At 40.0% G+C, this 142308-nt stretch overlaps 4 protein-coding genes and 11 non-coding genes across 39 annotated transcripts; 6 read left to right on the top strand and 9 right to left on the bottom strand.

Moving 5' to 3' along the window:
• Positions 1–23490: 23490 nt before the first annotated feature.
• On the top strand, positions 23491–78682 carry CEP295 (centrosomal protein 295). Of its 8 annotated transcripts, XM_042907350.1 has the most exons (30): positions 23491–23656; positions 27863–27990; positions 29037–29237; positions 35704–35828; positions 36704–36797; positions 38967–39062; positions 44571–44711; positions 47260–47443; positions 47665–47832; positions 50413–50634; positions 54861–54953; positions 55099–55202; positions 56802–56939; positions 57370–57467; positions 57744–61080; positions 62108–62273; positions 62411–62554; positions 66558–66701; positions 70454–70551; positions 71085–71187; positions 71593–71844; positions 72974–73113; positions 74015–74189; positions 75033–75673; positions 76525–76665; positions 77714–77810; positions 77934–78098; positions 78181–78280; positions 78373–78472; positions 78550–78682. In XM_042907350.1, the coding sequence occupies exons 2-30, from the start codon at positions 27883–27885 to the stop codon at positions 78586–78588; spliced, it is 7614 nt and encodes a 2537-aa protein (XP_042763284.1). In that variant the 5' UTR covers positions 23491–23656; positions 27863–27882; the 3' UTR covers positions 78589–78682. The 8 variants fall into 8 exon arrangements, with proteins under 8 accessions (XP_042763284.1, XP_042763281.1, XP_042763282.1 ...); XM_042907347.1 differs by having other exon boundaries at positions 78373–78682; XM_042907348.1 differs by lacking the exon at positions 23491–23656 and adding an exon at positions 23762–23789 and having other exon boundaries at positions 78373–78682.
• On the top strand, positions 70673–70752 carry LOC122201551. The gene has a single exon (XR_006194247.1). It is a non-coding gene; the product is annotated as a small nucleolar RNA U2-19 (small nucleolar RNA).
• Positions 70920–70989, top strand: LOC122201550. Its single transcript, XR_006194246.1, has one exon. It is a non-coding gene; the product is annotated as a small nucleolar RNA U2-30 (small nucleolar RNA).
• A 139-nt stretch (positions 78683–78821) lies between the features above and the next one.
• On the bottom strand, positions 78822–78948 carry LOC122201540. Its single transcript, XR_006194236.1, has one exon. It is a non-coding gene; the product is annotated as a small nucleolar RNA SNORA25 (small nucleolar RNA).
• Positions 78949–79004: 56 nt separating this feature from the next.
• TAF1D (TATA-box binding protein associated factor, RNA polymerase I subunit D) lies at positions 79005–89682 on the bottom strand. Of its 13 annotated transcripts, none has more exons than XR_006194166.1 (11): positions 89602–89682; positions 87701–87885; positions 86611–86989; positions 84796–84968; positions 84439–84499; positions 83932–84104; positions 83073–83108; positions 81748–81782; positions 80699–80747; positions 79383–79453; positions 79005–79038 (listed from the first exon to the last, which is right to left on the bottom strand). XR_006194166.1 is itself a non-coding variant. In XM_042907362.1 (8 exons), exons 2-6 carry the CDS (start codon positions 87757–87759, stop codon positions 83940–83942), a joined length of 837 nt encoding a protein of 278 aa, XP_042763296.1. In that variant the 5' UTR covers positions 87760–87885; positions 89444–89529; the 3' UTR covers positions 79891–80301; positions 83073–83108; positions 83932–83939. The 13 variants fall into 13 exon arrangements, 4 of the variants coding, with proteins under 4 accessions (XP_042763296.1, XP_042763297.1, XP_042763295.1 ...); XR_006194165.1 differs by lacking the exon at positions 89602–89682 and adding an exon at positions 89444–89529; XR_006194168.1 differs by lacking the exons at positions 83073–83108; positions 89602–89682 and adding exons at positions 82024–82072; positions 89444–89529.
• LOC122201547 lies at positions 79227–79350 on the bottom strand. The gene has a single exon (XR_006194243.1). It is a non-coding gene; the product is annotated as a small nucleolar RNA SNORA32 (small nucleolar RNA).
• On the bottom strand, positions 79982–80054 carry LOC122201537. The gene has a single exon (XR_006194234.1). It is a non-coding gene; the product is annotated as a small nucleolar RNA Z40 (small nucleolar RNA).
• LOC122201542 lies at positions 80439–80578 on the bottom strand. The gene has a single exon (XR_006194238.1). It is a non-coding gene; the product is annotated as a small nucleolar RNA SNORA1 (small nucleolar RNA).
• On the bottom strand, positions 80820–80957 carry LOC122201538. The gene has a single exon (XR_006194235.1). It is a non-coding gene; the product is annotated as a small nucleolar RNA SNORA8 (small nucleolar RNA).
• On the bottom strand, positions 81906–81978 carry LOC122201557. Its single transcript, XR_006194253.1, has one exon. It is a non-coding gene; the product is annotated as a small nucleolar RNA SNORD5 (small nucleolar RNA).
• On the bottom strand, positions 82122–82252 carry LOC122201548. The gene has a single exon (XR_006194244.1). It is a non-coding gene; the product is annotated as a small nucleolar RNA SNORA18 (small nucleolar RNA).
• LOC122201552 lies at positions 83275–83403 on the bottom strand. The gene has a single exon (XR_006194248.1). It is a non-coding gene; the product is annotated as a small nucleolar RNA SNORA40 (small nucleolar RNA).
• On the top strand, positions 89620–112088 carry CD1H11orf54 (chromosome D1 C11orf54 homolog). 6 transcript variants are annotated; one of them, XM_042907357.1, is made up of 9 exons: positions 89620–89703; positions 94459–94605; positions 97515–97613; positions 101024–101097; positions 101277–101378; positions 102334–102510; positions 103511–103660; positions 109796–109912; positions 110878–112088. In XM_042907357.1, the coding sequence occupies exons 2-9, from the start codon at positions 94551–94553 to the stop codon at positions 111049–111051; spliced, it is 948 nt and encodes a 315-aa protein (XP_042763291.1). In that variant the 5' UTR covers positions 89620–89703; positions 94459–94550; the 3' UTR covers positions 111052–112088. The 6 variants fall into 6 exon arrangements, with proteins under 6 accessions (XP_042763291.1, XP_042763290.1, XP_042763289.1 ...); XM_042907356.1 differs by lacking the exon at positions 89620–89703 and adding an exon at positions 89778–89855; XM_042907355.1 differs by lacking the exon at positions 89620–89703 and adding an exon at positions 89798–90018.
• A 4477-nt stretch (positions 112089–116565) lies between these two features.
• MED17 (mediator complex subunit 17) lies at positions 116566–139997 on the top strand. The gene is made up of 12 exons (XM_042905855.1): positions 116566–117068; positions 119964–120130; positions 121981–122200; positions 124080–124216; positions 124544–124628; positions 124982–125134; positions 126349–126479; positions 127154–127338; positions 131351–131488; positions 136179–136296; positions 138063–138222; positions 139432–139997. The coding sequence occupies exons 1-12, from the start codon at positions 116819–116821 to the stop codon at positions 139641–139643; spliced, it is 1956 nt and encodes a 651-aa protein (XP_042761789.1). The 5' UTR covers positions 116566–116818; the 3' UTR covers positions 139644–139997.
• Positions 121114–121249, top strand: LOC122201541. The gene has a single exon (XR_006194237.1). It is a non-coding gene; the product is annotated as a small nucleolar RNA SNORA46 (small nucleolar RNA).
• Positions 139998–142308: the final 2311 nt, after the last annotated feature.

Here is a 142308-nt window from a genome sequence, read left to right as displayed (position 1 = left end):
ATGCTGTCATATTTTCCTCAAAATATCAGTCCATTCTCTCAGAGAGCATGCCCAGATCCAGGGAGTTAGTCAGGTATTTCCTAACCCTCCAAGTGATCTGCCACACTGCAGTCTAGTCTGAAAGATCCCCTCTGCTTACCAAGACTTGGCTGCTTCCTGGTGCTTCCTGACTCCAGGTAAAACTGTAAAGATGTCCAAGTTTGTCTTTGTGGCCCCTCCAACTCAACTTTCTAGCCCCTTCATGCCCCCTCCCTCTGTCCAACCACCCTTAAATAGGCCTTCAGATACAAGTTCTCAGGAAAGGCTTGGTATGCAAACTCAGGTGCCTGGATTTCCTATTCCAAACAGTGTTCGCTGTGGAATGAACGACTTTGTCCCTTCTAATTTAGGTGAAGAGATGTGTATGTTGATGTGGGCACATGCATGTGTCTAAGTGCCTAAGGAAGTCCTTTCCCAGGACCTTTCAATTTCAACAAATGTATTTGGAAAGGCAGAGAGGTAAGGGGAAGTGACTCTCAATCTTGACTACAGATTAGCATCATCTGGGATGCTCCTGAAACTTACCAATGTCTTGCCCTTACTCAGTCCAGGCAATCAGAGTCTTGGCCAGGGTTTAAAACCACTGGCACGATGGAACACACTTGGGCGTGGCGGGTTGTAGGTTCAAATCCCAGCCATGATACTGACGAGGGGCATGATTTTTAATAAATCATTTAACTTGGGTATGTCTCAGTGCCTTCACCAGGAAAATGAAGTAGTGGTACCAATCTCACTGAGGTGTAGGGCAGTTAAATGACAAGCAGGGCACCAGACCCATAGTAGGGGTACAGTACCTTTGGTTCTTTCTTCCCCACTCTGCCAGGCGTTGAGCTAGATGCCAGAAATCACACATACAAAGAATCAATTACCGTGACAGTATCCAGCCCTTCATAAAGATACCTCCCTTTGGATGAAAACATTTTTCCCCCTAGCAGTCCTGAAAACTTCTACCGGAGCAGTGACTTCTCACTTCTGGATGCACATGAAAGTCACTCTCAGAATTTTTTCTTTTTAATGCAGATGGATATTGGCTCCATTTCAAAGATTCTGACTTAATTGATCTGGGATAGGACCTGAGCATCAGGATTTTTAAAAAGCTTCTAAGATGAATCCAGGATTGAAAAGATACTGTCCTAGAACAAGGACAGATATATTATTCCAGAAAGAGTAATAAATAAAATGGTTCTGCCCTCCAGCTCTGCCACTTTCAGTATGACCTTGGACACATCATATAGATTCTCCAAAATTGAAAATGGAGATAATATTATTTGGCTTAAAGGGTAGTCATACAGATCAAAAAAGATAACGTTGGCGAAAGTGCTTTTGAAACCATCAGACCTTGTGCAATTTTAAGTTATTATTCCGGAGGCGACAAAGTCTTGGGTTAGCGTCATGGTTAACTACAAACCTTCCCAAGATTGTCCAGGCCCTGGGGCCAGATGGAGAGTGGGGATGGAGAGTCTGGGCATACAGAGGGACATGGTGTGGACTGTAATAAGACTTTGAGAAAGACGTTCTCCAAATGAGAAAAGATAATTTTTTTCTCTGGGTCAAAAATCCATCAGACTTCAAGGCAAATTGAAACAGCAAATTCCTCACCGTCCCAAACAACGATTTATCTGATATATAAACAGCTAGTGGGACTTTTTATTTTTGCAATACGGTTTCTGCTTCCCAAATTTGGCTTCCTCCAGCTCCTACAATGCTCCCCCACCAACAGGTCTTTGAGGTAGATTGGAATAGTTCATTATTCTAATCACGCAGGCCCTGGGTATTGAGTTTAATTTAGCTGCCTGTGCGGTAGGATGCTAGGATATTTTCAAATCTTTAGCCCCTGGCACTGTAAATCAGCCTGAATGTCAGCCAAGAAAAGTGTTGAGATGTAAGCCAGCCCTGCGTTCACAAAAACCACCCATTACTTCTGTTATAAGGGAAAACAATAAATGTCGCATTTAAACACTACTTTGTGGAGGGTTTTCAACATCAAGAAAGTTGAAGTGAGGGACTGTCACTGCACGCTGTTCCAACATTTCCTTAGACAGTGGCACTCAGTCTTGGCCCCATCACTTGGGAATTGGCAGAAAGCAGAGTCTCAGGCCCCACCTCTCACACTTAGAGTCTCTGAATCTGCGTTTTTAACCTGTATCTCCCCACAGGTGATTCTTATGCCATGAAGCCCTGTCTGACAGAATTGTCTCATCAGATCCTCACAGACCACTGTGGCAGTTACTTCCCCATCTCACAGATGAATCAACTGAGACTCAGATGGGAGCAGCTAGGTCCAGGACTCAGTCAGGACCACACCATTATTTATGGACAAACCGAGACTGTCCCAGATCTGCTGATTCCAACAGCAGAGCACTTTCCGGCTCATGACATAGACCTCCTTGTAGGGTTGGTTTGTTTGTTTGTTTGAACTATCACTGAGGACATGGTGTCTATAATTTATTTTGCATCCTCTTTAGCACGAAGCAGCTTCGCAGGGATTATTCTTAACAGATAAACTGCAAGCGGAAGTAAAAGAGAAAAGTTGTGGGAGACACAGCATCCAGGAAATAAAGATGACAAAAAAAGTAAGATTTTCACCAAGAAGGACCTCTACAAGAAAGCTGGAGAAAGGCTTCAATCTATGGATTTCTGGTAACCCTGGAAACCTGCACCTCTATAGAGCAAGGATAAAAAACCTCAAAGGACTGGGATGAAGATTAGTAACATAATTAGATAGAAGGCAGACGGAACTCTTTGAGAAAGAAATCAATACGTACACAGATGCAGAATACCAATATAGGAAACACCCCTGCCCCCCTCACCCCTGCTGCTGGGGTGATGTTCTGCAGCAAAACACTGGCCAGGTCCTAGCTGGGCCAAACGCAGGGCAGGGGCTCTGACTGATGATATCACCCCCCACCATCTTGCATTTTTGCCTTGCCTAATCCAAACTCTAAGCACCCACGATCCAGGCAGTGCCAGAGGCTGAAGGAGTAGCACTACACAGAGGAAAAGCACTGGAACAGGTATGGGAAGATGAACTAGCTGTGTGACCTTAGAAAAGTCACTTAATGTCTCCAAATCATTTCTACATCCTTAAAATGGAGGATAACAACCCTGTCTCGTCCGCCATAGATTCTTTGAGTGTTAACTATGTTAGCTTCTTTGAGTATTAGCTCTGTTAATCCATGCAAAAGTGCTTGGGAGTTCATGATTTTATCATCACGGAGTCTGATAATATGTATAGCATATAATTACTACTTTTTTCTTGGCCATGCAGGCACAGACACTTGAAATTCACACTGGTGCTGAAAAATGGCCCTGCGCTATGCAGAAGCCATTAGTTTCTGGGCTGCTTGAATTGTGTGTCAAACTAGGTGCTAACAAACACTAGAGGGTGTAATAAACACAGGTTGTTTAGAAGGGACAGGGAATAATCCAGAAAAGCCCCCTAAGGCAGCCCCACTGGCAAGTCACATTGCCTCATATTCCACTATTCTGGCTGTATTTGCTTCCCTGAAGCATTGTCCTTGGGGAGCTTTGAAATGCAAATATTCCCAGAAAAGGTTAACATATTAACTACTCTCTGGCACTTTAGTCTGAATTAGTGTATCCACAGATTCCTCAGATAATGTTCTTAAATTTCCCAACGAAGGGAATTGAATGGTGATTTCGATAGTGGAGAAAAGAGAGAATTTTGGAGGCTGAGACCCTGCCTTGAGACCCACTACCTGAATAGGGATGCGAGGAGCCACTGGGTGCCTCACGGGAGGTAAAAGCCCCAAACCAGTGAGGTGAACACTAAATAAAAGTGTGTAGAGAGTGCTGAGCCAAATTCACTCTACTTTTTCTCAAGGTCTAAAAGGAGAATTGGATCCTGTGGTCCCCTGCCTGATCTGCCTCCCTCTTTGGGCCAATTATTTGCCTTTTCCTCTTTGTGGCAGAGTTTAGCTTGCTATTGCTTCAGAAAGTGGGAAAACAAAGCTAATTTAACAATCCCGACTGTTGCTCATTGCAAATCATTATTTATCGCAGACGAGCAATTATCTGTAAGACTTGCCAAGTGTACCTTGTTTTTATCAAAAAGTTCTTTAAAGTGGGTTAGAAGGCTTTGGTCCAATATAAGTTACCTTCAAAAAAAAAAAAAAAAAAAAAAAAAAAAAAAAAGCATCCAGGGTTCTAAATGATCCTCAAAGGCTGTAGGCATGGGAAGTGTTCTAGAACCCTTTAGGGGTGTAACATGCTACCTCAGTTTTCCCAGGGTGATCAGTGTCTGGCGAGCTAAAGATCAGACTACAGAGGACAGCACTGACCCAAGCAAACACAAAATGAATAGCTCACACTTCCCTGATGGACCCTGATGGGTTCTGTCCCCCAAGCCTGCACACTTGTGAACCTTTAAATCAGCCAGCCAGCTCCTCCGTGTCCCAGCCAGTCACTGGTCATGAACACAAATGATCCAGGGTATCCATAGCAACCACCCTTGACCCCACCGTTGCTCCAAATTCCTTTGCTCCTCCAGTTCTGGTGGGTTCTAACCTCACTGGTCTTCCCTCCCAATTCTGGCCTTAGAGTAACTCACTTGACCTCTGAATTGAGATCCCAAATTTGATGCTCAGAACTCCGTACTCATTGTAATATATTGGATTTACTCATCACCCAATATTCTGATTCTTCTCCCCGAGAGAGAGGATTATAAAAGCTTGCCCTGTGGAACCCCAGAGTAGCTATAGGCTCACTTGGCCCATAAAAAGTGGGCAGAAAGGACACTAGGAACATTCCCTCTGCCTCAGGGACAGGAAACATTCAAGGGAGAGGCAATTCCATCAGCCTGGTCTCAAGATGCACATGTGAGAGTGGCAGCTGATCCATGTAGGATACAGAAGTGAGAAATAAACATTTGTTATCATAAACATTGAGATTTGGGAGTCTTATTTGTTACTGTAGCATAACTGATTCACATCCCCTTGGATTCCCACCACTTACGGCAACTTTAGACAGATTGCCAGACAGACTGCCAGACTTGGCTCTCGCCCCAGTCCACCATGATATTCAGAAAGGGAGGATAGACCCATCAGCCAGGGAAAAGCAACCTACTCATGTATTCTATGACGGTTCAGCACCTGGGCAGCGGTATGTAATGTTCTGAGTCCCTAGATTTCATCTGTTTCTCTGGGTTTAAGTCCCTTAACAAAGTCTCATCCCAGAATCTAGAACCCTACATGATACTGAGGTCCCCTGTGGGTGAGCTAAGGTAGAATGTCATGGCATGGGTCTCGTTCAGGCTTTATAAGAGGGAATCATCCATCTGGCCTTGCCCAGACCATCTACTTGGCTAGAAAATTACCAAACTCTATCCGACGCTACAGAGATGAATTTTCTAAGAACCCAGTAGTAATCATTAGAGGTGCTCCTTTCTATGTCAAGTTTTCTTCACGTATAGATTTTCCTTTCTTCTCTTTATCACGTTCTCAACCATAAAAATAAGGTGGCAAGGTCAAAAGACCATAGCTCCAGGATCTGACAAACATATGTCTTGATTATGCCATGTTCCCCCAGTGTAACCTTGAGAACATCTGTACCTTCCTGGGGCTCCCGTTCCTTGCCTGTAAATCTGGGGTAACCATTCAGAGACTTGCTGGATGGTGGTTCTGACACCGAGTAAGAAGGCATTCCCAAAATAGGGGCTGCTCACTGTATCACATTTTCCAAGCCCTGCATTTCCTCCTTACTGGCAACAGATAAATTCCAAAAAGCTATCTTTTAAGGAGGCCTTTCCTTCATTAAGGTAATGTGTTAAAATTGTGTATTTCAGTATTTTCTCTCCTACCCTCACCCCACACCTCAGGAGGATAGAGGCCGTAATAGACTCAAGTAGCTACCAGATGGCTCAGAGTGTAATAAATGTTCAGTACGGGCTGTGAAATAAAATAATGAATGAATGGACCCAGAATGGTGAGCCTTACAAAATAATATGCAACTACTTATTCCTTCCACTTCTTCACCTTTAGTTCTCCTTCTGTTCGTATGTCAATCCTGTGTTCACTTGTGTCAAGTCATCAAATGAAGGAAATGTGAATGTGTGTGCACGTGTGTGTACGTGTGTTATGCCCTGAGCTCTTCAGGAGAGTCTTGTGTCAAAAAGAAAAAAAGGAAGAAAAAAGGTATGTCCAAAAATGTATTCTGTTAAAGTAAAATTGGAGAGGAGAGCCCCTGCACCCACGTGGCGAGTCACAGCCTACCCCACTTCGACTCCGCCATGTCCCCCGGGTCCTGCAAACAACGCATCGATTCTGCTGTGCCGGCTGATCTTCATTGTGTTCAGAGTGTACACAATTTATTAGCAGGACTTACAGCCATCCAGTGATCTAAATTATACATGAAATCATAATAAAAATTTAAAAAGGTAACCAACACCCCTTCCTGCAATTTTGTAGATTGTGAAAAATACCAAGCGTTTGGTTTTGTTCTTAAATAGATCTCAGATCTTCCCTGGCCTCGGTGTCTGCCCGGCATCCAACCAAACCCTGCTTTGGTTCGTGTGTTCAGCTGGAGTGGGACTCTTCCGCGCTCTCTTCCGAAGCGCGGCATGGGTTCCAGAGGCTTCCAGGGGATCTGGGTCCATCTGGGTGGGAAAAAAGTCTTTGTCACAGTCAGCCAAGCCCTCGTTTTGAAGTGCTTTGGAAAAGCGCATTGGAAATACACGGCGGTTCTCTCCCCAAGAGCGCATTCAGAAAGTAAAGTGCAGTGCTTTGCAAATCGTATTCCTTGACCCCATGCCTCAAAATCCCTGGGATGGGTGGATTTCAATGCTGATTTCTGGGCCCTACCCCAGATGGGCTGGATCAGAATTTTAAGAGAAGGAAGTACAGGGATCACTATTTTTAATAAGCATCCTAGGGAAATCTTCAGCACATGCAGTTGTGAAAATCATTAGTATATCTGTTTGGAGCCTGGGTTCCAGAGTCAGATGGGACCTAGTTTGAATTCGTACTAGCTGTGTGACCTTAGGCAAGTTACTTAACCTCCTTAGACCCCAGTGCCCAAACACCCGAAAAAGTGCCCCACAGTGTGTTGGAAAGATAAAATGAAATGCAATTGTGCATATTGTACTTCTCTAACTCCACGTGGATAGAAACATCATCTGGGGATCTTTAGAAAGTGCAAATTCTGATCCAGGGAATGTGGGTCGGAGCCTGAGATTCTGACTTTTTCTAATAAGCCCCCTGGTAAAGCCAACGCTGCCGGTCCCCCCGACCACACTTGGAGAGACTGCCCGACAGAGTACATTCTGAATAAATGTTAACTGTTCCATTTCAATTGCCCCCTTATTCATTGTTTCGCTTTCCAGGGTTTCAGTTATCTGTGGTCAGCTGCGGTCTGGAAGCAGGTGATCCTTCTGACCTATGGTCAGAAAGTCAATGGTAGCCGAATGCCACATCACAGTGCCTATGTCATTCCCCTCGCTTCATCTCATCACGTGGGCTTGTTATTATTTCACGTCATCGCAAGAAGGGTGAGTACAGTACCATAAGATACTTTGAGAAAGAGAGGCCACATCATATAACTTTTATTACAGTATACTGTTAGAATTTTTCTGTTGTGCTTACTTACTGTTGTTAATCTCTTACTGTGCCTAATTTATTAATTACACTTTATCATAGGTATGTAGGTACAGGAAAAATATAGCACATGTAAGTTTCAGTACTATCTGTGGCTTTAGGCATCCACTGGGGATCTTGAAACATATTCCCTGTGGCTAAGAGAGGCAAGGGCCACCGTACGAGAACTCTCTGGGCAAGGGTGAAAAGATGGAGCGGTGTCATTGTGTTTTAAACCCTGATCATCCATTATAATCACCTGTGGTGTTTTAAAAAGATCCCTGGGCTCCCATCTCCAAAGATTTTAATTCAGTATTTTTATGGTGGAACCTAGGAATCTATGTTTTCAAAGTGCGACAAATGAAGGGTGCCTGGGGGGGGGGGGGATCAGTCTGTTGAGCGTCCGACTTTGGCTCAGGTCATGATCTCGCGGTCTGTGAGTTCAAGCCCTGCGTCGGGCTCTGTGCTGACAGCTCAGAGCCTGAAGCCTGCTTCAGATTCTGTGTCTCCCTCTCTCTCTGTTCCTTGCTGCTCATGCTCTGTGTCTCTCAAAAATAAAGAAACATTAAAAAAATTTTTATAAAGTGCAGCAAGTGAGCCAGGATTGAGAAATCTTGTATCTGAAGTTGTAAGTATCTTTGATGAAATTTATTTTGCATCCACTGAGAGAATGTCAAAATGTCCCCCTAGTACAAAACTCTTATTCACTCTTGCTACAGATTGAATGTTTGTGTCTTCCCCGACATTTATAGATTGAAATTCTAATTCCCAAGGGGATTGTATTTAGAATTGGGCCTTCGGGAAGTGATTGGGTCATAAGGGTGGAGCCCTCATCAATGGGATTACTGTCCCTTACAAAAGAGGCCCCAGAGAGTCGCTTTGCCCCTTCGACCGTGTAAGCATACAGCAAGAAGACAACCCAGAAAGAGGGTCTCTACCAGACACCATAGCTGCTGGTGCCTTTGTCTGGACTTCCCAGCCTCCAGAACTGTGAGAAATAAGTTTCAGTTGTTTATAAGCCACCCTGTCTGTGGTATTTTGTTATAGCAGCCAAACATACCGACACTATGATGCCAGTCTAAAGTGTACTGCCAGAGTCATGGCCATTAGTAGGGAAAAGAGGGAACAGTGGTCATAGCCCCTAGACTGTTCTAGCAATTCATTATAGGGCCGGTCTCAGTTCCTTTCTGTCCCTTAAGGTACAAAGGAAGAGAGGGCCGCAGGAGGCAAACACCACAGGGCGGCCAACTCCATCACTTAATAGCTATGGCATCTTAGACACGTGTTTTAACTCCATGCTCCTCAAATACCTCATCTATAAGCTATGGAGATAACATCTAGTCTACCCACCTCATAAGCTCGTTATGAGATTCAAAGGGATACTCTAAAGCCTTGCTACTCAAAGTGTGGTCCATGGACCAGCAGTATCAGCATCACCCAAAAGGTCGCTTAAAATGTAGACCCTCTGAGCTACCGAATAAGCCTCTGCATTTTAACAAGATACCCCTACCCACCCAGTGATTCCAATGCAAAGTTTACAAAAGCCTGCATTATGCTGGAAAAAAAAAATTGGAGGGAGATATTATAAGAAGAAATAGCCCTACATTCTCATTGGAAAGGAAAAAGCCTTATATTATACATGAACAATGAGAGATGAGGACGAAGCCACCCAAATCAAGTGCTCGCTAGTGTCCATACGTTTCCAGAAAACGACAGCAGCAACAGCACCATTAGCTGACATTCTTTCCAGCTCTGATTATAATAGTCAGTGCTTTCCACATGTTTTCGCGATCGAGGAGCAAATAATGATAATAGTTACACATTGCGGTGGGATAAAAGGATGGGATTGTTCAAGCCCAGATCAATTGTCTTGGGCACAGCTTCTGAAAGTTAAATGGGCAGGCAATCACTAGGTGTCTTGCAAGAATGCAGATTTTGAGATGACGCTTGAAGCGTTGCGTTTTGAACAAGCTCCCAGATGATGCCCGTGCGTGGACAGTACTTCAGGGAGTAAGCTGTGAGGACCCAGGCCCCCCAGGCCCCATACCGGCGGCCCTGAGGGCCAGGGAAAAAGAAATATCTGCGTACACCTTAACATGTCCGGGGTACAACGGATAAGAAGCTGTATCCTCACATTAATTTGAGGGTCGCTCCTGCTCCTGGGGACATCTTTAGTCCTAATGCACACAAGGTGAGGGTGGCTGGCTGGGAAGACACCTGCCCGGTGCACAAGTATAAGCACCACTTTGTGGTGAGATGTATGTCCGTCAACAGCGCTGACAGGGAGGGAAATAGCCAGTGATTACATGGCGGTGCCATCTGGGAAACCCGTCAAGGTAAACCTTTCTGGTTCCCCAGGACCTTGCACTTGGGTTCCTTTGCATATGTCTCCTTGGAGCAAGACCATAAGTGCACAGTTTCCAGAAGCCGCGCAAGGTTCTCTCCCTGGCACCTGCTTTACGCGTAGATGTTTAACAACCGTGGCAGCTCACCCTTCCGCGAACTCCCTAGGGAACTGGTTTCATGACACTTGGCCTTGGTAGAGCGTTCCTACTTCCCAGGTTCCTGGGGGTATATGTTTGATGGGCCGGGTAGTGTGGTACCACCTCCTTCTACCTGGATTCATAATACTTTAGCAAGAAATTGACCTCCAAGAAGACAATGTCCCGAGTAAACACTACTAAGAAAGCCTCGGCAAGCTCAATATTCAAACATTCATCACATAACTATATTCTTATTGGAGAAATCAAAAACCACCAGGGAAAATGAATACATGTGACTGCATAATATATTGTTAACTTCTTTTTGTCAAAAACACCTAAAATAAGGATGAAAGGCAAATAAGAAACAGGAAAAAAGGTTGGCAATTTAAAAAAGATTTAATACACAAAAAACAAATCAATAAGGGAAAGACTCCTCGTGGAAGTGCAGATGAAGGACATCACCTAGGAATTCACACAAACAACGCATGTACAAATGCTCGATAAATCTATACCTAAAATATGCAAATAATCCCAAAATGCAGGCGGAAAGAAAATATTTTCCCTATGAGATTACTAAAGATGAAAAGTATTGACAAAACCCTTTTTAATGAGCATCGAGCCAATGGCACTGTCAGGTCCCTATGGGAACATAAATTGGTCAAATATGTCAAATGACGACGAAATGTGTCAAATGTGTCTTTAATATTCATACCTTTTTAAAAAAAATTTTTTTAACGTTTTATTTATTTTTGAGTCAGAGAGAGACAGAGCATGAGCAGGGGAGGGTCAGAGAGAGAGGGAGACACAGAATCGAAACAGGCTCCAGGCTCTGAGCTGTCAGCCCAGAGCCTGATGCGGGGCTCGAACTCACGGACCGCGAGATCATGACCTGAGCGGAAGTCGGACGCCCAACCAACTGAGCCACCCAGGCGCCCCATCATACCTTGTTTAAGAGAGAGAGAGGGCACACGTGAGAAAGGGGCAGAGAGAGAGAGAGGGAGAGGGAGAGAGAGAGAGAGAGAAGCAGAGCTCACCCGAAGTGGGGCTCGTGTTCACGAACTGTGAGATCATGACCTGAGCCGAGGTCCGATGCTTAACCGACTGAGCCACCCAGGGACCCTAATATTCATACCTTTTGAGTCGGTAATTCAACTCCTAGAAATCTACCCTAAGGAGATACTTGCACTACAAGATGAATATTCATTCATTTAATAAATATGTATTGAGCTCCTATAGCATTAGATGAGGAGTTAGAGTTATAACCAAAAAGAAAACAGACAAAATGCCTGCCTTCAAGGAGCATATGTTATAGTCAGGGGAGACAAACGACAAATAAATTGTGTATGTGTTTGATGTGTGTGTGTGTGGGGGGGGGGCTGGTGGTGGTGATAATGGTAAGAAAAATAAAGCAGGGCAAAAAAAGAAAAAAAAGGTACAGGCAACAGACGGTGGAAAGTATTGCTCCCAACAGGGTGATTAGAAAGGCCTGTCCGACAAGAAGACACTGAACAGACCCTTGAAGGAATTAGAGAAGCAGCGTGTAGGGATACCTGGGGAAAGATGATTCCAGGCAGAGGGAAGGGTAGCAGCAAAGGCAGGCCGTTGAGGAGGCCAGTGAGATGGGAGCAGAGTGGGGGAGGGGTAAAGATGTGGAACCTGACAGGACAATGCTCTGAAATCACTCAGGGCCTTGTCAGCCACAGTAAGGCCGTTGGGGTTTTACCGTCAAGGAAATAGGCAGAATCAGAGGGCTTTGAGCAGAGCGATGATGGTCAACGACATGAGTTTGTAAAGACTCTCTCTCGCTGCTGGGTGGAAAATAGGGTGCAAGTGACCAAGAGCGTGAGCACGAAGACCACTTGGTTGTAATTGCAATAAACCAGCTGAAATATGATGAGGGAGCGGACAGTGGAGGCGGCTGAAGGTGGCTGAATTCTAGATACGTTTTGGAGGTAGAGCCACCAGGATTTCCTGACAAAGCAGATGTGAGTTAGAAGAGAAAGGAGTCAAGGGTGACTCAAGGTTTTGGCTGAAAAGTATGATATTTATCAAGATGGGAAAGCCTTTAGGAGGAGAAATTAGGTGAAATGAAGTCAGAGAAACAAAGGGCTTTCAACTCATCAAGTGTGTGGTATGTATTAGACTTTGCAGTAAAGACGTCAGGGAGGTAGTTGGATTAGGAATCTGGTGCTCAGGGACAGGTCCGGGCATATAGATAGCATTTAGTCCTGAGGCCAGATGAGATCACCTGAGGAATGAATGTAGACAGAGAAGAGGTCTGAGATGTGAACACTGGGTTGCTCCAAAATTTAGAGATCAGGAAGGCCAGGGGAAACAAGCAGTGTGAAGAGCAGTAGCCAATGAAACAGGAGCAAAACACTCCTACTAGAAGTGGTTTTCTGGAAGGCCAGTGAAGAATTCCAGGAGAGAAAGGAATGGTCAGTAGGTGAAATGTTGCAAGAGAGATATAAATGGAGGACCAACCATTGGGTCACCAACTGGGAACCTTGACAAGAACTGTTTGTGGAGGAAAACCCGATTGGAGTGGATTCAAGAGAAAGTGAGTAGAAAGTGAGTAGAAAGTGAGGCTGGCAAGTATAAACAGTGCTCTCAAGAATTCCTAGGTATCTAGGTAAAGAAGAAAACAGGCTGTAGCTAGAGGTGGGGTGACATCAGGGAAGAATTTTTTTAAAAGATGGAGCTATTATCTGAATCTTGCTCCTAAAGAAATGATATGACAGAGAAGAAAAATGACAAAGGAATTCAGAGAGATAAGATGGGATCCAATTAACAAAGGTGAGCCTCTCTTGGATAGAACTAGACACAAAAAATGGTTACACAATTATTTATAATGGTAAAAAAAAGGAAATTAAGGAATAGTTTATCAATAAGAACTGGATAAGTGATTTAAGGGATCTAAGTACAATAAAATAAAACACAATCTTTAATATTGATAGTGAGGATTCTGTATTTATCTACATGATAACATATCCAAAAAAAAAAAAAAAAAACCAGTATAGTAGGATCCGGACTAAAAATGATTAAAAATGCTTCATCTAGATGATAAGATTTAAAGGTTGTTTTCACTTTATTCTTTAGATATTCTGTGTTGATAACATTTTTTTTTTTTACAAAGAACACATATAATTTACTCAAAGATATTTTCTCTACTTAGAGCTGCTAAAACAGAAAATGCCCTGCCCTGAAGCCCTCTTAGAGGCTTTGAATGGTGATTTACCATTTAATGTCAGGCCCTTTCAAGACTTCTTTTCCCACTTAACTCCTTCCCCACAAACATCAATTCAAATCTGTCATTTATTAGCTACTTGCTTTTGAGCAATATTTTTTAATCTTAATAAGCTTATTTCTTTATTTGTAAAATAATGACTTCAAAAATTGCTGGCTTTTTTTAACGTTTATTTTTGAGAAAGAGTGTGTGCACAAGTGGTGGGGGCAGGGGGGGGGGGGGGGGTTGGTGGTGGCAGGCAGAGAGAGAGGGAGACAGAATCCAAAGCAGGCTCCGTGCTGTCAGCACAAAGCCAGATCTGGGGCTCAAACCTACCGAACTGTGAGGTCATGACCTGAGCTGAAGCCAGACGTTCACAGACTGAGCCACCCAGGCACATCTCCTCGGAAGTCTGTTGTGAGGATCAAAGAAGATAATGTAGGTAAAACGCCTAGTATGGTGCCTGCATATGGGCATATGGGCATATGGATAGTACATTAGGCTATTATTATCTGGTGTGGTCCGGTTTGCTTCTCTAGGGCAGTCCAACTACGCTATACGCACTTAGAGAAGAAGATGATGAAGAGGACCCACTCTTATCAATAACACTGGCACTGCCTTTGCTTCTTCCTATTTCTTGTGACCCTGCTCTCTTCTCTGTCTAATGCAAGGGGACTTGTGAAAGGAAGAAAAAAAATTCCCAGTTTCCCATTGTCCGCGATCATTTCAAAATTTGACAAATCCGCCCTCTAGTGGCAGACATTATAATTTCTACCACTTACCCCCCAAATTGGAGTTGAACTATCTGAGGTGCTGCCTCTGTCCTGCCACCACCATGTAAATGTGAGAAGGTGCCTAAAACTGGCTCATTGCTCCCTTCCTTGGGTTAAGGCTTTGAAAGACCTTAAAATGCAAACCTGTGCCTACGCCTTCAAGGAGTGGTCTGCCTGTGAATCTTTGAGCTTGGATTAGACAGCCAGAGGAATGAAACCTAGTAATATAAGGGTCGAGAAAGTCTATGGGAAGTTAGCCGTTCAGATGAACCCTAAAGGGGGCTGCTGGCTATTCAAAGGACGGAAAGCAGGAGGCATGATTCCCCCAAATGCTTCCTCTGTTCCCTCAAAAATTGTAATTGTCTATCTAGGAGTAATACCTCAAAACAGGAGTTAACGTAATAATACTGGAAATTAGGTCTTAAAGGAAAGGAATGCAAAACTTATCTAGTCTGGAAGGTGACTGTCTTTACTATGTTAGTGTGCACTCATGCCGGCATAAAGGACCTATGCTACTCATCCCATTGACAAGATGTGTAATACCAGGCAAACTATTTAGTCTTTTTGAGCATGAGCTTTCTCATCTGTAGAACGGGGACAATGGTGATCACCGTGCTCTCGGTGAAATACTTGGCAAACCATAGATCATGTAATGGTTTTGTTTGTTCCTTTAAGTCTTCCTGAATGTGGTATGTTTGTGACCAGTGTTGAAGATGGGGGCAAGTACCAGAGAGGGGGTATGCACACCTCTTCTGACCTGGGTCAGGTGGCTTGACGACATCAGGGGATAGATTATGAAGTCTTTAGGCTCTTGGAAAAACTAAGGAGAGGGAGTATAAGATGAATAGATCTCTATTAGAAGATTCGGGTGCAATTCCAGTAGTAGAATCCCAATAGTGAAGTCTTAGGAGCAAAGATGGGAGGGAAGAGAAAGAAAAGGAGAAAAAAGAACACAGAAGCTTGAAATCTAGGAAAAGCTACTGGAGATGAGATTCAACTCACAGAAATAGGATAAGGGCTTTGTCTACAGAAGAGTCAACAAAATCCCAAATGTGAAAGCCACAGACATGGTCTGAGAGAGACAGAAACTGCTGGAAGGGTCTCGGGGAGCTCCAGAGAAGGTGGTTCTGTAATAAGTGGTGTCAAACTCATTCTTAACTGATCTGACGGAATATTGGGTCATCAAATGCCATTCACTTACAAATAAGTCAAGGAAAAAGTGGTATGCCAGAAATGGTCTCATGGTCAAAGTTTTATCACATCAGAAATATAGAGGGAAAAAAAGACCCCTTGCTAACCAGTGAATTAAAGCCCAGTTATTTCTGAAGCTAGATCATCTTATAATAATCAGAACACAGAGCTGAAAACAGTCTCATATCTAATGTTTGTGGGTGCATACTTTCTTTCACTTATTTATTAGAAATATATTTAGGACTACCAGTGGTTTGAACCCTGTGCTCTACCCAGCCCCATACAAGTGCAAAATAAATTAGACGTGGCAGTTTCCTCCAAGATGTTTGCAGTCCACCAGAGGATATGGCACAGTTATAAAATAATTATAAAACTAGGTAGAAGGGTTGTTAACGTCGAGCAGAGAAAGTTTGGGATACAGTCGGATCATAGCTGGCTAGAAGAGAAACACAGGAAGTACAGAGCATTGTTTACACAACTACTCAGTAAATACGTACTGAGTGATTAGAGTGGAATGGAAAACAATGGCATTAACACAGAGGAATGGGAATATGGATTTGGTGTTGGAAACATCTGGGTGAAAACCTCAGTCCTGTGACTTGAGCCACGTCCTCCGGGCAACATAAGGGCTCAATAAAATGGTAGCTATTATGATGTTGTAGCCTAGGGGTGCCTGGATGGTTCAGTCGGTTGAGCTTCCAACTCTTGATTGCTCAGGTCATGATCCCAGGGTAGTGGGATCGAGCCCGGGATCAGGCCCTGTGCTGAGCATGCAGCCTGCTTAAGATGCTCTTCCTCTCCCTCTGACCCACTCCCGCACTCGTACACTCTCTCTCTCCCTCCGTAAAATTAAAAAAAAAAAAAAAGAAAAAGAAATACTAAAAAATAAAAGACTATCTTAGCCTTGAAAGATGGGCAGATTATAGATGAGTGGAAAAGAAGGGAAGGGCATTTGTGTCCCATGACTTATCAAACATATACTTGTCTTGATACTCGGAGGAATCATCCTTGCCGTCAAGATGTTCATATTATAAGCTAGCAACACAGAGGCATGGTAGGAAGAGGAGAGCAGCCCCGGAAGTCATACAACATTGGTCCCACACTACTAGGGAACAAGGAATCCCGCACACTTTGCACCTCTCTAATGTTGTGATTTTATCCTGTGAAACCCTGAGTGATGAGCCAATGAAGAGAGTTGTTTCATGTATTTCACACCCTTGCACTAGCTTCAGGAGGAAGCATTCTCTGTTGTATTGTACCCCCCAAGCATATCTGTGTTGAAGTCCTAACCCCTGGCACCTCAGAATGTGACTTTGTTGGGAATAGGGTCATTGCAGACATAACTGGTTAAAATGAGGACACACTAGGGGTAGAGTAGCCCCTAATCCAATATGGTGTCTTTGAGTGGTGTCCTTATGAAAAGGGGAAATTTGGACATAGACACACACACAGGGAGAACACCATGTGAAGCTGAAAGCAGAGATCAGGGTGATGCTTCTACAAGTCAAGAAACTGCCAGAGGCTAGCAGAGAGGCATGGAATAGCTCCTTCCCTTCAGAGGGAAGATGGCCCTGCTGACACCTTGATCTCAGACATCTAACCTCCAGAACCGCGAGCCAAGGAATTTCTGTTGTTTAAGCCACTCAGTTTGTGGTTCTGTGTTATGGCAGCCCTAGCAAACTAATACTGAAAGGTGCTAAGAATTTGAGAAAGGGGGGCGCCTGGGTGGCTCAGCCGGTTAAGCATCCGACTTCGGCTCAAGTCATGATCTCACTGTTCGTGGGTTCGAGCCCCTCGTTGGGCTCTGTGCTGACGGCTCTGAGCCTGGACGCTGCTTCGGATTCTGTGTCTCCCTCTCTCTCTGCCCCTCCCCCACTCGCTCTCTCTCTCTCTCTCTCTCTCTCTCAAAAAAGAAATAAACATTTTAAAAAGATGACTCTGACTCTGAACAGCAACAGGTAACAGTACTACCAAGATAAGATCTGGAAACATGAGACTGGCACTGAGGAGTCTCAGTGGCCATAATCCAATGTCAGTTAGGAAATGACCATCAATGGATCTGTTGATTCCAAAATATACAGTATTTATATATAAGCATCAAGCTTAGGTGTTTCACTTTGGACTAAAAAGTCCTAACTTGGAAGTCTGTTGTGCTCACTTCCTAGGATGTGACCTCTCTGAGTCTCGGCTTCCTCGTTTGTAAAATGGCGATCTCAAGGTGACCCATTTCCTAAATAAGTAAGTATCAGAGCTAGGGTAAGAACTTCAAACCCAGTATACTCACTCGACCACCCACCTGCCTGTACCAGCAAGTGGCCAAGGACTACATCAGTAAAGGAAAACACTACCCACGTTTTAGATAGTGTCGTGATCTACCTCGATCACTTATTCATATTGGGACCCATTTGCTTCCCCTTCTCTCTTCCTACTTGGACATAATAAATTGCTCTGTCCTCACTTCACCTCACATGGGGCCCTGTGTAGGGCAGCGCTTCTCAAATTTCAATGTGCGTACGATTGCCTGCAGATCTAGTTCAAGTGCAGGGTCTGAGTCAGTAGATCTGGGATGGATCCTGAAATGGATGCATGTCTAACAAGGTGATGCCAACGCTTCTGATCTTTGGACCACAACTTGGGAAGCATGGGTGTAGATTACCATTACGTTCACAGGTAAATGAAAATGATTTTGGATGAAGGGAACTCTGAGCAAACAGTGATGATTCGTGTGTATAAAGCTAGATCAGTTAAAGCAGGTCAGGGGCGAGTGACTCAGTTGGTCAAGAGTTCGACTCTTGATTTCGGCTCAGGTCGTGACCTCACGGTTCATGAGATCCAGCCCTGAGTTGGGCTCTGCGCTGCCAGCATGGAGCCTGCTTGGGATTCTTTCTCTCACTCTCCCTGTGCCCCTCCCCCCTCTCAAAACAAATAAATCAACGTTAAAAAAAAAAAAAAAGTAAAGCAGGTCGAATGGCAGTAACAAAGAAACCTGTGAAAGTTGCCTGCCCCAAGCCTGTACTGGTGGCCAAGCTGCAGTACGATGTTTTTAGAGTTATGTTTTTGCTTTTATGTAGGATGTTTACAGCTTAAATTTTAAAAATGTAATTTTCACAACTTCTCCACAAGATAGCGTGGGTGCTAACATTCCTGGCACACAGAGTGCCTAATAGACGTTGGGTATTTCTATCTCTATTTTATGTAGAGAGGCTGAGCTTCAGAGAGTTAACTGTTTGTCCAGCAGATGTTCAAACCCACATCAGCTGCTTCCAGCTGCAAAACTCTTCCCACGCCATCTCCTCAACTGCTATGTACTCGTCTGGGTTGTACATAATCTCCTTCCCACTCACCCCACAACTTTTCACTTAGACTTCCCTCACTTTTTAGGTATGTAACTCACAGTCTACCCACTAATGGCTTAATAAACATTAGTATATTAATAAATACTGTATCAGCGATGTGCTAAAAAAGACTGGAAATACGAAACGCGACCAACCAACTTCCCCAAACTCTCCTCTCCTTTCTCACTCTCCTCAAATAAATGGCCCAATTCCTCACCACCCCAGAACTACCCACACACCTTTAAAAAAAAATATTTATAGCTTTTAAAAGCCTTTCTCAGCCCATCTTTCCTCTCCCGCCGGGCACTCTCAATCTCACGGCTGGTAGCAGTTCTAAATTATCCTCTTGAGATACTATCACTCGTTAAACTCTCGCGGTGTTTATGCCAGAGAGAGAGAGAGAGAGAGGGCAGTTGGCAGATGGTAGAATGGTTCATGATTTCTGTTCTTGCAGAGATTCTCTTTCTTCCGGAGTCGACACGCGACAATTATTGAAAGTGTCCCTGCTCCCCACTCCCCACCACTGTAATTGACGTTACACTCACACTGGATGTGGGCAAAGGTTCCTGTGCATTCAGAACAGTAAAGCTCCTGCCATCTGAGAAATGTCTTAAAGGGCTCCAATCCTGGAGGGCTCCAGCTGCGTTTTAAGGAGGGGCAGCATCACACGGCAACTCACTAGACTAACTCAAGTCATCACTGCCTACGGCCACTCTTCCTCTTGATCACCGCACACTAACATTCATTCCTGATGGCTGAACAACACTCAAGAAGCTAAATACACATGGCTCTACCCCACAAAATACAAAAGGACCTAATTAAAAATTAAGCCCAAAACACCAATAGACACTTAAATGCGGTTGGGGTTTGTGTGTGTGTGTGTGTGTTTCTGTTTTTGTTTTTGCCTCCTGTCGTCTGAAATAAATGTATTAAAATAGAAGCCAAAAAACTTAACGTTTATCGCATACTTTGTGCCAGGCATTGTCTCAAGAGCTTTAAACCTCACAACAATACTACATCCTTTTTAAAGCCGAGCACATTGACTTTTGAGGAGGTTCGGGAACTAGCTCAAGGTCAAAGAGTTGTTAAACCAGAAATTTAAATCTAGGCATTGGGACTCGAGGTCCAAGATCTTAACTATTATTCTATACTATTTCCTGGGATGCCCAGATGTTGTTTGTCCACGAGAACTTAAATGTAAATCTACAGGGGCACCTGGGTGGCTCAGTCAGTTAAGTGTCCGACTCTTGATCTCAGCTCAGGTCTTGATCTCAGGGTCGTGAGTTCAGCCCGCGTTGGGCTCCACACTGGGTGTGAAGCCTACTTTTAAAAAATAAAATCAGGGGCTCCTGAGCGGCTCAGTAAGTTAAGTGCCCAACTTCAGCTCAGGTCATGATCTCACAGCTCGGATGTTCGAGCCCTGCATCAGCCTCTGCATGGACAGCTCAGAGCTTGGGCACTACTTTGGATTCTGTCTCCCTCTCTCTGCCCCTCCCCGGCTTTGTTCGCTTTCTTTCAAAAAGAGATAAACTATAAATAAATAAATAAATAAATAAATAAATAAGTAAATCTACAGGCTCTTTCAATTTGCATAAAAGGGGGTGGATTTAATAGCTCCTATCAGTAAACTAGAGAATGAACTGTGTCCAGGGACTTGAACATTCAGGATTCTCTGTGTTTGAGATGAATGTCAGTCTCATTCTTTCAACTACCGCATGTTAGGAACCTCGCTGGAGAAGCTCCAGTTTCATATTATTTTTGTTTTTTAATTTTTTTATGTTTTATTTTTTATATTTGAGAGAGACTGAGAGACAGAGAGCGAGTAGGGAAGGGGCAGAGAGACAGAGACAGAATCGGAAGCGGGCTCCCGGCTCTGAGCTGTCAGCACAGAGCCCAACACGGGGCTTGAACTCACAAACCGTGAGATCATGACCTGAGCCGAAGTTGGACGCTTAGTCGACCGAGCCACCCAGGCGCCCCATCCGGTTTCATATTCTAAGATTAGCCCAGAGAGGAAAAAATTCATCCCTTCTGGCTCCAGTAAGAAAAATTCCTGTGAAAGATTCTGACTGGCCTGATTTAGGTCATGTACTCATCCTTTCATCAATCCCAGTGGCAAGGGGCAGAGAGGACTGTAATTTGCCCAGTCTGGGTCACTTGTCTCCCCCTGTGGCCTGGAGGGGTGGATATATACCAGAGGAGGAGAGAAAGTTGCTAGACAAAATGTAAAATAGCTGTTATATTACGTAACATGGGGATACCTCTTTGGAGTGTGCAAAATGCTCTCATGATTCCTGCCTTTTGAGTCTCACAACCAGCCTACAAAGAGGGCACGCCGAGTATTGCTTAAAAAAAAATGGTGATGAATGGCATTAATTCTTTATCACTCTCTCCATTGAGAGACAGGGTTCACTTCTCTTCTCTTGAATCTGGGCTTGCCCTGTGATATTTAATAAAATACGGCTGAACTTGCAATAACTACTTATCAGTTTTGTCTTTAAAAGGCCCTGCACGCTCCACTTTCTTTCTCTGGGAATACTCACACTTATGATGCTCCCTTTTAAACTCTGCTAGTAAGAAGTCAACCCACAGAGAATGGCCACAAAGAGTCATACCATTCACCAGATCCAGCTGAGCCTTCCACTGACAGCCAGAGTCAACTGCCAGCCATAAAGAGTGAGCCATTGTGGGCATTCTAGGGTGGTTTGGCTGGCAACAACAGAGAACCAAAACAGAAACTAGGGCTCATTGGCTTCGTGTCCTACAGTTAGAAAGTCTCAGAGTTGTAATGCTAAACCAGATGCTCTGACTCTAAGCCCACTGGGCTTTCTTTGATTCCTAACTGCCTTCTATTGAAAACAGAACAAGCCTTAATTTAAAATCTCTGATTGCAGAATTTCTGCCCAGGATGCAGGTTGGGGAAGTGAAGCATATAATTCACTCAGCAAGCATTTAAGAAGATGTATGTGGCCAGCAACTGAACAAAATGCACTACTGGTTCTTGAGGAACTCAGTCTAATCAATAGAGAGGCCTATTGACAGCTCATTTCAATAAGAACTGGTAAGTGCTATGATGGGAAATGTACAGAGTACTTTTGAAAAACATGGTGGGCATGAACAGCATGAAATAATGGGCACATCTTTTGTTGGGTGTAAGAGGGTATCTCTGAGTCTATGTTGAGGATGTTGAAGATATGTTTAGAATGAAGCAATTATTCATCAAGATAACTATGACAGGAAATGGAAAGGGAGGAAAAATTCTAGTATTTAGGATAAGGACATGAATTCTAGTCCTGGATTCACCCTCCACGCACATGTGCTTTTGGCCAAGTCACTGAATTTCCCCTTCACTTAGCTTCCTTATTTGCAAAGCTGAGGTGGGATCACACTATTTATTCTTTGTGTCCTTGGACAGTTTGTTTCTCTAACTCCCTTTAAGTTTTGATGTTCCTCAGAGTTCGGTCCTTAGTTCATTGTTCCTCTCACTCTGCAAACCCTCGCCAAGTGATCTCATCCTCTGGTTATCACTCTGCTCTGGTTGTCACTCATATGGAAATGAACCCCAAGTCTATATGCTAGCCCAGCTCTGTGGGCTATCTACCTCTGTAGTCATCCACTACTTCCCATCACTAAATGTTCCACAGGCAAGTAAAGTTCAATGTGTCCAGAGCTGAGCTCGTCTCCTTGCCCACTTTAACTGACTCCCACTTCTGATTTCTCCCTTGGTCGGTGGCACCACCTATGAGATTAATTTCACTCTCAACTTTCCCCCCAACCTCACCCACAGTCCTTTGTCAGTAATACTAATTTTGCCTCCGAAATATTTCTACAATTCATTCCTTCGTCTAGATATCCCATAAAAAGCTCAAATTCAAAATATTCAAAACTGAACTCATTGATTCCCCCTCAAATCTGCTTTTCATGAGTTCTAGCAGGAGGTTATCCTTATCCACGCACTGTGTGTTGCCAAACATACATAGAACTTAGGCAACATGGTTGATTTCTCAGCCGGAAGGCCTCCCTCCCTTTGCTTTCCATAACCAGGTAACCACCAATTTCTGATGTTTGGCCTCGTTTGCTTCTTAAATCTACTCATTTCTCTCCATTCTCATTATGATCATCTTTCAGTTCCTGTAGTAGTATCCTAAATTGATAGTGTTCAGCCTTCAGTCCCTTTGGCCTCTTCTGCACAATGATGCTGAATCTGATCATGGCAGCAACTTCCCTCTTCCCTACTCTCCATTTTCTAATTGTTTGATTTTTCGTGTTTTAACTGCAGGCTACAAAATCTAGGAGAGGGGCCATAATCCGTTTACCCTGGTCTCCCCTGCACCTACCACACTGTACCTGGCACATAATAGTTGCTCAATAAATACGAACCTGGACGCATCCCTTTTCTGATTACAGGTTATTTATAGTGAGTAAATTTGTAACATGTTCTACATGTATCGGACCTTTGGAGGCACAGAGTGTCATGATACGGTTCAGTGTTGTACAAACTGGAGGCCTTGAAGGAACGCTGTGAGACACTGCGGCATAATGTACCGAATGAATTGTGTAGGCAGTGCACAAAAGGATATATATCCCAAGGCATCTTCATAACAGGGCTTAAAACTAAAGTCACCCTCAACGCTCTGGGCAAATATTTTCCCCTTTCTGGACCTCTGCCTCCTGATCTATAACATGAGCGCATTGAGAGAAAGGCAGCAAACTTCAAATCCGCGGCAGGTACGAGAAATAATGGGCCAAGGCGTAGGGTTTGACGCGGGCGCGTGCGCGTGCGCGTGCGCGGGCTTTTCCGGCGCGGCAGTCCCGGCTGTCCTCGGGGGAGGCGGGACTAGGCCGATTCCCGCGGCTTGGCCCAGCCATTGGCGGGCTGTTTGAATGACGGAAGTGACGGGAGGTTGGCGATGGCTGCCCCGCAGGCGCACAAACGGCTGTTGGGAAGCTGGTGGGCTCCTGGCGCCGGGGCCTTTTCTGTCTGAGCTGTGATTCCTGACCCCGGGTTTCTGGTTCACGGGTGAGTGACGGACGCGCCTGCTTCCCGCGGCCCGGCCGTGCAGAACTCCTTAAGCCCCGGAACTCGAGGTGTGCTCCTCCGGAAGGGGATGCCTTGAAGGCCCCGGGCCCTGCCTGGGGTCGGGCTGGCGGCGGTAAGGAGTGGGGGGACTGGAGGTGCGTCCGGACGCAGACCCGCTGCTTGCTGCGAGAGGCTGCTCCCGGACCTTAGGCGCGTGTGGCCTTGCGCCCCCTCCCGGGGTGCTGTCGCGCGAGGTCCTTGGGCTTGCGAATCGGGGGCAGCCGGGAAGGCCTCCGCGGTTGCTGCTGTAAACGAAACGCTTTTCGGTGCGTCCTGCCCTCCCTTCCCGCGTGTCAACCGCGGACTTGGCCTGAAACCCTGTACCCGTTTAAGAGCGCTGCCTGGAATTGTTTCTTGCAGACAGCGTGCTCTGTTTTGGTGTCTCTCACCTTTAATTTCTCAGGTAAGTCCGGCCGCAAGCTGAGCTTTTAAAACAGTGGGGGAACGTTTGAGTCTTTAATACTAAAACAGTATTGGCAGTTTCACATTCATTAAGTCACGTAATCATCAGAACAACCTTTTGGGGTAGATGCTGTGATTTCCGATATAGTTTAAGAAAACGAGACCAAAGTAACGTAAGTGACTTGGCCAGTGTCTTCTTGCAGTAAATGGCCATGATGAGTCTTGAACGCAAATCTTCTAGGGCTAGTATTTTGTGACTACAGTATGTGCCATTTAATCCTCGGGACAAATTCTTAAAAGATAAATTAGTATCATCTCTGTTATTGGATGGTATTAATACGCAGAATTTAAAAATCCATATTGATAGGAATAAATGACTTAATGAATAAGAGAAGGAGCAGGGGAAACTTCCGTACAGTAGGATTACGATTGGTAAGTGTAGGAGGAAGAATGGAAATAGAAAATGCTTTTTGGCAAAGGCCACAGTTAATGTTTCAAACAGCCATCAGTGGTTACTCAGGAGCAAACGTATAGTAAGGAACATGATACTTACATATATAGCCTCAACTGTCTCTCCACCAGATACTTAACAAAGGAGAAGTGGAGAGACCTGGTAGACACCACCCAACCAAGTGATCAAAATTAACATCAGCAGCTGGCAGTAAGACATGTTAACACAATTTAATACACTGAGAAAGGTCACATCATCACTTCTGCGGTGTTCTTGCCAAAAATGCATACTCTCAGTGCAACTACAAGGAAAGATTAAGTGACTCCATATCGAGGGACATTCTACAAAATAACTGACCAGTGGTTTTAAAAAAAAAAATCAAGAGGTTGAAAAGAAAGGCACAGACTGAGGAACTGTCCCAGATTAGAGGAGTCAAAGGAGGCATTACGATTTCAGCAGTGGTGAAAATGTAGTTCACCGACCTTCAGCTCCCGTATTCTGAATCCATTTGCATGGCTGCTTCTGGCCAGTGACTGAACATGGCATGGACATTAAGGCAGGCCTATTCCTGAGACACAGGGACTTTTGCTTAAGAACTCCTCAGAGGTCCTACTGAATCAGTCTCTTTAGACTGCATGGCGGTCATCTGCCCAAATTTCCCTCTCTCCATTAATTGTCAGATTTGCATCGAAGTCTGTCTGAAGTGCTCCCAGCTTTTACTGGCTCCCTCCCATTTTACCAAACACAGGCATCTCCTAACAAAATCTTTGTGGGTTTAATCCTGTCTTGTCCTCTGCTTCTTGGAGGATCCAGAGATATACCACTGTTGAAAGCAATGGGTTGTCCTTGAATTGGGTCCTGGTTCAGAAAAGGGACATTAGTGGAGTACTCGACAAAATTTGAATAAGGTCTGTAGATTAGTTAAAAGGATTGTGCGAATGTTAATTTCTTGGTTTTGGTCGTTGTGCTGTGATTGACACTTAGAGGAGCTGGGGAAAGAGTACAGTATATGGGAATTCTAAGTCTGAAATTACCTACAAATAAGTTAAAAAATTAAGAAAATTATATGCAAGAGAAAAGTCACTCTATCACATCTAAGGAGGTAAAAATAACCTATGTTTTCCTATGCTCCTGAAGCAAATAAGATGAGAAATACTCAAAGCAATCTGAAAAAATAGTGTCACCCCCCCCATCTTTTGAGGTTTAACTTAGAATGAAGTATAACCATCCAAATGTAACGTGTGAGGAATTTTTACATGTGTATACACCTGTGTCATCATTATACAGATCAAAATACAGATCATTTCTAGCACCCTTGCAGGCTCCTTTGTGTCCCATCCTAGTCATTAACCTACAGAAAGATGACCCGTATTTTAACCTCTCTAATCATAGATTGGTCTTGCTTGTTTTTGAGCTTCATATAAATGGAATTTTGTAGTGTGTTCTCTTTTTTGTCTTTTTTCCCTTGATACTTTGTGAGATTTATCAGGTTTGTATATGAATTTTCAGAGACCTTCAGAAAAATTGTGAGGACTGAATTTAATCTTGCTCATTTTTTCTTTGTTTAGTACTTCCTTGTTCATCAGTCCCCACTCACAAAAAATACTAGTTTAAGCCAAAATTTCCTCATTCCACATGTTTTAGCATGTCAGAAAGTTAGGAGCCATATGGAATAAGGAAACCAGATTCTTCCTTTGGATCTGCCAACAGATCCTGTCGCTTAGGTCAAGTCCTTTAACCCAAAAGGCTTTTTGATTCTTCATTTGTAAAATGAGGAAGACAGGGTTGCCTGGGTGGCTTAGTTGTTTAAGCATCTTTAAGCAGTCGACTCTTAGGGTGCCTCAGTTGGTTACGCCTCTGACTCCAGCTCAGGTCATGATCTCACGGTTCATGAGTTCGAACCCCGCATCGGCCTCTGTGCTGACAACTCAGCCTGAAGCCTGCTTCAGATTCTGTGTCTCCCTCTCTCTCTGCCCCTCCCTGACTTGCACTCTGTGTCTCTCTCTCTCTCCCTCTCTCTCAAAAATAACAAACATTTAAGCTGCCCACTCTTGATTTTAGCTCAGGTCATGATCTTGTGAGATCAAGACCCCTGCATCAGGCTCTGCGCTGACATCACAGAGCCTGCTTGGGATTCTCTCACCCTCTCTCTCTCTCTGCCCCTCCCCCCCTTGCAAAAAAAAAAAAAATGAGGGAGACAGCACTTCACCTACTGTTATCAAGGCCCTGTGAATATCAGATAAATGGGATGCATTGGAAAACATTTTCAAATGCAAGCCGTTATTTCTTTTTGGACTCAGAGTCCTATTAGATAACTTTAAATCCTCCTAGCCCAAGACAGTATCCATCCATAGCATGTGCAATACTGCCTGGTAGTTATTTGTTAAATTAGTTTGAATATTAAAATAAAACGATAACCTCTGTCCTTCAGTTGTTAAGAATCTAGCTAGAAAGGGCACACTGTAATAGATGAAAAACTAGAGGAAGGAAATACCAAGACAACATTAGATTGGTCCCCATGTGAGTGTAAAGGTAATATTCATCATAGGTGAGCAAGTCAGGAATGGGGTGGTGGGTGGGTAAGGCAAAAATTGATAGAGTCTCATGAAGAAGTGGGTCATAAGCTAACTTCCGAAAGCTCTGAGTATCCATGTTATAACCTAGGGTGGAGAGTGACAACACCTGGTCAACGGCATTAGAAGAGTAGATCTGAGAACCTAAACACCTGACTCATCCAAACAACAGAATTATTCTCAGAAAATTTTTAAATGGTTGTTGATTTTTAAAAAAATCACACCATAGTAATTATTAAAGAATTGTTGAAGGTTGATGTGATTCCATATGATACAGTGACACTTGGCGATCAAGTTATACACAGCAGACTGAGAGTTGAATCTAGGGAGCAGGAGCCTTTTACAATTACAGCAGTCTTGCTGGTTATGAACAAGTTATCAGCGTTCTCGAGTGTAACATTGTAATTGTGAAAACATTTATGCTAACACATTTTTTTAAGTCTTTGTGCTTTTTTTACTTTTAAGCTAGGTAAACTCTGTAAATCTTGATCAGAAGTCAGGTTCCAGATACTCTAGATAAACACACTGCTGTAATGGGGGGAAAACGTTTCCAAGTAAATGCTACTTGTAAATATAAATCGACTTAGTTTATCTAAATTTTTTTTTCATATGTATATAGTCCTTTAAATATGAACTGTTAAATACATTTTAAAAATTGTTCTAATCTTTGCTACCCTATTTTAATAGACATTTTTTTTTCTTTTCTTTTTTTAAATTCAGAATCTCTAAAGTACCCAGAAATGAAAAGAAAGGTAGGGAATGCTGGCAAGCTGAGATTGAGTCCTAATGAGGAAGCTTACGTTTTAAAGGAAGATTATGAAAGAAGACGAAAACTAAGACTGCTGCAGGTAAGATTCATTTAGAACAATGTTTCAAATTCTTTGTCTTCCCCAAATTATTAGTGGGTTTATAGTAGAGAGTTCTAAATGTTGCATTTAAAGCCCTTTTCTGGGGCGCCTGGGTGGCTCAGTCAGTTGAGCATCTGATTTTGGCTCGGGTCATGATCTCACAGTTTGTGGGTTTGAGCCCCGTGTTGGACTCTGTTGACAGGTCAGAGCCTGGAGCCTGCTTCGGATTCTGTGTCTCCCTTTTTCTCTGCCCCTCCCCTGCTTGTGCTCTGTCTCCATCTCTCTCTCTCAAAAATGAATAAACATTAAAAACATTTTAAAAAATAAAGCCCTTTTCTGGCTGTACAAGAGCCCTGGTTCTTGTGTATTAACTAGTTTTGGAAAATTCGAAAATAGGCTGAAATAGTAAACAGATGAAGAAGAGTTTGAGGTTAGGGATTATTACTTGATAATTATTTAAAAATCGTTCTTTAAACATTTTTTAAATTATGTGTTATTGATGAGGATTCGAGTAGGAAGATTAGAATGGCTTTGAAGACTTACTGGAAAGATTATTAGCTGCTGCAACAGACTGATTAAGAAGTTGTAGAGTTTTCTTTTCTAGAGGTCTTCTCAGAGTAAGATATTTAAGTCCTTGTGAAGCGTGTTGTAGGTGCCATTCTGTCTAGAATTGGGGATGATGTACCACAAACATGGACTTCTCATCAGCTCTATCTGTATTCACCTGGGCTAGAAATTTTGTTGATCATCCTTACCTTTTTAACCTCTTATAGGTTATTAAAATGACCATGGTAATCCTGTTAGTGCTTAGATTGGAGAGGAGAAGATAGTAGCTAATGAGTTAGGACTTTAGAAGTCGTCTTGAGGGTTTAACTTCTTACATCACTTGGATTTTCTGCTTTCCATAGGCCTTACCTAATATATGGATATTCGGGAAAATTGATATACCTGAGGAGAATTCATTTAAGTTCCTATTTCCAAGTAGCTTTTCAGAAAACTTGAAGTAAGCCTCTTTTCATATAATCTGTTAAATATGCATTCTTTAGGTTCGAGAACAAGAAAGGGATATCGCCTTTCAGATAAGAGAAGATATAAAACACAGGAGAAGTCAGCAATTAGCCCGTTTGGCAGAGGAACTAAGGACAGAATGGAAAGAATCACAAACTCAGAAAATAAAGAACTTGGAAAAACTGTATTTGGCAAGTTTAAGAAATATGGGAGAGGGACACCAACAAGCCAAAGAAAATGTAAGTGAACACTTACTGACCGCCTGTCTGGTAGTGGCAGTGGTTAGAAGTAAGTTACAGTTATTCAGTGTTGTCTGGTATAAATGTTTGCACGTGTAGAATTTATTTGGGGCAGCCTAAACTTATGTTTTCTACAGTCTTTTTTTTTTTCTTTATTTAAAGTGGTTGACATACAATATTTTATTAGTTTCAAGTGTACAACATTGTGGTTCAACAATTACCTTATGCGGTGCTTACCCTGCTAAGGGTAGTTACCGTCTGTCGCCGTACAGAGTTATCGCGATAGTGTTGATTATATTCTCTATGATGTATTTTTTCATTCCTCTGACTTATTCTATAGTGACAAGTTTGTACCTCTTAATCCCCTTCACCTATTTCACCCATCCCCCACCCACTCATCTCTGGCAACCACCAGTTTGTTCTCTATATTGATTAGTCGGTTTCTTATTTTTTTGTTTGTTCATTTGTTTTGTTTTTTTAGATTTCACATACAAGTGAAATCATAAGGTATTTGTCTTTCTCTGAATTATTTTACTTAGCACATTACCCGTAGGCTTTCCATGCTGTTGGAAATGGCAAGATCTCATTTTTTTTTTTTTTTTTTTATGACTGATATTCCATTGTATATATACATGCACTATAGTTTCTTTATCCACTTATCTGTCAGTGGACACTTAGGCTACTTCTGTATCTTGGCTATTATAATAAATCTGCAGTAAACATAAGGGGACTTATATCTTTTCAAATTGGTGTTTTCATTTTCTTTGGGTAAATACCCAGCAGTAGAATTACTGGTACTTTTTATTTTTAATTTTTTGAAGAACCTCCATACTGTTTCCACAGTGACTGCACCAATTTGCGTTTCCACCAACAGTGCACAAGGATTCTCTTTTCTCTTATATCCTCACCAACACTTGTTTTGTTTCTTTTCGATACTCGCCATTCTGACAGGTGTGAGGTGATACCTCATTGTGCTTTTGATTTGCATTTCTTTAATTAGTGATGTGGAGCATCTTTTCGTGTGTCTGTTGGCCAGCCATGTGTCTCCTTTGGAAAACTGTCTAAGTCCTCTGCATATTTTTAAATTGGATTATTTGATTTTTGTTGTTTTAGGTCGTATGAGTACCTTATATAGTTGAGATTAATGCCTTATCTGATATATCGTTTATCGGTATCTTCTCCCATTCAGTAGATTACCTTTTCGTTTTTTGATGGTTTCCTTCACTGTGAAAAAGCTTTTTAGTTTGATGTAGTCCAGTTGCTTATTTTTGCTTTTGTTTTCCTTGCCTAAGGAAACATATCCAGCAAAATAACGCAGAGGCGGATTTCCAAGAGATTACTACTTATGTTTTCTTTTAGGAATTTAATGGTTTCAGGTCTTACATTTAGGTCTTTAATCCATTTGGGGTAATTTTTGTATCTGGTGCAAGAAAGTGGTCCCGTTTTAATCTTTTGCATGTGGCAGTCCAATTTCCAACACTATTGAAGAGACTGTCTTTTCTCCATTGTATATTCTTGTTTACTTTGTCACAGATTAATTGACCATATAAACATGGGTTTATTTCTGTGTTCTGTATTCTGTTCCATTGATCTGTGTGTGTGTGTTTGTGTCACTACCATACTGTATTGATTACTACAGTTTTGTAATACAGTTTGAAATCAGCAAGTGTGATGCCTCCAGGTTTCTTCTTCTTTCTTAAGATTGCTTTGGCTATTTGGAGTCTTTGTGATTCTGTACAAATTTTAGAATTATTTGTTCTAGTTCTGTGGAAAATATTGTTGGTATTTTGATAGGGATTGCATTGACTCTGTAGATTGCTTTGGGTAGTTTGGACATTTTAACAATATTAATTTTTCCAGTTCTTGAACATTGTATACCTTTCCATTTATTTGTGTCATCTTCAGTTTCTTTCATTGGTGTTTTATAATTTTCAGAGTATAATTCTCTTCACGCCTTGGTTACATTTATTCCTGGGTATTTTATTCTTTGTGATATAATTGTAAATGGGATTGTTTTCCTAATTTCTTTTTGTCCTACTTTGTTATTAAGGTATAGAAATGCAACAGAATTGTGTACATTAATTGTGTATTCTGCAGCTTTACTGAATTCATTTATTTTAATAGTTTTTTGGTGGAGTCTTTAGGGTTTTCTATATGTAAAATCATGTCATCTGCAAATACTGACAGTTTACCTGTTCCTTTCCAGTTTGGATGCCTTTTATCTCTTGTGTGATTTCTGTGGCTAGGAATTCCAGTACTGTGTTGAATAATAGAGTAGCCATCCTTGTTTCTGATCTTAGAGGAAGAGCCTTCAACTTTTCACCATGGAATATGATGTTAGTTGTGGGTTTCTCATAAATCGCCTTTTGTTATGTTGAGATATATTCCCTGTGAACCCATTTTGTTGAGAGTTTTTGTCATGAATAGATGTTGAATTTTGTCAAATGCTTTTCCTACCTCTGTTGAAATTGATCATATGGTCTTTATTCTTCATTTTGTTAATGTGCTGTATTATAGTAATTGAGTTTTTGCATCTATGTTGATGAGGGATTTTGGCCTATGATTTTTCTTTTCCTATAGCTTCTATCTGGTTGTGGTACAGGGTTATGCTGGCCTTATAGAATGCATTTGGAAGCATTCCTCCCTCTTCTATTTTATGGAATAGTTTGAGAATGGTAAGTATTAATTCTTTTTTAAATGTTCAGTAGAAATTCACCAGAAGCCATCTAGTCCTGGACTTCTATTTTGGGGGAGTTTTTTTTATTATTAATTCAACTTTAATGTTAGTAATCAGTCTGCTCATGTTTTCTCTTTCTTCCTGATTCAGTCTTGGAAGATTGTTTCTGGGAATTTATCCAGTTTTTTCTAAGTTGTCCATTTTGTTGGTGTATAATTTTTCATAGTAGTCTTTTCTAATTCTTTGTTTTTCTGTGGTGTAAGTTGTCTTTCAGATTTTATTTACTTAAATGCTCTTTCTTTTTTCTTGATGAGTCTGGCTAAATGTTTCTCAATTCTATTTATCTTTTCAAAGAACCAGCTAAGTTTCATTGATCTTTTTTTTAAATCTCTATTTCATTTATTTCCACTCTGATCTCTATGTCCTTATTTTTACTAATATTTGGCTTTGCTGCTTCTTGTTTTTTAGTTCCTTTAGGCATAAGATTGGTTATTTATTTGATATTTTTCTTGTTTCTTGAGAGAGGCCTGTATTGCTTTTAACTTCCGTCTTAGAACTGCTTTTGCTGCATCTCAGAGAATTTGTGTTTCCATTTTCATTTTTCTCTATTTTTTTATTTCCTCTTTGACTTTTTCATTGACCCATCTGTTTATCTTTAGTGTGGTTGTTTTTTTTTTTTTTTTCCTTACCCCCAGTTTTTTTCTTGTAATTGATTTCTAGTTCCATACTGTTGTGGTCAGAAAGGTGCTTGATATGATTTCACTTCTTAAATTTAATGAGACATGTTTTGTGGCCTAACATGTGATCTATCCTGGTGGATGTTCCATATGAACTTGAAAAGAATGTGTATTCTGCATTGTTGTTTTTTGTTTTTTTAGATAGAATGTTTTCTCTCTATATTTTAAGTCCATCTGTCTGGATGATCTGTGTATGTAAGTGGCTGTTAATATTTACTTTATATATTTAGATGTTCCTATGTTGGGTACATATATATTTACAGTTGTTATAGCCTCTTTTCATTATGTAATGCCTTTCTTTGTTTCTTGGTATAGTCTTTGTTTTAAAGTCTGTTTGTCTGATAAAAGTATTGTTACCTGGCTTTTTTTCCCTTTTTTCTTCCATTTGTATAGAATTATCTTCTTCCAGCCTTAACTTTCAGTCTGTATGTGTCTTTAGATCTGAAGTGGGTCTCTTGTAGGCAACATGTAAATGGGTCATAGTTTTATCCATTCACCCCATGTCTTTTTTTTTATTATGTTTATTTATTTTGAGACAGCGTGAGCGGGGGAGGGGCAGAGAGAAAGGGAGACAATCTGAAGCAGGCTCCAGGCTCTGAGCTGTCATCACAGAGGGGTTCCAACCCGTAAGTTTTGAGGTCATGACCTGAGCCAAAGTCAGATGCTCAACTGACTGAGCCAGGGGCCCCAGCACCCCATGTCTTTTTGATTGGAACATTTAGTTCATTTACATTTAAAATAATCATTGACAGGTATGTACTTATTGCCGTTTTGTTATTTTCTGGTTGTTTTTTGTAGTTTTTCCTGTGTTCCTTTCTTTCTCTCTTGCTCTCTTTGTGTTTTGATGACTTTCTTTAGTGTTATGCTTGGATTTGTTTCTATTTTGTGTGTCTATTATAGGTTTTTGGCTTTTGGTTATGAGGTTCATATATAGTATTCTGTATATATAGCAGTCTATATTAAGTTGATGGTTGCTTAAGTTCAGACATTCTAAAAACACTAAATTTGTACTCCCCCTTTTACATTTTATGTGTGGTATAATAGTTTACATTGTTTTATTTCATGTGTCCCTTAACTAATTATTGTAGATATAATTGATTTTATTACGTTTACCCCGTAACCTTCATACTAGCTTTATAAGTGATCAACCAGTGGAATTTTTTCCTTTCATAGTTTTCTTGCTTCTAGTTATGGCTTTTTCTTTTCCAGTTAAAGAAATCTCTCTAACATTTCTTGTAAGGCTGGTTTCAAGGTGATGATTTAATTGTTGATGTTTTAATTGTGTATCTTGGTGTGAGCCTCCTTGGTTTCATGTTGTTAGGTCCTCTGTGTGCTTCCTGGACCTGGAAGTCTGTTTACCTCCCTAGGTTAGGAAAGTTTTCAGCTATTGTTTGTTCAAATGTGTTTTTCTGTTCCCCTTTATTCTCCTCTGGGACCCCTGTAATGTGAATGCTATTATGCTTGAAGGTATCTTGGGTCCCTTAACCTATCCTCATTATTGTTACTATTATTCATTTTTATTTTTGCTGTTTAGCTTGGGTGCTTTCCGCTACCGTTTTTTCCAGCTAACTGATTAATTCTTCTGCATCCTTTAATTTGCTGTTGATTCCCTCTAGTGTATTTTTCTTTTTCTTTTTAAGTTTATTTATTTATTTTTAGAGAGAGAGCATGAGTGCAGGAGAAGGGCAGAGAGAGGGAGAGACAGAATCCTAATCAGGCTCTGCGCTGTCAGCAAGGAGCCATGCACAGGGCTTAAACTCCCAAACTGTGAGATCATGACCTGAACCGAAATCATCTTCACCAACTGAGACACCCAGGTGCCCTGTGGTTGGTTCTTTTTTATATTTTCTATCTCTTTTTTAAGTTCTCACTGAATTCATCTACTCTTAAATTTGGTGAGCTTCCTCCTCACCATTACTTTGAACCCTTTAGCAGCTATATTGCCTGTCTCCATTTTGTTTAGTTGTTTTTTTTTCTTTCTGTGGTTTTGCCTTGTTCCTTTTATTTAGAACATATTTCTCCATCTCCTTCTTTTGTCTGACTTTCTGTGTTTGTTTCTGGGAATTAGGTGGAACAATTCCCTCTCCTGGTCTTGAGGGAGTGGCCTTATGTAGAAATGTCCCCAGAGTAGACTGAGTGTGCCCAGCAGCTATTGCTGGCCAGCTGGAGCTGGTGTGGTCATAGCCCAGAGGCCTGATGCGCTGTACTGCAGGGCCGCCCTGGCACGAAGACTGAACTGGAGCAGGCTGGGGTTCCTGGGGTGCTCCATGGTGGGGCTGCCCCAGCAGATCTGCCTCAATTTTTTATATATTAGTATAATTTAATAATCCTGCTAGATGCATTTCCTAAGAAGAATCACTTATTAGGAAAGTACAATCTGTCTTTAACATATGATGTTTAAATTGGAAGTATTCTCTTCCAGTACTTATTTATCTGGGTAAATAAAATAACCTTCTGAATCAGAAGTTGTTTGTTGCAAGCATTTTGGACAGATTTCATTGGGCTGAATGCAGATTTCCCATTTATGATTCTTCATACCTCTCAAACATGTATAGTGGAATATGTATACACTTGGATTTCATTCACAAACAGTAACAGTTCTTTGATGACTTTCAGAAAGACAAAGTAGAACATAGTATTTAAGACTATTCCTGAGCCATGTGTTGTTTATTGTGATTTATGGTTGGAAAATACTAGATTGTGGTCCCAGATACAGTCGCACAAAATAAACAACCTGGTTCCAAAGAAGGAAGGTCTTTGATATCAAACAATTAGTGAAGAAAATAAACATCCTTGAAGTATGTGACAATGATATGTGGTCCTTGATCCCTGAGATTAGTCTGTTTTTAGTAATAGCCTTAGGATTGTGACATCTGATTTTTGTAGTTTTATTTATGCCACCGTTAACTTTGTGCTTTAAGTGCAGTGTTTCCTAAACCTCAGTCATTTGAATACCTTTGTGATTTTTGCCCTGGCTGGCGAACCACCCATATTATTTGTTTGGCATGTTAATCTTGTTTAGCATAACATTTTAAGTAATATATATTTTTAGGAACCTGATTTGAATGCTCTGGCACGGCGGGCAGCAGAAAGAAAAAGAAAAGCAGAAATGAGACATAAAGAGGCTCTGAAATTACAGAAAAATCAAAAAGAAGAACTAATGAAACAAAAAACCTGGTAAAATAATGATGATTTTTACCATATTTTCCACTGAAACCGATAGGGCTAGAAGTAGAGAATACATCGGATACTATTTAAACAGATATTAAATATAAGTCATGTGGTATATCAATTGATTTGTTAAACTTGGTTTAAAAATAATGTCTTGGGGGGCTCCTGGGTGGCTGAGTCGGTTAAGCGTCCAGCTTGTGATCTTAGCTCAGGTCTTGATCTCAGGGTTGTGAGTTCAAGCCCCATGTTGGGCTCCATGCTGGGTGTGAAGTCTCCTTAAAAATAAAATGAAATAAAAATAATGCGGTGGGGGTTTGGTTTGTCTAGGTGAGCAAATTAACAAATGAGCTTTCTCTTCTAGTATGACTTTAGCAATTCCTTAGTTTCTGGAAAAATGTATGGCTAGTTCAGAATGAATGTCCCCCCAAATCTGTCTGCCTCCGATATAAAAAAAGAAAAATCAGTGCAGTTAAGAGCATGGAAAGAGACTCAGACTATTGACAAATCATTTAATGTGTATTTTTGCATGTTTTAAAAGTGATGGAGCCTCTTACTAGTCAACAGTGCTCATTTTATACAGTGGCCCACCTTTATCAACATTTCTAGTTTTTTTACTCTAAATCATTGTAAATTAAGAAGCATTAGTTTGTTGGGTCAGTTTCAGCATAGGGCTTTATGTCTTTAGCTACACCTCTTTTTACTTGTAAACATGTTCTTAAACGTCCGTTGTGTAGAGACTTTTTATTAAACGGCATATTGAGCCTGTGGGATCCAACTGGAGGATTTCTTGAGATCCTCTGCCTTTTATATTTTAGACCTTAAAGGTTGTGCTATAATATTACCTGGGAGATTAATTTAGGACATCTCTTGTTTTTTTCAAGGCATATAACAGCTCGAAAGGAAGCATTACTTGTGGAAAAAGAGAGATCTGCCAAAATTACAAGTCTGCCACCACCACCTCCAACTCTTTTTGAGGTGAATTACTTTGAGTGTTGAGAAGAACTGGCTTATAATAATTCTTTATCATTAGAATTCAATGCAGGTCAAAATATCATTTGTTAATTTTTAAATTTGCAGGTAACACACATCTAGAGTATTTAAAAATAATCCTAGATACTTTTTTACCCCTTCTTTAGTATATATCTCTGATGTATAAGGATTTTTTTTTTTAAGCACAGTACTAATATTCGTGATATCTAATACCCAGTCTGTATTCAATTTTCAGCAGTTGTCTGTATTTTTTTTTAGTTGTTTCAAAAGCTATGTTTTTGATTTTTAAAAAACTATAAATGGTTTGGTCTTTTTTAAAAATGCCCTTTATTTGTTGGGGGGAAAAAAACTGGATTATTTACCCTGTCAACTTTTTACATTCAAGATTTGGACATTGTAAATGGTTAGCCTCTTAGAGGTAAAGAAGTTTGGTTTAGATAAATTAATAAATTTACATGAGATTACATAAAGTGGATGAGAGATGTCTATTTCTCTGTGGGAGTAATATGTGTGCTTTTGTGATTTGGAACTTATTTTAGAAAAGACAAAGTAGAAATTAATTTTAAAAGGTATTGGTTCTTTTGTTTTACAATAGTTTGTTGTAGTTATTGAAATGGCTGTTTGGATGATTATCACAATTACATAGTTATTTTTATCTAAAAAGTAGAAATTAAAAAACCATTACATACAGGCCTATCTAATTTCATTGCATATACAAGTATATCTTATGTAGGTAAGATCAGCAGAGGTACCAGATGTTGGCCTCTTAAGGCTTTGATTTTGTCAGCCTTCCTGCTTTTATGTGGAGCCATCTGCCATGTGACATTTGATCCAAAAGATTCAAATGGGAGCATTTCAGATTTCGCTCACTCCCTCAAGTACCGTCTCCCTCAGTACCTCCAAGTACCGTCTCCCTCAGTACCTCGTCTCCCTCAGTACCTCCTTAAAACACAAGCAGTATTTTATCCATGATGCCTTTTGATTACTATTGTAATTCATGATGTTCTAACAAGTCAGGGTCAAATACTTACAAAAAGCAAACAAAGCATTATCTGTGTAAGTGATTTGGCAAATAGGGATTGTATGCAAATGTGTAGTTGTACTTTTCCCCCCAACTTTTTATTATGAAAATTTTCAAAATACAGAGAAGTTAAAAGGCAAGTACAGTACAATGAATAGCTGTTTACACCTATATGTGTGTATAGATTTCAAAGAGTTGTGTGTATAAATGCATACATTTGAATATAAATTGTAGCATATTTTATGCTTCTTATAAGAATAAGGACATTCTCTTATGCAATGACAGTATCACACTGAGGAAATTAATATTGATTTTTTATACCATTTAGTATATAGTCCATAATTAAGATTCTCCAGTTGTCCCTAAATTGTTTTACTTTACAACTTCGTTTTTATGTTTGTATTTATATTTATATTTATATTTATATATGTATAAAATCTACTGTCAAGTTAGCTTACAGTGTATACAGTGTGCTCTTGGTTTGTAGAAACAACTTCTTTCTTTTTTAAATAGGATTCCAGTTGGGCTTCACCCATTGCTTCTGCGTGTTTTGTCTTAGTCTCTCTCAATCTAGAACATTCTCTCACTCAACCCTACTCAATTTTTGTATTTCAGACTTTTTGAGGAGACTAGTTTCTTATATTCTGTTTGTCTCACTTGGTTATGGTGGTGAATACAAGACATCTCTATTAAAAAGGTATATTTTGCTCTGTTCAGTTATCAAGTAATCTGGGAGGTGATACTTTGGCACCAGACAGGTGTCTATCATCCATCTACGTTTATTCACTGTCTTACTTCTGTTTGAAAAAGGACAGCTTTCTCATCACTGGGCGTGCACCACCATAACCAAGTGCTCAAACTTAGAATCCGTAATAAGAGAGCAACTTGCCATTATGTACCTTCTGATGTGATGCAGTAAACTACACAGCATCACCAATTTAGTATTCTTGCCTAAGTACACTCTAGTTTCTCAACCTATATTCCCCATTAATAGAAATACAGTGAATGATTCTCATGTAAGAAAAATGAATAAGAATAACTGGTTAGATACAAAATTACTTTTTTTTATTGGGTTCAGCTTTAATTGAAAATACTGTTAACCTAATAATCCATTGTCTACGTTCCTTTTTCAGAACATTGAATTAAAGAAAACTTCTCATGTGAAAACCAGTAGTTCTACCTATCATCACCTCCACACTTTTGTGAATAGAGAAATGGACACAAACCAGGTGATTGACTTATTGTTCATGATCCTCACTTTATTTCTGTTCATTGAAGTGAGTTATATGTGTAATTTGGCACTATACACATAAGCATAAACTATAGGAAAACAACTACCAATGTCATCACCAAAGAGTAATGTGATTCATACATTAATGAATTCATTGTAGCCTTTGTATATAAGTATATACACATACTTTTCTTTTTTTTTTTTTTTTTTTTAATTTTTTTTATGTGTAATTTATTGTCAAATTGGTTTCCATACAACACCCAGTGCTCATCCCAACAGGTGCCCTCCTCAGTGCCCATCACCCACTTTCCCCTCCCTCCCACCCCTATCAACCCTCAGTTTGTTCTCAGTATTTAAGAGTCTCTTATGGTTTGCCTTCTTCCCTCTCTGTAACTTTTTTTCTCCCTCTTCCCCTCTCCCCTCGTCTTCTGTTAAGTTTCTCAGGATCCACATATGAGTGAAAACGTATGGTTATCTGTCTTTCTCTGCCTGACTTATTTCACTTAGCGTAACACTCTCCAGTTCCACCCACTTTGCTACAAAAGGCCATATTTTGTTCTTTCTCATTGCCAAGTAGTATTCCATTGTATATATAAACCACAACTTCTTTATCCATTCATCAGTTGATGAACATTTAGGCTCTTTCCATAATTTGGCTATTGTTGAAAGTGCTGCTGTAAACATTGGGGTACAAGTGCCCCTCTGCATCAGCACTCCTGTATCCCTTGGGTAAATTCCTAGCAGTGCTATTGTTGGGTCATAGGGTAGATCTGTTTTTAATTTTTTGAGGAACGGGACCCCCACTGTTTTCCAGAGCAGCTGCACCAGTTTGCATTCCCATATACATATACTTTTCAAAACATAATTTTTATAGGCATCATAGAGTTTATTTAACCATTGTTTTTTTGTTCATTTCTTTTTGCTTCTGTAAATAATGCAAACATAATAATCTTGTAAATTTTTGTGTATAATTCTGAGGTATATTTAGAATAGACTCATGGAAGAGAAATTATTGGATCCAAATTATAACATTTGATACAGATACTTGATATGGATCATTAAATTGCCTTTTAAAAAGTATCAGCAACATATGAAAATGGGCATCTTATCATACCCTTATCTATTCCCTTGTATGGATTATTATGGTTTAGAAATTATTGCCAGTCTCAAGAGTGATAAATGGTAATCCTTGTTATTATAATTGCTATTTCTTTATAACTGGATTTTAATTTCTTTTCATGTTGGATATATTTGGCTACTAAGAAAACAAACTTTCCCAGTATAGCTTTCTTTTGAAGTTTAGAGTGCAGCAAATACATATTTTGGTTAACTACTTATTGGCAGATGTTAAAATCAATATTCAGTTCAAACCTGAGATAGATGAATATTCTCATCATAGAATTAACTTCTAAGAAAAAGAATAAATCTTGATTTGTTTAAAATAATATTGTTATTACAGCTTTAATAGTATTATAACATAGGGACAGTAACTTCAGTCTGTGGCTAACTTGCTTTTGTGGTTACTATACCACATTTTGCAGTATTAAGTAGATGTTGATGAAGAAAACATTTTTTTTTTACCTAGCTGTAGTATAGGGTACCGCTGATGGAGTTACAGTAAGTTATTAAACTTTCCTCTTTGATAGTAAATAAAAGACCTCTCTCCTCTTTAATTTCTGGGTTGAAGATTGGATCAGTACTTGTAGTTTTATAAAAACAGTCCCATAAACTAAAGCATTCTGATATTTGTTTTATTTGCTACTTTATACCATTACTTAGGAAAAAAAAAATCTGCCTTTAAACCTTGGGTTTAAAATGTGACAGTGGAGCAGCATATTTGGTTTTCAGGATAACAAAATTACCTCTGAATTTTCAGCTGCATCTTGTTCCTTTTTTTTTTTTTAATGTTTGTTTATTTTTGAGAGAGAGATAGAGCGTGAGCAGTGGAGGGGCAGAGAGAGAAGGAGACAGAATCGGAAGCAGGCTCCAGGCTCTGAGCTGTCAGCACAGAGCCCAATGTGGGGCTCAAACTCACAGACTGTGAGATCATGACCTGAGCCGAAGTTGGATGCTTAACCAACTGAGCCACCCAGGCGCCCCTTGTTCCTTTTTTTTTTTTTTTTTTTTTTAATGTTTTTTAGTTTTGAGAGAAACAGCATGAGCTGGAGAGGGGCAGAGAGAGGGGGAGACACAGAATCAGAAACAGGTTCCAGGCTCTGAGCTGTTAGCACAGAGCCCTACATGAGGCTCAAACTCACAAACTGTGAGATCATGCCCTGAGCTAAAGTTGGACGCTTAACTGACTGAGCCACCCAGGCGCCCCTGCATCTTGTTTCTTTAGCAGCTTTCTGCAAATAAACAACTTTCATATGTTCAGTCAGCCTTTTTAGCATGTACAAGTATAAGATGTTTCATTTGAATAGCCTGATAAAGTTGTTCTAAAATCTTTTATGTCATAACATTTGTCTTTGGCTTAAGAATGATGAGGTAGTCTCCTGTATCCCCACTTAGAGCCAGTTATTCTCTGAATTATGTTTAGCTACGTTTACTTTCTATGCACACAATAAAGAAAAACATGTTTGCGTTTTCTAAATTACTCATGGCCTTCCTTGTGTTTGTTCCTTTGTCCATGACAGTTGCGTAGCAACTTGTTAAAAATGGATTTTTTGTCCCTAGAAGTATTTTTCCAATCAAATACACTGTATTGTTTGCTGTGAGACCCAGAAATGTCTGTAGACAAGAAAAGCAGAAACAGTTGAATTCATCAGTTAGCCTGCTGTCCTACTTAAAAAGATTTCTGTCCAAATGTCTGACGTACAAGATGCAGAAGTAGTATATTTAATAATATCACGTTGTGTGCACTGCAGATTTTAATTGATGGAAGAGTTTTTTAGAAACATGTTTTCTAAAAAGAAAATTTGTGTGGGATTCACAGTTTTTGCAAATTTCATGTACCTTTTGAGTTCAGCTGCTAAAAATTTAATCTAACAATTATTTCAACAAGGTTTTTGTCTAAATTTTGTGTCAGGAACACAAGTCTATAAGGGATTGTCTTCCTAAAGCATGCTTGTAAAATCTTGTTTTGAAGTTTGGGCACTCTAACCCTTTATTTTCTTCATATCTTTTATGTACCTCATTGTGTTTGGACTGAATATCGTGAATGTTGTGTATTTTTGAAATTGTTCCTTCCCTTAAAGTTTTGGTTTAGCAAAATTGACATTCTGCTATTAATTCACCTTCAAATGGTGTGGTGAATTCCCAAACAACACTTCTTAAAAATGTCATGGCCTGGTGTGCTTGGATGGCTCAGTCGGTTGAGAGTCTGACTTTGGCTCAGGTCATGATCTCATTGCTTGTGAGTTCGAGCTCAGCATTGGGCTCTGTGCTGACAGCTCAGAGCCTGGAGCCTGTTTCAGATTCTGTCTCCGTGTCTTTGCCCCTCCACTGTTCATGTAAGTGCGCTCTCTCTCTCTCTCTCTCTCCCAAATATAAAATAAAACATAAAAAAAAATTTTTTTTAAGTCATGGCCTAAATGGAATGAAACGGTGTTCTTAAAGATCACTTTATTTAATTTAATGCATTTTAATTCCCTAAATAAATTTTTTGGAAATTATAGTATTGATTTAATCTAACCTTTGTTCTGCCTGGTGTTCTGTGTAGATTTGCACAAATATTGATTGGCTCAAAAGGGATATAATTTTTCTTGAATTGTATTAGAGTTTATATGTTTGCCTTTCTTCTAGCCATTATGCACCCACATAAAAGCTTCATTTTCAGCATGAGATAAAAAGTTATTTTGCAAATAGTGCAAGGTTTTCATGCTTGTTGCTGTAGTTGCAACTATAGCTATATAAATTTCCTTTTCTTCTTTAACCATGGTTCTTACTCTGGATTCATTTATCCTGAAATGGCAGGCGAGCACAGCTGCAGCCCGCAATCCACAGGACATACGAAGCAGTGCAACTTTTTCTTGTAATATCGTGACTTTTCCTTGCTTCTTGGGAGTACTTCCACCATCACTAGTGGTACTTTGTATGGGTCCCATGATGTTACGCAAGGTTTATGACACTGCCCTAATAAACATGATGAAAAATACACAAGAACCACAAGACATCACTTTTTACCACTTTTTACCATATGCAGTTAACTGGAGAGGTAAATTGCTCATGTAGAAATGATTGGTGTCACAGTGTTTTAAGCAGACACAACATTTGTGCTCACTGCAATAGCAACCAGAAGTGGCTAAAAAATTAATACAGGGTGCCTGGGCAGCTCAGTCTGTTGCACGTCTTGCTCTTGGTTTCTGCTCAGGTCATGATCCCGCGGTCATGAGATTGAGCCTCGCATTGGGGCTTAAGATTCTCTCTCTCTCTTCCTCTGCCCCTCTCCCCTGCCTCTAAAAAATACAGATAAAAAATAAATAATGATGATAGTTCAGTACGTGCTACAGTTAATTTTATGCAGTTATGACTTAAACATTAAATCTTTATGCCTGTTTACCTTTCTCGACTGTGAGTGCCTCCACATCTGGTGTATAAGTGCTTGTGTGTGTGAGTTTTGATAAATTTTAACTTTTTATATCAGTTATGGTAGTAAATGATAAAATAGACTAGTACCTTACATATATTTTACACATTCATGACATACCTAACTTTTCTTAATATTTTTGATATTTCTAGGCTACCTGGTTCATCTGTGAGTTTTTTCAGATTGTTGCAAATCTCCAAAAATTTTTCGAATGTAATTATTGGAAAAAAACCCATGAATAAGTGGACCTGCACAGTTTTATACCTGTGTTGAGTCAACTAAAACAGCTTTCATAGTCATCGTTCTTAGTTCACCTTAGAATTTCAGCATATAAAGGATGCATTTACTATGCTTTTTAAGATGTTTACTTAAAGACACATTTGTAATGCTTAAACCTGTACTTGAAAGTGAACATTCAGGTTCAACAGTAAATCCAGGTTATATACCCTTTCCCCTCCTGTTTGCTACCACTGTTAGCTTGGTGAGATAATAGCTGACTGTACAATCACATAATCTCTGATTATGCACAAGTTTTAGGAAGTCAGAAATTATCTTAAAGTAGCTGTTTTGGTGACTTGGGCTCCCTGAGGTTGAAGTGAAGCCGCAGCTGTTGACTGAAAACCAAAGACAGATCTCAGTGCTTCCCTAAATGACCTTTGATGCGTGTGGGTTCTTCACTACTAGCTTTGTGAGTGCTGACAACGCTGTTATTTTAATGGAGTTTCGGAACGGAACAACAATGGAGGAATGTGTTTGGAGGAGTATAGTGTAATCTGGCTTAAAGTGAATGAATTTGTTCAACTTTCACTAACAATTTGATATTTTTCATTTATACATACAGTTGATAATTGTGGGCATTTAAAAATACAACTCTTTCTATTTTATATAAGTAGGGAAGCATGATTTTAAAGTTATTGTTTAGTTATCACTTTGCTTCACAATTTTTAAATTTTCTGAAATGTACTGATTGACTGCTAGCCAGATCCTCATGTGGCTGCCGAAGAAGAAGTGAAAAGACTGGAAGAACAACAAAAACAAGCAGCACAAGAGAGAATGGAACAGTGTGAAAAGGCGCATGTGCGGGGTTTCCAAGCAATGAAAAAGATCCACTTGGCTCAGGTAAGAATCCTGGCTGTAGACATACCAATAGGCTGTAGAACTGATTAGTGGACAGCCTCAGAGGTCAGAGGTGTGAAGGATGTGAAAGTACATTCTTTGACTCCTGTCTTTGCAAATTTCCCATTTCACATTCAGGTTGGATGAAGCAGTTCTCACTGACAGTAGTATATTGCTGTTCTAACATTTTTTGCAATGATGAATTTGTTAAAAGTTTAATATTTTAATCAGCCAAAAATGGCCTGAAGAGAAATTAATCACTTTTCTCATTTAATGAATTGCATTTGTGCTCTGCGAATTTTGGGATTCTGTTTACTAAATATTTACTGAGCAAAGCACTTGCTGACTTTGCAAAGTATTGATTCAGAAGTAGAGTCATGGTTCTTCCTATCAGGGAGCTTTGAAAAAGTGTCACAGAGCTCTAAAATATGTATAATGAAGCCTGGCTTTATGAGTTTAGCTTTACTTCTGTCATGCTTATTATCGTTCAGTGTTTATCCTTATCCTTATCCTTGGAACATAGCAGAAAACAATTCATTTTAGAAGTCAAATGATTTTATTTTATGTATTTGACTAATGCATTTGGATGTTTTAAACACTCATGTGAAGAATGAGTTTTTAAGTGCTTCTGTAGGAATTAAAAGCCTTAAAATGGGACCACTGGGTGGCTCAGTTAGTTAAGCGTTGGACTCTTGATATTGGTTCAGATCACGATCTCACAGTTTGTGAGATTGAGTCCCGTGTTCAGCCCTGTGCTGACAGCGCAGAACCTGCTAGGGATTCTCTCTCTCCCCCTCTGCCCCTCCCCAACTTGCTTGTGCACACTCTCTCTCCCTCTCAAAATAAGTAAATAAACATTAAAAAGAAATAAAAGCCTTAAAATTCATTGGTATAGTTTTAACTGATTCATATACGACCTTCTCAGTTAAATTTTTAGGTTTTTATAAGCTGGGAGTAAATTATGACTAAAATAACTGATTACCTGAATTATTACCAATAGTTCTCATACTAAGACTTAAACTGATAGAAAAAAAATGTGAAAGACAATCAAACTGAACACATTGTTCCACAAATCAGTAATGTTTAGTGGTTAAGAAGGTAGACTCCACAGTCTGCCTGGAATTTCTTCTCTTCACTGCTTGGCTGGCTGACCTCAGGCAAATTACCTAACATCTCTGAATTGTTTCATTGTCTGTTTTGAAGATTACATGAGTTTAATAAGCCCTTAGAATTGTGCCTGGAATTTCATAAGCTCACAGCAAATGTCAGTGGCGATGGAAGATGTTAATATAAATGATTCGAGTAGAATAATATGCCGGACTCGCGCTGAGCTAGAAATAGTATATTCAAAGAACTTTGAAGTTAAATTTAATGGGATTGTTTGAATCCTAATATAAAAAAAATGAGTCATAAAACTTGATATAATAAGAATGAGTAGTGTTGTGGGGCCCCTGGGTGGCTCACTTGGTTAGGTGTCCGACTTGAGCTCAGGTCATGATCTCGCGATTTGTGAATTTGAGCCCCACATCGGGCTCTGTGCTGAGAGCTCAGAGTCTGAATCATGCTTCGGATTCTGTGTCTCCCTCTCTCTCTGCCCTTCCTTTGCTTGCTTTCTGTCTCTCTGTCTCAAAAATAAATCAACATTAAAAAAAATTAAAAGAATAAGTAGCGTTGCGTCTATCACCACTTGGCGAACACTGTTACACGGCTCTCTCTCTGCCTTTTTGTAGGCTCAGTGTCTCTTACATGAGAATGGTCATCAAAACCTGCAATCATCAAAACCACTGGTAGAGGATTTCCTTTTCCCTGTGTGAACCTTTTTGCTGCAGACCCCATTGTGTCCTGGGATCTCATTTCCTGCTAGTGTCTGTTGTAAATAGTATTTGGCCCCTGCATACCTCTCCAATATTATCTTTTTCCCTTAACCATCCTTGCCCTCGGTACCCTGTCTGTCCATTACCTATAGCAGTGTATTTTCTCCAAATGCCCCATGCCTTCCTCTCTATACCTCTGTGCTGCAGTAATTATTTCTTATGTGTACTCCTCCACCCACTTTTATCTGCCTTAATCCTCAACTCAAGGGATGAGAGGTCTTCCCTTATCCTCCCTTACTATCTTACACCACTAAAATTCAGTTAGATAACCTCACTGAAACATCCTGCTTAAACTTTCATATTAGCCTACCTTCTTAGGCTTAAAGACCTATAGATAGATCCTGTTTCATCATGGGGATTCACAGGAGTGTGAAGTAACACGAAATATCTGTTAAGCCAGTCACTCTGGGTCTTGGTGCTTCTCTGAGACTATTCTATGAGACTCCTCTAGTCTAGGAGTGAGGTTGTGTTCTAGCATCGAGCATGGTATCTGGCTTCCAGTAAACTTTTTTGGAGTGAAGAACTAATGACTTTTTGTGGTAGAACACAGGAGGGGGGGTGGGGAGGGAACCCCAGTCCCTGTTCCTTGTGACTTCTCCACTTGGCCCTTCCTGTGAACGGTCCTGTCTAAGGTCTGTGCCTCCACTGTTGTTGATTAAGTCTCTCCGTTCTCGAAGACTCAGGAGAAAGTAATGAAAGAACTCAAACAGCTGCAGCAAGACGACCTGGCACGCAGGAGACAGACTGTGGCACAGATGCCCCCGCAGCTAGTTGAACTTGCGTACAAGCGCAGTGAGATGAAAGAAGACCGGCAGAGGGAGCTGGAATTCGCCTTTGAAGACCTGTATGATGCAGACAGGAGTAAGACCCTTTCAGTATGCTTTCAACAATGCTTTTAGAAGTGTTTGGGTGGGAAAATACATTTGTATTGTTGAAGCAGTCGTTATTTTGAAATGACTTCTCAGGTTGAAAGAAGCTCTCAGGGGTTAGACTTGGAAACCATGATGGCCTTTAAATTATATGCTCAAGTTTTTCTTGGTCATTTCAGAATGGAAACATTATCTCTCTATTTCTTTATTGAGAGGTAAAAGGAAACCTGATTTTACGCCTTGAACCAGAACCTTTGCCTACTGTGACTGATCCGATCCAAGATGAAGAACTGGACCTCTCAATGGAACAAGAAAATTTAGCAGAAACTGAAAACATTCCAGTGACAGAAGCCGAAATAATATGTTCTAGTGAAGCAGACGGTAAACACTCCTGGGCTGAATATTACAATATTTCATAGGAAAAAATGCTAGTAATTTGCCAGTAGGAAAGTCTGGTCTAATTTTTGTGCAAACAAATAACTAATACTGATGGGAGTGACGGAAGAAGGAAACCATGTTTTTAGATTTCCATCATTAACGATCCTTTTCATGTATGTGGGAGGAAAGTCATTTTGTTCACATGTACAGAGGTTATTAGATTATTTAAGTTAGATACCCAACTCTAAGTTCATTTGAAAACTCAGCATTATTTTTAGACTTTCATCAAGTCACCACAGAGTTTCTACTCTGTTAATAGGAAAAAACTAGTAAATAGTTCGTGTATCATGATGAGCAGCACAAATTTCAGCCTCTCTTCTAAACTTCCCCTCTGTCTCCACCATTCTTAACTTTGTCACTTGGCTGTCTCACAGTTACTTAAAACTCCCTGTCTGATGATAAATCTATCCTCCCTTGTCTACTGAAACGTTGTCTTCCTCAACGTTAGTGAATGGTCCCACAGTCTGTGGTTATCTAAGCCAGCCCGGTGCGACTTACGTGTAACACTGCCCCCCTTACTTCACATCTCTTTAGAGACCAAGTTCTCTTTATTTTGATCTCTTTTTTCCCTCCATACCTTTGTTCAAAACCACTCAAGCTTTCTTATCATCTTTATCCCACACTGGTTAGGTAGCCCTTCGGCGTTCCAACTTTATGTGGGTCCCCTGTTAGATTGCTGGGTGAGACTCTTATTAAGTTGTAGGCTCTATCCCTGTCCCCTGTGCCCACACTGCCCTCTGAACAGTACGGTGACTGTGGTGTCTCATAAACATGAGAAGATGGGTTCAGGGCTCACTTGCCTTCCAGAATTCCTGCTTACACTTCATTTCTGGCCACTGCAGAATCTTTGATTTTCTTACCAGATCAGCCGTGCCTTGAGGAAGATATTTTTACTGTTTCATCCAGCTCTTTCAGTTTTTTAATTGGGAGTACTATTCAGATCTCTAGTTTGTCAGAATTGTAATTCTTGCCGTATCCAAAGGAACACTTACTTTTCAGCTCCTGCAGTTCCCATTTGGAATTGCTCGCTTGATGTTGCCAACTCTCTTGATTTTTCGAAAGCATCTAGGAATCTCATTGGTTTAAAAATCCTTATTTTTAAATATTGGCCACAGATTTAATTTCTTAAATATGAGTGAATCACAAACTAATGGTGAGTAAAAGCAGCCAGACAGAAAAGAATACCTAAGTATAATTCTATATTTATACGAAGTTAAAGTAAACAGAACTAATCTGGTTTCAAGGTTAGAACAGTGGTTATCTTTAGGGGTGTCTTGACTGGGAAGGAGTATGAAGGAGCCTTATAGGTGTTGGTAATGTTCTACATCATGATCTGGATTGTATTACGTAGATATATATAAAATGTTTTCAGCTGTACACTTGGGTTTTGTGTACTTTATTGTTTGTAAGTTAAAATTAGAACTTTTTTTAATGTTTTTATTTATTTTTGAGGGAGAGAGAGAGAGAGAGAGGCAGAGCGAGCGGGGGAGAGGCAGAGAAAGAGAGGGAGACACAGAATCCACAGCAGGCTCCAGGCTCCGAGCTGTCAGCACGGAGCCCGATGCGGGGCTCGAACTCACAGACCATGAGATCATGACCTGAGCCGAAGTCAGATGCTCAACCGACTGAGCCACCCAGGCGTCCCATATTATAACATTTTTTTAAAACTATGTCAGACAAAACCATAGTTTGCCAGTTTTTGACTTCAGTAGATTGCTTTAATTTTATTCCTTGATTAAGCCAGAGAACTATGTATTTGCAACACAGTTCTGTCCCCTTAGAGAGTTGTTTTTACTATACTGAGTTTTGGTGTTGTCCTGTTAACCCATATGGAAGGATGTTTGGGGAAATAAGAATCTTGTTTTTGACTGAAGGGATCTCTTTATGAAGGTAGTTGAGCGAAATTTTCCCGATCGTACCGGGGATAATTTGGGAGCACCTGATTGTCTTTTAAGGTTCTAGCTAGTTCTCTTTTCCTCTGTAGCCTACTAGGAAGTACAGGGCCTGGGCAGCTTTTTGGCTCAGGTGGTTGAATGTCCAGCTCTTGATTTTGGCTTAGGTCATAATCACAGGGTCATGGGATCGAGCCTTATGTCGTCAGCTCTGCGCCGAGCATCCCATATTTGGGTCTCGTCTCTAGAATAGAGTATAAAACCTTATAGAACATATTTTGAATGCTAATCGTCCACAAGTTAATTAAACAGTATGCATTCTGTCATCGTTTAGCAAACAGAAAAACATCTTCCTGAAAACATTTTTAAGTTTGAAATTTGTGTTGCATGCATATTGTTGGAAAATAGTCGAATTTTGGTGTCTTTGTTTGAATTTAAATTGAAAATTCTTCCTGGTTATAAAATTGTGATGGGGGCCAAATAGCATTGTATATGCTGCTAATTTATAAATGTAGAGAATAATAAAGTGCTTTTATTATAACTAGTGAGTGTGGCAGGTACTAAGTATAATGGTAGAATAATTTGCTTGGTATATAACAGATGCTGAATAAGTGTTTTTCTTTTCTTTTAGCTTCCTTATCAATGAAGACCCACCAGGTTCCTTCAAAAATTCTTTTTAAAAAACTATTAAATAAGATCCGAAGCCAAAAATCTCTCTGGACGATTCAGTCCACGTCTGAAGACGAAAACGAAGTGATTACCACTGCTAGTGAGACTGAGAGTAAAGCCCCAACAGTCGAATCAGGAGCAATTGCTGACGAAGATAGAACATTATCCTCTGGGCAGGAACAAGGTGATTCTCTCCAAGAGTCTGATTTTGTAGCACACAGACCCTTTTTAAGTTGTTCAAAAATATGATACCTGAAAAATCAAAGAATAATTGGTCAAAGGAAGAAAATGCTTTAAAGCCCATGATGCTGCTACTTCAAGGCAGTAACTGTTAAAAACCTTAGTGAATCTCCTTCCATACACACTAACATGGTAGTATTGTTTATATATGGTTGACCCTGGCACAGAACACGTTTGAACTACGTGGGCCCAATTATGTGTGGATTTTTCCATAAACATATTAGAAGATTTTTTTGGTGATGACGATGATTTGAAAAAACTCACATACGAACCGTGTAGCCTAAAAGTACAGAAAAAATTTAAAAGTTAGGTATTTAAGAATATAGTATCTAGGGGCACCTGGGTGGGTCAGTCAGTTAAGCGTCCAACTATTGATTTCTGTTCAAGTCATGATCTCACGGTTTGTGGGATCAAGCCCCGTGTTGGGCTCTGTGCCAACAGCACAAAGCCTGTTTGGGATTCTTTCTCTCTGCCCCTCCCCAGCTCATGGTCTCTCACTTTCTCAAAATGAATAAACTTAAAAAAAAAAAAAAAAAAAAAAAAAGAATACAGTATGTAATATCTATAATATACAAAATATGTGTTAGCTGACGGTATTATTGGTAAGACACCCGGCCATCAGTAGGCTATTAGTAGTTAAGTTTTGGGGGAGTCGGGGCACCTGGGTGGCTCTGTCAGCTCAGCATCTGATTTAGGCTCAGGTCATAATCTCACGGTTTGTGGGTTTGAGCCCCACATCAGGCTCTGTGCTGACAGCTCAGAGCCTAGAGCCTGCTTTGGATTCTGCGTGTCCTTCTCTCTGCCACTCCCCTGCTTATACTGTGTGTGTGTGTGTGTGTGTGTGTGTGTGTGTGTGTGTGTGCGTGTGTGTGTGTGTCTGTCTCTCTCTCTCTCTCAAAAATAAATAAACATAAAATTTTTTTTAAAGTTTTGGGGGAGTCAGAAGTTATAAGTGGGGGTTTGGCTTCTAACTGTGGTGGTGTTCAAGGGTCAGCTGTCTATTTTAGGTCCAGAAATTGATGAACCAAAATTAACCGGCTTGCTAAGGTTAAAATATTTAGCGTATTTCTAATTTTTCTTGTTATTTTTTGTGCTGTAGAGAGCATCCTTTTAGCAGTCTTTGCCCACATCTTTATTTCCTTAGGGACAACTCTTGAATTCCTGAATCAAAGAATATGAACATGTTAACAGCTTTTGAGTATATTGCATTGCGTGTTTATTTCACATTCCCACCAGAGATTTGGCTTCTTTGTTACTCTTCAAGAATTTAGGGGGTTTTTTGGTAGACAAAATGTTATTTTAAATACATTTCCGGAAGTTACAAAAGTCAAGCACAACAGCGTCTGTACTAACAAATGAATCGTGATGACATAACTCCTCTTTGATTTGTTTTTTTCCTTAGAGCTTTATCTTCTATGTATTTTTTTTTAATGTGATTGGATTTGTATGGAAATATTTTGCTACCAAGCTTCTGAACCAAGTGACTTATAGCTCATGTCTAGATTTTGGATTTTATCCTAAGTACAACAGGAAACCTTCTGGAAATAGTTTCTTCACTTGACCTCTTGACACCACCTTCTCTTGGTCTTCTTACCTTACTGGCTCCTCCTTCATAATTTCCTTTGCTGCTCTTCTCATCTCTACAACCATGAGTCCTTGCCCCCTGAGCTTGTTTCTCAAATCTTTTCACACTCCCTAAACGCCAATGTCATGACTTTATGTTACCATCGTCGAAGTGTGTGTTTCTAGCCTTGACCTCTCCTTGGAACCCCACTCATTTACTTAAATGTCTTATTTGACATCTTCCTGGGTAATCGCCATAAACTTTTCCAAAACTGAACTCTTAATATCCCCTCTAATAACCGCCTGCTTTTCCTACACTGGTCCACATTTCAGTAAGTGGCAATAAAGTTTTCTTGCTGAAGCCAAAAAGCCTGTCCTTCTGGTTCCCTTTTTTATATCGTACAACCAAATCGTCACAGATCCTTTTAGTCTCACTCTCAAAACCTGTCCACAGTGCCACCACTTCTCACCACCTACTGCCCTAGTTTAAGCTAAATTTCTTGTCCAGTGCGGATTCTTGCACTAGCCTGCTAACCGTCTTCTGTCTTCAGATTTTGTACCTTCCTGCTGTGGTGTAATCCCAGAGTCATCCTGTTAAAACACAAATCACCTCATGTCTTTACTCTCGGGGAGGCCCTCCAACAACTACCCAATTTGTGCAGTTAAAACCAACGTGCTTGTAGTGGCATCAAAGCCTTGCATAATCTGCTCACGCACGCACCTCTCTCCCACCACCTCTCTCGCCCTACTTCCTCTTGACTTCCTTTCCAGCCACACCTCCCTCCTGAACCACTCACCATACGCACTGTCTTCCTGGCTGTTCCGTGCACACAGCAGACATGACTCACGTGGTCTTTGCAGATTGCTGGTCTTCTTGGCTGGGATGCTCTTGGATATTTCTGTGCCTTACTCTTCCTTCAGATACTTGCTGAGACCTGGCTTTCTCAGAAAGGCCTTCTCTGTTCACTCTATACAAAATGGCAAGTTACTCCTCTCCCGCATTCCCCTTACCCTTCACTCCCTATCCCCTCTACCCTGCTTTCTCTCTATAGCTGTTACCAGCATCTCCTAGACCATAAATTTACTTTCTTGGCTTATTTGCTTCTTGCCTTGACACTCTGTCCACCCTGCACGTCCTCCAATCCTGGTATAACCTCCATTGAGGGTAGGAACTTGGTTTTGTTCATTGCTGTATCCCCAAGGCTTAGACAAGTGCCTTGTACATAAAAAAATGCTGTTAGTATTTGTTGAAATAATTGAGTAGCTTAAAGCAAGATAGGTAAGTTTGGAAAGTCAGATGTATATATGATATTTAAAACCATGGGAACTCTTTCAGGGGAAAGAATTTGGTGAGAAGAGGACCTAGGAGACCATTTGAGGGACTCCAGCATTTAGCAGATAACTAAAGAAGGGCAGACAGCAAAGCAGTAAAAAGGACTGGCCAACAAAGTACGAGAGAATGTGATTTCGGAATTCAGTAAAAGGGGGATTCATCTTCAGTCAGAACCAAGTTAATTTCTTGAAAGGCCCTGTATGAGTGGGCTTTCTCCAGCTTCATCTTGCTGCTTTCTCCCCCTTGTCTGACTACACCTTATATTCATTCTTAGACATCCCCACATTCTCTACCCAGCTGATTCCTCCTTACCTTTCAGATGTCTGCCTAAGTGTCATTTCCTAAGACAAATCTCATCTGAGCCCCTAGCCCAATTCAGATTCGCTTATGGTACTCTATTATATAATCCTTTATTTCTCTTACATAGCACCTACCAGTTTCTAGTTTTATAATTTTTTCTGAAGATGAAAGGTGAATATGTAATGTTTCTGTCTGCCCACTTGCCTCCTGTCCACCTTTTTAAAATGTGCCACTGTGTCCCCAGCATGCAGCACATAAGTAGGCGCTGAATAAATGAGCGAGTGAGTGAATGAATGAGTGCTTGATGCAGCGTTCCTGGCTCCCCTGATATGATCAGAAAAACTGATTTAACTTCCTTCTCTGCTCTGATTTCATAAATAACCAAAATCCTGATATCTAAGAATGTCAAGGAGGGTACTTGGGTGGCTCAGTCAGTTAAGCGTCTGACTCTGGTTTCAGCTCAGGTCCTGATCTCACAGTTTGTGGGATTGAACCCCTCTTTGGGCTCTGTGCTGGTGGCATAGAGCCTGCTGGAGATTCTTTTTCTCCTCCTCTCTTTGCCTCTTCCCCATTTGCACTCTCTCTCAAAATAAACTTTAAATAAAAATAAAAATGGACTTTCCTTAAGCTTCTCTTTTTTAAACTTTGGTACCTTGCTTATTCTACCCTTTTATGCTTTTCTCTTGTGTTTGGAACTATCAGTACACCTTTTTAACCAGTTCTTCATTTTTTCCTTTTGGTTCACAATTTTCGTCTCCCATCAGTCTTCTTTTATCAGGCTCAAGTTTAATGGATAAAATATGTGGTCATCTGGAACATGGCTGGATCTTAACTAAATAAGACATATAGATGAACCAAAATTGAATTGTTAATCTGAATGCAAGTTGTTTTTTTTTTTGTTTTGTTTTTTGTTTTACTTTGTTCAGATTTAAGCTTGACAGTGATAATACATTCATAATAATGTATCCTTACAGTTGCTGAAAGTGATACTTTAACAGTTGACTCTGGACCACTTAGTAGCGAAGAGAAACCACTTTCATTGGATACAGACTATGAAAAGGAACAAGGTATTTTTATCACATTCTCAGATTAAGCTTGCTTAACATTCTTTGTCTAATACAATTACATATGTGACAAATGAATAAAGAGAATAATACTGGTGTCAAAATTCTAAATTATTGAAACTAATTTTTGTTTTGGGGATTCTCCTAGAAATAAATGAGACTCAGCCCATCACAACTGTAGCTCAGAGTTCGGTTCTACTTCATTCTCAAGAAGAAGCAGCCAGAATTAGAAAGGCAGCAAGGCAGAAACAGGTAATCTGAACTTTTTATTTGTAGAGGTTTCTTTCTTCGGCTAGGTACCATAATTTTGTTTGATCAATGAAATTTGTCTTACTATCTGGCTACTTTTGATACTGTTTCTTCTACCTTGTTAGAAAGGACTTCATCTCTGCTTATAAACTATTCATTTAACCCTTACTACATTGTTTTGTATTTAATACTTTTGTATGTATCTTATTTTCCCTGTAAAACTTACCATTTTTCTTTAAAGACAGAGACTGTCTTTTTTAAAAATTCAATTCATTTTACATCGTTTCTGGTTCAATGCCTTATACATAATAGTAAGTGCTCAATAAGTGTTCATTGAATAAATGAGTCCCTGTCATAATATTAGATACTCAGCTAGGCTTTATAAATCTCAAAAGTTTTTCTGAAATACTCTTTTTCAGAAGAAAAATTGTAAATTCAACCTCCTTAACTATAATTTTGGTCCCATCAGCTTTAATAAAAGATTTTTTTTTTTTAACACAAATTACCTTGAAGGTGGTTAATTGTTACTAAGCCAGTTTATAGTCATAGTTTTTTATATAAATACAGTTGGGGAGTGAGAATGCTATGAGCCAGTATTTCTTCTCAGATAAGTGTTTTCTAATCAATATTCTAAAGCAATAGTGTCCAATAGAGCTTTCTCTGCTGTGGAAACGTTCCATATGTGTGTCCAGTATGGTACCTGCTACATGGGCTGTTGAGTGCTTGGCATGTGACTGTCGCCACTGCGGAACTGATTTTTAAGTTTTATTTAATTTTAATTCATTTACATTTTAATAGTCACATGTAGCCAGTGTACTTCTAGAGGTACTACTGAAATATAAACGGTCCAAATTCAGTGGCTCCTATGAGTGAGGGAAAGAAAGGAAGGTGAAGACAAGAACTCGGCCGTAGCCACTACTGCCTGCTCAGGAATAGGTAAAATACCAGATTGAGACATTTTTTATTTTCAAAACCAGATCATTCTTCATTATCTCTAGTGGAAGTGTTCCTCTTGATAAAACTTCACATTCATTCCTTGCTCTACTTGTTCAGTAAGTATTTATCTGTTATGTGTGTTCTAGGGACTGTACGAGATGCCCTCTTTAGCAGGCAACCAGTCACACTAGTCCCGTCCTCAAGAAGCTCGAGGTTCCTCTGGCATGTTCTAATTACTTGGATCTGTGTGTGTGTGTTGGTGTGTTGGTGTAATTATTAGAGTTTATGTGTTACCCCTCTGCCATTGTCTTCATCTGTTTCACACCTGACAGAAAAGACACAGAATGTTGCTCATGTTTTATTTGGCCTCTAGTTAACTGCACCCCTTCATGGGTGGGCCTAAGAAATCAAATTATTTGTGAGGCCTTAGTATTTAATTTCTCTAGTCATTTTTCTTACTGAGAACACTGGAAAATTAAAGGTGCGAGCACAGAATTTGGTCGAGCATCATAACAGATAAAACAGTGGCAATAAGAGATAAAACATTACCACTTTCTTCTCGACAGCTGGTACTCTTGGTGATGAGATTGGTTTCCTTTCAATGTAATGCAGGTAAACTTTTGTTGAGTTTGTCGTTAATAGATCAGTAGTATTTTTGTTACTTAGATCATGGAAATCGAAGAGCAGAAGCAAAAGCAGTTGGAATTACTTGAACAAATTGAACAACAGAAGTTACGATTAGAAACTGATTGCTTCAGGGCTCAGCTGGAAGAAGAAAAAAGAAAAAGAACTCAACAGACTGGGGTAAGATGCAGGAAATCTCATCCCTACATAGATTGTTGAGGGAGAAGAAAATATGAGCAATCTTAGCATTTGGGAAAGTGAAATGCATTTTTAATCTTATTTGGTAATTTTTTTTCTTTTAGTGCTGTGTGTGTGTGTGTGTGTAGATATAGGTATACTTACACAAACCTGATGGCTTTCACCTTTCAGTTTCTAGAGGGTGCCATCGTATATGACCATGATTTATATGTAACGTGTACATTGAGCTCTTGGGCTTGGCACTAAAGGAGAATGGTGGGTTACTTCAATTCTTCATAATGGAAGTGCCAGTCTTTTGTATGAAAAATAAAGCTATGTGAAAGTTTACAGTCATCGAACTTCAGTTTATGTAAAATACTTTAGTACTTGTTTCTAGATTTCCCTTTCAACTAGTAGCTTTGTCTTTCATTAGGTCAGCACTGCTCCAGCATCACGCGCCGTCAAATCTGATGAAGATAATCACAGGCAGATGATTCGTAACTATCAACATCAGCTTTTACAGCAAAACAGGTATTAGCTAGGGTACGGTTTCTTGTGATAGTGTGTGGCTGCATCTGCAGGATTTATTATTTGGTTTATATGAAGATCTAATCGGGATTCTCTTGGAACTACAACGTAGAGGTTTCTCAGAGGTCAATATGAATGTTGTTCCTTTTTTGTCATAATAGCCAACCCTGAATTGCTGTTGGTTAAATTTAATACTTGGGTAAATTGAACACTTGGGAATATAGGGCATGTTTTCCTCAAGAAAGAACAATGTTTGTTTTTTGTGTTTGTTTTTGGTAGGTTTCACAGACAGTCTGTGGAAATAGCCAGGAAACGATTACTCGAATATCAGACTATGTTAAAAGCAAAGTACCCACCCGTGTTAGCCACTTCGTTGGTATCTGATTCTGTTGTAACAGTACCACCACAGAAATCTGAAAGACCCATTGTTATATCAGAGCATTGGGACCAAGGTCAGAGACCCAAGTTGAGTTCAGATGTTTTAGCCAAGCAGTCTCTGGAGTCAGAGGAACAGCCTAAGCAATTCTCACAGAGTGAAGTACAACAGGGAGACTATAAATTGCCTCATAAAGAGTCTCATACACTTTCAAAGCCTTTGTCATATGATAGACCGCTGATATTACATGATCCTAGAGAAATAGCTGAAACGTCTACGGCAACAACTTCTCAAACTTTAGACTCCCAGCAAAGATTCTCAGAGAACAATGAACATATACCCTCTAAGCTAACTGAACATTCTTCATTCCAACCACTGGCAGCTGAGCGTGCTTTTAGTTCTCTGCCTGCTGGAAAAATCCAGGAACCCTTTCCAACCATAAGCAAAAGTACAGTTCCTGTAAGTCCTTCTGTAATCAGCCAAATACAGGATAAGTCTTTGCCATCCTCAGAGAATATCACAGCCCAGCAGGGTAATTTGAAGGCTCTCCAAGAACAGTTAGACAGACAGAAGGAAATTCTTCGGTCAAGACAGGAAGCTCAAGAACAATTGCTTTTGCACAAACGAAAAGAATTGGAAGGACAAACTGGCCTCTCGATATCCCTTCCATTAGTACCTCTGGATTCATTTGCTACACTGCCTTCTGCCAGAGCTGACTCAGGGAGAATCCAGGAATCTTTTCCAATCAGAGATGATACTGCAGTTTCCTCAGGCCATCTTGGGGTCCCACGACTTCAGGATAGGCTTTTGAGTTTTTCACAGCCTGTCTTATCACAGCAAGATAATTTTAAATTTCTCCAAGAACAGTTAAATATTCAGAGGGACAGCCAACAGGCTAGGCGAGAAGCCCAGGAAGTATTATGTGTACACAAACAGAGTGAAGTGGATGGAAGAATATGGTCTGAACAGACTGAACCCCCATCTCTCCCATCTCAGGTGGCTCAGCATACATTGGCTTTGCAACCTTCTGCCAGCACTCATTCTGGAAAAATACAGGAGCAGTATTCATCTGAGAGTGAGAAGGGACTTCTCTCAAGCCAGCCTGAAATCCAGCAATCTTGGGATGGGTCTTTGAGTTTCCTACAGCAGTTCCTACCTTTGCATGATAGTATGAAGCTGCTCCCAGAACAGCCGACGGCACAGAAGGGTGCTCTTCAGGCGAGGCCTGAAGCCCAGGCGGAGTTGCTTTTGCAGAGACCAAGGGATTTGGGAGACAGTACGTCTGGGCAGATGAGTTCTTTATTCCCACCAGTGGTTGCTCAGTGTTCAGTTGCTTCACAACCTTCTGCTAAAGCTGAGCCTAGAAGAATTTCTTTATCTGAGAAGGAGAGTACCGTTCCTTCAAGTGACTTGGTACTCCCAGCATTTCAGGACCAGCCTCGTAGTTTGCCACAGTGGGAAAATTTGACAGCACGTCAAGAACAGTTACACGTGCAGAGGGTGATACTTGGTGCTAAACAAGAAACCCAGGAATTTGTACACAAACAAAGTGAATTAGAAACAACGGTTTCTTCTGAACAGACTGGCACCTCTTTATCCCTGTCCCAGGTAGTGGAGTCTGAAAGAGTCCGAGAGTTTATGTCAGTCCAGAGTGATAGTACAGTTCCTGTAAGCCATTCTAAGATCCCGAGAGTTCAGGAAAGACTTCTGAGGTTTCCACAACATATACTACCTCTACAGGATGATTTGGAGGAACACCACAAATGGCTAGGCCCGGGGAAGGAGGCCTTTCATTTTAGCCAGAAAACCCAAGGGAATCTATCTTCTGAACAGACCGACTCCTCATTCCTGCCCCAGTTAGGACAGCCTTCATTTACCTCATTACCTTCTGCTGAATCTGGTACAACCCAGGAAGCCCTTTCAACAGAGAGTGATACTAAAATTCTTTCAAGCCGTTCTCGGATCCCACAGTTGCAGGATAGGCTTTTGAGGATATCACAACTTATCCAGCCTCAACAAGATAATTTGAAGGCTCTTGGAGAAAGGTTAGCTATACAGAGAGAAGCTATCATTCAATCTAGACAGGAAGCTCAGGAAGAATTACTTTTGCATAAACAGAGTGAGTGGAAGGAAAGAATATCTCCTGAACAGGTTGGCGCCTCTTCCTTCCCCCCAGTTGCACAGCATTCATTTGCTTCATTACCCCTTAGTGAATCTCGAAGAGTCCAGGAACCTTGTTCAGCTAAGAGTGATAATTTGGAGATACCAAGATTGCCTGACAGGCTTTTAGATTTATCACAACCTGTTTTAACCCAGCCAGATCACCTGATTGCACTTCAACAAGAACACTTGTCTGCACACGGAAATCCCCTTCCGTGCAGCAAGAAAACCCAGAAAGAATTGGTTTTGCCCAGACAGTATAAATTTGAGGAAAAGTTACCTGCTGAGCATTTTATCCAACCTCACCAGGGTGATTTGAAGGCACTTCAGCAGCAGTTAGATATACAGAGGAGATCCATTCGATCTAGACAGGAAGTCCAAGAAGAATTACTTTTGCAAAGACTAAGTAAACTGGAGAAAAAGGTCTCATCTGAGCAGACTGGCTCTTCACCCTTATCCCAGGTAGCACCGCCTGTTGCTGATTGTGAAAGAATCCAAAAGCCTTTTGTACCCAGATGTAACAGTACTGTTCCTGTAAGTCACCCTGAAATCTCAACATCACAGGACAGACCTTCGAGTTTATCACAGCCCGTTCTGCCTCAGCAAGACATTTCGACAGCACAGTTGGACTTACAAAGGGAAGTGGTGCTTTCTAATGAGAAAGTCCAGGAAGAACTTCTATTAAACAAACACACACAGTGGATTGAAAGTGAGTCTTCTGAGCATGCTCTTCCCTCTTTGTTTTCAGCTCACAAAAGAGAGCATTCATTTATTCCGCTGCCTTTTGCTGAAGTTAAATCTAAAAACAGTTGTGGATTGTATTCCTCTAAGAATGAACATGCAGCTCCCTCCAGCAATTCTGTGATCCCCAGATTTCAAGATAGGCTTTTGAGTTTTTCACCACCTGTCTTAACTCGGCAAAATAACCTGGAATTTCAGAAGCAGTTGGATCTACAAAAGCAAATTCTGCATCACAGCCAAAAAGCCCAAGAAGAGTTGCTTGTACAGAGACAGACGACACTGCAGCAGCAGATACAGAAACATCAAAAGACTTTGAAGGATTTCTTTAAATACAGTCAGGTATGTAATTAAACTTGAATGCCTAGAAATTAAATAATGGACGTAACCCAACTCAGACAAGCTAAATGTTTTTTAATCTCAGGCCTGAATAAGTTCTTAGTTATTGAGAATAAGTGGTTTGACCTTAACTGCTTTATTTTTCTACCTTAAACAATGTGGAAATTAAAAAGTAAGAATTGATCCACCGTGCATGGTGTTTCGGAGGTTAATAGTTACTGGAATCCCAACTGATTTCGGCCAGTAGTTTGACATAGCCAAGTACAAACACCATTAAAAATGTAGATTGTCATTTGAAGTTTTATCGTAAAGGGTTTTGAGCTTACCAAAAGGTTAAATTGCAGAATAGCAGAATTTCTTTTATGCAGATAGCAAGTCTTGTGCTTTCTGTATAGCACTTTGTGGACAATTGTATATGAATCAAAATTAGTACCATCTTTTTCCTTAAGTGATCATATTACCGCATGATTTTAGGGCTGATGGACAGTTAGAACTGCTGCCTGTTACTGAATTAGAGGGCAGACTCTACCACGGTCACGTAGACATCCATGTTCTCAGTAGGGGAGACAGGAGTATATTCTGAGTGTGAAGGTGTCTATTTTATTTTAAAAGGTTACTTCCTAAATCTATGGTTTAGTCTAAATAGAATTCCTTAAATCCTTTGATGTTCAAGAGAAGCTTGAGTTGAGTTCATGAGTTCATGAGTACTTGAGTTCTAGGGATTTACTGGTCTTTTTAAGGAAAAGTAATGGGGAAAGAAAAGCAGGGGGGAGTACTCAAGTAGAATGTCTTATGAAAGATACAGTGGAAGCTGAGTTTTAAGTCCAACATTGTACTTTTCAATGGAATATGGTTTCTGTATAAGAAGCATTTCTCATCTTTTTTAATGTACAAAGCTGTAACAGTGTGAGTGATGGAATTATTTATTTGCTTGAGGTTCTAATTTAAGAAGGGCAGTACACATCTGATGAATTCTTCACATGATCTCTCATCTTGTGTCATCCCCACCCTCAATTGTCCACTTTTTCAGATAAGTCAGCCCACAGTTGGAAATGACATGCAAAGTCAGAAGCTCAGAGAGTGGCTTCCTCTTCCCCAAGACCTAGCAGGAGATGATCAGGAAAACATTAGGCCTGTTACTAGGAGCAACTGCGATGACAATCAGCTGCTTTCAGAAAGTAGTGCCCAGCAAAGTGGTAAGATAATTGCATTTTATTGTTAACTGTCTGCTGGCTACTCTTTGCTTTCACCTCCCGCAACCCTCTGGCTGAAGAAAAGTTTGTCGTATGTTAACAGATCTGTACTAGGCCTAACTTTGTCTCTGACTTGATAGGCAAGCATCTGGACAAAGAACTGGGCAGGAGATCCTCCAAGCCGCCTGTAGCAAAAGTTAAATGTGGATTGGATTTGAACCAACACGAACTTAGTGCTATACAAGAGGTAGAATCACCAGCAAGTGGCAGAACTTCTATACTAGGTAAACATACGGTTTGATAAAATAGGGTTTTGTTTTTAATTTTTTTAACATTTATTTAATTTTGGGAGAGGGAACTAGCACTAGTGGGGCAGGGGCAGAGAAAGAGAGACAGAGGATCTGAAGCAGGCCCTGTGCTGTGAGTGGAGAGCCCAATGAAGGGCTCGAACCCACGAACCGTGAGATCATGACCTGAACCAAGAGTCCGAAGGCTTAATCGACTGAGCCACCCAGGCGCCCCAATAAAATGTGATTTGTTTAATAGTTTGCCGGTTTTCTACATTTTTTTCAGGATGCTAAATTTTTGTTTTGAAGAAACAGACTGCGAATACTCATGAAAGAAAAAAAATGGGTTTACATAAACAGTATTTAAAATTTGGACTTAAAGAAATGTGGCATTAGGGAACTAATTTCTTCTTGTGTATGGTGAAAACCTATTTACTGTATTCCCTATGCTTCCTTTTGTATCTGCCTTCTAAACCTGTTTCTTTAGGAGTAACTCTTTTTTTCTCTTCTTCTTTGCTGCTTTTCTACTTCAATACCTTCACTGCTCTTTTCGTGTATCTTTTGAGGATAATTATTATGCTTAAAATTCTGGCTTTATGAACAGTTATAAGCAGGTATAGTTCTTCTCTCTACTTCTTCCTAGATGCAGTGATCTGGAAAATTCCTCCCTGCGATCTTTAGTAAATAGCCCTGTTTGAGTTCATAATGATTTTTAGATTTCAGACTCAAGCAAATAATTGATCGAGTTTATCCAAGCAGATCCTTGTGTCGATCTCTCCGACACGCAGTAACCCATCACCACTTCTCAGTTCTTGTTCAGCTCTGGCACCTGCCTGTTTCCCTGCCCACTGCCACTCACTTCATGCAGACTCCTGAGTGGCTGCTACAGCTTCCAGTGTTCCCTGTTTCCAGTCTAGCTTTACTCTCATTTTCCCATGGTATATCCAGAGTAGTCTCCCTCTGCATCTCCGTGTTTGAAACTCTTCACCGGGTTTCCCTTCGAGTCGAGGAGTAAGTCTAAATTAAGTCAAAGTCCCTACTGTCACCTGCAGGCCCTTCGTGATCTCGCCCCTTCCTTCAGGGTGGGGTTCACTGGTTCTTCCCTGTAAATTTGTCCTGAGCTATCAAGTGTCCCGCCCCCTGCCTTTGGGAGCTTTTATCCTAGCCTTTATCACACTTCTTTGGGAAATACTTCTAGTCAGAATACGACAGGCACACAGTTTAAAAAGGCAAATAGCGCTAAAAGGTTATAACATGAAACAGCATGTTTTCCTGCCCCTACCCACCCTTCACCCCTTAACTTTACCAGAGACAGCCACTTTTCAAGTCTTTTATGTTTCTTCTTATATTTACCACTATCCTTGACAATACATTTCAGGAAAAATCCACCTAAGTTACTATCATGCTAACGTGTTAAGTTTTGTTCACTGTTCAGTTAGTGTGCTATATTTCCTTTTTTGTAAAATTTCTTTTTTTTTTTTTGATGTTTATTTTTGAGAGAGAAACAGAGTGTGAGTGGGGGAGGGACAGAGAGAGCCGGAGACACAGAATCCAAAGCACGCTCCAGGCTCCGAGCTGTCAGCACAAGAGTCTGACATGGGGCTCAAACTCACAAATGGCGAGATCGTGACCTGAGCTGAAGTTGGATGTTCAACCAATTGAGCCACCCAGGCACCCCCTAAAACTTCTTTTTCTATAGTAAATTGTCATTTTTTATTTGCTTAAAGTTTCTGTTGAATATCTGTCTTCTTACACTAATACTTCTGTTAAATACCTCTAATGTAAGGGAAGATCACACTATTTTCTCTGTGAAACACCTAGTTGGAAGTTGGAGGACAGCTGTTCTGCATTGTTAATAAGGGTGTTAGCGCTTCCAGAAGGGACAAAAACTGCTTCTTGGAAAGGTACCAAACCACAGTTGTACAGAAAAAGATAAGCAGTACGTCTGTAGTTACTAAAATTTCATGGAGGTAGGAGGCAATTAGAGCAAGAAATAATGACTACAAAGACTGATGATAAAAGTAATGTTGAGAAACACTGATCTATATTGATCCTCTAATTTTCTTCTCTATAGTTCATTTCTTTTGGTTTTACTTTCTGGAAGAATTGCCTCAGTGTATTTCTCACTTACGAATTTTTATTTTGACAATCACATTGCACTTTCTAAAAGCTTACTCTTCCTGTCTTTTTCCTTTTTCATAGCATCCTGCTGTTGTGTCACCAATGCAATTAACTACTTTGAATATATATATATATATATATATATATATATATATATATATATATATATATATATATATATATAGTGTTTTGTTTGTTTGGGTTCCTGTATTTTCTCTGTCCAAATTCTTTTGTTCCTTTTTTGTTGTTTCTGATTTTTTTAGAGGCTTTTCTCTAATATCTTGCATATTTGAGTGGGATGCTCATGGCTAATTAGAAATTCTGGGGGCGCCTGGGTGGCTCAGTTGGTAAGCGTCCGACTTCAGCTCCTGTCATGATCTCACGGTTTGTGGGTTCGAGCCCCACACCAGGCTCTGTGCTGACAGCTTGCTCAGAGCCTGGAGCCTGCTTTGGATTCTGTGTCTCCTTCTCCCTCTGCTCCTTCTCTGCTGGGACTTTGTCTCTTTGTCTCGAAAATAAATAAATGTTAAAAAAAAAAAAAAAGAAATTGTGCAGTTGGCGGCCCTGTTTCCTGCTGGACTTCATTAGAAAAGGTGGTTTCTCATCAGGCACCCTCAATTTAGTATCTGTGGTTCTTTCCTTGAGGCAGTATAGAGTTTAGTTTCTTCAAGGAAAGATCTGCCAAGCTTGATACAAGTCTGGCTGTTGCTGTTATGGAGCCAGACCTGGGGGGAATCTGCATTGAGGATGCAGACTTTACTACCCTTGACTTGCTTTTGGCACTCTTACTTCCTCCCACCCTTGTTTTCTTTCAGTGCTGAGCCCCCCTGAGTTTAGAGTGTACTGGATTCAGTTTCTCCAGAGCATAAATCGTTAGTCTCCTCTGGGGATAAATGTAGGCGGTGGGATGGGTCTGTTCGAAGTACATATTTTTAAACATTGTCCCTGTCTTCAGTTCCCTGGTGCACACTTTCCTTATGTAATATTCGGTGCCTTTAACTGCCAAGTTTTTCTAAGGTGGTGCACAGTAGATTAGCTTCTACTTTTGGGTATCTCCCATGCCTCTATTCCCTTACTTGTTCATTATTATATTTGTATCAAAGTATAATATTCAGAGAATTGCACAAATCATAAGGGTTTATTTCAGTGATTATCGCTGTAATAGCCATCCCCATGTAGCCACCACTCGGGTCAAGAACTAGAGTGTTACAGAACTCCGTAGACTGTCCTCTCGCGTCCTCCCAACTATGGCCTCTCAGTTCTCTCCAGAGCAAACCTCTGTCTTGATGTCATACCACAGATTAGCCATGGTTATTTTGACTTTATGCTATCAACACATACGTTAGAATACTATCAGTGGTTAGTGAATTCTCCAGGAACTTGATCCTGTGATTGGTCAATACTGAAGTATTATCTGGTATTTGAACTAGGAGCAGCCTTAAAGTTAGGGAAATGGAAGTGAAGTAATTTAAAGGCCTGTGTGAAAAACTTAAGCGGTTATTATTTCCTTGCTACATACATCAGGTGTGTAAAATTTCAGATTTTTATCTGTAATCTCTATTGCCTTTTTTGTTTGTTTTGGGGGTTTCTTTTAATTTTAATTTTTAATTTTTTTTAAGTTTATTTATTTATTTTGAGAGAGAGATGGCACAGGGGAGGGGCAGAGAGAGAGGGAGACAGAGAATCCCAAGCAGGCTGCATGCTGTCAGCACAGAGCCCGACACAAGGCTTGAACTCCTGAACCATGAGATCGTGACCCGAGCCAAAACCAAGAGTCAGGCACTTAACGAACTGAGCCACCCAGGCGCCCCTAAATTGCCATTTTTGTTTTAACTAACTGTGGAAATGTAATGAGTCCATCTTTTTTTTTTCCTTGCAGATTCTTGTCAAGACAGGGATCCCCTGAGGATCTCAATAAGCCGAGAACAAAGTTTCTTTGGGAGCCCACTGGACTGTGAACCATTTGGTTGTCTTTACCCGGTTGCCCAGGAGAACGTCTGTGGTGCTAACTCCAGTGAAGCAGGTGAGAGACCAGTGGAATTCCTGTGCACAGAGATATTTATTGTAGTGTAATTTATAATGACAAGTGGTAGATAACTTTAATGACGGTTGGGAATAGAATCCTTATGGTGCATTCGTAATGTGCAGTTCTGTGTACTTGTTAAATAAAGGGGGTAAAACCTGTCTTTATGGTGTAAAAATTGTATGGAATTATCATCACCAAAGTGTTGGTACAGGTTTACCTTTGTTGGAGGCCAGGTTTCACTTTCTATTTTATATGCTTATGTATTGTAGGGTTGTTTGTTTTGTTTTGTTTTACAAAAAACATGTACTATTTACACAAAAAGTTGAATGAAGGAAGTGGAGTTTATTTAGAGAATGGTAATTTTGCTTTTAAATTGTTTCACTAAATAAATGCTGATGGGAAGCATATGAGGATATAAAGTTTTCACAGTTGGCAACCTCTGCAAATTTTGTTTAAGCTTATTTGTAACAATCCACATTTAACTTAATACTGTTAAATATTATCTTTAAAAAATTCTGTGGTATTCTAAATGACGTGCTTTATGTTCACTTTTAAATATTTGGAAAATAGAGTTGCAAGGGAAAAATTTTAAAGTACTTAATCCTGCCACCAAAACACAACCAGATTAATTTCTTCACTTATGAATTTCTGTTTTATAGGTATAATATTGCTTGCCCTACAAAGCATAGTTCCAGTGCTGCTTCATTAGTGCCAATACTTTTCAGCAGTTACCTTTTCCAAGCAGATTTCTTTTAATTTTAGCCATCACTGTAGTTTAATAGAATGAGAGATGAGAGAGAGCCATTCTCTTTTTGAGGGTTTATAGAGCATTTTACATCTCTTTTTAATTGGAGATTGAAATAGCTGCAAAGGATATAATTTCCAGTGAATTAGAGTTTTTGATATTTTATTTATTTATTTACTTTTTTAAAAAATGTATTTACTTATTTTTGAGAGAGACAGAGACAGCACAAGTGGGGAAGGGGCAGAGAAAGAGGGGGAGAGAGAAATCCAAGCAGGCTCCGTGCTGTCAGCTTAGGGCCCCATGTGGGGCTTGAACTCACAAAACGTGAGATCATGACCTGAGCCAAAACTGACAGTTGGATGCTCAACCAACTGAGCCACCAAGGTGCCCTGAGTTTTTGACATTTTAAAATGAAACTGTTACCATTCTTCTAAATTTAGCCAAAGAATACTTGCATTTCCTTTTTATTCTACCCGCAAGCATCCTCCAGCCAAAGAGGACCAGGAACATAGCCATAGTTGAACAAAGTGGAATGTTCTGACTTGTTGCAGTGAGGTAGAATGCCCAGCACAGGGAGCTGTGAGGTGTTTCAGGACAGGTATTAGAAAGGACTTACCGTAAGATTCGGGCCTGTATTTGGTGATCTGGGGGAGGCTTTAAGGAAATGGGCCTTGCTTATGAGTATTGGATGTTATCAAGAAGCAGGGGCAATTCCACTATTGGGTACCATAAAAACTTATCCAGGAGGTAGGAATGATGGTGCAAAGCTTATGAAAACTACACTTAGTAAAGAAGCAGCAGTTACTCAGATAAAAAAAGGCAAGAAAGAAAACACCAAAGTGCAGTAAGTGGTTGCTTGTGAATGGTAGGAAAAGGAAGAATTTTATTTCTTCATAACTTTTGAAATCGTAACGAGCATCTATTGCCTTTATTATAAATTATCCAAGGTTTTTCGTTTTGAGAGAGAGAGAACGCGCGGGAGAGGCAGAGAGAAAGGGAGAGAGAGAGAATCCCAAGCAGGATCCACAATGTCACTGTAGAGCCCGACACGGGAGCTCTAACCCATGAACAGTGAGATTGTGACCTGAGCCGAAATCCAGAGTCAAAGTTAAGACTCTTAAGCCAAAACGCTTAACCAACTGAGTCACCCAGACAGCCCTCTAAGTTATCATTCTTAACTATGTCTGACAGATTAAACATATATAAAAATTACACTTTCTGTCTCAATAATTCAGGCCATGGCAAAGAGATGCTTGATCATTTTTATGGTTTGGATAATACTCATGGTTTTGTTTATGTTTAGACATGCATACCAGTGGCCTGATTTTTGTCTTGATCCATCATAGTCACAGAATGGCCTTTTCTGTTGGTACCGTGAAATTCCTCGTGTTTAACAGAACACCAAGGCCTCAGTGATAGTGCTGGGTCAGCTCCTGGCTCTCAGGGACTGCTTTTCTCTTATAATCATCCCTGGATTCAGATCTTTTCTGTCTTAGAAAAGAACGTCCTAGCTTTCTACTTCTTCTCTGTTCCCTCCCTTCCTCTTTATCCGGGTCTTCATCACCTTGCCTTAATTTCTTAGTAGGTTAAGTGGGATCACTAACTTCAAGCTCTGTAGCCTTTGCTTTTGTAGGAAAGCAGGAAATGGGGCTTTGCTTCTGAAGGAGAGCAGGAAATTCTTGGGTAGCATGGGAAGATTACTCTGCTTAAGGCATTACTCTGCTTTGGTGATGCTACTTCCCTTTTTGAGTAATCTCATCATGGGCCCCTTCTATCGGGGACAAACCAGTGACCCTTTTTTCTCTGCCAACTGCCGTCGGGGACCTGTCCATTGAATTCTTCAACATCGTTAATTACTCTGACCTTGTTCCTTTCTCATTTTTATTTTTCACCTCTTACCAGTACCCAAATCATCCCTCTGGGAGAGTCTTCTTGGTATCCGTGTAGAGTTGTGATTATGAATTGAAAAACTGCAGATTAATTTCCTATCTCCCAGCTAGCTTTTGAAATGAGCTGCCTAAGAAAAAAATAACAACTTACCCTGCAATTCACCATTTCTTAGTTTCTTTACTGAAAATTGTAGTGTGTATTGAAGAAACCGAGTAACAGTTTATTGGTTAGAACAGTTAGGTCACAATGATATATTTTTTAATGAACTAGAAGAGAATAAAAAAGTGTTTAAGAACAGATTGTACTTACTATAATATTTGGTATTAGCTTTGCTTCTGCTTCATTATCCATAATATAAATATTATGAATATATGAGTAATATGCATGTGTGGCCTGGGTTATCTTTTAGAACACACTTCTCACACAAACATTTAAGAAACATACTGTTAATGTGTATGATATCTTGTAATAAAATCACGGTGATAATGAGACACAAAGTTTATGTATTTGGTGGCACAGTTTTAATTTTATTCTGTTTTAGAGCCACAGATGACTATACGCTTTGGCCAGTTTTCTCATAAACTCTTTTGGAGTAAGAGAGAAATTAACTCAGAATACCTGAATTATCAAGTGAGGCAAAATAATGTTTATATTTTTTTAATACATCAAATATAATTAAGAAGCATTCATAATAAAAGCAGTATGTGCTCATTGTGATTTTAGAAAGCACCAAAAGTAAAATTCCTCTTTTTCCTACCACTTGTTGCACTTTAATGTTTTTGTCTTTTTTTATATGCATTTTCCTCAACTTTGAGATCATCTTGTATTCATGATAGAATATTCTTCACTTAATAACAAAAGCATTTCCCATCATACTAGCAGTTTTCTATTTTTCATAGAGTAATAACAAGTACAGTTTTCCAGGGAAAAGATAACTAGGAAATGTTTTTAATGAATAATAAAATGAATGTTTTTGTTTCTTTTTGGTCTAAGATAAGGCAATCTTACAAAGCAAAATATGAAAGATAATTGTCGGAAAACAGAAATGATGTCCTTTGGTGCTAAGAACTTGATTTGTAATAGTCTAAATTCTCTCCCCTCCCCTCCATTTCAGTCAAGGTCAAGGAGGCTGTGACTGAGAATGACGCAATATTAAGTTATGCTGTGGAGGAAGAACATACATATCTGAGTCCACCTGTGAAGCCACATAATGTTAGTAATGTCTTAATGTGTACCCCATTGTTAGACCTGTTTGGTTTTACGTTGTCTTTAGTTTGTACAAGTTGTGAAATGTTAAAGTCTGTGTTCTCTGAGATCTACTCTTCCTGAAGTGGATCAATGATGAAAATAGCCAAATCTGAACATCAGAAGACTTTCCAGTCTATCTGATGCATGATCTCTGTAGTTCTGAGAAGCAAAAGTAATTTCAAACAGTAAGGGCCTATGTCTGGTATGTGTGTGTGTGCGTGTGTGTGTGTGTGTGTGTGTGTAAAGGTGATAGTATATAACCGAGAACTTGATGAATGAGATAGGGATGGGGTGGAGGAGATACGTGTGTGTATGAAAGTCTAATCAGTTCTGAGCAATGATGAAAAGGTTTTAGTACTGACCTTTACAGCTATGAAGGTTTCTACACTTGATCTGAGCTCAGAATTGATAACTGCTAAAAGAGAACTGTTACTGATTTGAGTTTTTTCTAGCTATTACTTCCTACATTGTAGTCTAATGTTCCCCTTAATTTTTAGGCTGAAACAGAAGAGATTTATCATGAGCCATTATCATCAATAACTGTTTCTACTGGGAGCTTTTTAAGTTATGAAAACACAGATTTGAGCCTTACAGATGCAGGTAATAATGTCAAAATGTTTGTAAATAAATTGAAGGACCAGCATCAGTGGAGTTTGATAGATTGGTGAGAGCAAACATTGAGAGATCATCCCAATGTGCTGAGAGGGATTGTTTCTTTAAATCTCAGGAGTAAACTATTCATGCCTGACAGAATATTGGACAGTATGATACTCTAACCATGATTGGAAGTCACAGGCCTGCAGACCCACAGAGATGCTCTGTGGATCTCCAACTACATTTTGACAATTATCTGCTATGGTCATATTTTCCCATTCAGTGGGAATCTATCTGAGCAGATTTCTTTATTGCCCTGCTCCCTTATCAACATATATTGTTGGGCCTCCCAAAATGTGTCTCTAAGGAAGTGCCCAGCCATTAAATATTTTCCCTAAACTCAATTTTCAGGGTCATTTTCAGAGCATGCATCGGACCACAGGGAACAAGAACCTACCACTGCTAAAGAAGAGGAAACAAATGTATTAAGTTCTGTAGTTCCTGCATCACAAGTCAGTTATCAAAGGCAGGACCCTGGGGAAGTTCATAAACCTGTGTTGCCTGCAGTGGAAAAATTCACGTCTGGTCAGACACACTTTCAGCAGATGATGGAAAAGCACATAAATGAAGCAAATTTGATGACTGAGAAGACAGACTTGCGGGGTAAAATGATTTTGAACAATACTTGTATATAACCTTTCATCCTTTTAGTTTGAAGGAGTGATTGAGCTTCGTGTTTCTGTTTTTTAATGTTAATTCATTTTTTGAGAGAGGGAGACCGAGCGGGGGAGGGGCAGAGAGAGAGAAGAAGACACAGAATCCAAAGCAGGCTCCAGCCTCTGCGCTGTCAGCACAGAGCCTGATGTGGGGCTCAAACCCACGAACCGTGAGATCGTGACCTGAGCCAAAGTCAAGACGTTTAGCCAACTGAGCCACCCAGGCGCCCTGAGCTTTATGTTTTTATGGACTGCTGCAGCAGTTATGACATGGACACGGCAAACAGGGCATTTAGTGCAAGAGGGGATCTGGGACAAATCAGACTGAAGAACATACAGAAGAGATCAACAAATCTTCCGTTACCATTGCAAAGTTAGCTCTAACAGCTGAGGCTCTATTGCCAGTATTGAGAAAGGAGTTCACAGATGAGACCATTGAGTCCTAGTGTGATCGTTTTTAGCTGTGACACCATGGGCAGGCTGCTTGTTATTCTTTCATCTTCTCTAAAAGAGGGATGTTGGGAGGCTAAACAAAATGATACACATGAAGGACAATGCCTGACCCATAGTAACACCCAGAACAGTGAACAAGGATTTTTTTCTTTTTATTTTTTTCTAATGTTTATTTTTGAGAGAGAGCCCAAGCAGGGGAGGAGCAGAGAGAAGGGGGCGACAGAGGATCCGAAGTGAGCTCTTTGCTGACAGTGGATAGCCCAGTGCAGGACTCAAACTCACGAACTGTGAGATTGTGGCCATAGCCAAAGTTGGACACTTTTTTTCTTTTTTAAAATCATTGATCCTAAAATGAACTGAGAATAACAAAGCTTATAGCAAAACAGTGATCATAATGGCTTCTTACTCCTAATTATTAACCTCTTACTTTAGAGCTAGTAAAAATGGAAATGTTGTCAAAAGGTTTTGGTCATTGAGTATCCTCATGTTTTGTATGTTGGACATGATGATAGGACTTAATTTGAAAGCATCTACTGGTAATGAAAAAAAAAATGGAAAGAATTTTGTTGAATTGGGAGTTACCTAAAACTAAATTTTATCTTTTTTTCTCAAAATTCTAACAGTTGACCTTGACTTTCCGGAATTAGAACACACTTTTCCAAATCTGCATCATCAGCTATTTAAACCCTTAGAACCACATCCAGATTTTGATATGTTATCATCATACTCTGGGATTTCTCAAGACAGCAGAGACTTTTACCAGGTAAAGTAATGTAGATGCTTCATTGCTGTGAGTTTCCAAAAACAGTTTTTCTTCTGTTAGAGCAGAACAGTGGTTCTTAGCCTTGGCTGCTGATTAGAATCCTGTGGAAAGTCTTTAAAAACCCCAGTGCTTGGACTGTGCCCAGAACAGTTAAATCAGAATCTCCAGGAGTGCTTTAGATTATCAGGATTTTTTTTTTTAGGCTCCCCAAGTGATTCTAATGTGGAACCAAGATTGAAAACCAGCTGCACTAGAATTTTGTCCTGTGAGCCTTATCTCGCTAAGGATTATAATCCATGGGATGCTCAAGAACATTTTTATTGTCATTTGTTATTAATATTTTTAAGTTTATTTACTTTGAGAGAAAGAGCAGGGGAGGAAAGAGAGGGAGGGAGAGAGAATCCCAAGCAGGCTCCTCACTGTCCGTGTAGAGCCCAATGCAGGGCTCCATCTCACGGTTCATGAGATCATGACTTGAGACAAAATCAAGAGTCGGATGCTTAACTCCCTGAGCCACCCAGGTGTCCCTGTTATTTTATTTTTTTGATTTTTCAAAATGAATGCCTCTTCCTACATAGTTCAGCAGCTGAGATTCAAATCAGGTCTTTTGCTCCCATACCCTGACCTCCCCGGCTGTCCTTACATAATAGTTCCTGCTTTTAGAAGACGATCTCATCTTTTCTAAACTCTTATCTGGTTAATTTGCAGTTTCTTTTCTAAATAACCTTTTTTTAAAAAGCCTCTTTCATATTGACTGAAATGGAAGAATGGATTTAAATAGTCAAATTACTGGTGTGAAAGAGAAGTGGTAATAAGGAAGAGTAGTATCATAAGAACATGATTATTGATTCGGTTGGTAATACATAATCAGTATTTCAGCCTTTCTCTTGTTTTCCGTCAGAACTCTGATTCTTCATGGGAAAGCCACCGTACTACCGTTTCTTCCAAAAGTACAGCTTCCTTTACAGCGCTGAGAACCAGCCTGAATCCTTCTAACACAAGCCCGAACCAGCAACCTGACCCTCACTTGGCTCATGCTGCAGCTCAGATTTTTGCTACAGAAAACATTACTGAGGGTGTGTATGATTAAGTTAGAAAAAGTTAAAGAAACTCCAATGCTTTTTCCATGGTTTACATCCATTTTCTTTGGAAACTGTGCCTGGCAGGTCTTGGTATGTCTCCACTCCTGCGCTCGCCAATCCCCAGTGTTACAACTTCTGTTTCTCTGTGTGTCTGTTTAAGTAACAGGAGTAATAATGCTCAGTTTGCATTTTTACAGTACAGAATTTGATAAAAGCAAAAGCACTGCCTCTTGTTCCTCAACTTCCTTACCTCAGCCCTTCCAGTTAACAGTTTAAGTATCCTTATAAAACTTTTTATACAGGCCAGTAAAGCTTCCCGGTTAAGTGTCTTACCCTTAATTTCAGCTCAGGTCATGACCTTACGGTCATGAGACAGAGCCCTGTGTGGAGCCTGCTTAAGATTCTCACTCTGTCTCTGTCGGTCTCTTCTCCTTCCCTCTCTCCCTTTGCCCCTCTTCCCTGCTCACGCTTTTGGTCTTTCAAAAAAAAAATACTTCTTGTACAAATTTTGTGTATACACACATATGCACACCTTTTTATATATGAGGTACATATGTGCGCATTTAGTCTGTTATTAAAATCGGTATTCTCTCTTAATGAGGGAAAAGTCCTCAGCGTATCTAATAACCATATTTTCTTTATTAGACTAGGAGAAAATACATGGTATGAGCAGTGGAGTTATTAAAAATCACTGTGACCATCCTTTCATTCTCTATTCATGTATACATACATCAGCTTTCACTCCCCAAGTAGTAGGAAGTAAGCTGAATTCATTATTTACTCAAACTGTTATCCAGGTTTTACAACATGTAATTATGGTTAACTTATTTCTTACAGGCTCTGAACAGTCTTTTCAACAGCTTCTGCCAGAATTTTCTTCACAGGAGGGGAGCCAGCATGTTGATCTACCAAGTATTTTTAGCATTGAAGCAAGAGATTCTTTCCAAAGCATGGAAAATCAGAACTACTCTGCACAGACTGAATTACAAAATAGGAAAAAAAGTGTTCCTTTCCAGCTCTCTGTAGGAAATTTACAAAATTCAGGCTTCAGGTCATCTGATGAGGCGAATGTATTTCATCACTTAAATCTACAGCATAGCACTCCCTGTGGTTCTACCTCTAGTGAATGCTCAATAAAAGCCCAACCAGAAGGCAGAGAAGAAACACTGGGCTCTGAAAAACTATCAGAAAGAGGGATTGATACAATGTTACAAAGTCAAGGACTCAATGGAGACAAAAAGGAAACCTGTGGGGTTTTAAATATAAATTCACAAGTAGAGGAAATCGATTCACAGTTGTGTCTGAGAACAGTGGGGATGGGAACTTCAGTTCAAGCACCATATTCTGTTCAGAATGAAAAGTATTTTGAGAATTCAGCTAAAGCAGAAACTCCAGAAATCCTAAGAAACCTCTCTCAACTAGCACAGTCAGAGCTCTTTTTAAGTTCTGGATCATTACAGAGCTCTATTCCAATGTGGGTAAGTGAAATCTGTGTTGTGTGGAAATAAATTCATTTCCAAGTAAGACTTTTGAAACAAATTTAGAAGCAACAAAGCTACTTAACATTCCTGAGCTAGTCAATCATGTAATCATTGGAAATTTCCACTGAAATGAGCAAACTCCCAAATTTCAAGTTTTTTTTTTTGAAGTTTGAGAGTGAGAGGGCACATAGGGGGAGGGGCAGAGAGGAAGACGACAGAGCATTCCAAGCAGGTTCTGAGCTCAAGTTTTAAGCTGACCTTTAAATTTTACAACCGGTCTGCTCCCAATCGACATATCCCCTCTCATTTCCCTGAGGAATAGCTTGGCCTATGCTTCAGCACTTTCAGTGTGGAATTTCTTGGCACTGCATTGTATTAATCTGCTTGGTTTCAACTCTGGTCACCTGAGTATTACCTTTCAGTATCGTCCTTCCACAGATGAACATGTAATACAGACTGAGAGCAAGAGTGACATCTAGGTCACAGATATTTTGCTCCTTTTGGGGTGTTCTTTTGCAGATTCTTACTCAGTAGTTGGATACTTCCCTCTAAAGATGTAGTTTGAGAACAGTCCACTAGCTCCTGCTCCTTTAGATAGGTCAGTTACACCCTCAGGTTCTGCACGGCTGCCTGTCAACCTGCATCAGCCCTATAATATAAACACTTGGGCTTATAATTCTTGCAGTAGCTATCTTCAGACATTTTGCCCATCCCCAAAGTCTTCAGTATTTCTAAAAGTGGGTTGGGATGGGGGAGGCACCACATTGTCAATGTACATCACTTTTACATTTTTACTATTTCAAGGCTGTTACTTTGAATATGATTTCTTTTTCAATTTTATCACACAGTTGACAGAGTCTGGACATGGTATAATGGAAGAGCCAGAGCTTACATTAGTAAGCACCAGTGATATCAGTATTGCTGAAATGGAGTTTGCAAACTTAACCCTAGAAGAAAAGAAAGAAAATGAGGCAAAAAGCAGCTTTCAGGTAAAGGTCATAGCTCCCTTTAATGTGAATACACTTCATTTATACAGCAGCACACAGCTGAGAATAAGGAATTATTTATGATGCTGTAGATTTCATTAGGGCTTAGAAGGGTTGAAACTCATGCCTTCCATCCCTCAATAAAAGATGTAGGAAGTTCTGAGGCACAGAGAAGCTCTAGAAGATACATAAGGAAATCAGACCTAATGGGGATACAGAGTAAGTGCTATTGCAAGTTTATTTTCAAATTATCAACTTGAGTACAACAGATTTATAGTCCTATTAGCTGCAGGTTCCTTGTACTTTTCTCCACTGCAAGCGGACCATTCCTACGGGGCTCACTTCAATTCTTAGAAGGTAGTCATTGGAGGAAATCCTGCTATAAAGGTTATAATAGATGAATTCATGGATTACAACAGAACTACAGTTGGAAACTGAGCAAGTCTAAGTCACCACCCATCAACTGTTTCAGTGTATTAAGTTGCCCTGTTACCAGAGTCCCAGGTTGTACGTGCTACTACTGTGGCAGGACTAATGTTTTTGTAGCCTGATGCTGAATTAGAGAATTCATCTTAAAAAAATGGTTCCACAACTAGTATTTGTTTCCATGATTACTGAGAAGGGTAATGGGGAGGCAGCAGACAAGAAGTGCAGATGCAGAAGTGGTATAGGAGCCCTTGACAAGAATCAGGTGAGGAAAAAAGCTTTGGGCTAGAGGAGGCTGGGCAAAAGCCATTCTCTAACAGAGCTGGAGAGTAAAGCATTTTAATAGGAATAGAACCATTTATTAAGGACTTTCCCTTCCCAGAAAACTCCAGCCCTGCCATTTAGATGTGAGAAACCACACAAAGCAGCGAAAGCAGGATAGGAGCTAAATTCATTGGACGCAGATTCCTACACTGTATTTGGGGATTGAGAATAGGCATTCAACTTCCCATCTCCCCCAAACAGCAAATCTCCCTCTACCAAAGAGAACCAGGGGTTTAGAAACTGTTAAGGTTAGTGGAAGATCATTTACCTATGATTTTATCTATGATTTACTTGCAATTAGGTGAATGAATTTCTGCCTCTTACATCAGAAAAAGAAACCTCAGATTATCCAGTTGGATCAGAACACTGTGTGGAGGAGCCAGTGGCAGTTTCGGCAGGTATGCCTTGAGCATCTGAAAGGGTCCCCTGCTCAACCTCTCAGCCTTCACATTCCCCACAATCTCGTAGACTGCCAGCACAAAAGTGTCAATAAGCTAAAAATAAGTCTCATCTTTAAACAGAAACCCTGCCGAAATTTACAGCTGTACCTGGGAGCTTACAAGAAGCATTTGTAAAGAGGAAAAAATCATTTATAGAGAGATCTTCCCAGAGACAGAAAGAAATAAAGAATAAGATTTACCTTTCTGAGAAATCTCAGATCAAAACAGCTAAGGAGAAACCAACAGGTATGTTCCCCACATCTGCATCAATTCTCACAAAGAGCATATAGCAGGGTAATATTTGCCAGATCACTTATTCTCTGCTCAGGCTCATCTGTGAGTCGCCTGAAGGGTGTGAATAAGGTCAGAGTGTCACTTCCTGAAGACAGAAAGACTGCACAAACCCTCATGCGTCAAAGGGCTTTAAGGTATGTATATGTTTCTGTGTCGTGTGTGGTTACTCACATTCCTTAAGTATTACTCAGAGTCCGAAGAATATGTAAGAATAAATTTCTTACAGATTATACAATCAGTTAGCTGAAGTGAAACAGCAAAGGGAAGAGAAAGCAAAGCAAGATGCATATGCCCAAAACCGAGCAAGGGCAAAAGAATTTCATAAGGTGAGTGAGGCCCCCTATAATCTTTCCAGGTCCAGGGCACTGCAACTGTTAATTTAATTTTTCTATTCCCTCCACAGAAAACACTAGAGAAACTTCGAGCCAAAAATACATGCTGACTTTCTACAAAATGTGTAAAGATTCTTTGTTTAAATTATGTGTAACATAGGTGAAGTTATTTAAAGTCAATAAATTTTTATTTAAGAATTTTAACATGGGATTCCTTCCACTCCCGAGCACTGTCGTTCCTCCAAGTCAGAATCACATTCTTCAAAATAGCCCTGAGAACAAGAGTATATATTGGTTAAATTTGGGAGACATTTCTTTCCCACATGGCTGTAAAAGAGCTAAATCTTGTATCTCCTCAGGAAAACATAGCAACACTGAGTAACTATTATATCCTATGGAGAACTTCGATATATGGTCACAGCGTTAAGGGCTCTTGGTTTTAGCCCCACAAGCCCTCTTTGAAATGACCTATAAATTAGACTTTTAAATTTTTTCAAATGTGTACATACCTTTTAAAAGGAACTTCTGTTCAATCCACAGTTGTCACCATCAGTCCTATCCTGTAGAAAAGGAATAGAAAAGTAAAACTCCATTTCCAGAGATGATCCTGTAAATAAAGCCAGTCTCCCTCTATTAGATCTATTATAATATTACAAGTTGCCCAGTTACTAGTAACAACAGAGATCTAGGCATGCACCATTCAAAATACTATGTACGGTCAGATGAGAATTTGAAATATAGCTGTTGTAAATGTTCCCAATAGGCTGAACGCTAGCAAAGTAGCATAAAGAAAGCAAACCTAGTGGAAGATTTTTTATGGTCATGTCCACAGCAAATGAGAAACTACATTCTCAAAGCCTTGGTAATGACCATTATACCATTAAAGATAAGATAAAGAACTAACTTGCCAGAGTTCTTTCCCTTGGGCTTCTTTAATCTCCACTTGAATATGGACATACTTCAGGAATTCCCCACCTATGGACGATTTTAAAGTTTAGACTAAATTTCTCAAAATGTGGTTTTAATTAGGTTCCAAAGTAGCCGGATACCCAGTTCTGAACTAATACGTATTGAAATTTCCAGGCTTAAAAATGCAGAGTTGGAATAATTAATTTTTCAACCCATTCCTTTTTTTTATGTTTTTTTTTTGGGGGGGGGAGGGGCCAAGAGGAGGGAGACACACTTCAAGCTCTGATCTGTCAGCACAGAGCCCAACGCGGAGCTCAAACTCATGAACCACAAGATCATGACCTGAACCAAAGTTGGACACTCAACTGACTGAGCCACCCAGGCGCCCCCACTTATTTTTTAAATATTGTATTTATTTTGGGAAGAAAGAACATGCCAGTGCAGGAGGGGCACGAGAGAGAGGGATAGAGGATCCCAAGCAGGCTCAGCACTTATCAGCCCAGAGCCCGAACTCAAATACACCAACCATGAGGTCATGAGCTGAAGTCACTGAACTGACAGAGCCATCCAGTGTCCCCCAGATTTCATTTAGATGGATGTTCAGAAAGGCTACTTTCATTCAGCCCAGTCAGAGCAGTTGAACATTTTGCCCATCATCATAACATCACAAATCACTGGCAAGTTGTATAAACACACGTTAATATCTAGGGGTTTTTTTGTTTTTTTTTTTTTAATTAGGATACAATAAACCACCAGGATTAGCTGTTGCCAAAATTAGGTAAACCAAAGCATTAGGAACATTAAGGAAGTGTTATGAAAGAAAAAGCTTTCAACTTCTGTAAGATTGGGCACTTGAGGGGAAATCTTACCTGCAATCTTTGGGATCCAGTTTTTTTTTTTTTTACTTTAGGGCCCTAGAAATCAAGTTTTAAGAATTACACTGATTGCTGTTTTGGCAAATGATCTATAAAATTGTTATCCCTTAATTGCTTCCAATATGGGAAAGTCTTGTTATTTCCACTCCACTTGTTATTTCCACAGACCTAGCAGAAAATGTTACAGGTCTCATTGTCACCACTGCAATAAACTTGCTGTGATGCAAGCATTACCTGTGTCTCAATGTAGCCACATTAACAATTCCTGGACACCATGAATGATAGTGCCCATTTCCACCTTAGAATGAATGAGGCTTTTAAAAATTTCCTCTCAAGCTTATGTATAAGCTATACAAAGGTTTCTGATTCTGTATAGAAGTCCTGTTTGCTAGCAATAAAAGCACCCACCAGAAGCAACCGAAATAGAAAGCCTTACATGTTTAGGGTCAGACTAGATGGACCCCTGGTTCTCAATTTCAAACACCCTAGAAAAAAAGAGAAGTGTTAGCTCCTATCAAAGATGATCTCGAATTCAGTAATATGAAAAACTATAGGAATACTGTTTCAATAAAAATACCAGGTTTAACATGCACGAAGCCAAGAAAACCAACGATGCCAGATACTGAATTGATATTGCACTGTCCTTTGAACACCCAGCAGGAACAAGCTGCTGAATGCAGATACCATGCAGTGCAATCATGACTGAATTGTAAACCCCTGTACTTCAAGGTTGCAATACCACTGAGAAACTTACCTCTAGAGATTTAAGTTCCTGTAATATGTAATTTGACTTTTATTCCTAATTTATCATTCCAATGAGGCAACTACATTAACTGCATCTGAAATTATAAATCTAGTCCCCATTATCTTTATCCTGTCTCTATACTATACATACGGAACTATTAAGTCAAATACTAAAAGAAATGATGCATTAGAAATCAAGATTGTGGCTTCTCAGATTGCTATTAGGCAGAATTTAAATTCAGTATCTGTACTGTAACATATCTAAATACACGTTATTAGGATGAACCATAGCAATGGTTTCATAAGGATACAAGACGGGAGGGGGCATTTTCATGTTATTCCCTAGACATGCAGTCTCCTCAGTTTGTCCAATTCGGTGTATAAATATCATGGCAAGTACCTTTGCCAAGATCTCGATACCTTTTTAATTTTAGAGAACACACAAGTGGGGGAGATGGGCAGAGGGAGAGAGAGAAAGAAAACCTCAAGCAGGCTCCACGCTCAGCGCAGAGCCTGACACAAGGCTCAATCCTATGACCCTGGGATCATGACCTGAGCCAAAATTGAGTCGGACTGCTCAACTGACTGAACCACCTAGGCACCCTAAGATCTAATACTTCTGTGGCATACCCAAATAACTACGAGGCACAACAGTAATGGGATACCGTACTCACAACTCACATTTTTTCAGTACTTTTGAATTCTTAATAAATTTCAACAAAAATTAAACATTCCACCTACCTCTAAACGTAAACGAGTTCAAATCATATTCACCCCTACAGATAAAATACCAAATAAAAGATTAAGAACAATTTAAATGTGTGATTAAAATCTAAAATAGGTGCTTAGCATCCAAATTGACAACCATGGATTTTTTTTTTTTTTTAAGCTATTGTCAGCTCCGTCAGAATCAAGTTTTAGTTCATGTCTGTAATCATTCAGCAGTTGAACAGTTAAATTCATCATGTGAACTGTAACGGTGCCCCCAAGATTACACTGTCCCCAACAAAAACTTACCTAAACTAGCACGCCCTGAACTATACAGATTCTTGGGATACTCCAATACCTAAGATTTAAAATATATGACCATTAGGTCTTTCAATGTTTTAGCAGATAGATGTCTTGTAGTTCTTTCCCACAGATCTAACACATAGTTCTGTGAATAAAGGAAACCACACATATACTCTATGAGGCGTTTCCAACGATGTAGGTCTACAGAAAAAGCCCCATCGGGATAGACCTCAACCACTGTTTTACAGTTTTAAAACTGAAGATTCCACAAGAAAACAATTAGACCTGTGATCTGCTCTAAATCTGAGTTCAAAATTGTGCAAAAAGCCAAACATCCTATTTACAACAAACTTATTCCATAATTTAATCGCATGATAAGGATTTTCTGAATGGTTGGTTACCAGAGTGTATACTGAGATAGACATGCAAAGTACCAAGTAGCTATTCTAGAACCACCAAAGGAAAAAGATTTCCATGTCTCAAGTCTTGATTTTTACAAACTCCAATGAAATTCCCAGGATTACAGCAAAATGTTTAAGATTCTGCCTCATTTTAAGAACTACAGTTATTTGACTTAAAAAATTTCAGGAAAATATTAATATGGCTGTACTTATGTTCTTCCCATTTAGGAATCCCTGGAAGATAATAAAACAAATTGGATGATTGTGAATTAACCTTTCCATCATTCAGATTTAGGAAATCTCGTGTAATCATTTCTAACATTACACTATTAGGTCCTAAACCTCATTTTAGATTATGCATTAGTTTAAGCTAACGCAGATGCTTAAAGTGGGAATATCCTGTATTCTGATTATTGCCTAACCTAAGTTACAGTTTGGGGACCCCTTCCTGCAAGTGAAGTAAAGCTTGCATTTGTCACTATAAAATGTATGAACTCAAATCTTTTTCTGAAATCACGTCATAGACAAAACTGGGCAAATGTCTTTCCACAATGAAACCTGTAGAGGTTTATATTATCTGATAAAGTACATTTAAACAAATCTGATCCAAAAATTCACCAAAAGACATTCCTTCACTGAAAGCAGAAGACGTACCTTTAAGTCCAGACATTGTGCTCTCAAATGAAAAGCCTACAACAAGAAGGCATCTTTGTTTTATGTCAACATTAAAACTGTAATACTAATTCACCATAGTTGAGAATTCCCTTTTGTCTTGTGCTTTAGTCATTCTACAGTCCTGAAACCAACTTTCAAGTTTATCAAACCCCCCACCATCACTTTAGTTGGTTGTAGGGATCTTGTTCCTTCTTACATGTATCAAAACTCATATTGAGCCATGAGTTCTGGGTTGCAAAAGAGGATTTATTTTCTGCACTTAGGTCTAAGTCTTTGTCCACAAAACTGAACAAAAACAAGCACAAGTGCAATCAATACAGCGTATTTAGTGGCATAATCAGCAATATACAGTGGTGATGAGAAGAAAATTGTAGTTGACACAGTCTAGGTAGTTAGGAAGTTCTTATTACAGTAACACGTTTGACACTAAAAGTCTTTGTTTGAATAAAACTGGGATAAAAACGGCTTCAGGTATCCTGAGGAGATGTCAATCATTAGTGATTACATTTATAATAAAGGTTTTCAGGAGATAATTTCCATACTTCTTTGCTCAAAATGACACCTTTAAGCTCTTGCTCTGAAACAAAGTATGGGCAAAAACAGTAGGATCCTGGTTTATTATTTATCAGGTGATTATTTTTGCTATACAAGCCTTAATTCTCTTCTACATGTAAACTATTCCACAGCTTTAAAATGCTTTTCCTGATAATTCAGAGTTTCACTAATTTGTTCAGGTTCTTTTTATTTTCTCCTTAGATTCATTTTTATCACTGACATATATATTTGCATTTATCATCTTTATTTTCTACAAAAAGCTGTTTTTCTCTGTGCTGTTTACCTTAACATTCATATTCCTATCTCCTTTTCAGGCCGTTCTATCCTCTGTCCAATGTTTTTGGACCTTGATGTTCTCCTTTTAGACACAGCTGCTTCTTCGGTATATTCCTCTTGTTCTAAATACACATTCTTCTTCTTTGGTACTTCAGAACTTACTATGAAATAATTATGGTCCTGCATAAAAAACATCCATATTGAGCAACAACTAAATTTTACTGCTTTTGTTATCTCACATAACTCTAGGTTACTGAAAAAACCTGGAGACAGTCTAAATGTTAAAAACCCAAATTCAGCTTCTTTTCCTCACTAGACATCCTAATAGCAATTACTGAAAAGCCCATGTTCTCACCAGGTAAGTATCCAAATAATCCCTATTTTTATTTCCTGCACCAAATCTATTGAGCTTTTCAAAAACTAAATTCAGAATCTAAGACAGTTAACTAGTAGAATAAATTCTTCCTGTACCAACTGCTATTCTAAGACGAAATGAGACAAAAATGTCACTTACCACCAATTTGATATCACATTCGTCATCATGTTCAAGATTTGTTGCAAGATCATCCTCTGCTCTGTAACATTAAAATATATCCTCACTCAGATGACAAAAACTTCTAGAACCCATTAGTAGTATACTATCATGACGTACAACTGAAACATCAATACTAATTAAAAAGAAAATTTACGCTATCATGTGTAACACCCCAAAATGGATGTCTCGTGTGCCAAACTCATAGCTCAACTACCAACCCAAATGGTTTACTGTAAAATATAAACAAATTGATAGCATGATATGGAACATTAAAGTTCAAAAACATTTAATTCGACAAAACCTATGACCAAAATTATTTCACGTGAGTAAACTTACTCTGACTCAATAGGAGAGAGAGATCCATCATCATCCAAGTATTTATATCTACGACTGTCAAAATCTTCTTTTTCTAAATCTTCACCAACATTCATTTGTTTCAAGGATTCCTTGAGGTAGTATTCATACTTCAGCTTTTCAAGGTAGTTGAAAAATCCTCTTGCCACTGCTTGCTACATAAAAACGCTGTATTGTAAGTAATGGCCTCACAAAATAAAAAACTTTCCTGACTCAGCAGATGCCTTATGTTCCAAAATAGAAAGGATCCCTCTGCTAAAAACTCTTATATGATCTTGATTTAGTTACTCTGCCATATGTGGACCACATATGCCAGATGCTGGTTTTAAAAGGAATTCATGGTCTACCTAGCACATTATCAAATTTACCTACGTTGGTATACCAAGAAAACCTGAGCACAAATCTTGTTTCCATTAAAAAATGTCTTTAGAAGCTCCCAAAGAAACAAATCTCTATAAGAGAATTAGCTTAAAACAAAAGCTTAGAGAATATTCTTTCAAATATATCATCAACTCTAGAGCAAGAGACTTATGAATTATGCAGTCATTTAACTAAAATATTTGAGAGTTTACTGCTAAGTAATTGTTGGGCAGTTCTATCAGAAATTGAGTATTTGGTATCAGAAGAAAATGGCCTATTCTAAAGCCACTGCACATGGAAGGTGTGGATAGGTTTGGCTTAGGTTACCATAAAACCACTGGGAATCATTTCAGTTTTAGGAATGTTTAAAGGCCTGATTAAATCAAGTGATTTTATATAAACAGCCTTGAAACACCTCATATATGGATATGTTCACTGAACAGACCAGTGAAGAATCCACCCAGGAACCCAAGTGGTATTTGTGCTGAAGGATGGGTTGTGGTCTTGAAGTGGCAGTTAGTACAGAAGAGTATTAACAAAGTTGCAGATTTTATGTTCCAGGTACATCTCAATTCTAAAAGTGGCCACCAAGGGGAGCCTGGGTGGCTCAGTTGGTTGAGAATCTAATTCTGGATTTAGGCTCAGGTCATGGGAGACTGGCTGTAGATTACTGCTAGAAAGCCTAAGACCGACTGCAGATAACTTCTACAGTGAAAACTACTTCTGGGAATGGAATATAAAAAACAAGAACCACAAGTCTTAACTGTTCAAGAAAGACCATGCTTATAGCTGTGCCAATATTAGACATGAATTCCTTACACATTTTGTCACCTACAAACACAAGTAGTTAACTCTGGAAGAGACTACCAAAAGAATAGAGAGATACAGTTGAAAGCAAAGTATTGTCTGACCTTATTTATCCTAAATCAAGCAGGGCTAAGTTCTAGAGAAATCTAAATCCAGACATCTCCTGGAATGCTTGTGTCAAACTCCCTGGAACGGGGCTGGCAAACGTTGAGATTGAGCCCCACATTTTTCCGGCTCACCACTGACAGCAGAGACTGCTTGGGATTCTCTCTCCTCCTCTCTATACCTCTCCCCAGCTCGCTTGTGGGCTCCTTCACTCAAAAATAAACTTTACAGGGGCACCTGGGTGGCTCAGTTGGTTGAGCGGTTGACTTCAGTTCAGGTCATGATCTCACAGTTGATGAGTTCGAGCCCTGCATAGGGCTCTGTGCTGACTGCTGGGAGCCTGGAGCCTGCTTGGGATTCTGTGTCTCCCTCTCTCTCTGTCCCTCCCCCACTCATGCTCTGTCTCAAAAGTAAACATTTAAAAAAATAAACTTTACAAAAAAGGGGGGGGGGGGCACTTAAAAGTGGCCAACAAATCATTTCAGGCATTTTGGCTATGTGTATCCACATTTATAAAATACTGACCTCAAAGGTTAAAATCTTCCTCCAAGGTAGTGGTTTTCTTCCATTCTCTGATTCTACAAATGGGAACCCAGATCCTTTGTCTCTAACTTGTTTCCTATTTATTTGGGAGCGTCTAGTATTTTTTCTTCCTTTTGGTCTTCCCCTTGGTCTTCCTGTTGGCTTGTATTTCCTCTTTTTACGTTTCTTTTTTTTGAATCTTTCAAAAATAGCTTTTAAAGTCAATGGTCTTGGTTCTAAAGATGAGTCACTAGAGGAATCCTTTGCTTGAACACTTTCAGGTGAATAAACAAATTTTCTGATAGGGTTTCTTTGCCTCGGTTTAGGTGAGGAAGGGACACACTGAGTTTTAAATAAGCTGCTACCAGATGAAGAATTATCACTGGAAAAAAAAAGGGGAAAAATTAATCACACCCTCTTATATTACTGAATACTGATTACTGTAATATACTTTTCTTCCACAGACCAAAAGCAGGAAAACATGTTCAGAATAATTTTTAAAAAGATGGGCTCATAACTAAGCCAACTATTTAGTTCTAACTACTGAAAATGGCCTATAGTGCCATGATCTCATAGCATTTACCAAAAAATGATCTTCCAAAAGAAAGAATATTAATTTCCAAAGACGGTCTTGTTTACTGCTAGAACTTGCTCTAAATAAAACTAGAGGAACAAAGTAAACATTTGACTTGAATACAGTATAAATGCCCATTTCATTTCTCTGTTAACTAGATATTTCCATCATATATATACATATACATGCCAGCATTCTCGATAATGTGCAGTATCACAAAGTAATTTTTAAGCAAGATCACCCACTGATGTCCATTGCCCGTTTCTAGGAGTAATTTCGTCAGGAAGAGACACCAAACTGGCCAAGAGTATTGCTTCCCTGGTTAAGAATGTGTCCCACTGTTAATTATATAAACAAGCCGAAGACCTGTAACAGGTTTTCCTTTTCTTTTCTAATTCTTGAAAATTGCCTTTACTGCTTACTAGGTAATTCAAATACAGTAAACATTGCCATCAAATTTAGTCAGCTTTGCGATAAAAATCTAGTAATGGCTGATTAAAAAACTTAAAAAGCACTTACCTGTGATTTTCAATTTCCACAGCTGAATCAGATGCCATTATAGGGTTCAGAGAATTCATTCCTGTTATGTATTCTCCAAGCCCCTCTCCAAATTATTCATCACTTATTACTTGCTTCAGATTTCCGACAACTCGGCAAACATGATGTGGCTTCTCCGAACGAATGCTAACATAAACAGCTATTATCTAAACAAAATTTCACGTAGTCAGATAATGCCATTTTATGTAAATTAAGGAAAAAATCAAATACAAGGCCTTTAATATTTTTATATAGGAACTATCCATTTCAAATCAAAAATTCTAAAATCTGGAAAGTGAATTCATGGTTTCCATCTTTCAGTTGTGTCTTCTCAATCTATCCAAGTGGAATAAGATTATAGTACATTTCCAAAAAAAAGTATTAAATATCTTCCCGTAATACAGAATGTAAATTCACTAGCCATATTGTGTGCAAGTATTAACACACCATTAATAGCCAAAAAGCCACTTGTTAAGAGCAGATGAGCACTCCCAGGAAAAACTACATACGAAGGCAAGAGGCAATGCTGCCTCAGCGTATCAGGAGAAATAATCCCCACGATTTACTGTCAATCCAAACCGCTGGCCTCATTTTTTTATTTGTAGCCTCTTCTCATTCATACTGTGATTCCAAGTCACTGTGAAATTTCTACCTCGGCATATAGGATTTCCTGCTAAGTCCTGAATTCTCAAACTTTTCAAGGCTAACAGACTACACAACGGAGCCCTTCATCTCTCGTTTTAATCTCCTTGGAAGCTCTTACAATAACAAAGCAAAAACTGTCTTATTAGTTTACTACCTCATCTCCCCCATAGGTGATGCCTACATTCTTCCGCTCTTGTGTTTAGTCTTTATTTGGGAAGGACAACTGAGTAAGGAAGAAAGGAATCCTAGAATTAAATGGCAAAATATCTCAACTCAGGAAATCCTTAAGTCACACAGATCTTGTATCTGCAAAATACCCAACGGACTCGTGGTAATTTTCAGGATATGTCTTGTTGCACCTTGCATTTTCAAAATGCAAAATCTACGAATTCATGAATTGCTCAAAAACAGCAATTTAACAAAAATTGGGTCCAATGGCACTGATGGGATATACCGGAGGTTAAGTAAGCCTTTTAAATATCACAGTGGCATTAACTCAAAAACCACTTTTTCGGAAACGGTTTAGAAAGCATTCCTGGGGCCCCTGAGGGGCTCAGTCGGTTGTACACTTCAGCTCAGGTCATAATCTCACCGTTCCTGAGCTCGAGCCCCATCCTGTCTCCCGACTCTGCCACTCCCCTACTCGACACTCTCTCTCTCAAAAATAAATAGCCATTAAAATAAATTTTTAAAGAAAGCACTCCTAAGTGTCGCTTCCGTCCCACGATCTGGCGCTCTTGCGTGGTGGTAACAACCCCTTCAACCACTCACTATGCCTGACCTTAGAGCAGAATGTCCCCAGGAAGCACCCAACCTCATGCAAGGAAAATGGCGTCAGAAATGGTTACCTCGCAACTTACGAAGATTAACAAAACGTGTGCTCGCCCGTAATACTTAATTTTAACAACTTCACTAACATACAACGGAGCACGCCTACAAACGCGTAGATGTGGGCCGCCATCCAGCCACTAGGCCCACAGCCGCGAGCCCACCACGCTCAGGGCCTGCCTTCTGCGCTGTGGCTGCAACCTGCCGAGCAACGCGAGGATCCCGGGGAAACCTAGCTCCTCCCTCGCTCACCAGGCCCGGACGATCACGTCCTCTTCCTACCCACGCAAACTGGCAAATGGCTTGCACCAAGAGCGCCGGCTCGGCACGGGATGAGCAACCCAGGCCTCGGAGGTCCGCATCCAGCAACCTCCTGACCGCAGCACCGCAACGCGCCGAGGACCACCTACCTCCACGGCCTCTCGAAAGAAAAGAATGGCCCATCGCACCACCCAGCTAATAGTGGGCCCAAAATCTCGCGAGAACACTTTACGCCACGAGGAACGTGAAAGGTGGGAAGCAGCAAGATGCGGGAGCGCCATTTTGATCGCCGCGAGGGGCGGGGCGATTGGGGTGGGCGGTGCCTGAGCTCCCTAACGCGGAGGAGGCGGGGTTGACAGACGCATTTCTCGGGGTTCGGGAGTCGGCTCGGCTAACTGAATAGGTAAATGGAATAGCCAAGAACTTTTCGGCAAATGGGGTCAACTTTTCGGAGTGGGTGTGAACTGCCAGGAGGCAGCCACTCAGCCTGATCTGTTTCCGGTGTCTCGCATTTGCTGAGCCGCAGTCTGATTTCCTAAAGCCTGGTCGGGGGTGTGTGCGTGGAGGTGAGTGTGGTGCCGGCTGTGTTGTTAGATCTACTTTTGTCTTCAGAAATCTCTTCTGTGTGCAACTGTGACAGATCCCTGCCTTGACCGTGACTCAAAATGTGTAACCTTTGTACTGGAAGCCGGTGTTACTCCATTGCACACCCGGTTCCCCTCTCCACCTTTGGACTTGTTTTGTTAGCTCACTCTTTCCCTCCAAACTGAGGGTCAGCCTCCTGGAGCTGGGCAGCGTATCGCAAGAGACACCAGCGGTGGATTGTTTTTTTCTTCTGGGTTTTTGACTTCGTTCCCCGAACGGCTACTGAGTGTTAAAACAGTTTCAACTAGTCTAGTTTGGGTGGGTTTTTTTTTTTTCTCCTAAAGGAGTTACAAAAAGGAATGAGCTGGTTTGGTGTGTCCACTTTCAGATCTCTTGTATCATATGATAGACCCGTAAAGTTGCCTAGTCCCGTAGAGTCAGTGTGATCTCAGGATTGAACAGACCTTCAAGGTAAACTGATCTCTTTACACAGTTTCTCTCTACATACTGAAAAATTCCAGGCATAAAAGTCGAATCCCTTAGGTAGGCGGGCATTTCCACAAGTCTATGAATTACTTGGAAACGCCACGACAGGTATGGTCGTGTTACTCGCTGTTATATTTGAGAGCAGCCCTGGCCATGTAATTTGTGAGACTGAGTACAAAATAAAAATACAGGCTCCCTTGTTCAAACAGGGCGAAGCGCCACTGAAGGTACTAAAAAGTAAGCTCTCTCCTTTCTTCTGTAGTATCTCCTTTGGCTTGTCACAGTGTTTCAACTAATAGCATCAACTTTCTATTAATTATAACAGCATGTTAGTATTCATTTGTTAATAGAAATTTGCTATTTAATGTCAAAATAAAAATTTGGGGGCGCCTGGGTGACTCAGTCTGTTAAGCATCGGACTTCGGCTCGGGTTATGATCTCCCAGTTGGTGAGTTCAAGCCCGATGCATTGGGCTCTGTTGCTGACGGTTTGCAGCCTGGAGCCTGCTTCAGATTCTGTGTCTCTGTCTCTCTTTCTCTGCCCACCTCCCACCCCCACCCCCATTTGCGCTCGGTGGCTCTCTCAAAAATAAATAAACATTAAAATTTTTTTTAATTTAAATTATTAGCATGTTTTACTTCTTCTATCGTGCAATGCCAGTTTTAAATACAGATGAAATAAGTCAACTCGTATGCAGAATTGCTTAAATTTCACAATATGTATTTTGTAGCTCATACAAACATGTATTTTGTTCTTACCAGAACAGTGGAAACTGCACAAAACTAACCTATATTTTTTTTACTTCTTGATGTATGCAACACCAACACTATGGAATCTGGGGACCTTAAGTCTTGTCTCCCTGAACTCCCACAGGTGGTGGGTCCACTAGATTTCTGTGTTCTTGGGGCTTCACAAATGCATTATGGGAGTGAAGTAGCAAGGAATGGTGGTGGTGGACATGCCCGATGCACCTCCGGCCTCTGATCCTGCACGTGCTCCATTGTCCTAGTGGTCCTAAAAGTTCAAATATAAAGTTAAGAATTGCAGGGTGGTGGACAGCAGAGCACTAAACCAAGTGCCATTCTGAATACATGGCCCTGTGCAATTATACTGGTTGCACACCCACAAGCCAGCCCTATCCCAGAGACTTAAGTGTCTGACACGTTGTAACGTTCAATAAATAGTTAAGGCTGAAATGGTGCCCACTCGGAAGACGGATAAGAGAGCCCTAGTCCTATCTTCAAAGAGATCGCTGCCTAGCCGGAAGAGACAAAGCAAACAGATGACACCTCTGAGTGCTCTCAAGACGACTGTATGCAAATTCTTCCGTCTGTGAGCTGAGCTGTGTCATTCTAGCTCAGGTTAACCTCGGAGTTCTGGCTTTACAGTGGGCTACATTTGATTTTCAATTATTTTTTTTTAATCTTTTAATAGCTGGGTGATCTCAAATAATACATTCTCTCTGGCCTATTCCTCTTTTGTAGAATGAGAAATGTATTATCTCTTTGGAGTGAGAGGCTTTGAGAGAATGTAAAGTGGCATATCATACGTACCTGTTAATATAGCATGCACTCAATAAAAAGTTATCAGCTTGGTTGCTACAGTTGTTCTACCCTGTTAGGCATTGTCTCTGCAGTTCCACTTACCCAACTGCCTTCTGTTTATATTTTTTCCATCTCTAGGCCCTACTGCTGGGCCACTGACTCCCAGCAATGGAATCTGGAGGGTAAATATCCTGTGCTCCCAAAGCTGTCCTCCTAGAGCCACTCTTGAGTTTGTATTAGAACCTTTTTTTTTTTTAATGTTTATTTATTTTTGAGAGAGAAACAGAGGACCTGAAGTGGGCTCTGTGTGGAAAGCAGAGCTCGAACTCACAAACCATGAGATCATTACCTGAGCCAAAGTCGAACGCTTAGCGAAATGAGCCCCCAGGTGCCCCTGTATTAAAACTTTTCTGGAGTTCCTGGGTGGCTCAGTCAGTTAAGCTTCTGACTTCTGCTCAGGTCATGATCGCTCAGTTCGTGAGCTCAAGCCCCATGTCAGGCTCTGTGCTGACAGTTCAGAGCCTGGAGCCTGCTTCAGATTCTGTCCCCCTCTCTCTCTGCCCCTCCCCTGCTCACACTCTGTCTCTTTCTCAAAAATAAACATTAAAAAAAACCCGTTTCTAACCCCTTTCTCTCATCACTCCCAACTCCAACCTCCAGCCCTACCTCCCACATAAACACTTACACACACACTACCACTGCCTTCTAGGCTGTTGGCTAACCTGAAGTTCTACATTTCCAAACCAATTATTCAGCTGTAGCCTCCTGGGTTTGGACTTTGTTTCTGTTTTGGTGAGGAAAGAAAAACAAACAAACAAAAAAAAAACGACAACAAAAAAAACCCCTGACCTTTTCAAGGTAGCACAAAGTATAAAATTAGGATTATATTTGAATTTAAACTTGTCTTTATTATTCCTACTATAAATAAAAATATCTAGAGTGCTTTTACTTTCCTCATTATAAATATAGTATTGAGCAGATTTTGACATGTTCTTGATTATTACTTGCTGCTTTCTGAAAAAACGTAAGATGTTAACATTTGGAAAATCTAGGTGAAGGTATACAGGAATATCTGTGTGTGTTTTCTGTCCATCTGAAATTAATTTCCAGAGAAAAAGTTAAAATGTCTCATTCTTGAACAATTATAAATTGTTCAACTGAAAAACATGCTTGAGATCATTGAAATATGATTATATAGGACTCAGGGCCCGTAATCAACAGTTTATATTTTATTTGGGAGACTAGATTATGCATATCATTAAAGGGTAATAAAAGTTGGTATTTGATGAAGTACTTATGTGAACGTTAAGTCCTACATGTATGTGCTAGCATGTTTGTTGAGGACATGTTGTTTGAAATCACCACCAAAACCAGAAGCCCAGTTTCTAAGAAACCTGCGAAACTTTGGAAAATTTAAAAAAAAAAAAAAATGGGGGGGGAGGGAGAATTTTTCAAGTGATGTTGAAAGACCACCTTCCACTTACTAAGCAAGCCTATATCAAGACTGTTCAGGTTAATAATTAATGAGATGTTCCATTAACAATTTTAATGAGAATCTGAATAGTGCTCTTAGAAACACCCTTAAGAATGTTACCAGCATTCTTTGTTGCAGTTGGCCTAGAGCGGGATCCCCTGCCCACCTTACATTATTTTTGCTTGGGTTTTAGGGTTTTTTTTTTTCCCTTCATTTTATTTACCTCCCTCTGCTTGCACGCTTCATCACCTCACCTGAACTCTTAAGGTAAGATACTAATCTCTGTGTATATATGTTTCCCTATTGTAAAATATACTTAGCATATATTTTTAAAACATCAAACTATAATCAGGTTAGAATAATTGAACGTTAAAGCTGCTTACCAAGAAAGTATGTTTATTTGTAAGTAAAAGTAATACTTTGAATTTCAGTAGCTACTCGTTTGCAGAATTTTGCACTTTTCTTAGTAATTTAAAATTTCTTTTGTAAAAGTGATAGTCTAAGAAACTTGTTTAATTTTTAGCCTATATGTCAAATATAGAAGACACAAATTATCTATGAGAGAATTAATTCCTTGAGCATCTTATACTGTTATCTCTAACCGTTTAAACAGTTATCTATAAACCTTAAAACCTACTTTTTGCCTCAGGACCTATATTCCTTAGATCAACAATTAGAAAACTACGTGTTAAATTCACATATATGACTAAAGAATCATGTGCCTTCTTGGTTTGGCATTTCCTCTTGCCTATTTTAAGTGCTGACTGTTTAAAGAATCAGTATTAAAAAAGGTTACTTGTGCATTTCTCGCTTGGAATATTAAATACCAGAAGCTGTGATTGCCTTTCTATGAGGATAGAAACCCAAATGCCCTTCTGCCCTTTTTATGTAACTGAACTCTTAGTGTTTCTTTCCAGAACAACAGCTGTTCATGCTTCGTTTACAGGGAACTCTTGTGACCATTAGCCTCCCATAGCTTTACGTGTACATCCTTGCACCTCAAGAAGAAATGGCTTGCGCTGAGTATTCTTTTCACGTGCCAAGTCTTGAGGAGCTTGTTGGAGGTAAATACAATAGTACCTGAAGGGTTTTTAAATCATTCTAAGGAAAGCAATTAAAAATAAAAATATTGTAAGACATAATTTATGTGATAGTGTTTTCAAAGCAGAGCTCATTTTCCTTTTCGGTGTCTCTCCTGTACTATTTTTTTTTTTTTTAATTTTTTAACATTTATTTATTTTTGAGACAGAGAGAGACAGAGCATGAACGGGGCAGGGTCAGAGGGAGGGAGACACAGAATCCGAAACAGGCTCCAGGCTCTGAGCCCTCAGCACAGAGCCCGACGCGGGGCTCGAACCCACGGACAGTGAGATCGTGACCTGAGCCGAAGTCGGACGCTTAGCCGACTGAGCCACCCAGGCGCTCCATCTCCTGTACTATTTTTATTGAGAAAGTCCAAAATTATGCCCCTCCAAAAAAAAAAAAAAGTAAACTCACCACTTGAAGATTCTTGTTAAGATACCAACTTTACAGAGAGAAAATGAATATAGTAATCCAATATTTAAGTATGTGTGATGCCCGAAAAGTCACACCGTTTCAGCTTTTTACCAGTTACAATATTCTTTAAGTATAAAATCTGTGGTATATTAACCATGTTCCTAACATTACTACTTTTTCCCCTTCTCCTGATATGATAGACTGCCAATGAACTCGCTTAGATTTCTGTATATATTTTTCTGCATTTCCCCTTGTTCAAATAGGAATTTAAGGCAGCTTCGCAAGATGAATTAGGTGGGGTGACAGATAAGAAAAAGAAAGTAAAAATAGGACTATGAAATGAAGCCAGCAATAGTACTAAGCCAAAACCGTATAGCCTGTCAGAAAGCTAACATTTGATTGATGGCCTCTAGCTTGTATTCTGATGGCGAGTATAAAACCTACCCTTACTGGGGCGCCTGGGTGGCTCAGTTGGTTAAGCGGCCGACTTCGGCTCAGGTCACGATCTTGCGGTCTGTGAGTTCGAGTCCCACGTCGGGCTCTGTGCGGACAGCTCAGAGCCTGGAGCCTGTTTCAGATTCTGTGTCTCCCTCTCTCTCTGACCCTCCCCTGTTCACGCTCTGTCTCTCCCTGTCTCAAAAATAAATAAAACGTTAAAAAAAAGTTTAAATTAAAAAAATAAATAAATAAATAAATAAATAAAAATAAAACCTACCCTTACTTTTCAAAGTGCACCCATCCTGACAGTTCATCTGTCTTCCTGGTTAAGGTTGAAGTCAAGAAGCGTACTCGGGTTTTGCTTGGTTGTGACTCTCTTCTTCTGACCTTCCTGGTTTTTCCTCAGTTGGATGGCGGCTAACAAATCATCTGTATGACTAGTATTCTTTGCCTGTATTTTCTTTCTGTCAGTCTTTCTGTCTTCCCTGTTAGGAGAGGACAACTAGGAATCTTTTCTTTGAGGGCCTTTCTACATCTATCTTCGCTTGTGTGTCTGTGTGCCTTTCTATACGTTCTTTCTATATGTACAGGATATTTTCAGTACAAAATAGATTGGAATCTAAGTTTTTTGGCTTGCAATTGATTTTCAATTTTACATAAAGTCCTACAGCAAGAATTTGGTCTCTTTGAAATTGGTCAAAAATAGATTTAACTGTATTTCCACATGCTGAAATATTATAATTTACATATTGATAAGTCTGCTGTCATTAGTTTAGCTAGGGGAATTTTCCAGGCAATTTGGTTTCTGTTTTCATATGGATAAAAGATCTGGTATGGAATGTCTATGTGGCTAGATTTCATGTGACTTCATGTTTTGGAGAGGTTGATTCTACAAAACTTAAACTAATGACTGACACTAATCAGAGAAGTTTTTATGGAAACTTTCCATCCTTAGAAGTACATTGCTCCTAGCATTATAAGTTTGAAATATGTTTCTTTTTTCCCTTTTTGTATTGAGTTACAATATGTCTGCAGTAAAGTGCACTAATCTTAAGTGTACATCTTGATGAATTTTAACATGCTTACACTCATGTCACTACCACCCAGACTGAGATATAAAATACTTCATCATTCCAGAAGACTCCTTCAGGTATTTAGCCAGTCACTATCTCTACCTAAAGAGGTAACCACCGTTCTGACTTCTGTCACCTTAGATGAGTTGCCCGATTTTGAAGTATGTGTAAGTGAAGTCCAATAAAGTCTTTTGTGTCTTACTCCTTTTGCTCAACGTTTTCTCTTCAAGTGTCCATGAAGTTGTTACATGTAATTGCTTACTGTCTAACAATTTAAATATAGACATTTCAATAGGTCTTTGAAATTCTGTCTGCAAAAGAAAAGTAGTCCTCACCTTAGTGCAGTGTTTAAATCTCTACAGATCTATAGTGATTTTGATGGGGATTATTTGTGTTTAATTCTGTCTTGTGATTAATTGTGTGTTGGTGTCTAATTATATTAATTAATAAGACCTTGTGATTGTGTGTCTAATGTCTAGTTATATTCATTAGTAAGACCATTTCCCTCTTTTTTTTAATGCTTATTTATTTTTGAGAGAGAGAGAAAAAACGCAGGTGGGGGAAGGGAAAAGAGAGAGGGAGACACAGAATCCGAAGCAGGTTCCAGGCTCCAAGCTGTCAGCACAGAGCCCAATGTGGGGCTCAAACCCAAGAACCGTGAAATCATGACTTGAGCCCAAGTCGGACGGTTAGCCAACTGAGCCACCCAAGCGCTCCTCTCTCTCTCTCTCTTTTTTTTCTAATTAAAGTAAGCCCTGCCCAACATGGGGCTTGAACTCATGACCCCAAGATGAAGAGTCCCTTGCTCTACCAACTGAACCAGGCCCCTCCCCTTGCCCTCTCCCTCCCCCGCCTTTTAATTATACAAATTTAGACTGAGAGCGTGATACCCAAAATGTTGAGGGAAGGTTTGCTATATGGTGGCAAATTTTTACCTGATGTTAACCCTTTTCCTTTTCTGTCAGTTCTGCAGAAGGGCCTCAAAGATAACTTTGCTGATGTCCAGGTGTCTGTGGTCGATTGCCCTGATTTGACTAAGGAGCCATTTACCTTTCCTGTAAAAGGTAAACAGTTTTTGCAATTCACTTTTTTCAGTCCCCATCTTCTTCTGAAACTAAAATTATTATGAAGGATTGTCTTAAATTACCTACAAATAAAGGATATTGTCCCAAATTTTAGACTAAATTGTGCTGAATTTCTGTGCAGTTTTCTTAAATTGAGCAAATTTTGTTTTATTCCTTTGTGGGAAAATGCTGTTTTATGCACATATGTTATTTTCACAGGTTCTATCATCGATATTCTGTAGGCTAGAATCCTTGATATCACATGAGAGTTTTGTTTTTTAACTGTTGGAGCAACTGTTAAGGAAATGTCAATTTCGCTGTTTATATTTATTTATTCAAGACCAGAAGGAATCCTGAAAGCCTTGTATTTGAGTCGTCTGTTAAATTCTTATTTGCCAAGTGATCATCCAGCCGATGTTTAAAGTAAGAAGGAAGGGAAAAAATATTGGTTGAGTAAATATAATTTGTATGATAGATAAACACCTATATTTGGTGACTTAATTTTGACAATAACTCTGCAAAGTAAGTGCTCGCCCCAGTCTAGGGATGAGAAGACTGAAGCTCAGAGAGGCTAGGCAAGATCAACAGTAATCATAATCGGGATTCAAATCCAAGTCTATCTGTTCTGAAAGTCTGACCTTCTCCCATTATGTCCTATTGTGATGAGGAATTTGGAGATAAACACTCACACTTCCTTTTGATTATGTTACTGACATAATTATAATTTTTTGTTAAAAAGTAATTTTACACAGAAGTTCTAGACTCTGCTTCTTTCTCGGCCATGAACAGATTTCATTACCCTAAGGAAGCCAAATAATATATTTGGGCTTCAGATATATTAAAATGGAGAGATTTGGCTTTCATTTTCTTTCTGGGTCTTTCCAGCTTCAACAGTCTCTAATTTTAAGTATTCTTGTAAATTCTACATGATCTCACGGCTCGTGAGTTCGAGCCCCACGTTGGGCTCTGTGCTGGGCTCTGGGCTCCAGCTCAGAGCCTGGAGCCTGCTTCATATTTCATATTCTGGGTCCCCCCCCCCCTCTCTGCCCTCTCCCACTCATGCAGTCTCTCTCTGTGTCTCAAAATAAATAAACAAACAAGCACTAAGTATACTTGTAAATTCTGGAAGTTTTGTGTACCAGAGGTAATATATTCTCCCCAGTAAATAAGTAGTCAATGAAAGTAAAATTAAAAAATCAGAAAACACAGAAGAGTACAAGGAAAAGGAAAAATGATTCATCTTAATTCTGTCATCCAAAGAGGTTTCTAGATGATAACTTGTAAGCCTTTAAATTGCAACACTACGGAAGCTAGAGATGTACGTTTATACGTATCTTATCTTTTACAAGTGTTAGGTACTTTCTACCTGGTCTGACTGAAGTCACCAATGACTTTGATATGTTTACTAGTATTATTTGGTTTCTCACATATTTCATAGTATTCGGCCATGGCTGCCTGACATTCTGTCTCCCCTTAGTTCTCTCTCCTTTTTCCTTGATTCTTTTGCCTTCTCTTCCTTGGTACCTTTCCGACTTCCATGATATTCTTTCTTCCTCATTTTTCCTAGCTCCTTTCTCTTTCTGGCAGGCTCTTAGATCCTGACATTTTCTGGAATTCTTTCCTCAACCTCTTCTTATTCTGTACAGTCTCTCTGCATTTTTCCATTTACTCCTGTGATTTTAAATTACTGGGTGGATACAAGAACTTGCAATCTGCACATCTCACCTAGGTAGGTCTGTCTTTTTCTTGGCTATATTTGAGTAATTCCAGCTGTCCACAGGACATCCCCACCTATATATGCTAAGGACAACTTGAGGTCAGCATGTCTAAAATTTAGCTCAATCCTTCACCATAGTTGTCTATTCTCCCTTGTCCTCTTTCTTAATCTACTCTTCTCCATCTCTACAGTCCCCATTTTTAGCACATTACTTGTCTTTTCCCAGGACTACTAAAATAGTCCTCTAATGGTTTCTTTAAATTTCAGTATTACTATCACTTACGAGAAAGACTCTTATCCGTGAGTAATTTCTGCTGATCCCATGGAAGAAATTTCTAAAATCCCTAATTATAAATGGGATGTATAAAAATCCTGTACATCTTCCTTCTGCATAGCTAAAGAAATAGCAACGTATGTGTATACTTTATTTTGTGACATTGTTAGTATAAAACTGACAAGACTACTTTTTTTCAAACAAAAAGTAATTATTTTCTACTTTACATTAAAAAAAAAGAAGGTGCCTTACCCAAGTTGTGTCTAGCTGTACCTGTGATGTTAATTAAAAGTGTCAGTATGGGGCGCCTGGGTGGCTCAGTCGGTTGAGCGTCCGACTTCAGCTCGGGTCATGATCTCACAGTCTGTGAGTTCGAGCCCCGCGTCGGGCTCTGTTCTGACAGCTCAGAGCCCGGGCCTGTTTCAGATTCTGCGTCTGCCTCTCTCTCTTCCCCCCCCCCCCCCCCCCCCCCCCGTTCATGCTCTGACTCTCTCTGTCTCAAAAATAAATAAATGTTAAAAAAAAAATTAAAAAAAAAAATTAAAGTGTCAGTAAAAAAAAAAAAAAAAAGTGTGAGTAGAAAGTTCCCAACGTCTGAAGTTATCTCTAATTACTTGCATTTCTATAAACAACCTTGGGAATAAACAACTTTGACAAGAGGATCTCCCAATATGGATTTGTTTAAATTTTTTTTTTTAATGTTTATTTATTTTTGACCCAGAGAGAGAGACAGAGCATGAGCAGGGGACTGAGCCACCCAGGTGCCCCACCCAATATGGGTTTCTTAAAGAACTAATATTCTACTGGAGCAAAATACATTGTACTAAAGTACAATTTTAGCCAACTCCTTCTCTACCAAAAGCACAGATTTTTTTTTTTAGTTGTTTTAATGTTTATTTATATTTGAGAGAGAGACAGAGACAGAGCACAAGAGGGGGAAGGGCAGAGAGAGGGAGACAGAATCCTAAGCAGGCTCCAGACTCTGAGCCACAAGCTGTCCGCACAGAGCCCGACGCAGGGCTCGATCCCACCAGCAGTGAGATCATGACCTGAGCCAAAGTCAGATACTTAACCGACTAAGCCACCCAGGTGCCCCCAAAGCACAGATTTTTAAAGGAATAGGTCATTACAGACTAATTGTAGAATTCTCATCCTATCTGAACTTCGGCTTCAATTCTAGCCCTTGCTCTATTATCAACTTTCCGTTGCCTTTATGCTTGGTAATGACAGTATTAGATATATAAGTAGTTAGAATAGGATAGGGATCATAGCAATTTTTGTCTTTCAATCCCTACTATTTGTAAAACTATAAGAATGGAAGAGTTATGTACCCTTTAAATAATAAATAAGTTAGTGCCTTTTGGCATTTTATACTTAAGTTAGAGGTTTGCCTATTTTTAAAGTTACTTTTTTTTTTAGGCATCTGTGGGAAAACTAGAATTGCAGAAGTAGGAGGTGTGCCTTACTTATTGCCTCTTGCAAATAAAGAAAAAGTAAGTGTACTTTTACTTTTCACATTCACATGAAGATTATTAGAAGTTGAGTTGATTCCTCTTTTTATTATTAGAAGACCCATCGACCAATGTGGCATGGAAGTATTAATGGACTCAGTGAAAAAAAGTACAGATTTGTATAAGTTGTGATTTAAATAATATTTTTTCTTCTTGTATAGGTTTATGATGTAAATAAGATTGCAAAAGAAATGAAGCTTCCTGGAGCTTTTATTCTTGGAGCAGGAGCAGGCCCATTTCAGACTGTTGGGTTCAACTGTGAGGTCAGCATACATATAATTATTTTAATTTATTTTATTATTTTTTTTAATTGTTTTATTATTTTATTATTTTATTTTATTGATTTGACGTTTAGTCTACTTATTTTTCTTTTATTGCCCTACCCGAAAGTCTGCTTTCTGAATGAATTGGTATCCTCTTTCTTTATAGATTTGATATTGTTTGGTACCGATTTGGACTATAGCCTATGCTCCACTATAATGGAGCACCAGCCCCTAATTTCAGATTTTCTAGGGTATGCACTCCGTGTTAGATGAGTCTAACATCCTAATGTGGTCTGCTGAGGTCCCTGGATTGTGCAAGATTTTAATCCTTTATCCATCAGAGAATTGCTGCCTTCACTGTAAATCTTTCCTTTTGATATGAAAGCAGCTTTTGATGAGAAGATGAATGGAATATTTAATGATCTCATCAATTCCCTCTTTCAGACTAAATAGCAAGGACCTACCCCAGTGGTATAATGATTATTTACAAAGGATACTATCGATTCCTGTGTGTGTTAGTATATTTACAACATAAAAACACCACGGTCTCTTCCCATCTCTGGACCAGAAAAGTAAAAGACCTCTTAAGTCTGCCCATTCCTTCATCTCTTCAGATGTGACCATTACTCGATAGTCATACAAGGTTCTTTTGTAGAAAGAGTAATATAATTCACCTAGTGTTCAAGATAGAAAAAAAGTCTAAAATTTAAAGCCCAGTTTACAAGGTTTTTGAAACACTGTAAGAAATACTAGACATTTTATAAAATGTTTTTTCAACTTTTTGATGTTTGTAAATCTTCAACATTTTGAATCTAAAATTAAATATTTCATACTTCATGTTTTCTTAATAGGTCCTGAAATAAAATATCTTAAGTCAAGGATCCTCAAGATATTCTCTTCAGATATTGATGCCAGGATTGACTAATTTACTTTTCTTATTTACATTTCTTTTCAGTTTATGCCAATTATTCAAACAGAAAGTGAACACAAATCTCCAGTAAATGGAAGTTACTTTGCCCATGTTAACCCTGCAGATGGAGGGTGCCTGCTCGAGAAATACAGTGAGAAATATCATGATTTTGGGTGTGCATTACTGGCTAATCTTTTTGCCAGTGAGGGCCAACCTGGAAAGGTGATTTTTTGTTCACAAAAACACAGTATTCTCCAGAAGTTCTCAGATAGCTAAAAATTTGAACTTTAACTGCCACAAGTACGGTTTTCTTAAAAGTCAAAACCAGCTGAGCCAAATTTTATTACAGATTCAGAGAGTACTACAAGTAAGTGAAAGTCTTATTTAAAACTGAGGTGAAGAGTACTTAGTAAGCAATACCTTGTTTTCTGAGGAATAAAAGGTAATGCTATTCATGTGCGGAGTGAGTCAAATAGATGAACCACGCAGCTGAAATAGACAGATACTACCTACCTGCAGTTACTATGTAGGTAATTTGTTCATTGCTGATTTTGATCAGACATTGGTTGAGCTAGACAGAAATTGTGGTAGCAAAATATTACATCAAGAAAGAGGTAAAAAAAATTAATGCTTCACCTCGTATTTACTTCCTGTTAGAACATGAAACGATCATTTCAATGTTAGCAGTTGTGAGAACGCTCAGATTTTTAAATAGAGGGAGCTACTTCGGCTACTTTGAGAAGCCAGGTAGTGAAGTAAAAAGACCTAATTAAGTGGAGGTAACACAAGTCCAGAATTTTAAGGGAAAGGAAAAGATGTAATCGCTTTCTCCTCCCTTCTGAATTACCAGAGGTTAACCCCTTTGAGCCAGGAATTCTCAACCTTTTGCCGCCTTGACATGTAAATGATAAGAATCTCTAGAGCTCAGTAGAAGACTTCGCTATAACTCTCTCTGTCCAAGAAAACATGAATAAGACTTGTTAGAGTAAATGATAACTCATCATACACACACACACGCACACACGCACACACGCACACACGCACGCACGCTATGTATTGTTGATCAAGACAGGATTGAGACATCTCGCTCAACTCCTATGTGTGTGCTCCAAGCAAACAAGTGACTGCTTCATGGCATTAGATTATATGTTTCATTTTGATAGTTATTCACATAAAATTTTGCAGCTTAGAGCAATGGAATGCATATTTATGTCCTCTCTAGGTCATTGAGGTGAAAGCCAAAAGAAGAACTGGAAAACTTAACTTTGTGACTTGTATGAGACAGACTCTTGAAAAACATTATGGAGATAAGCCTGTAGGGATGGGAGGTACTTTCGTAATTCAGAAGGGAAAAGCGAAGACTCACATAATGGTAAGAGTCTTTGTGTACATGTATATATGGGTATGTATGTGCACATACTTAAGATCTTGAGATTTTTTAATATACATTGAGAATTCTACCCTTAAAACACCCTGAATGCTTTTACTATGATTGTATTAATTTTACTTATTTATTTATTTATTTGATCCTTTAAGTTTATTTTATTTTGAGAGAAAGAGAGAGCAGGGGAGGGGCAGAGAGAGAGAGGGAGAATTGAGAATCCCAAGCCAGCTCCACGCTCAGTGCAGAGCCCAACACAGGGCTCGATCTCACAAACCGTGAAATTACGACCTGAGTGGAAATCAATAGTTGGACGCTTACCTGACTGAGCCACCCAGGTGCCCCATGTATTACTTTAAAACTTAAATGACAAACAATACTGTAAATCATACTGTAAGATAATGTCTAACTGGAGTCCTTTCTTTATGTTAATATATTGGAACTTTGTGTTTTTAAGATGTAGATAGATATGAGTATAAGCCTTAGAAATAGATTATCAATTTTTTTTGGATTATCATTTTTATTGCCAGAATCCCAAACTGCATATGTTGACTTTGCTATCTAGATGGTTGTGGTTTTGGGGAAAGGAGTCATTGTGAAAATTATAATCTTATGGGCTAATTATATAAGTTTATAAGACAATAAGGATGGAATACCGTATGAAGCAAGACCCAGGGCATTTTTTTTTTAATTTTTATTTTTTTTAATGTTTATTCTTGAGAGAGAGCGCGTGTGCACACGCGCATGAGTGGGGGAGGGGCAGAGAGAGAGGGAGACACAGAATCTGAAGCAGGCCCCAGGCTCTGAGCTGTCAGCACAGGGCCCAATGTGGGGCTTGAACCCACAAACCATGAGATTATGACCCGAGCTGAAGTCAGACGCTTAACCAACTGAGCCACACAGGCACCCCGAGGTTTTAAAATAATGTTTTGTGGGTGAATGAATGAATCAAGTGTAAAAGTAATTACAACTTAATTTCCTTTTCATTCTGTCACTAAACTCATCAAAAATGTTTGGTTTTAATGTTTTTTATCCTGATAATTTTAAACGGCAAGTCAGCTGATTTTGCAAAGAAAGACACAACATTTACGAAACTACTTAATTTTCCAAATTGTTAAAAACAGAATTGTAGATAAATCTAATTGCAAATACCAAATAATTACAGGAATTTTTAAAACTCAAGTACACAATACTTTATTATTAACTATGGGCATATCTCATTTTATTGTGTTTCACATTATTGCATTCGCAAATACTGCATTTTTCATACATTAGTTGGTGGCAGCACTGCATCAAGCAAGTCTTTTGGCACCAAATTTCCAACAGCATTTGCTCACTTCCCCTCTCTGTGTCACATTTTGGTAATTCTCGCAATATTGCAAACTTTTTCATTGTTCTTATTATATTTGTTATGGCAGTCTGTCATCAGTGATCTTTGAAGTAATAATTGTACTTGCTTTGGGGTGCTACAAACGGCACCCGTGTAAGATGGTCACCTTAATAAATGTTGGTCTGTTTTGACTTTTCCACCAACCAGCCCTGTGTCTCTCCCTCTCCTCAGGCCTCCCTATTCCCTGAGACACAACAATATTAAATTTAGGCCAGTTACTAACCCTACAGTGGCCTCTCAGTGTTCAAGTGAAAGGAAGAATCACACGTCTCTCACTTTAAATTAAAAGCTAGACATGATTAAGCTTAGCGAGGCAGGCATGTCAAAAGCCAAGGAAGACCAAAAGCTGGACCTCCCATCCAAATAGCCAAGGTGTGAACGTAAAGGAAGAGTCCTTGATGGAAAATTAGAAGTGTTACTCCAGTGAATCCACAAATGGTAAGAAAGCAAAAATAGCCTTATTGCTGATATGGAGAAAGTTTTAGTGGTCTGGATGGAAGATCAAACAAGCCCTAACATTCCCTTAAGCCAAAGCCTAATCCAGAGCAAAGCCCTTCTTCAATTCTATGAAGGCCGAAACGGGTGAGGGAGCTGCAGAAGAAAAGTTCGAAACTAGCAGAGGTTGGTTCATGAGGTTTAAGAAAAGAAGCCATCTCCATAACATAGCAATGCAAGGTGAAGCAGCAAATGCTGATGTAGAAGCTGCAGCAAGTTATCCTCCAGAGATCTAGCTAAGGTAATTAATGAAGGTGGCTACACGAAACAACAGATTTTCAAGGTAGACAAAACAGCCTTCTATTGGAAGAAGATACCGTCTAGGATTTTCACACCTATAGAGAAGTCAATGCTTTGCTCCAAAGCTGCAAAGGACAGGCTGACTCTTCTGTTAAGGGCTAATGCAGCTTGTGGCTTTAAGTTGAAGCCAGTGCTCATTTACCATCCTGAAAATCCTAGGGTCCTTACGAATTATGCTAAATCTACTCTGCCTGTGCTCTATCAATGGAACAGCAGAGCCCAGACGATAGCACATCCGTTTACAAAATGGGTTACTGAATATTTTTAGCATGCTTTTGACACAAACTGCTCAGAAAAACATATTCCTTGCAAAATATTACTGCTCATTGACAATGCACCTGGTCACCCAAGAGGTCTGATGGAGATGTACAATGAGATTCATGCTTTCATGCCTGCTAACATCGCATCCATTCTGCAACCCATGGATCAAGGAGTAATTTCAGCTTTCAAGTTTTATTATATGAGAAATACATTTCAGGGGCGCCTGGGTGGCTCAGTCGCTTAACCATCTGACTTTGGCTCAGGTCATGATCTCATGGTTCGTGTGTTCAAGCCCCATGTCATGCTCTGTGCTGACAGCTCGGAGCCTGGAGTCTGCTTTGGGTTCTGTGTCTTCCTCTCTCTCTGCCTCTCCCCTGCAGGCACTCTGTCTCTATCTTAGAAATAAATAAACATTAAAAAATTAAAAACAATACATTTCATAAGATTATAGCTTCCATAGACATATGGCAGCTCAGGGAGAAGTCAGTTGAAAACCTAGAAAGGATTCACCATTCTAGATGCTATTAAGAACATTTGTGATTCATGAGAAGAGGTCAAAATGTCAGCATAAATAGGAGTTTGGAAGAAGTTGATTACAATTCCCATAGATGACTTCGAGGGGTTCAAGACGTAAGTGGAGGAAGTAACTGCAGAAGTGGTAGAAACAGCAAGAGAACTAGAAGTGGAGCCTGAAGGTGGGGCTAAATTACTGCAATCTCATGATCAAACTTGACCAGATGAGGAGTTGCTTCTTAGGGATGAACAAAAAAAGTGGCTTCTTGAGATGGAATCTTCTGGTGAAGATGCTGTGAAGATTGTTGAAATGACAACAAGGGATTTAGAACATTACATGAACTAAGTTGCTAAAGCAGCTGGAGTGTTTGAGAGGATTGACTCCAATTTTGAAAGTTCTGTGGGTAAAATGCTACAGAACACCACTGTTCACCACTGTAGCACCCTGATCACTCAACCCTGAGCCATCAACATGGAGGCAAGAGTTTATGCCTTGAAAAAACAAGTTTATAACTTGCTGAAAGCTCAAATGATTGTCAGCGTTTTTTGGCAATAAAGTATTTTTAAATTTAGGTATGTACATTTTGTAAGATATAATGCACCCTTGATAGACCACAGTATAATGCAAACATCACTTTTACATGCAATGGGAAACTAAAAAATTCATTTGACTTGCCCCTATTTTATTGCAGTGGTCTGGAACTAAACCCACAATATCTCCAAGGTATGCCTGTAGTTAACCATAATGTGCATTATATCTCTAAAACTTACCCGTCTTGTAACTGAAAAATGTTTGTACCCTTTGACCTTCACCTCATTTTCCCCATTCCCCAGCTCCTGGCAATCACCACTTTATGTGTCTGTTTCTCTAAATTGGACTCCTTAGATTCCAGTAAGTGATACCATGCAGTATTTGTGTGTGGCTTATTTCATTTTAGCATAATGTCCTTCAAGTTCATCCATGTTGTTACATCCATGTTGCAGGATTTCCTTCCTTCCTAAGCCTGGATAACATTCCTTGTATATGTGTGTGTATACATATGTCATAATTTTACATATTTACACACACATATATATAATCAAATCACATTTATATATATATATACATATATATGTTTATATATATGTATATATATATATATACACATACACACATACACACACACACACACACACACACAGCAGTTTCTTTATCCATTCATCCATTGATAGACCCAGAAGTGGGATTACTGGATCATATGGTTCTATTTTTTGAGGAACCTTCATACTGTTTTCCATAATGATTGCACCGGTTTGCATACCTACTAACAGCATACAAGTGTCCCTTTTTCTCCACATCCTTGTCAATACTTGTTATCCCTTGCTTTTTTGATAGCAACCATCCTCACAGGAATGAGGTGATATCTCATGGTTTTGACTTGCATTTCCCTTCCCTGATGATATTGAGCACTTTTTCATATACCTGCTGGCCATTTGTATGTCTTGTTTGGAGAAATGTCTAATTTGGTTCCTTTGCCCATTTTTTAAGTTGGTTGTTTTTTGCTATTGAGTTGTAGGAGTTCCTTGTATATTGTGCATATTAACCCCTTATTGGATAAATATTTTTTCCCATTCTATAGATTGCCTTTTCATTTTGCGGCTTGTTTCCCTTACAGTGCAGACGTTTGTAATTTGATATAGTCCCACTTGTTTATTATTCCTTTTGTTGCCTGTAGTTTTTATGTCATATGCAAGAAATTATGGTGAAAATCCCACGTTCTGAAACTTTTCCCTTAAATTTTCTTCTAAGTTTTATATTTTAGCTCTTACAGCTAGGTCTTTGATCCATTTTGAGTTCTTTTTTTGTACATGTATAAATTAAGGGGCCAACTTCACTCTTTTGCACATGAATATCCAGTTTTCCCAGCACCATTTTTTGAAAAGATAGTCCATTTTCCATTGAATGGTTTTGACACCCTTACTGAAAATTATTTGACCATGGGGCACCTGGGTGGCTCAGTTGGTTAGCATCCGACTTCAGCTCAGGTCATGATCTCACAGTCTGTGAGTTCGAGCCCTGTGTCAGGCTCTGTGCTGACAGCTCAGAGCCCAGAGCCTGTTTCGGATTCTGTGTCTCCCTCTCTCTCTGTCCCTCCCCTGCTCATGCTCTGTCTCTCTCTGTCTCAAAAATAAATAAAAACATTAAAAAAAAATTAAAAAAAAAAGAAAATTATTTGACCATATACGCAAGGGTTTATTTCTGGGATCTCTGTGCTATTCCACTGATTTGTATGTCTGCCTTTATGCCAATGTTACACCGTTTTGATTACTTGTAGTAAGTTTGATAGCAGGAAGTGCTAGGCGTCCAACTTTTCTCTTTTCCCCGAAGATTGGTTTGGCTCTTCAGGGTCCCTTGAGATTCCACATGAATTTTACAATGGATTCTTCTATTTCAGCAAAAAACTTTATTGGGATTTTAATAGGGGTGGCATTAAATCTTTAGATTGCTTTTGGTAGTATTAATATCTTAACAATATTGTTCGATTCATGAACACAGGATATTTCTCCATTTATTGGAGTCTTTTTAAATTTCTTTTTTTTTTTTAATGCTTTATTTTTGAGAGAGAGAGAAAGACAGAGTGCCAGCAGGGGAGGGACAGAGAGAGAGGGAGACACAGAATCCGAAGCAGGCTCCAGGCTCTGAGCCATCAGCGCCGAGCCCAACGCAGGGCTCAAACTCACGGAGTCTTCCCAAATTTCTTTTAGCAGTGCTTTGTAGTACAAGTTTTTGTTTGTTTTGTTTTTGCTTCCTTGAATAAGTTTATTTTATTCGTTTTGATGCTTCTACCAACTTCTAATGCCTTGTTCCCCACCCACACACCCCTCGATGTACTGGTAGCAGTAATGAGATTTAAAATTAGGACGAGGATATATTTCCAGGAAAACTGAGAAGCTATGAAAAATAAAAAGATAGTAGTAGGCTCATTCTTTCATTTATTCATTCGTGCATTTTAGCTTATACACTTGATTGGTGATCCTTTTGAAAACTATGGTATATAATTTGTTTTGATTCTAAAAATAGTCAAATGTATAAGAAGGCTTACATTTCTAATGTAATGAAGTTAGATATAATTTACATTTTAATTCTCAATAATATTCTATATATTTAGAATGATCTTTTATTGTAGCCCACAGAATTTTCTTCCTGCCCTTTGAACTCTGATGAGGAGGTGAATAAATGGTTGCACTTTTATGAGATGAAAGCTCCTTTGGTTTGTCTGCCAGTTTTTGTCTCCAGAGACCCAGTAAGTTTATGTCTGTCTTTTATATTGCAGTATAATACAGTGATTATGCTTAGGTTTTAGGATATTCTTTTAAAATTAGGCACTTTCTGAGTTGTCATTTAAGAACTAGGATAGTCTCCAGAATTATCTTGAAAGATGAGGAAGCAGGTGGCTAACGCCCCTATGAGTTAGTTAGGCAGGGCAGATTTTACCTTCGAGCAAATCAAGGCACAGGTATTTTACATGACACCCAAAGTCATGTTATTAAATAGTAGAATCAAGACCATGATTCAGGTCTCTTATCACCTTATTTGTTGCTCATCATACCATTCCTTATATTCTAACACTAGACACTAGAAAAAGATATGAGAGAGACCAATTCAGAGAAAGTAGCTACCGCAATACTGACTTTTGATCCAGTGATTACGTGTCTAGGAATGTATCCTTAAATATATGTGTAAGTATTTAAAATTATTAGTTAAAAGGTTATCCATAATAGCATTACTATAATAGCAGAATTGGACATAATCTAAATGTTAGTTGAGAATGGTGGAATCGGTATGTGTGTACAATAGAATGCCATGTAGGTATAAAAGAAAGCAGAAGCTCTTTTATGATCTAATATACTAAGATCTCAAGCTATATTTTTAAATGAAGAAAAGCAATACTCATCACAGTATGTACAGAGTGCAAATTGGAGTAAAAATTACAAAAGTTAATATTTCTGGAAGGATATATAAGAAACTCCTTACACCGGGTGCCTGCAAGGAAAGGAAGGAAGGAAGTAGTAAAGGCAGAAGATGGAAAGACACACTTTATGGAATATATCCTTTTTCACTCTTTGAATTTTGAATTAAGTATATATATTGCTTACTTAGAAAATAAAATAAAAACTATTATAACAAATAAAAAGGTCTCCCTGCCCCTTAAACAATTCCTATCCAAGATAATTTAAATACTGACAGATAGCTTGTCTGTTGTCCTAGGGGTTTGATTTGCGATTGGAGCACACCCATTGTTTCAGTCATCATGGAGAAGGTGGACACTACCATTATGACACTACCCCAGACACAGTGGAATATCTTGGATACTTCTTGCCTGCAGAGTTTCTGTATCGCATTGATCAACCAAAAGAGACCCATTCAATTGGGCGAGATTAAATCAAATGGAAAAGAAATAATTAAGGTTAAGTAATCAACTCATTAATTGATACTAATATAAAATCCAATAGAAATGATCTCACGACTTAAATCCCATTGTTTTGGCCATTAACTGAAAGGTATGTTGACCTCTGTACTCTGTATTATCTGATATATCTTAGAGATTATTGGGAACCAACATACATAATGAAAATGTTCATTTTTTTATTCTTTATTCACAGCAAAATCAGTCTTATGTTTATACCTTAAATATAACATGATCAGGAATCATGTGATTATACCTACTATCTACCGGTAATAACTTATATTTGTATAACATTATTAAATTTTTCAAAATACTCTCACAAGTCCTAAGTGGATGTTTCTGGGTATTAGAAAAATCAGTGTTGCAAATGCTGATAGTTATTGAATCTATAGTATTAAATTTTAAAAATCCATTTCAGAAATCAGAGTATACTTTTTTATTTTCGTGGAATAAGGTGGGCAGAGGAAGCAAGTTTCCCCCTTTTGGTGGGGTTGAACCATACTCAGGAGTTCGCAATTTGACTTTCACAAACATTGTCAACTAGGTGGTTAGCCATGATGCCTCCTTTGTTTGGGTTGCCAGTTGGAAGCAGTTTGTATCTTGCCGGCTATTTGCCAGAAGGAAAGGGAAAAGAAACATCCAAATACAACACTGAAGTGGGTATACTTTAATTTATAAGTGAGGCCGTTGGTACACATGACACTGTCCTTTGTGAAATAAAAAATTATACTCTTTTACTGATTGAAATTGTTGACATTATCCTCAGTATTCTTCTTTAATAATCATTAGCCAGAAATCAACTGTCTAATCGTAATCTTGCTAATGCTAAGCATGTGCAGATTTAGGAGCTCTTTAATAGCAAACACATACTAAATCTTCAAAAAATATTTTTTGATTGTCTTCTTTGGATGTTACCTATAACCTGTCCTGTGAGTAGAAATTTGTAAATGTTATTTTTACAAGAAGCTCTAGTTTGAAGCAAAAAATGAATAAAAAGTGTATATTCACAATATGATGTGTCTTTTTAATATCTTGCCTCCAGACAGAAAAAAAAGAGCTTTGTTTACCAGTGTAGCACTAATGCCTTTAATAGTGCCTGGCCAAAACAGGCACTCAATAAATATTTGTTGAATGAATGAGTGTATAGAAGATTATGTCAGACACTTCACCAGATGCGGGCCTCTATCATTCAATCATTTATATGGGGGGGGGGAATTAACAGTAAACAAATGTGTTATATGACAGGTAGTATTAAGTCCTATGAAGAAAAATAAAACACAGGATGGATTGTAAAAGAGTAGGCTATTTTTTTTAAAGTCAATTTATTTTTGAGAGACAGAGACAACGTGGGCAGGGGAGGGGCAGAGGGAAAGGGAGAGAGAATCCCGAGCCATGCTGTCATTGCAGAGCCTGAGGTGGGACTCAATCTCACAAACCGTGAGATCATGACCTGAGCCATGACCTGAGCCAAAATCAAGAGTTGGACGCTTAACCGACAGAGCCACACAGGTGCCCCCAAGGAGGATGCTATTTTGTTGAGTCCATCCCACATGAGACAGGATGGACTCATCACCCCAAATTAGGTTTGGGTGTCAAGACTGATAAAGTCACATACACCCCAACAGGGTATGAAAGGATTTGCCACTTACATAATGAGGCTTTCTGGGGAAAGCAGGACAGCTCCCAAGCAGGTCCAAAAATGGCTGAGAGAACAGAGAAAGGAGCCTGATTTGGGGTTTCTGTGGTAATGAACAGTTAGGGCCAAGGTGATAGTTCCATATGCAGTTTAAATTCCCCACAAGTGTCAAAGAAGGAGGAGCCAGGCTTGCTCAAATATGGAGCAGAATGGGAAGAGAGGGGAGTGAGGCCTAACAGCTGTCAGCAAACATAAAAAGTGGAATTAGGTTCCTTATTACACATTTTATATAGGGAGATCAGAAAAAGACTCTGATAAAGAGACACTTGAGCAAAGACCTGAAAGAAATGAGAAAGTGAGCTATGAAGTTATTTGGAGAAACATCCTTCTTGGCAGATTCAAAGGTCCAGGAATAGGAGGGGATTTGGTATGTTTAAGAAGCAGTAAGAGGCTGGGGCGCCTGGGTGGCTCAGTCGGTTGAGCATCCAACTTCGGCTCAGGTCATGATCTCACAGCTCGTGAGTTTGAGCCCTGTGTCGGACTCTGTGCTGACAGCTCAGAGCCTGGAGCCTGCTTCTGCTTCTGCGTCTCCCTCTCTCTCTGCCCCTAAGGTTTTATGTTAATGCCATGTTTACTTTAAAATTCGAAACGTGACAAGTATGTCCAATATCATCAACTATTGGAGGTTCTAGCCAGGAAAAGCAAACAAGAAAGAATAATGACTGAAAAGGAAGACAAACATTTTTGGCAGAAAGCATGATTGATTCTTAGAAAACCCAAGAGAGTTTATAGTGAAATTACTAGACTGTATTCAAGAAGATTCCAAAGTATAAAATCAATGTATAATAATGCGTTACATTTCTTCATACCAATAAGAAATAGTTAAAAATGTAAATTTGAAAAAGATATCAATTACAATGCTCTCAAATAGCAATATTTTCATTTACCAAAAATTATATATAACCATCATGGGGAACATTATAAAACTGCTGAAAACCTAAAAACATGAAAAATAAATACTTCTATCTAGGAAAATGCAATATCATAGAAGCATCAGAAGCCTTTCTTGTCAAATCTATAAATTCAATTCAATGCCAGTCGAATGCCAGTGGGCCTTTCCATAGAACCAGTTGATTGGAAAATGTATGGGATAGCAAAGGGCCAAGATAAACAAAGGTGATTTTCAAGACAAGGTCAAGGGCATTTGATATCAAAATTTATTTATAAACTTGTGAAAGTAAGAGTGTGGTTTTGGCACAGTGATGACAATCAAACCAATAGCCTAGAAAATCATTTCCAGTTTCTGTTGAAACCTTTCATCCATTTTCTCCATTTTCATCTAACATTATTGTTCAGTTATTTTAAAGTTCTTGCCTACCATCTCCAATGTTTTGATCATCCATGGATATGTTCCTATTGTTTTAGGTTTTTATTATCAGTCACTCTTGCCTGCCTTTTTACATTTACTGCTATTATATGCTGGTTATTGTGTGTTCAGGTATCTTCCACGGTGAGGGTTTCCATCTTTCTTTTGTTAGGTAGATAAAGTGAGAGACCCATTTCCTCAGTGTAATCAGAGACTGAGCTGGAATAGGGTAGGGCTGCATTTTACTTTTTTAAGTTTATTTATTTACTTAGAGTACCCGTGAGCGAGGGAGGGGCAGAGAGAGAGGGAGAGAGAGAATCCCAAGCAGATTCCGAGCTGTCAGGGTGGAGCCTGACATGGATGGGGCTCAATCCCATGAACCGTGAGACCTGAGCTGAAATCAAGAGTCAGGTACTGAAATCAAAAGTCAGTTGCTTAACTGACTGAGCCACCGAGGCACTCTAGGTTACATTTTAAAGAAGACTCAGGCCACCCCTGCTTATAGCCTGTTATTCCTTGTGTTCTGTGGAGTTTTAATTGAGAGCCTAGCAGATCTCTGTCTCCTCACCCCTTAAGGATGGTTCATCTCTTCCCTTTGGAAGATTTGAGCTCCATGAACCCTCAAAATGTGACAAATATTTTTCATAGAACACTTCTCTTTAAGCAGGACTTAGCCTCATATATATATCTGAGTCTGCAGAAGACTTCACTTTTTTTTTATACTTAGATCTTTAATCCAATTGGAATTTTTATTTATGGTGTGAGATAGGGGAATGTAACTGGATTATTTTCCATATGTGACAGATTGTTGGCCTTGATCCTCCGTTTATCCATATCCCCTTTCCATGTAACTCTGCAGTTTCTGCAACTGAAAAGGCTGAGTGTCCCCTCTCCTATCCTTGACTTTTAGGCTTGGCCATGGGCCATGTGATTGTTAGACATGTAATGCAGGCAAAACCTCTCTCTTGTACCTCGGCCATCACCGTAAGAACACACCCTGAGCGGCCTGTTAGTCCAAGAAGAATGAACGAAAGACACATGGTACAGAGTCATCTGAACGACCCGGAGACCTATATCTTGAAGTAGAACCCACCAGCCGAGCCCAGCCTCAATTCTGATTCTCAGGTGTGTAAGCTAACCCAGATGAGATAGCAGTTGCCAGGGCCAAAAGGCAGAAGTATGAGCACCTTAAAAAGATAAAATGAAAAGTATGGTTAAAACCAAGCACAGTGATGGACACAAAATTTAAAATAAAGTATTAAAACCTTTTGCAAACTTATGCATAGAGTACAGTGGTTCTCAAGCATGAGTGTGCAAAAGAATCACTTGAGCTTGCCAAAAATAGGTTCCTCTCTTGAAAATTCACATTCCCAACACACTCCCACATATTGTTTCCTTAGAGACTGACACCAGGGAAATCTTATTTTCCTAAACACCTTAGGAAATAATTAAAAAACTTAAATGTATCTTGGTCAGTACAAAACTTGAAAAGCCTCATGATTGACGTGGGGTCGCGAATGGTCAGGGAAGAATTCTTGAGACTTTTTGGTGCAAAAAAGGTGCTTTTCTTATAAAACGGGGCCAGGACCCCACGGGCAGAAAGAGCTGCACTTCGGCTTTGTGAAGCTGGCGCTTCTGTATGTACTTAGTGCTCAAGGGGGGACATGCAGAGAGTATTAGATCCTAAATGTCTTCTCGAAAGATTTCTCTGGTACGTATCATGCAGCTCGATACTAACTATCCGTGAGATGTAGAGGCAGTCATGAGACCCTTTAAGAATGCAGCAGTCAGCATTTATTTGATCTTTATCAAAACTATGCACACTATAGGTCAGCCTTCTGGGCTAAAGGTGAACACTTTTCTGCTCATATCCTTCATCGATGATAAATGGTATACACAATTCCTTAAATAGGAGTTTTGCGATATCTGTCCTCCTCTGTGGAATTAATACTTATGACATAGTCTCGGGCACTCAGACTGTTAAGTTTTACCACTGCTTCTTAACCCTTTAAGTATTGCTTATCACCATTACTCAGGCATAAAGTAAAAATTAAGCTCATATTACATGCCAGTGTCTATTATTAAGCTTGCTGGAGATAGTCCCTCTCCAGGAGTTTACCACTAATGGGAAAACATAATAAACTATGCGGTACATTTTTAAGTAGTGATAAGCACAATGTATTGTTTTCCTCAAATTACGTCTTCGGTTTTATCACTCTTCAAACATGTTTGTTGAGGTGGAAGCCCTCAAATCTCACATTCTCAGAAGGACGCTCATTGTTTCCTTTTCCCGACTTCTTTCCGGCCTTCTCCAGCTTTCCACCTTCCATCGCTTCAAGCAAGTAACTTTCAAAACGCAGACGAACACCACGGACCAGCCCGCCCGCGCCCTCGGCACTAAGGTCCCTCCCCACCGCCCTCTGCCGGCCACGCCTCCTTACAGACGAGGAAGTTTTTCCCGGCGCTGCACTGGGATTCACCGGAAGCGCTCCCCCCGGAAGCGTGGAGAGCCAGCGCCTGCCAGTCGGGTTCCGGGAGACTCCGAGCGGGGGCGGGAAGCTGCAGTGCATTCTGGGAAAGCCGCCAAGCCCTCGGCTTTGTTTCCCGCCCCAGCGCGGCGTTTGGTTTCCGGAGGTCCGCAGAACCACTGCGGTTCCCGGCTTGCGGGCTTTCCTCGGAGGCGCCTCGCCTTCCCACCTCGGGTTTTGGCTCGCGCGGCAGTCCTCCCGACGCCGCCAGCATGTCTGGGGTGCGCGCTGTGAGGATCAGCATCGAGTCGGCCTGCGAGAAGCAGGTCCAGGAGGTGGGCCTGGATGGCACTGAAACGTACCTGCAGCCGCTGTCCATGTCGCAGAACCTGGCGCGCCTGGCCCAGCGGATCGACTTCAGCCAGGGTTCGGGCTCCGAGGAGGAGGAGGCGGCGGGGGCCGAGGGGGACGCGCAGGACTGGGCTGGCGCCGGGTCCAGCGCAGACCAGGACGACGAGGAAGGTAAGGCCCGTGTGTGCTACTCCAGTCCGCGGGCCGGTCTGGGGACCCCGGTACCCGCCCAGGGAATGCCACCCTGCGTCTCCCGTGCTAGACGAGATGCGGTGCGTGGGCGAACTTTGAAAGTAACTTTAGTGCGGAAGAGTGATCGTGCTCACTGTGGTCTTTTCACAGCCTGACGATTTAGGGCGCTGCCTGCCTCCTAATACTCCTTATCCTTCTGCACGTTTTCTTGAATTGGAGCATTTGAGGCACTGTCACTGATGAAGCGTTTAAGTCTGTTATGGGGCATACTTGGTGAAGAAGCCTGCGGTTCATATCGCGGCTCTGCCACGTCTAGTCGAGTTACTTTGCTTCCCTTTGCAATGTGGATGATGCTAATTACACCTACTGAAAAGAGAGAGAGGTCTGTATTGACTGGAATATAAGATAAAGTCTAAGAGGTAGGCTGGGACCAAATCGTGTACAGCCAGTAGGCCAAGATAAGCATGTGACTTTTATTAGAAAGCCAGCTGAAAGCTTTTGAAGGATTTTAAGTAGACTGATGATTCTGTTTTAAAAAAGATTATTTTGGGGCACCTGGGTGGCTCATTGGGTTAAGCGTCCAAGTTGGGCTCAGGTCACGATCTCACAGCTCCCTGAGTTCCAGCCCTGCGTGGATCTCTGTGCTGACAGCTCAAAGCCTGGAGCCTGCTTGGGATTCTGTGTCTCCCTCTCTCTCTGCCCTCCCCTGCTCGTGCTCTGTCTCCCTCTCTCTCTCTCAGAAACAAATGAACATTTTTTAAAAATTAAGAAAAAAAAAGATTATTCTGGATCCTATGTAGTGAATGGATTACAGGGAAAATGAAACTAGAAGGAGGGAGACTGGTTAGGAGAGAATTATAGAAAAAGTGTGAATGGGTTTTGGATTTTCATTATTGTCAGGGATAAAAAATAGTCACAATGATTTAGGTATGTGTAAATGGGAATTTAAAGATGGCATTTCAAATCAGTGGTGTTAGGATAACTGGGGGTCCATTTGGGATTAAAAAGCAAATACTGCCTCCTACTTCACACTCAGATTAGTTCCACAAGGATTGAAATACAAATGAAGAGAATAAAGTAAAAATTGGAAGGAAACTATAATCATAAAACTTTGGGAGTAGAAGAGACCTTCTTAATCAAGATAGGAAATACAGAAAATATAAAGACAAAGGGATTAATTACATAAAAATTTAAAATAACCGAAAAAGGTGCCCTGAACAAAGTAAGAAAATAAATGGGAAAAGTATTTGCAACATACAGGACACATAGTAGTCAATATCCCTGCTATTCAAAGATTCCCTTCAAACTGGAGGGTGGGGGGGGGGGGGGGGGGATGGGACAAGGCACTGGAAAAACAGCCCAAAGGCATAAACAGCTCACAGGAAAAGATCTCACAATTAGGGAGAGGCAAATTAAAACACTATTCTGGTGCATTAGCAACATAGTATCCAGTGTTGGAAATGTGAATTGGTAAAGCCTTTTTGGAAGGTTTAGCAGTTCAGTATGTCAAAAATGTTAAATGTGTATCTCCTTTGACCTACTAAATCATGGCTAGGAATTTAACCTACAAAAAAAGTTGTCCATGTACACAGATGTGTGTTCAGCATGTTTACCATTACTGACATTATGGAAAGCAACGTACATGTCCGTTAAATAGGAATGGTTAAACTTACTGTACAGCTATGCTCCAGAATGTCAAATAGCATTAAAAGAATGAAACAGATCTATGTACTGACATGGAAGTAGCTGTAGGACATATTAAGTGAGGAAAAAAAACCAAGTAATAGAAACATGGAAGTAAATGTATATAAATGCATTGAAAAACAGTTGGATGGATACACCTCAACTGTTAATATTGATTACTTCTCAGGATGGGAAAGAACTAGGGATGGGGAACAAAGGAAGACTTTTACTTTTTTACTCTATAACTCTATTTGAACTCTATATAATGAGCATGTATTTGGTGGAATTTAATGAAGTGAGGTTGGAAGGCATGTTAACAGTTTTTAATATCAGAATGCTGCCCTTATAGACCATTTAAAAAAACTTTTTTAAGGTTTATTTTGAGGGAGAGAGAGCCCGCATGTGCGTGGCAGTGCGGGGAGAAGGGCCGAGGGAGAGAATCCCAAGCAGGCTCCTCCCTGTCAGCAGAGAGCCCAAAATGGGGTTGAACTCAGGAATGTTACCCAAGCCTACCTGAGCCAAATCTTGGCCTGAGGCAAAATCAAGAGTCAAGTCATTTATCTGACTGAGCCACCCAGGTGCCCCTGTAGGTCACTTTTATTTTTGTACTTTAATGTATTTTGGAAATTCTCTCGTTATTCAAGTTTTTTGTTTTTTTTTTTTTTAATGTTTCTTTTTGAGAGAGAGACACAGAGTGTGGGTAGGGGAGGGGCAGAGAGAGGGAGACACAGAATCTGAAGCAGGCTCCAGGCTCTGAGCTGTCAGCACAGAGCCTGACACGGGGCTCAAATCTACGAACCATGAGATCATGACCTGAGCCGAGATTGGACATTTAACCGACTGAGCCACCCAGGCACCCTTCCAGTTACTCAAGTTTTAAAAGCTGGAAGAAAAGGGTTATTTAAAAGTCTTGCATATATTGAAAAAAAATACTGAAATGCTTACCTGTAATGTTGGAATGTTAGATTTAAGCTGTGGAAATTAGATATGTTTGTTTTGCCATTGTAGGAATGCTAACTTAAATATTAACGCAAAGATTTAAGAAAGGGTACGTGGAATGGGATAAAACAGGAAGCGATTTGAAATGAAAGTCATTGTTCTTTTAGTACTTACAACATCTCAGTGAGATTTCTGCCTTCTAGTCAGTGTAACTCATACCTTGTGTGTTTCTTTTTTTCTTTCTCTTTTTAGGGCTGGTAAAATTTCAACCTTCTCTTTGGCCCTGGGACTCCGTGAGGAACAATTTGAGAAGTGCCTTGACAGAGATGTGTGTTCTCTATGATGTCCTTAGTATTGTTAGAGATAAAAAATTTATGACTCTTGATCCCGTCTCTCAGGATGCACTTCCTCCAAAACAGGTATTCGTGGGCTTTAACTGAATAATGATACCATTTTATTGAGTTCCAGGACCACTTTTCAGGCTGTGTGCCTTCTGTGCTCTTTGCCTTTCATGCAAAATTAAGTCCAGATGAAGCTGTGAAGACTGGTTCAAAACAAAGGTGTGAAACCGCAGCTCCTTTATTTGTCATTTTATTAATGGTCCTGCAACCCTTAGAGGAGTTAAGTTTCATTAATAATATAACACTTGAAAGTTTCCCAGGTCTTAACAAATTCTTACAGCCTGGATCATTGGTCTGCAGTGTATTACACAAAAATGTGATAGTGAAATGGCTGTGGAGTCAGACAGACCTGGGTTCAAATCCCTCCTCTGCCGTCATTAGCCCTGGGTCCTTCAGCAAGTGAGTTTTTTCAGAGTCTCACTTTTCCCCTCAACCTGTTTCTAGGGCCTGGTTTAAAAAGGCCAAACTGTGAAAGCTAGGTGAGATTGTTGCAGTTTGAGGAAGAGCGTGTTTAATTTTTGAGCATGAGAGGATGAAAGGGAGGCAACAGAAGGATGCACTAGTGAATGGAAAGTCTGAAATTAAGGAGGCCATTTGGGAGGTTCTCAAGGAAAAGGAGCATTAGGTCCACGACCAGGTTAATGGCGAGAAGAGGAAGTAATGGTTGTTCTTGCCCATTTGTACGTAAAGTGCATTGAATGTAATTACTCATGTGGTAATAGTTTCGGAATCTAGAAACGCCATGCTGGAAGACTTCTTAGAGATCATTCAGCCTGGTTCCTTCGTTGTACAGAGAGAACCCCGAGGCCCAGAGGGATGAGTGACACATTCCGAGGCAGCACAGCCCGTGGTTAGAGAGCCAAGACCACAACTCTGGCTCCTTATTCCTAGCCCACGGCCTTTACCTGTGCTCTTCCCAGAGAGGGGTCTCCAGGAATTTCTTGATCTCTCCAAGAATTTAGAATTCACTTCCCTGATACGGTCCAAAGATTATTGTGACCAGCACTATTCTTTAAACCTGTGGATGGGAATTTTCCCCGTTCTTGGTTACGCTGTAGTGCGAAAGAATTCCTGGCTCTTTCTCTTGCACAGCTGACCTGCCATTCTGCTGTTGCTACGTAGAGTTAAGGAACATAACTATTAAGAAAATTAAAAATGTATTACATTTTAAAAATTGACAAGTGATTATTGTGACATTTTATGAAACTTGGTGATTTTGATTCATGCAGCCAGAAGACTTTTCTTTTGTTAAATTTGGCTCATTTGGAAGTGTATCCGGTTACTAGAGTACACAAATCGGTGGTGATTAATGGGTATTTAGGTATGTACATATAATACATAGATTATGCTATCTCATCAGTTTTCCAGAAATCAGCCTTCAGTGAAGTGCATTAATTTTAATGCTGTGTGGCTTCAGTCTATTCCAAAGGCACATTGGTAGCTTGCCATCATGTAATTTTACAGCTGTACTCATTGGGGTCATTCATTTATTCCAGAAATCAAGTAGTAGGTGCTGAGCATTGTTCTAGCGTCTATGGACATAGTGGGTCTTGCCATCGTGGGTGACTTTGAAGCAGGGATTACAGAGAAGGGTATACACGGGGCTGGGGGTGGGCATTTGTACGACACGAGAGGGGAACCCCATCTAGACTGGGCAGAGTTCACATGAGTTCTGATTTGTAGTCCAGTGTGGTGTTTGTGGTTTAACATAAGTTTATTTGAGTTGACGGGAGAAATCGTTAAGGTTGTTATTTTTCAAAAAACAGTGCTTTAATTTCTTAGTTTTCTCCTGAGTAGGTATTTTATTATTGAGAAATGTTGAAATCATTTACAAATACAGAACTGTATGGTTGGATTGTCTTTGCTAGAACCCTCAGACACTGCAGTTGATATCTAAAAAGAAGTCGCTGGCTGGAGCGGCACAGATCCTATTGAAGGGGGCAGAAAGATTGACCAAATCAGTCACTGAAAACCAAGAAAATAAGCTGCAAAGAGACTTCAACTCTGAGCTTTTGAGATTACGGCAACACTGGAAACTCAGAAAAGTTGGAGATAAAATTCTTGGAGATCTGAGCTACAGAAGCGCAGGTATAGATCATTGTTAGAAACGGTCCTTTTAAGCTGTAGCTTGTCACAAAACTATATATACAGGGTTGACTGTGATGTTTATATGTATGGCTATAATGTATGGCTTCTCAGTTACAGGTTACATTTTGAAATTTTAATTTCTGTACACATAAGCCTGATAAGCTAAAATTACTCATATAGCCTTATAAGTGAATATACATATAGAGGGAGGGAGGGATTCAGTTTGAAAATCTTTAGATGCATTTAACAGAAAGCTTATGTGCTAACACACCCGGAACCATAATTGACATTTTAGTCAGAGATAAAGGAGCTAGGACTGGACTCGATCAGGGGCTCCTTTGTAACCCTTAAAAATTAAGCAAAAGGGGCACCTGGGTGGCTCAGTCGGTTAAGCATCTGACTCTTGACTTGGGCTCAGGTCATCATGTCATGGTTTGGGAGTTCGAGCTCCACGTCAGACTCTGTGCTGACGATGCAGAGCCTGCTTGGGATTCTCTCTCTCTCTCTCTCTCTCTCTCTCTCTCTCTGCCCCTCCCCCATGCTTGGACATGCTCTCTCTCTTTCTCAAAAAATAAATAAAAATAAGCTTAAAAAGTTAAAAAAAAAAAAACTGAGCATAAAAGGAAAAAGAAATGTTTCCATTCCACCTTAATTCTTTTTTTCTCCATTAAGTCATCTAAGCTGTTGTCACATCCTGGGTTAAGGGAGAGAGTGGTGAAAACACTTTGCCTTTTGCCCCATTCTACCAAGGTTGCAGGAATATATTTTGTTGGCATGTACCAAAATTTGATGATCTTGAATTCACATCTGTTTGTAAAAACCTTTTATTGTTGACCTATAATACGTTTCCGGAGGTAATCATGCTGCTGTCTTGTAAGCCACTAAGGTGTATTCAGAGGAGCGACACAATAAAGGTTTACAAGACTCCCAGCTCAGTGGAGTAAAAGCTTTGAGTGCCAAGGGACAAAGCAAGGAGCCCTGGCTGTGATCACCGTGATAACAGGAGAGTGATAGTTTAAAAAGACTCTTTTGCCAGAGGGAGCCATCGTTGTCCTACCATTAAAAGCAGGCGAGGTGAGGTGGTTTAAGTCAGTACCGGAGAACCTAAGTGTCTCAGCATTTGATGTAAACTGGGGAATTCTGAAGGTAAAATCCTATTTCAAGATGACCAAGACTTTTTTCTGTTTTTCTACATATTTTTAAAAATTAATTACTTAATTATTTCATTTACATCCAAGTTAGCATATGGCGCAATAATGATTTCAGGAGTAGATTCCAGTGAGTCATCCCCTATGTATAATACCCCGTGCTCATTCCAACAGGCATCTTCTTTAATTTCTCTTACCCATTTAAAAAGCCCATCCCCCAACCCATAACCCTCCAGCAAACCTCATTTTATTCTCTGTATTTAAGAGTCTCTTATGTTTTGTCCCTCTCCTTGTTTTTATATTGTTTTTGCTTCCCTTTCCTTACGTTCATCTGTTTTGTATCTTAAAAAGTCATATGAAGTCAAGATATTTGTCTTTCTCTGACTGGCTAATTTTGCTTAGCATAATATTCTCTAGTTCTGTCCACGTAACTGCAAATGGCAAGATTTCATTCTTTTCGATTGCTGAGTAATACTCCATTGTAGATGTGTATAAATGCGTATATATATATATATATATATATTTATACACACCACATCTTCCTTATCCATTCATCCATCGATGGACATTTGGGCTCTTTCCATACTTGGGATATTGTTGATAGCACTGCTATAAACATTGGGGTGCATGTGCTCCTTTAAAACAGCACATCTGTGAAATATTATATACTTAAGGTATGTTAAATTTATGTGTTAACTTGTTTCTTTTTCTTGTTTTTAATACCCCATTAGGATCTCTCTTTCCCCATCACGGTACATTTGAAGTAATAAAGAATACAGATATTGATCTGGATAAGAAGATACCTGAAGATTACTGTCCCCTCGATGTACAAATTCCTAGTGATTTAGAGGGGTCTGCATATATCAAGGTATTTGCCGAAGTATTTTTTTTTTTTTTTTTTTTTTTGAATGTTTATTCTTGAGAGAGGGAGACCACACAAGCAGGGCAGGGGCAGAGAGAGAGGGAGACAGAGAATCCCAAGCAGGCTCTGTCTACGCTGTCAGCACAGAGCCCGATGTGGGACTCAGACCCACAAACTGTGACGTCATGCCCTGAGCCGAAGTCAGACATGAGCCGAAGTCAGACACTCAACTGACTGAACCACCCAGGTGCCCCTTGTTAAAGTATGTTTTAGTAATTTCTTCACCCAGAAGTTAATTTGCTAACATTTTTTCATGTTTTTATTGTCCCATAGGTTTCAATTCAAAAACAGGCTCCAGACATAGGTGACCTTGGCACAGTCAACCTCTTCAAACGACCTTTGCCCAAATCCAAACCAGGTGTAGTTATGTTCTGTCCTCTAACTTCTGGTCCTGTCTTACATTCCCAAATAAACTGGTGATAAATGTAGAGAGGAAAAGTTGGTACTCTGGAGTAAGGACAATTGGAAATTTATTATTTATAATCCGTTAATTAACCGTTGGTGAATAGCTGTGCGATCTTTTTTTTTAAGATCGAACTTCTTTACCAGATTTCTATGTAAACGAAAGGAAAATTTTTGAGTTTTGGGAAAGATATGCTGTAATACAGTGTTTTCTGAACTTTTGTCGTATGCATTCAAGTCCCCACTTAAGCGAATTAATGCATAATCCGGTCAGATAATTGATATATACATATGTGCCCTGTCTTTCAGGTTCCCCACATTGGCAGACGAAATTAGAAGCAGCACAGAACGTTCTCTTGTGTAAAGAAATTTTTGCGCAGCTCTCTCGGGAAGCTGTTCAAATTAAGTCACAGATCCCTCACATTGTGGTGAAAAACCAGATTATCTCTCAGCCCTTTCCAAGTAAGAGCAGCCAACCCTTTTGAGTTTATAAATAGGACTTTGTGGTTTGGGGAACAGGGCAGAGGGGCTAGTTACATATTTGGCTGCGTTGAGGGAACAGTAAGGGCAAAGCGGTAGCGTGCTGTCCATAATGGTGGCTCATAAAGCGCGCAAGACACAGCACGTCTCCAATTCTAGTCTGTGTCCTAAGTCGTGTCACTCCTGGATTTTAAACCACATACGCGAAAAACGTGTACTAGCAAGGCTGTTACTCAGCAACAGTTGCTTTGAGGTGTCTGCTGACACCGTTCGTGGACTATTTCCCAGGGATCCTGTCCTACTGGCTAAATAAGATGTCAGTCAGACAGTGGTTGTTAAATACCCGTAATATTCCTAAATTTGTGGAAATTGGGATTTTAATTATGTTATTATTCAAGAGCAGTTGGAATTGCCCTGGAGATCAGTTTGTTGTTAAGCCATGTCACTGATTTCTGTTTGTTTGTTTGTTTTTAAAATTGTGAGATGTAGCTTCTTGAGTCCTGTCAAAGGAATGGGTTTTACAAGTGAAAAATTCCATCCATGCTTTCATGACAGCAAGGAAGAGTATTTGTCTTTTTTCTAATCAGCACAACCAGATACCCACTTGGTGGGGTTTTTTGTTGTTGTTTTTCCAAGGTTTTTTTTTTTTTTTTTTTTAATATTAATTTTTGAGAAGAGAGAGTGAGCATGGAGTAGGGGAGGGGCAGAGAGAGAGGGAAACAGAATCAGAGGATTGGAAGCAAGCTCTGTGCTGACTGCAGAGAGTCTGATGTGGGGCTGGAAGTCATGAACCGTGAGATCATGACCTGAGCCGAAGTTGGACGCTTAACTGACTGAGTCCCCCAGGCGCCCCAACTAAGTGTTTTTTGTTTTTTCAAAAATGGTGTTGTGTTTTTTGTTTTTAATTTAAAGGCAAGAAGAAACTAATTCACATACAGTTTCTGTTGAACTCTCTTTATCCACAGCTCAAAGTCAACAGCCACAATGTAGGTCAATAGAACTTGAATTGTTAAAATACGTGATGGTTTATTATATTCCTGAATAGTCATTTTGGTGTGAAAATGGTAATCGTGAAGCCTGATCTCCAAGTTTAGAATGCTCTTTTGAGAAAGGGCTGTGATTATACTTTATGAAGACAGTTGTGCTTTTCTATATCTTCGGTTATTTGCATCTGTCCTACTTCTTTTTATAAATAGGCTTGCAGTTACTGATTTCTTTGTGCCATTCCTCAAATGATAAGAAATCCCAAAAATGTGCTACTGAGAAGCAAAGTCCGGAGGACCATCTTTATGTCTTAGAGCATAATTTGCATCTACTAATTAGAGAGGTAATGGAATAAATGTCTCTTCTTGCGTTTTGGTAAGCATACCCAGTGCGGTGAATGTGCACAGGCTCCTCTCTGCTGAGTCCTCGTTATTCCCCTAGTGATGGCTTTCACCGTCTGTGATGTGAAGGATCCTTGCTCTGTGTTGGGGGAATACGCCGATAACCAGAATTCTCAGTCTGTGTTCACAAGCTTAGCTTCTAGTGGTAGAAATAAACCTCAAGCTTGATACGGACGCACCAGGAAAGTGTGCAGAGTGCAGGGTGCAGAGGGAAAAGTGATTCTGATTGAGTGATGGGGAAAGTGTCATGCCAGAGCCTGTGAACAGGATAGGTGTTTCAGGACATACTCTGCTTACAGGTTAACTAGAACTGTGTTTGCAGAGTGCTGGCTCACAGTTTAGGCTAATTTCAAAAGAATCCCCTGAGAAACTCAATAGAAATATGTATTCCAGCCTCCCCTGCCTTAAATATGTAAGTATTAGTTGCTTTAAAGAAACAAAAAAGTTTTTTAAATTTGCAATTGTTTACGGTGACAGATGTTAACTAGGATTATTTTGAATCATTTTACAGCATATACTAACATCAGGTCATGATGTTGTCTGCCTTAAACTAACACGTTCTATGTCAGTTATGCTTCGGTATGAAATTAATTGAAAATGGCTATTCTTGTTACAGTTTCATAAACAGACCTTGAGTTCCATCACGATGCCTCATCCAGCAAGCGCACCTTTTGGTCACAAGAGAATGAGACTTTCGGGTCCCCAGGCTTTTGATAAAAACGAGATTAATTCATTACAATCCAGTGAAGGGCTTCTGGAAAAAATAATTAAACAAGCAAAGCATATCTTTCTGAGGAGCAGGTAAAGATGAACAAAGTAATGGTTTTTCTTCAAAGCTTCAGTCATTTTTCCTTTATTACTTACTTCCTATGCATTATTTTTGGCATGCTGTAACCTTCTGTGCCAGGAAGGGGGGTGTGGGATAAGAGTTGACACTGATGATCTTGTCAGGTGTGGGGAAGACTTAGCTTCAGGGCCCATGTAACTTACAAGATGGCTTCTGACGCTGGCTGCAGTTTCGGAAGGCACCTGACCAGGAGTATGCCCTGAACCCCACACCTTCTTCAGTGACCCATCCAGGAGATACTTGTTCCTGAACTGATTCTAATCTTTTTTTTTTTTTTTTTTTTTTGAAGCCCTCCCTATTTTTTTTTGGCTGTCTCACGTTTTAGGACTTGGGAAGGTGCTTTCCCATATGTTGACTTATCTAGCTTTTGTTCTCTGGCATCAGGTGGTATTAGTTATTTTCAGTGATGAGAAGGTTCCAACTCAGAGAAGTTGTACAACTTGCTCCAAGTGAGACTTCTAAAGAGTAGCAAAATCAGGGTTCATGCCCAGCTCTGTGGAGCTCTGGGGCTCATTTTCTTGCTTCCATACACACGACAGGAAAACCTTGGTCTGTGAGCGTTTCGTTCTGGAAACATGCTTGTCATCCAAAGCACTCTTCTTCTATCAAAGCGAATTTCAGGAACCATTGGCTCAGTTGTGATCATGTCACACTGGGTGTCACATACTGTTCGAATTGTAAGACACGCTCGTTTATCAAGTTAATATTTGTTAGAAGTGTTTGCTTCTCTTGGGGAACACTAGCAGAACAAGTTACTTGCAATCCAAAGTTTTATGTTTACAAAAGAACTTGTACTTAAATGTGCCTTCTTCAAATGCTAAAGGTTTGCACGCCTGAGTGGCTCAGTTTATTTTGAGAGAGACAGAGACAGTGCAAGTGGGGGAGGGGCAGAGAGAGAGGGAGGCAGAGAATCCCAGGCAGGCCCCGTGTACCAGTGCAGAGCCCGATGCGGGTCTCAAACTCACAAAGAGCGAGATCATGACCTGAGCCAAAACCAAGAGTTGGATGGTTAACCAACTGAGGCACCTAAGTGCCCCAAGCATCTGACTCTTGATTTCAGCTTAGGTCATGATCTGGAAGCAGGGTCATGAGATTGAGTCCTACGTGGGATTTCTCTCCTCTCTCCCCCTCTCCCTCTTTCTCAATCTCTCAAAACAAATAAACAAACTTTAAAAAAGAAAAAAAGAAACATGTTGAAGGTGCTCTTGTATTTTAGTATTGTTCCTTGGTGAAGAGAGCTGTTTTTTTACTTCATTTAGAATGGTGCCTTGATAATATTCCAGACTCTCAGGTGTGGGCACACTGTGCTGTGGATGAGTGTTTATTTTGATTTTTATTTTTTTCATGCTAATACAAGGCATGGTTTTCTTTTTAAATTTTTTTTTTAATGTTTTATTTATTTTTGAGAGAAAGAGACCGCGTGAGTGGGGGAGGGGCAGAGAGCGAGACACAGAATCCAAAGCAGGCTCCAGGCTCTGAGCTGTCAGCACAGAACTTGTACCCGAGAACTGTGAGATTATGACCCGAGCCAAAGTTGGATGTTTAACTGGCAAAGCCGCCCAGGCTCTTCTGCAAGTCATGGTTTTAATGGCACATACATGTGTAGTCTTTAAATGGAAACCTAAGCCTGAAGCTTGTAGTAAAATGAATTAGGAAGACATGTTCTGAGAAGACAGCATGGTGCAGTAAAAGGAATAAGAAATTTGGGGTAAAAAAATGTGCTTAAACCAGGGCTCAGGAGGCGCTTGGGTGGCTCAGTTGTTTGAGCATCCGACTTCGGCTCAGGTCATGATCTCACAGTTCCTGGGTTCGAACCCTGTGTGGGGCTCTGTGCGGTTTGTGGGTTAGAGCCCCACATTGGGCTCTGTGCTGACAGCTCAGAGCCTGGAGCCTCCTTCAGATTCTGTGTCCCCTTTTCTCTGCCCCTCCCCTGCTCGTGTTCTCTCTCTCAAAAATAAGTAAACATTAAAACAACAACAACAAAAACAGGGCTCAGTTACTTGCTAACTAACTTTGGGGCGTTTTTTGTTTTTTTAGTTTTGTTTAAGTTTATTTATTTTTAGAGACAGCATGTGCATGAGTGGGGGGTTGGGGGGCAGAGAGAATGGGAGGGAGAGAATCCCAAGCAGGTTCTGCTCTGTTAGTGCAGAGCCGGATGTGGAGCTCAATCCCACAAACCGCTAGCTCATGACCTGAGCCAAAATCAAGAGTCAGACACTTAACTGACTGAGCCACCCAGGCGCTCCACTAACTTTGGTTTTCATATCTATGACCCTCCACCTATTTCTCTGCCAATTAGGGATATAGGAGTCTGGTCTTCGGGTCAAATGAAATATACGCAGAAGTTCCTTATAAACAATAAAATAGGGTAGGTTACTGTTGTCACTTTCATTTGTATGTTTCAGTTATAAAAACCTTTAACCTAAAGTCAGGGGAATGAAGGTAGCTATTTTTGGAATCCTCATACATTTTCAGAGTATTGTTATAGTGTTGGAGGCAGCAAAGCTTTAAAAATATTCCTGCGTTCCCCAGTTATAAAATAATTTTCCAACGTATCAACCCCATCTGTATAAATACCATACACAAGCAAGACCTGTTATTAACATGCTCATGTATTTTGATATATATGTGTGCTAGGGTATGTGTATCTTTTTTTTAAAATCTGGAATCGGGGCGCCTGGGTGGTTCAGTCAGTTGAGTGTCTGACTCTTGATTTTGGCTCAGGTCATGTGCTGGGGATTGTGGGATCTACCTCTGTGCTGCTTAAGATTCTCTCTCTCTCTCTCTCTCTCTCTCTCTCTCTCTCTCTCTCTCTTCCCCCTCGTGCTCTCTCTCAAATTACAAAAAAAAAAAAAAAGGAAAATCTGGAATCACAAAATTTTATATCCTGCTTTCACTTCATATTATAAATGTTTTTATCTTTCATTAAATGCTTTTCAGAGATATTTTAATAGCTATGCAATACCCCATTATGTAAACACTCCATGATTTCTTTTACCAATTCTCAGTCACTAGATACTTTTTATTTCCAGTTTATTGAGGCATAATGCTAAGATCAGTGCTCACATACATATCTGTCTGCTATAGGAATTTTTGGAAGAAATTCTGTCCAGGAAACAAATCCCAGAAAAGGAAGAGAAAGTTTAAGAGGTTGAAAGAAACCAGTACTGGAGCAGAAGCAGTAAAAGAGCAAACCCCAAACCCATTTATGTAAATGGCCTCTTGTCCTCAATGGCAGTTTGCATTTCTTCCCAATCAAGTACCGGAATCAGATAACTAGAAACCGGAGACCTCCAGTAGTCTCATTAAGTGTCATGAATTATGCTTTGGTTCTGGGTAGTAGCTGTTTGATTACTATGTTAGACTACCTGTTATATACCTCAGCTTACGGCTGTGTCACTAGGCAAATTACTAAGTGTGGCTAGACTGAAAAATAGAGATAATCATAGTGTCTACTTGACAGGGTTGTTAGTGAGATGAAACGATACAGTTCATGAAAGCACTTACTATGATCTGTGGTACATAATGAGGAGTTAAATCGTATTTCTCGTGTACATATTTATCTATCTTGGAGTGTAAGGTTTTCATTGTGCAGAAAGGCTCCCTGGCTTCTCAGGAAAATGATTGTAGTTCCGTGATAGTAAATGGGCCTCCACTGTGGGTGTGCCATTTGTTACCAGGGACCAAATATTAACATCCATGAATGATTTCTATTCTCGTCAGACCTGAGGCATATACCCTAAAAGTACCCTTCTTCCTGTGTTCTGATGAGCTTTCCTGAGAGAAAACAAATTGGAGTTCAAAGGAAATAAACCTTTTTTTAAGAAAGGTCTTTCCTTTTCAAATGTAGTATTTTTAAAAAGTAGTCCTCCCGTTTTCAATAGCCATAACATTAATAAAGTGATTTATAATCTTACTATTTAAAATGGTAGCTTTTTAAAATTTTCACCTTCTTTTCTTTGAAAGAGCTGCTGCAACCATTGACAGCTTGGCAAGTCGCATCGAGGACCCTCAGATACAGGCTCACTGGTCGAATATTAATGATGTTTATGAATCTAGTGTGAAGGTTTTAATCACATCACAAGGTTATGAACAGATATGCAAGTAAGTGTCAAAAATAAGTTGTTCGTTTCAAACGTTAAGTTGCTTTTTATATATTGATGTTTGTTGAATGGTTATATCGAGATTTGGGGTTTTATTTGCTGCGGTGCCATAACATTCCAGTAAATTCTATCAACTATAGAGGTTTTGTGCAAATGAGAAGTAAGAATGTCTGAAGTAGTCTCCGTAAGGTAAATGTCACATATTTGAGTTGCGGCAAAAAATGAGCCTCCTCATTGAGCGGCCACACCTTACACTCTGGTCCACTTCAGTTCTTGCTCGAGGCGGTGGCGAGTCTGGGGTATTTGAAGTGAGTAGGGCCGTTTGCATTAGAGCCTATACTCTCCATATTGTGCCTAAAACAGCCTAAGTTTTGTAGCTCTCCTGGCAGGGGAGATTAGAGGATTAAACCTGTGTCTAATCCAGCTCATGATTATGCCCTTAAAATGGGGCTGAGAGCTGTGTCTGTAAAGGGGGTGAAATGACTTTTGTCCCGACCATTCACAGAGAAGCACTCTCCTTCACTTACATTCACAAATCACGGGCTAAGATACACGGGACAAATTGGTGGTTGCCAGAGGTTGGGAGGCGGGGTGGGCAAAGGTACAAACTTCCATTTGTAAAAGTTCTGGGATCTAATGTACACCATGGTGACTATAGTTAAGAATACTGTGCTGTATATTTGAAAGTAGCTAAGAGTAGATCTTGAAAGGTCTTATCACAGGAACAAAAATGGGCAGCTTATGAGGTGATGGGTGTTAACATACTACGATGATCATTTCATAAAATATATACACTTACTACATCATCATGTTCTACATACACCTTAAACCAATCAATGATGTGTGTCAATTATATTTCAATAAATCTGGGGAGAATAAACCAAGTTAATAAAATTAAGCTAGTAGCCACGGAAGGCATTTTGGCCTCCGTTTGAGCCTCTTTTGAAATTTAACAACTGGGGTTCCTGGGTGGTTCAGTCAGTTAAACGACTAACTCTTGATTTCAGTCCAACTCATGATTCCAGGGTTATGGGATCGAGCCCCATGTCAGGCTCTGCACTGGGTGTGGAGGCTGCTGGGTACTCTCTCTCTCTCTCTCTCTCTCTCTCTCTCCCTCCCTCCCTCTCTCCCCCTCTCCCCTTCTCCCCCTCTCTCCCCTCTCTCCCCCCCTCTCCCCCCCTCCCCCTCTCTCTGCCCCTCTCCTGCTTGCACTCTCTCTCTCTCTCAAATAAAATATTAAAAACTAAAATTAACAACTGACAGGATATAGTTAAGTCCCCTTCCCCAGGTCAGTCTGAGAGAGCCATTAGCAAACATTTATCAGTGTCGGTGAGTACCTTTTCTTTTTCAAGTTTTAGTTGCTTTATTTCAGGCAGACCTAACTAGCCACTGTGCTCTCTCTGTTGAGCAAAACACAGTGAAAACAAAATCACCACCCTCAGGAGTAGGAGAGTATAATACCCTTAAAGTGTTGTTTGTTTGTTCGTTTATTTATTTATTTATTTATTCATTTAATGTTTGTTTATTTTTGAGACAAAGAGCGTGAGCAGGGGAGGGACAGAGAGAGAGGGAGACACAGAATCCAAAACAGGCTCCAGGCTCTGAGCTGTCAGCACAGAGCCCATTGTGGGGCTCGAACCCACGAACTGTGAGATCATGACCTGAGCTGAAGTTGGGCGCTTAACCGACTAAGCCACCCAAGCGCCCCTTAAATTGTTATTTTTAAAAAAAATTGTTTTTAATGTTTTATTTATTTTTGACAGAGAGAGAGAGACAGAGACAGAGCATGAACGGGGGAGGGTCAGAGAGAGAGGGAGACACAGAATCCGAAGCAGGCTCCAGGCTCTGAGCCATCACCACAGAGCCCAATGCGGGGCTCAAACTCACAGACCGCGAGATCATGACCTGAGCCGAAGGACGCTCAACTGACTGAGCCACCCAAGCGCCCCAATTGTTATTTTTTTAATATAGAGACTTTAATTCACTATTTTTCAAAAATGAAAAATCGCTAGGGAGCATGATGTAAAAGATCGGATATAGAAGATAAAGGAATACACAATGGAAATCAGTCTTGCAACTTCCAGGAAAAGATGGTGGGGTGAAGGTGGATCATGGTTTTCTTCCCCTATACTATAGAGAAATAAGGAAATAATTGAGGTGATTTGGAGTGTGGTGGGAGAGTAGCCGTTGAATAAGGTAAAACAAGTTTGGCATGCATTTTAACTGTTACGGCTAGGTGATGGGGCCATTGGCTTTCATTGTATTTCATTGCATTACTTTCGTATATATTACTATATATGCAAAATCTACTGTGTACTTTTGCTTAAAATTTTCCACTGTAAAACATTACGAGAAAGAGTACAAAGGAGTGGAAAAGAAAAAAAATTGTCAGCATCGAGTTATTTACGTTTACAAGACCAAACAAATGTGAGATTATGGTTTCAGGGCCCGGGGTAAAAGTTCTAAACTTCTGAGAAGAAGGGTTGTTGATGATGTATCCTTGACAGCATCAGGAGGGAAAGGAAGTAGTAGAATGCCCTTTTCCTCATCTTTTATAGCTGGGGTCAACTTAGGTTATTTAAAGTTGAAAGTAATTCTCTTAGGACTTCCAGAAGCATCTAAAAAGTTTCTACACATCCTTCTAGGAAAGTCTGTGCATTTACAAGCATATATATCCTACTTTTTCCCTACAATATTGTGTGCTTTTAAAATATTGAGACGTAATTCACATAAAAAATTTACTATTTTAGAGTGTACAGTTCAGTGGATTTTAGTATATTATTTACGTTGTATATCATCACTAATTCTAGAACATTTTCCATTACCTCAAAAAGAAACCCTATACCTATCAGCAGTCATTCCCAATTTGCATGTTTTTTTAAATATTATATTGGTGAATTGCATTAGGTTATATTGGTGAATAAGCATTCCTTACCACTACGTACAGATTTACTTCATTCTTTTTACAGCTTCATTGTGTTCATTGTATGTACCATGACTTTTAATCAGCCTTCTGTTGATGAACATTTTATTGTATTTTTAAATATTTATTCATTTTTGAGAGAGCGCAGGTGGGGAAAGGGCAGAGAGAGGGGGATAGAGGATCCTAAGTGAGCTCTGCACTGACAGCAGTGAGCTTGGTGTGGAACTCAAACTCAGAGCCACAAGATCATGACTTGAGCCGAAGTCTGACGGTCAACTGACTGAGCCACCCAGGTGCCCCCTGATGAACATTTTAGTTGGATGCCAGCCAGGTAACTTGTACACGTGCAAGTACATCCATAGGCAAGTATATCCGTAGGATAAAGCCCTACAGGTGTAATTGCTGGGTCAGAAGATAAGGACGTTTAAATTTTGTGTTAATGTTACCAAATTGCTTTTCAAAGCGTTTGCCACAACTATGCTTTTACCAATAGTAATCATAATTTTTTTTAAGTTTATTTATTTTGAGAGAGAGAGAGCATGCACAAGTGGAGGAGGAGGAGAGAGAATCCCAAGCAGGCCCTGCACTGACAGCGTGGATCCCGACACAGGGCTCAAACTCACAAACTGTGAGTCGAGCCAAAATCCATAATCAGACACTTAACTGACTGAGCCACTCAGGCGGGTGCCCCAGTACTCAGGCTTTTTACCATTTGGTTAAGTTTGTAAGTTTTTCCTTTTAAGCCTTCTGAATTTTGTGTTTTTCTTTGAAAGAAATATGTAAACTTTTAATATGTCAAAATTACAATTTTACATAGATAATTGACACAATGTTTTATTCCTAAGTGGTCACTGTAAAGTCAAGTCTAAAAAAAGAGGTATTTTCAAATGTGAGGAGATACAATGCTATTTTATCCTTCAGTTCATCTAGATGGTTTGATTTGGAGAATTTCCTATTTCTCGTAGATGTTGTATGCTAGTGCTAAAAATTTGTAAATTGGTTTGGAAGAAGGTCGTTATCTGCATGTTGTTTTGTGAGTTTCTTTATTTGACCTAAGCCAAGTTAATAGAGTATATATTTTGACTTGTTTGCCGATTATTTCAGGAGAGGGTGTGGAGTTAATGAAAGTTTTTCCCTTTCCGTATGAGAATTTGATCTTCGGTTAACTCTTTAGCTATAGTCCCCTAGTAACCTGCTAAGAAAAGATGCCACCTGTGTTACTAGGCAACATTGCTTTTGGCAAAAATGATCCCAAACTGGTAAAGTGGATCTGGACTGGAAGGAATTATAAACACCTGATGGAGGTGCCTTTGGCTTTTCCCAGATGGAGTGACTTCTCAAACTGGGCAGTATCTCCCGGGGGGGGGGGGCTGTGGAGACCATGTCTATGGAGTTGTCATGAGGACATGTGGCTCTTATACGGAATGAGGCTTCTAAGTCGGGGCAGGTCCCCCACATGCCCAGTGTAGATCTCATCTCAGTGCAGCAAAGGTGTGCAGATTGTCAGAGCAGAGTGGCAGTGGGTGTTGGCCGGCTGGCAAGCTGGGCTTCCTCTCCTGCATCCTTCTGCGCTCATGGGTGACCTAGGGGCATCTGGTGGGAGTCTGACGGTTACCTTGAACCTAAGACAAGCCCTCTCTCCCATGGGTGTTAATGTAGGTTATCAAAATTGTTATTTTCGGTTTCTTTGGTGTTAAGGTTTAAGGTCTGTGGCATCGTATGAGGTAATTTTGAACATTTCTGATTTTTAGTATATGTGTCTATAAAGGTCCATTCAGCTGCAGTTGAATATCGGAGTTGAGCAGATCCGAGTTGTACACAGGGATGGAAGAGTGATCACACTGTCTCACCAGGAGCAGGAGCTACAGGACTTCCTCCTGTCACAGGTAAGAGTTATAGACCGCAAGTCTGGGGCCTCTTGCCCTTGTTACTGCTTAAAGAACAAAATGAGTAAGGAAGAATTAAGGTATATTATAAAAAGAAAGCTATTTTTGTCCGCCATCTTGCTTAATTTCTAGTGCACATTTTACAACTTAATGACTAATTGTGAAACTTTGATAAATTGTCCTAGATATATTTCCAGTTGGTTTGTGGTTAAGATGAAGGAGCAGCTCGGAGGCTGTAAACTTCGGATTTCTCACGTTTGCCTGGGTTTACAGCCCCTTTGGGTCCACACAAAAGTGGAGCATTACCCCAGAAAACCAGAGGAGAGATCAGATACAAAACTCTAGTGACCCTCCATGATAATAAGTGGGATGTTTTACTTAAGCCCTCAGATAGAGTTCTTCCGTGTTAAGGAGCAGCATGGAAAGTGCTGGGTTCTAGTCCCAGGTACACCACAAATTTGCTCTGTGACGCCGGACAAATTTCTGGACCTTCCTTTCCTCTTCTGTAAAGTTAAGAATAGTATTTCTCCTGTGTTCTTCATGGAGTTATGATCCAGTGAAAAATTGACTTGTGGGAGAAAGGGTAGGTTTAGAGAAGCTAATACGCTTTTCACAATATACACATTTATATTTCACATAAAGCTGAAAAAAACATGCTCTCTCCATCCTAGAAGCAATAATCTTCTATACTGACTTCTTTCTTTGGTGCCACGTAACTAAAATGCATTTGTGAGATACGGCAGTTCTTGGTTGATTACACTTAAACTGACTTTCGTGTCACACACACACACGCACGCACACAGAACTATATTGGGAGGCTGTTGGGTAGCTCCGAGAACCAATGGAAAGTCTAGAGAACAAGGCTGGCAGGTGGCGGAGATCAAAGGAAGCTGCCCGGTGAGAAGCACAGCCAGGACAGCGGCTGCTGTCAGTTGCCATCCTGACACTCCCACTGCCTTCATCGCTAGTGGCAGAGTGCACTCTAACTTGCCGCTGTGCACTAGTCAGGATTTTAGTAGAAAATAGGTGGCACTCAGTAATTTTTCTAAGGATTTACAAAAGTGTGGGTGTAGGAGAACCACCGGGGAAAGTGTGGTAACCTGGTGCTAGTACCAACCAGGTAACCAGGCCGGGGGGTGCTGAGTGGTCACCAGTCCTAAGCCAGAGGGATAAGGGGAGGGCTTGTAGGTGCCCTAAAGGGGGAGAGTCATGTGGAACAGGCCACCTTGGAAAAAAACTAGTTGCCTTTCATCACCGGATACAAGCTCACGGGGAAGGGTACCGACCTTGCTTTCCTCTCTCTTTTGCCATCCTCTGGCTCCCATTACCTTGGTTGCTCCCGTTGTCTGAACCCACCCTGAAGCCAAATGATGTGACCATATGGGTCATCCTCTCTGGGTGGAGTAGGGTGGAGAGTGGATTTGCAGGGGTAACTGGAAGATACTCAGCACACCCCGCTGCCTTTGGTACTGCGCCACATTCGGTGATCCAGGTGGGAGTCTTTGGTTGGCCAAGCTTAGGTCACGTGTCTGTGCTCAAGCTGCCATCGGGCAGGGAAGGCGAGCATCAGGCTATTTTAACCTCTGCGGTGGAAGGTGGGATCCTCCCCCGGTAATCACAGAGGAGGGTTCCTCACACAGAAGATAGGATTCCTGTCTGTGCTCGGCAGGGGACACCCCAACAAAAAGTTCACAGTCGTGATGTCAAGCTACTGCAAAGTAAATATCCATGGCAATTACACATGAAGTTTCCTTTTTCGTTCACAGATGTCACAGCATCAGGTGCATGCAGTTCAGCAGCTCGCCAAGGTTATGGGCTGGCAAGTGCTAAGCTTCAGTAATCATGTGGGCCTTGGACCCATAGAGAGCATTGGCAATGCCTCTGCCATAACGGTGGCCTCCCCGAGTGGTGACTATGCTATCTCAGGTACTGGCTGCTGCTTGGAATGTGAAGAGGCTTTTGGGAGTTTGGTGTTAACATTTACCTGTAATAGGCATACTTGGGAGTCATTTATCTCTGCAGTGATTTCATATAGCAGTTATGCTGAGCTTTTATCTGATCATAGCTATTATTCAGAGCAACAAATTATTCTCTTCTAGTGGTCTTAAAAATGTTTTGCTTGGTGACACATTTTCCTAAGAGATCTGAAAACTGCCATTAGCATCGTTACTCCTAAAGTTCAAAACCTTTGATGGATAAATGCTTTTTGAAAATGTACTGCAAATTGGCAAGAGTAATATCGGATCCTAAGGACATGACGGGATGGAACAGAGAGGAGAGGTGTTTTTGGAGTACTTGCGGCTTTAGTGTAGTCTTTTCTTTCCTTCTTTCTTTTTTTTTTTTTTTTTTTTTTTTTACCGTTTATTTTTGAGAGGCAGAGAGAGACAGAGCACAAGCAGGGGAGGGGCAGAGAGAGGGAGAAACAGAATCTGAAGCAGGGTCCAGGCTCTGGGCTGTCAGCACAGAGCCTGACGTGGGACTCAAACTCACAAACTGCGAGATCATGACTTGAGCCGAAGTCGGACACTTACCTGACTGAGCCACCCAGGCGCCCCTAGTGTGGTCTTTACTAGTACCTGTTCTAAATATTTGAAAGAGTGAGCAATTAGAAATTTTTCCCCCAGAACCATGGTCTGAATCTGTAGGCTTGGTCATTTGCTCGATCTTTATTGATAAGAGTTTCAAAATACCCATTTCTTCTTCACTGAGTAATGAAGCCTCATTAAAACCTGAAGTTCGTAATTCAGAATAATCTTGCCTTCTCCCTCCCAGTCCTGATTCTGAACGTTTGAGTTTCCTTCTATATTAGATGTGTATCAAGTGTTTTAGAAAAAAAATAAATTGGTTTTCTGAAAATATACAGGACATATGACTTTCCTAAGCCAGAATTCATCTTGCCACATTTTTATGATACAAACAGTAATTCGTGAATATTTATACCAGCCTAGTATATATAAATCAGCAAGGTTTGTTTGGTTTTTTGCATATGAAAACGGACCAGCGCTTTTAAACAAGAGCTTTTAAGTGCATATGCAGAAAAGGTTTTTGTATTCGTGGTAGAATGAAGTTGTGGGATGCTTCCTTGTTTTCTAGTTTGGAAATTGACCATACTGATATTTTGGTTTTGCTCCGCAGTTCGCAATGGCCCTGAAAGTGGCAGCAAGATCATGGTTCAGTTTCCCCGGAACCAGTGTAAAGACCTTCCGAAGAGTGATGTTTTACAGGATAGCAAATGGAATCATCTTCGTGGTCCGTTCAGAGAAGTTCAGTGGAATAAGATGGAAGGTCGAAACTTTGTCTATAAAATGGAGCTGCTTATGTCTGCGCTCAGCCCTTGCCTGCTATGATCCTTGTTTCCAGCACGGTCTCTGGATTGTTTTTTGGCAGAGAAGTTTCCAGAAACGGACTTGAGAAGATGAACCATTAAGCACAAGGAAGAGAAATTTTCCAAAGGAGTATTGTTTTAAAAAAATAATTAGCAGATGTTTACCTAGCATTTTGAAACCTTTCACTTTATAAGTGACGAGTGCTTTGAAATGCAGAGGCTTATGTACAGTTACAGGGTATATAGTATAGGGAGATGCAAAACAACTTTTTTTATGCAGTTAACTTGAAATGTTACTAATTTATGGGTTTGAATTAACTTTTTAAAATATTCCTTTGATGTTGACATCAAATAAAGCATATGGTTAAAAATTCCAGATACTCGTTGAACTTTTAACCTAAATGAATGGTCTTTTTTTTTTAGAAGAGAGCACTGATGATTTTAAAGTTTATTTATTGAGAGAGAAGAGAGCAGAGGAGGGGCAGAGAGAGGAGAGAGAGAATCCCAAGCAGGCTCTGTACTGTCATCGTGGAACCTGTCCCTGGGCCTGAGGTCACAAACTGAGAGATCATAACCTGAGCCAAAACCAAGAGTCAGTCGGTTGCTTAACTGACTGAGCCACCCAGGCACCCCCAAATGAATTATGTCTTTTTTCAACTCCTCTCATTCTCCTATTCGTTAAAAAGATTGCTTAAGAATATACAAATGCTCTTATGACCCAGCTTTCGTACAGAGCGTGCTCACAGTGAAAGAAGACCTCTTCCCCTGAAGTGGAAGGATCTACACGCCGGCAGGAAGATCCTCTCCCCCTTCCGTAGCAGAGCTATTAAAGCTACGCTTGTCTTGGCAAATCAACTACCTCTTCCTCCAATTGCCTTTATGTATGCCTGGGTCCTCTGAGAGCATCCTAGAAAGTGCTCAGCCGAAGGCACAGAGGGCAGAGTATATTTTTAGGGTTTTCTCAGGTCCCTTTTTTGTCTCTTCCGCCACTTGAATGACCTCTGTCCCTTAAGACGGCAAGTGCTCACACCCCGCCCCGCCTGCCCCTGCAATTCTCCAGCCTCCACCCAACAGCTCTGGATTCCTTCTTTCAGTGAAAGTATTGTCCTGTCTCACTCCATAAAGCGCTCTTCCTCCAGGGAAAAATACGAATGGATCTGTGGATTGATTACATTTTACAAATAACATATTTGAACTTTCTGGAAATAGTGCCCCAATCCTAAAATGCACCTGAGTTACTTCCCTTAATAAGAGACTTAGGTTTATATGGGTCTTTTGGAACAATTATAAATAATACATAGGGAGTGTATTCCTTATGAGAAAGGCTTTCAACTTTTTAAAGATACCCTTTTAATAAGTTATGACTAAAATCGCTTCATAAGGTTTATATTTTTCTTTTAAAAGAAAAATGGAACTTGTAAGCCACAAAGTACCATAACATCTCTGTGTGTGTTTGCTTGTTTTCCCCTCCTGATCGAGATGCTGCATCTTTCTATCCATGGAAATTCTAAGAAACTGTTATGACTCTACAATTATAAAGCTTTATAAAAAATAAATCTCTTCATGGTGGCCCACAAAAGTTGCCTTAGCTAATTATCCTAAGCTAATCCATACAGCTCTACTCACATGTGGAGTCTTCTGTAATTTTGAAGGCTCATACTCAAAGGACTTTTGCTAGGAGACTTCGTTTTGGTGGGGGTTTTGTTGTTTTTTTAATTTCCATCCACTGCAAATTGATAATTTGGTAAATATAATAAAAATGAGTTATTAGAAGAGTTACAGTTTAAAGAGATCCAGAATAAAAGCCCCCCTCTTATTATAATAGCCATAAAATGGCTATCAACTAGAAAGAACGAACGCTTTGTTGTGTAGGATTATCTGGTCAGGAGCCAGTGCAACGACCACACCGAGTGGAGCGGAGAGCCCGAGTGGAGCGGGCTCTCTTAAGCTTCATCTGAGGACAGTGGAGCAACCTCACGCTGCCACGGTCTGCATCGCTGGGGAGTGAAGAGCCATTACCCGCTACTTAGAAAACAGTGGAAAAGGAAGGAGAGGCAGGGGGAAGATGGCAGCTCGGCCACTGGGCCAGCAACTCGTGTGCCTTGTGTTGATTCACATTCTCCAGCTTAATTAATGTTGCAACCTGGATGACCCGGCAATGGAAGAATATACCGTTGGGAAAGTTGGGAGGCCAGCGGGAGCAAACCAGTTAGTCCCTAACTGTGTGTCTAACAGGCTGGCAAAAGAGCTGGGTTCTGATGTCGGTTCTACCCCTGCTTAGCTGTCTCCGTTTGGCAACGTTACCCCGGCTGCACCTGGTCCCTTACGTGTTAAAACAAGGACAAGAATGCCCCCTGCTCACCTCAGTGGTGGTTCAAAGGTCTCAGTATGGTTGGTAATGGATGTGAAGTTCTAAAGGGCTGGCAGGTAGAAAACATTAAGTGACTGTTCTTGGAAAGTCCAGCGTTTTAGAAGTCAGTAAGTGGTTAAGACGCCGGCTTTATTTGTATTTATCAGGAGAAAGCACTTTAGAATGTCCTGTTTTGTTCAAATTTACAGGTGACAAAGACAGCGAGTGCATCTGTGGCCATGAAGATTTTTGGTTTTTTCCAGTTCATTTTGAAAGCCATGCTCTGTGGTCAATTTCTTTCCATACCTTGCTTCACTTCTACTTCGTACTCCAGTTC

Source organism: Panthera leo, chromosome D1 (assembly GCF_018350215.1).
Source record: "Panthera leo isolate Ple1 chromosome D1, P.leo_Ple1_pat1.1, whole genome shotgun sequence".
Taxonomy (NCBI): domain Eukaryota; kingdom Metazoa; phylum Chordata; class Mammalia; order Carnivora; family Felidae; genus Panthera; species Panthera leo.
This window is presented reverse-complemented; position numbering and strand designations above follow the sequence as displayed.

Bases quoted from the DNA above. Each gene is read 5' to 3' on its own strand.
- CEP295 (XM_042907347.1), top strand. From the start codon at position 27,883: ATGAAAAGAAAGGTAGGGAATGCTGGCAAGCTGAGATTGAGTCCTAAT. The intron at 39,063-44,570 runs GTGATTGACTTA...ATTGACTGCTAG, and splicing joins GAGAAATGGACACAAACCAG to CCAGATCCTCATGTGGCTGC. The intron at 77,811-77,933 runs GTATGCCTTGAG...ATCTTTAAACAG, and splicing joins GCCAGTGGCAGTTTCGGCAG to AAACCCTGCCGAAATTTACA.
- TAF1D (XM_042907362.1), bottom strand. From the start codon at position 87,759: ATGAATTCTCTGAACCCTATAATGGCATCTGATTCAGCTGTGGAAATT. The intron at 86,990-87,700 runs GTAAGTGCTTTT...TTTTTTTTCCAG, and splicing joins GTGGAAATTGAAAATCACAG to TGATAATTCTTCATCTGGTA. The intron at 84,969-86,610 runs GTCAGTATTTTA...GTTTTTATGTAG, and splicing joins GGAAGATTTTAACCTTTGAG to CAAGCAGTGGCAAGAGGATT.
- CD1H11orf54 (XM_042907357.1), top strand. From the start codon at position 94,551: ATGGCTTGCGCTGAGTATTCTTTTCACGTGCCAAGTCTTGAGGAGCTT. The intron at 97,614-101,023 runs GTAAACAGTTTT...TTTTTTTTTTAG, and splicing joins ATTTACCTTTCCTGTAAAAG to GCATCTGTGGGAAAACTAGA. The intron at 101,379-102,333 runs GTCAGCATACAT...ATTTCTTTTCAG, and splicing joins CTGTTGGGTTCAACTGTGAG to TTTATGCCAATTATTCAAAC.
- MED17 (XM_042905855.1), top strand. From the start codon at position 116,819: ATGTCTGGGGTGCGCGCTGTGAGGATCAGCATCGAGTCGGCCTGCGAG. The intron at 124,217-124,543 runs GTATTTGCCGAA...ATTGTCCCATAG, and splicing joins AGGGGTCTGCATATATCAAG to GTTTCAATTCAAAAACAGGC. The intron at 127,339-131,350 runs GTAAAGATGAAC...TTTCTTTGAAAG, and splicing joins CATATCTTTCTGAGGAGCAG to AGCTGCTGCAACCATTGACA.